At 41.4% G+C, this 127,046-nt stretch overlaps 12 protein-coding genes across 32 annotated transcripts in view; 6 read left to right on the top strand and 6 right to left on the bottom strand.

Moving 5' to 3' along the window:
* Window positions 1–5,253: 5,253 nt before the first annotated feature.
* LOC105284728 (probable H/ACA ribonucleoprotein complex subunit 1) lies at window positions 5,254–9,291 on the bottom strand. The gene is made up of 3 exons (XM_026972432.1): window positions 7,756–9,291; window positions 6,072–6,671; window positions 5,254–5,948 (listed from the first exon to the last, which is right to left on the bottom strand). Exons 1-3 carry the CDS (start codon window positions 7,870–7,872, stop codon window positions 5,760–5,762), a joined length of 906 nt encoding a protein of 301 aa, XP_026828233.1. The 5' UTR covers window positions 7,873–9,291; the 3' UTR covers window positions 5,254–5,759.
* Window positions 9,292–20,292: 11,001 nt separating this feature from the next.
* Window positions 20,293–22,337, bottom strand: LOC105284643 (2-methoxy-6-polyprenyl-1,4-benzoquinol methylase, mitochondrial). Of its 2 annotated transcripts, XM_020033398.2 has the most exons (6): window positions 21,840–22,337; window positions 21,464–21,629; window positions 21,217–21,322; window positions 20,923–21,011; window positions 20,711–20,834; window positions 20,293–20,586 (listed from the first exon to the last, which is right to left on the bottom strand). In XM_020033398.2, exons 1-6 carry the CDS (start codon window positions 22,027–22,029, stop codon window positions 20,497–20,499), a joined length of 765 nt encoding a protein of 254 aa, XP_019888957.2. In that variant the 5' UTR covers window positions 22,030–22,337; the 3' UTR covers window positions 20,293–20,496. The 2 variants fall into 2 exon arrangements, with proteins under 2 accessions (XP_019888957.2, XP_011346618.2); XM_011348316.3 differs by having other exon boundaries at window positions 21,217–21,629.
* A 752-nt stretch (window positions 22,338–23,089) lies between these two features.
* Window positions 23,090–33,578, top strand: LOC105284641 (biotin--protein ligase). Of its 5 annotated transcripts, none has more exons than XM_026972259.1 (17): window positions 23,090–23,580; window positions 24,103–24,325; window positions 24,585–24,712; window positions 24,817–24,981; window positions 25,085–25,247; window positions 25,310–25,375; window positions 25,454–25,597; window positions 25,673–25,946; window positions 26,480–26,608; window positions 26,883–27,209; window positions 27,631–27,949; window positions 28,073–28,255; window positions 28,910–29,039; window positions 29,109–29,269; window positions 32,350–32,464; window positions 32,638–32,851; window positions 32,946–33,578. In XM_026972259.1, the coding sequence occupies exons 2-17, from the start codon at window positions 24,181–24,183 to the stop codon at window positions 33,115–33,117; spliced, it is 2,835 nt and encodes a 944-aa protein (XP_026828060.1). In that variant the 5' UTR covers window positions 23,090–23,580; window positions 24,103–24,180; the 3' UTR covers window positions 33,118–33,578. The 5 variants fall into 5 exon arrangements, with proteins under 5 accessions (XP_026828060.1, XP_026828058.1, XP_026828061.1 ...); XM_026972257.1 differs by having other exon boundaries at window positions 27,601–27,949; XM_026972260.1 differs by having other exon boundaries at window positions 23,091–23,580; window positions 25,748–25,946; window positions 27,601–27,949; window positions 32,946–33,117.
* An 893-nt stretch (window positions 33,579–34,471) lies between these two features.
* On the bottom strand, window positions 34,472–40,464 carry LOC105279436 (H(+)/Cl(-) exchange transporter 3). 5 transcript variants are annotated; one of them, XM_011339203.3, is made up of 11 exons: window positions 40,109–40,463; window positions 39,250–39,359; window positions 38,715–38,901; window positions 37,619–37,968; window positions 37,368–37,529; window positions 36,876–37,163; window positions 36,528–36,710; window positions 36,243–36,457; window positions 35,483–36,043; window positions 34,998–35,375; window positions 34,472–34,902 (listed from the first exon to the last, which is right to left on the bottom strand). In XM_011339203.3, exons 2-11 carry the CDS (start codon window positions 39,343–39,345, stop codon window positions 34,812–34,814), a joined length of 2,511 nt encoding a protein of 836 aa, XP_011337505.1. In that variant the 5' UTR covers window positions 39,346–39,359; window positions 40,109–40,463; the 3' UTR covers window positions 34,472–34,811. The 5 variants fall into 5 exon arrangements, with proteins under 5 accessions (XP_011337505.1, XP_011337506.1, XP_011337508.1 ...); XM_011339204.2 differs by lacking the exon at window positions 40,109–40,463 and adding an exon at window positions 39,429–39,870; XM_011339206.3 differs by lacking the exon at window positions 39,250–39,359 and having other exon boundaries at window positions 40,109–40,464.
* A 2,982-nt stretch (window positions 40,465–43,446) lies between these two features.
* LOC105279437 (proteasome assembly chaperone 2) lies at window positions 43,447–44,515 on the top strand. Its single transcript, XM_011339209.3, has 2 exons — window positions 43,447–43,946; window positions 44,086–44,515. Exons 1-2 carry the CDS (start codon window positions 43,614–43,616, stop codon window positions 44,500–44,502), a joined length of 750 nt encoding a protein of 249 aa, XP_011337511.1. The 5' UTR covers window positions 43,447–43,613; the 3' UTR covers window positions 44,503–44,515.
* A 147-nt stretch (window positions 44,516–44,662) lies between these two features.
* On the bottom strand, window positions 44,663–46,030 carry LOC105279438 (translocon-associated protein subunit delta). The gene is made up of 2 exons (XM_011339210.3): window positions 45,440–46,030; window positions 44,663–45,194 (listed from the first exon to the last, which is right to left on the bottom strand). The coding sequence occupies exons 1-2, from the start codon at window positions 45,686–45,688 to the stop codon at window positions 44,934–44,936; spliced, it is 510 nt and encodes a 169-aa protein (XP_011337512.1). The 5' UTR covers window positions 45,689–46,030; the 3' UTR covers window positions 44,663–44,933.
* A 277-nt stretch (window positions 46,031–46,307) lies between these two features.
* LOC105279440 (general transcription factor IIF subunit 1) lies at window positions 46,308–49,479 on the top strand. 4 transcript variants are annotated; one of them, XM_011339215.3, is made up of 8 exons: window positions 46,308–46,445; window positions 46,865–47,009; window positions 47,147–47,193; window positions 47,291–47,662; window positions 47,749–48,074; window positions 48,209–48,498; window positions 48,664–49,004; window positions 49,100–49,479. In XM_011339215.3, exons 2-8 carry the CDS (start codon window positions 46,992–46,994, stop codon window positions 49,311–49,313), a joined length of 1,608 nt encoding a protein of 535 aa, XP_011337517.1. In that variant the 5' UTR covers window positions 46,308–46,445; window positions 46,865–46,991; the 3' UTR covers window positions 49,314–49,479. The 4 variants fall into 4 exon arrangements, with proteins under 4 accessions (XP_011337517.1, XP_011337516.1, XP_011337515.1 ...); XM_011339214.3 differs by having other exon boundaries at window positions 46,328–46,468; XM_026972509.1 differs by having other exon boundaries at window positions 46,349–46,365.
* A 130-nt stretch (window positions 49,480–49,609) lies between these two features.
* Window positions 49,610–56,766, top strand: LOC105279439 (alpha-aminoadipic semialdehyde synthase, mitochondrial). The gene is made up of 10 exons (XM_020031713.2): window positions 49,610–50,121; window positions 50,310–50,792; window positions 51,150–51,375; window positions 51,736–52,063; window positions 52,468–52,834; window positions 53,046–53,368; window positions 53,535–53,784; window positions 53,956–54,219; window positions 54,366–54,747; window positions 54,960–56,766. Exons 1-10 carry the CDS (start codon window positions 50,023–50,025, stop codon window positions 55,073–55,075), a joined length of 2,838 nt encoding a protein of 945 aa, XP_019887272.1. The 5' UTR covers window positions 49,610–50,022; the 3' UTR covers window positions 55,076–56,766.
* Window positions 56,767–60,017: 3,251 nt separating this feature from the next.
* On the bottom strand, window positions 60,018–114,022 carry LOC105279445 (Kv channel-interacting protein 1). Of its 5 annotated transcripts, XM_011339219.3 has the most exons (8): window positions 113,179–114,022; window positions 106,653–107,163; window positions 64,603–64,672; window positions 64,460–64,530; window positions 63,303–63,575; window positions 61,571–61,860; window positions 61,355–61,495; window positions 60,018–61,188 (listed from the first exon to the last, which is right to left on the bottom strand). In XM_011339219.3, exons 2-6 carry the CDS (start codon window positions 106,815–106,817, stop codon window positions 61,813–61,815), a joined length of 627 nt encoding a protein of 208 aa, XP_011337521.1. In that variant the 5' UTR covers window positions 106,818–107,163; window positions 113,179–114,022; the 3' UTR covers window positions 60,018–61,188; window positions 61,355–61,495; window positions 61,571–61,812. The 5 variants fall into 5 exon arrangements, with proteins under 5 accessions (XP_011337521.1, XP_011337520.1, XP_011337522.1 ...); XM_011339218.3 differs by having other exon boundaries at window positions 61,355–61,860; XM_011339220.3 differs by having other exon boundaries at window positions 61,412–61,860.
* LOC105279444 (dynein regulatory complex subunit 5) lies at window positions 64,686–79,354 on the top strand. The gene is made up of 10 exons (XM_011339217.2): window positions 64,686–65,154; window positions 67,187–67,459; window positions 67,968–68,159; window positions 73,086–73,259; window positions 73,325–73,463; window positions 73,598–73,835; window positions 75,800–75,955; window positions 76,406–76,520; window positions 78,298–78,458; window positions 78,926–79,354. Exons 1-10 carry the CDS (start codon window positions 65,108–65,110, stop codon window positions 78,937–78,939), a joined length of 1,509 nt encoding a protein of 502 aa, XP_011337519.1. The 5' UTR covers window positions 64,686–65,107; the 3' UTR covers window positions 78,940–79,354.
* Window positions 114,023–117,423: 3,401 nt separating the features above from the next.
* LOC105279447 (poly(ADP-ribose) glycohydrolase ARH3) lies at window positions 117,424–119,397 on the top strand. Of its 3 annotated transcripts, none has more exons than XM_020031704.1 (6): window positions 117,424–117,640; window positions 117,919–118,076; window positions 118,293–118,511; window positions 118,668–118,774; window positions 118,842–119,061; window positions 119,156–119,397. In XM_020031704.1, the coding sequence occupies exons 1-6, from the start codon at window positions 117,469–117,471 to the stop codon at window positions 119,333–119,335; spliced, it is 1,056 nt and encodes a 351-aa protein (XP_019887263.1). In that variant the 5' UTR covers window positions 117,424–117,468; the 3' UTR covers window positions 119,336–119,397. The 3 variants fall into 3 exon arrangements, with proteins under 3 accessions (XP_019887263.1, XP_019887265.1, XP_019887264.1); XM_020031706.2 differs by having other exon boundaries at window positions 117,510–117,790; XM_020031705.2 differs by having other exon boundaries at window positions 117,510–117,843.
* Window positions 119,398–120,869: 1,472 nt separating this feature from the next.
* LOC105279446 (BTB/POZ domain-containing protein 6-B) overlaps window positions 120,870–127,046 on the bottom strand; it is a 21,018-nt gene continuing 14,841 nt past the window's right edge. For 2 of the 3 annotated variants that reach the window (XM_011339223.3, XM_011339224.3), the window contains exons 2-6: window positions 125,119–125,333; window positions 124,480–124,652; window positions 124,139–124,401; window positions 123,423–123,817; window positions 120,870–123,167 (exon numbers count right to left, since the gene is read on the bottom strand). In XM_011339223.3, coding sequence (XP_011337525.1) covers window positions 122,943–123,167; window positions 123,423–123,817; window positions 124,139–124,401; window positions 124,480–124,652; window positions 125,119–125,193 — 1,131 coding nt within the window. In that variant the 5' untranslated portion in view covers window positions 125,194–125,333 and the 3' untranslated portion in view covers window positions 120,870–122,942. The remainder of the gene's footprint in view (window positions 123,168–123,422; window positions 123,818–124,138; window positions 124,402–124,479; window positions 124,653–125,118; window positions 125,334–127,046) is intronic. The other variant, XM_011339225.3, reaches the window with a different exon arrangement.

Here is a 127,046-nt window from a genome sequence, read left to right as displayed (position 1 = left end):
TTACCTCGCGAGATGAACAATTTATATTCCGTATCAATAATAACGCTTTCGCGTCTGGAATGCAAAGTTATCCAAACGTGGTCGTTGAACTGCACGCGCGATCGCGAGGAGTTCGCCTTGCGGTTTGTTTAAAGTATTTACCTCTTTGGTATTAACAAACCGGCTCCTGTCGCCGAATCCGTGAAAAAAGCGTACGAGACGCATTGTACGGTACGCTAAATCGCACGACGCTACCTTTCACCGTGCGCGTGTCATCATGGTCCATCATATTCGGGATTGCAGCTCGTTCGCTCGTTCGCTCGCTCGCAATCTAATGTTTGTGAGAGTACTTTGCCTGCGAGATCCGCCAGCTTGTAATATTGTGCTGGCGACGCTCGTAGTCCCGGCGAATAGCGTACCCAACCGGGTCTTACGTAAGGAATGCACGTTTGCAGGGAAAAGCTACAGTTTCCTCCTTCGTGCAAACGTCGCATAATCGCGGCTCTATTATGGTGCCACTTGGAACTCGCCGAGGAATTACGGCGGTTCCCGCGCACATAAAGCGTGATTGATCAGCAATTATGAATTTTTACATTCTTCCAGAAATAAGAGCAAGACAGGGAAGCGATTCCGCCGAGATTTCGTTCACAGTTCGCAGCTTTTGATTAACGGCACAGCCAGCGGCTACTTGTTAGCGGCTTGATTACGGGTCAGATGTCAGGGAGGAGTATAATTCGATATGTTATTTATTGTACTTAGTAAACTAACAATTACGTCAGCGTGAAGTGTTGCGGAACTTGATTCGTGGCGGATAAGAAACCTGGAAATCTCTGAGTTCTCGAAGATGGATATAAGAGGAACGTGAACTTCGTGGCTCAACCTCGGTGAATGGTATCATTACAGGTAGATTGATAGATAGATAGATGGATAGATATCCTTGCTGGACTTATATTTTGAGCTGGAAACGAGGCTGCCTCGAAAGAATTACGCAACTAATAGGATCATTACGACAAGAATCTAGGCGCGACAGAAATATGGGAAATGTAAAAATGAGTAGAAAGAGAAAACGATGGCGCACGATGTAACAGTATAAAAATCTCCATACAAATAGACGCGAGCACCGAGAGGAGATTAGGTGTTCGAGAGGAAGATTGCCAGGGGGAGATCCATCGTGGACGTTTCCGTGAAGACGGAACTGCGCGATGCCCCGGGACAGTGAAAGCGATCCCTCGACCTCCGCCGTTCATGTTCCAATAAAATCGACTGAATGCACGTCGATCGTCTAAGTGCGCGCGCGTTCATCCTTAGGCTTCATCGTGGGACGAGATTCTGCGGCGCGGAAGATCTGCGATTAATTTCTTCCTCGTGCATTCTCCGCCGCGACGTTCGTCGACTTCGTTCCGTCTTTGACGAAACGCACGCGTAATGCGAGGAGTCTGAGGAATCTCGATCGTCGAAAGGATATTCGAGCGTTCGCTTCTTTTTTGTCCATCTCCATCTCTCTAGTAAGGATGATTGATTGTAGGTACACGTCGCTCTGACCGCAAGACATCTAATTGAAGTAACGTTGTAGGTGCGTAGATATAGACGTATAAATGTGACGTCGTAACGACGTCGAGCACGTCGTTACGTGAAAAGCGTAAACGCGATTCACGTAAACGTCGTGTCGCAATTTCCACGCTCCGTTGCGCGTTATTACAGCGCGATTATCGAGATACTTCCACCTTACTCGGACATTATCCGAAGTTACATAGACGAGGGTGAGCAGAGTGTTATACTCCATTCTCTCTCTCTCTTTCTTTTGAACGTTATTATTATATCAATAAACTTTAATCTAATTTAGCGATATGTTTCAGGCTGATAACGCAATATCGAAAAGATATCGACCTCTGCGAGTCCTATCGAGATCCAGACGTGTATTCGTTATGCACGAGGGCCAGGAGGAGAATCACGAACGCTTTCACGCTCGGACCAAGCGTCGCGCGACCGGATGATATCACGATCGCAAGAGAGACAATGTCCGAACAACGGCCTCGAATGGGAGTCGTCCGATTTTTGAAGGAGGCCGGCGTCTGACCTTTCGAAAGTGTTTTTTTCTCTTTCCTGCCGCCCGCCCATTCCACCTCTCTCCATCTCTCTCCCTCTCTTTGCCTTCTCTCTTGCTTAAACAGAAAAAAGAGGAAGAGAAGCGAGAGGTTTCCGTGAAAGTTGCCTCCTGGCTACTACGGAACGTCCGCTTGCCTCTTCGGCGATCTTCCCCAATCTTACCCCCGCGCTCCACTCCGCACGCGCACTCTCACCCTGTCTTCTTCATTTTTTATTGTCTTTACCGTCTTTATCGTCTTTATCGTCTTTGCCCGTGCGAATGTTCCTTCGGCCTCTCGAAGGATCATGCAAATCGCAGCCTTACCATTTCTCTCCGTATCTTCGAGTTCGTGAAATGCTTCTCGAGTTTCTGTTCCGGGAACGGTGGATCGCCAAAAGCTGCATCATCGAGATAACGATGACGGTGCTATAAAAATAAAGAGTTGGTCACTTCCAATAAACCACAGGACGATCTTTTTTTCGTCGTCATCGGGAATTCAGGACAACGCCTCTCCGAAAGCTTCGGCTGGACTTAGCTTCCTGTATTCGTCCACCTTCTTCCGCTTTATCTTTCTCTTGATTTTCTTTCCTTGCAGTACTTTGTGCTACTTGATTCTCGCATTTCTCGCTGCACTATGTCTATACAGGGTGTCCCGGGTTTTAACCGACAAACTGCGGGAGCATATTCTACTAGTGGAAATAAGAAAAAATTCTTATATCGAGTTTGCTTAGAAATGCTTTATTACAAAGTTATAAACCAATATTGAAAAGAAATATCAGATAAGTAACAACGGAACATGGTGTAGAATTTGGAAGGTCGAAGACGTTTATGTTACGTGTATTCACATGTATTCATGTTCGCTATGTTGAAACGATTCAGTATGATTGTTACTTTCACAACAGTAGCCGTTAGATTTCAATCGTCGTGTCAACTAGCGATTACTATCAGAATGCCAAAAGTGTTTTCAAATGGGGAATACACCGATATTCATTTCGTGTACGGATTCTGTGACGGAAATGCACGAGCTGCCGTACGAGAGTATCGACGTAGATTTCCTAACAGGAGAGTACCAGATAGATTTAAAGCAACGAATTACTAATTCAGTCACTGAGATGCAACAAAATTTTCGGGAATGTCGTACCGTAACAAATTCTGTACTACGTCGATGTCTAGCTCGTATCGATGTGCAAGGACAACATTTTGAAACGCGTCACTAAATCATTGCGTAGATAATTTTTATTTTTGTGAAAAAATCCGTTGTTACTTATCTGATATTTCTTTTCAATATTGGTTCATAACTTTGTAATAAAGCATTTCTAAGCAAACTCGATATAAGAATTTTTTCTTATTTCCACTAGTAGAATATGCTCCCGCAGTTTGTCGGTTAAAACCCGGGACACCCTGTATAATCAGATAAGCTGGTGTTACTGCTACCGTTGCTGCTTCTGTTGCTACTACCGTTACTACTAAAAGTAGCTAGAATTTGCAAGCCACGTAGAACTTATTCGCGTCGTGAATCCGCGAAGCGATTTGGTTCGTTCTGTTCCCATCGCTACCCGCGTCACGTGTGTGCACGTGAACCGTGAGAGAGCATGCACACAAACGCACGCGTACGCATGCACTGTCGCCGGCAAGCTTCCCTTTCTTCCCCTCATTCGTTTTCTCGTCTTCTCTCCCGTTGAACTCTCGTGTCAATGAGCGGAGGTACCTCGCTTTCGCCCGTGGTCTCATCTCTCCCCCCGGGCGGCATTTCAGGTAGCGACCAGCTGGTTCCTCGGCATACGCGTAAGCTATACACGCGTTTCCTCCTTACGTGCCTCGTAAACGACGGCCTGCGCGCTCTTTCCCTCCTCTTCAATTATTCTCTTGCAACGTAAACGCGTATCGACGTCGACGAGACGTCAGATACACCTTACAACCACACGACGTCAGATTCGTTTGGCTTCAAGATACATGAGAAATAGAATAATAATGTATGAAACAAATGCGTATAAAGTATTTGCTTTTTTTCTTTTGTACTACGTCTCAATCGTTTTCTTCAGCAATTGCGGCTCGTTTAGTAATTACAATGTCGTCTGTCGCATTTGAACATATTTCTGCGCGGATTATTCGTGGATTATCTTCGCAAACATGTGCAGCACATTTCTTATGCATCATATATGCGCATTAATGTCCGAGAAACGCGAGCGCGGTTCGCTTGGTCATCGTAGAAAATCTGCTTGTGCTACTTCGTGGATTCTGTCGTCGTCTTTGTCGCCGTCCTCGAGGACTCTTCGAGAATTGCCGGGGGCGAAAGAGAGAGAGAGAGAGAAATTAAGGGAAACTGCCAGACAAAATCCGGTGACGACCCGTCGTTCTCGCCTCTTGATTAACGGTTGTTTAGGAGCAGTGAAAGTTTCTCCACGCGCTCACGTGAGATGCGCTACCTTTTCGTAAAGAGATAAACGCGCTTCCCCTCCTTCAACCGCTCTTCGCTCCTTCCCTTTTCTTCCTTTTTCATGGTTTTCTTCTCTCTCTATCTTTTAATGAGTAATCGACGAGAATTGTTACCATTGTCGCGCAATGTTCGCGCGTTCTCATGCGGAAACGCACTGAGAAAGGAAACCGTCGCGGGAATCCAGCCCCTCGTTCGAAGTTGCAACCAAGTATAGAGTTTCCTGAGAACGACTGAGTTTGCCCGGTTTCTGCCGCGGCCCTCGCGCGAATAGGGAAAAATCGATTAACAATTCGAGTTCATGAGACGATGCTCTGATGATATCATAATCGCGCATTGAACAGAGAAAGATTGAGCGCTACTACGAGTACGTGCAATCGGCGTGAAATTAATTTTCTGTAAAAATGATAGAGCCGAGCGTGAATCTCGCGGCTAAATCTCCAGGAAGAGAAGAGCGCATCGGTTTCACTAATCGTAATCGCAAGGATCCGTAATCCCGGAAGCATTGAGAAAATTGATGAGAATTCGACGGGATTGTTTAGATCTGTGGAACATTGTTCCGCACTTTCTGTATTATCGAAATCCTATTGAATCATCCGAATTGTCCATTTGAAATCAAATTAAACCGGAAGGATAGTGTTGTTGATAGTATAGGGATTCCATAGGGCCACGTATAAAAAGCAAGACGAGAAAGGGAAAACAGAACAGGAGGAGAAGAGAGGGCGCATCGCAGTGAATCATGACCGCAGATGTAATTTTTATGTAAAAATACATAAAAAAGCTTTATTTCGCCACCGTTTTCTTGCAAAAAATAAGTATAAAAAACATCTCTCCCTCGCTCTAGTCGTCGTAATCATTATTATCGTCATCATCATCGTCATCATCATCATCATCATCATCATCATCATCATTGTTATCATTATCATCATCGTCGTCGTCATCATCATCATCATGGTAGTCGTCGTGGTCTTGATCATCGATATCATCATCTTCATCATCATCCCCATCATCGTCATTGTTCTTATCATTGTCGTCGTCGTCATCATCATCGTATTCAACATCGTCATCAATATCGCCGTTTTCATCGGTGTCATCCTCGTTTCGTTACGGCGATCGCGCGTGAGGCATGGCGATACGTCGACGCGACAAGCGCCGTCGTCGCCGATCGTGTCGGAGGTATGTGAGCGGTGTGTGCGTGTGTGTCGGTGATCGTTGGAGGAGCGGGACGGAGGGGCCGCGGACGGAGTAGCGGTGAATTGACTAGTATGGTCCGGATGCGCCGGGTGCCCCGTAACTCGTGCTGGGTCCGCTGGGTCCAGTGCCACCGATGCCGGTACCGCCAATTCCACCATGGCCGATGTCGCCGATTCCACCGCCGATTCCACCGCCGTGGCCACCGCCGATGCCACCGCCGCCACCAGCATAGCCACCACCACCGGTGACTTCCTTCTGCAAAACGCGTGTAGAAAAACCAATGAGGTCTCTTTGGGAATTAAGAATGATCGTGAGACGGCAATCTAATCTTTCTTTTTGCGCTTCGAGTCAACAATCTGTCTCCTATGCTTTCCTTACCTGCGTCTTGTATTTGATGAAGTAGACCTCGGGCTTGCTGGGCTGAGTGGGCGTGATGGTCGGCAGGCTGATCTCGGGTGCCTCTTCAGGTTTCTTCACCAGGACGTAGATGAGCGTCTTCTGCTCGTCCTGTTGCGGCAGCGCCGGAATTACTGGAGCGGTCGGGGTTGGCGGGGTCGGTGCCTTGATGAAGATGATCTTGTAGTGCTTCTGGGCTGGAGCCGATGGCAGGAGCGGCCTGATCGGTCTCTCCTCAGGAGCTTCCGGGGGCGGTACATGCACGTAGATGTGCTTCTGGATGAGCGAACCGCCGCCACCGCCAATGTATCCACCACCGAAACCGCCGCCGCCGCCGCCGCCGATTCCACCACCGAAACCGCCGCCGCCGCCGCCGATTCCACCACCGAAACCGCCGCCGCCGCCGGTAGCAGCAAAACCGACGTTGCTGATACCGCCGCCACTAGCAAAACCAACGTTGCTGATACCGCCGCCGCCGCCGCCACCGCCACCAAAGGAAGGAGCACCATAGCTGCTGCTTGGTTGGCTGTAGGAGTATCCGGCTTCTGGCCGCGCCATCGCCGTCGCGGCGAGCGCCAGGATCTGTTAAAAACCGGTGATTTTATTATCTTATTATTGATTGATATGATTTTATTATCTTATTATCTTATTATTGATAGATAAGCGGCGAGACAATCTCGCAATGTTTAGAACAGAGATTTGACATCATTTTCTGAATCATGATATATCTCGCAAAGGAATCAGGATGTGCGAATTTATTAAAATATTTCTTGTAAAGTTCTCTTAAAGTTTTTTAAAAGATAAATGATATGCGCGTAGAAGCGAGACAGTATAAAGTACATTCATTAATAGAGGCGTTACAGTTTGTTACAGTTCTCATCTCGGCATTTTTGAACAAGGAGATATGTCTCTCAAAGATAATGCGAATGTCTAATTTTTCAAGGCAAACAACGGTCCTGAATATTCTTCCGTTTGTTTTCAAGCGTTCAAGAAAGCGCAACATTAAGGTCTGCAGATATTTTGGATCTTCTGCACTTTGGGAGAATTTCTGGAGATACGTACGGATGACCGTCCATGCACGCGGGGGATGCATCGGTTTTGTTTGGCCATCGCATGCACGCGCGCGCGCGCGTTCGCGGTGTTACGTGAACCGGGAGAATCCAAACGTTCAAAGCGCTTCTTTTCTCTTCCGTTTTGATCGCGTGAAACGGAAACTAGAGAAGTGGCACAATCACTGAACCGGTTCCCAGGTTGGTCACTATCACGGAGTACATTGACACCGCACACAATGCCCCTTGTGCACCCTCCCCTCCCGTTTACTTTCTCTCCCGTGTCTTTCCGCCCACGGACGAAACCCTCGATTTCGATCCCAAAAAGTGTGTACGACGAAATTTGCTTCTTCTCAAGTCTCCTCGCGGTTCCCAAGAACTCGCCAAGAAATCTTCGCGAGAGAGCCGCATCGTAATCTTTCGTTTCGAAGAAGAAGAAGAGAAGGAAAAAGAAGAAAAGAACGAAGGAAAGGCAGAAACAGGAAGAGAGGTCCGAGCACAAAGAAGAAAACGGGTGAAGTAAAGAAGAAGAAGAAGAAGAGGGACAAGAAAATGAAGAAGAAAGAGAAAAGAGGAGGCGCACGGAGGAGGAACCGTCTTGGACTCGCGCTACTCACCACGAATGCCCTCATGGTTGTTGCTGTTCCTTGATTTGAGGACTGATGCTCCGCGGATGTCTTGACGCCCCCTTTTATACGGGCCAGCTTGAGACCCCACTCGGTGCCTCGACCCATCGCCTATGAGATGCGACGGAGCTATTGCAAATCTCTCTCCCTCTTTCTCTCGGTGCTCTCCTCTCCTCCTCAATACTCTCCCCTCGGGGACCCGCAGTGCACATCGCTCAAATTTGTCCCCGTACTTTCGTTGTAATGCGATTCCTTCGGTCGGCCGTTGCCGATTTTGCGTACGCGCGACGCGCAGCGGGATGGACGCGACGACGCGCCAGCGTGAGAAATACGCCGCGGGATATTTCACGGGTATCACGGAATGCATCTCTGTCTGGTGCCCCATTGTACGCGACAACGTAATAACGTAGCCGTTTTGTCGCCGCGATCTTCGGGACGCGACCGATCTTTGTCCGCCGTTGTCGATCCCGCTGCGCGTCGCGAGCATCTCGCGCTGGTCGCGTGCGCAAAAAATTCGCTTAAACGAGCGGTATCGCTTTAAGGTATGATATACCTTAAAATAGAGGACCATAAACATGACCATGAATAGACCACGCCACAGGTCGCTTCCCTACGGTTATTAATAACAGCTTTCGACGGCGTTTTGTACGATGCCACGCAACTTTTCGCAAGAAACGCGGCATCGATTTTAGCGAGTACTTAAAAAGAGATTATTATAATAGATATGCACGATATAATGCTCTGCGAATATCGCCGCGGTCCATAAAAGCGATTCGATCCTGTCCTTGTGCGCGTACGTGCACGGCCGCCCACGAACGCACCTCGCTTTCTTTAATTTCAAATTCTCGTGACCAGGTGAATCGTCGAATTGTCATCGATCATGACTGGTGTTGAAATGGAGAATATTATCCGAACATCAGTCGAAGGCTGTTGGCTAGAGATAGTTAACTCTCTAAGTTTCTCTTATCTCTTCATGGATTCAGCGTGTTCGGATAAATCGGTAAATCGATTGCACGTACGTTGGACACCGAAAAATGCAATAACAAGAGAAAACACAGATAAGCGCGGATGTTGTGAACATAAAAAATTATTAAATAATATAATTTTGGAAAATCGCCGAGACTCGACTCCGCGCGACACGAAATGCACACTTGTGCACTTGTGCGAGGAGATGATTCGCGTTAAACGACCGGTTTACTCAGAACTCGTGAGGAAGCTGAATTTTACGAGCATGTATCGGTATTCGTTAATGCGTGCATTACGTGCATTTAACAGGAAAGTTTTCGGCGCGCTCCACAGGAGGTGTATAATCGGAACAGGTGTTTAACGGTCGCACGAAATTCATCTGGTACTTGGGCGAATCAGTAGTATTTATACTACTATAATTAACGGTTGTAAAAACTTATTTATTTCGTACAAATAAATAGGATAATAAAACTCTAGAGTTCACAGTCACGATGGCTCAATCGAGAAACATTATCTTTCCTCTTGAAATAATATAGAGGAAAGTCCCCGATTATGAGATACCATATCGATTTTGCCGAATGTAGGGAAATCTATAGGCAGAATTTAAAAATTTAATACGTTATCTTGAAGAGAATTTAATAAGCTTTAGGTTGGTCGAATGAAAAATCTAATATAAATATTATTTTTTCTGAAAATTAAAAACATTTGAAAAAAGAGCTTTACGCAGGATCGAGAAAGTGTGCTCCTAATATAAGATACCTCGAGAAATCGGTGTTAAAAGTGCAAAATACATCGGTATTGCAAGTAAAAACTTTATTAGATAGTTTTATAAAAATACTGCTGCCACAGCCTTCGCCAAATCTTCACGATTCCACTGTCGACGCTTCCTCGTTTCTCTAACCTCCATAGTCAGATTCTATAAAAATTAAATACAAAACTTCGTAAGATAAATTCGTATTAACTTTTCTTTAACCTTAAGTAGTATTTTCTTTCTTTTTATTACACTACATAATCCTCATATTCGAGCAATAATTATCTCATATTAAGAGTACCCTGAATATCTCATTATACGAGCCACGCGCCTAGCGATTCCGCGATCATGAAATCTAACCTCTACAATTAGGCAATTCAACAAATCGCGTATTTTCCTGTTACTACGATTCTACTCTATCATTGCATACTGAATTTATTGCCAACCATTTCTTTATTATATAATAAACAAGGTTTAAAGACTAACCTCAAGTTACTTTGACATGTTCACAATTTCACAAATCTTTTCTTGCAAAGGCTAAACGCAATAACGAGCAATGAATTTTTCACTAAATACATTTTACACCAAGAGTAATAAGTTCATGGTGGAATTAACAGATGGTGCTCAATAGCTTAGCAGAAATCTCATTTCTCATATTAGGAGCATATCTCATAATAGGGGATTCTCCTCTAACTATAAATCTATCATTTCTAGTAGAGATCCTATTATAGGGTCTTTAATTTCTAGCAGTGTTATCATTTGTTTTTTCCATTGTTTATCCATCACAATCGTTTGATCAAGCCTCGTTAACATGTTGTAGGCAACATGTTGTAGTGGTAACGTCTCGTTCAAAGCTGAGGCTAATGAGTTACGTTGCGCCTACGTAAACGCTCATCTCGTTTTTCAAGTCGAGATGCTTCACGATTGACTGAGCAATTCGCGGTAACCGAACGCTTCCCGCTGGAAGTTGAAACAATGGAATTGGCCGCTTCCGTGATCTGCAGCCGAGAAACGGCCAGGAAGTGAAAAGAGCTTGAAGAATTTCGGTTTGTGGAGTTGCCTTACGCCCGGCGTTCGTTCGGCATAACGACAAGAAAGGAAAAAGGAGAGACTGAACAGAGAGGAGACTGAAGAGGATGGCCAAATCGAGTCTCTTCCTCGCCGACATACATCGACTGCGTGCGAAAATCATAAAAGTTTTTATCTCACGATTCATTTTATTTCACTTAATTCTTTTGCACATCGTTTTATTCTATAATAATAATAATAATAATAGTACATCAATTACAGGTGGATTCCACGCGAGAGCTTCGCGTGCGCGTCATCTTGTACGTGCGACGATGCGCGACGTCTTCGTCGCGACGCGGAAAGTGGATCACGAGCAAAACGAGTTCTCCGATTTCGGACGCGGCGATCGTCGGCGCCGACGAAAAGTCAGCCTTGCCAGGTGACGGTATCCTCTCACGCACGTGCGTGAGAGGCCCTCGGTTCACACGTATACACTCATAGATATGGAGGCTACAGTTTCACAGGGGACCGATTCGAGAGTGACATAACAACGAAACTGATACAAGCCCCGCCGTCTTACGCGGATTCTACGCAACTACGGTGCACGTAGATCACGCGTATCACGCAGTCCGGGATTCCATGATAATGCACGCATGATATATCAAGCGGAAATAGGATCACAGTTCAAGCAGGTACATCGCATTCCATTTGGCTTGTAAACTCGATCGTTAATCGCTGATACTGATATGTATTCGCTTATGGTCGAGCGGCCACTCGAGCTTCAAACGCGACGAGGGAGAAGTAAGCACGACGAAGTGATACGACGGAACGAAAGCCGAGGAAGCAGAGAAACGCCCAGCCAGGGTTAAAGGAGATCCGAGAAAGGAGGGATTTCACGCGTCGCGGAGGCGTAAAAACAGATTCCTGTCGAGGAGGGACCGTTTCCACGCGTGTGCAATTAAGGGGGGAGCCTGCTTTAGAACGTTGAAAATAAGGTATAATTTTACGACTTTTTTTGGAGAAACTATACAGCGGATCATTATAAAACTTTGATGCATTTATTAGTACATGTTTAAAGATAAAAAAATTATTTTTTTATTTTAATATATCGCCTGTAGAGGTCGTCCTGGAGGCATCTTAGTGCAGCCGGCATTGTAAATTCGTGAGCATTCTCCTGCCTCCAAATTTCATCCAAACTGAAAAATGGAAATATTTTCTCGTTATTTATGAATTCCCATGGTCGATGAACCTTTAATATTCATAAAAACATTAAGTTAAACAATTATTTTTGCATGAAAAAGTTCAAAAACTTTGCCTAAAAATCGTACTTTTGTGTTCTAAGCTCCACCATTTTGGCACTTTTCAACATTTTTCTTCTCTCTTTGGTTCATCGACGATGGGAATTCATAAATAACGAGAAGATATTTCAATTTTTCAGTTTAGACGAAATTCGGAGGCAGGAGAATGCTCACCAATTTGCAATGCCGGCGACGCGGCTGCACTAAGATTTCTCCAGGACGACCTCTACGAGCGATATATTCAAATAAAAAAATAATTTTTTTATCTTTAAACATGTACTAATAAATGCATCAAAGTTTTATAACGATCCGCTGTATAGTTTCTCCAAAAACAATTCGTAAAATATACCTTATTTTCAGCGTTCTAAAGCAGGGGGGGAGCCTGCTTTAGAACGTTGAAAATAAGGTATAATTTAACGAATTTTTTTGGAGAAACTATACAGCGGATCATTATAAAACTTTGATGCATTTATTAGTACATGTTTAAAGATAAAAAAATTATTTTTTTATTTTAATATATCGCCTGTAGAGGTCGTCCTGGAGGCATCTTAGTGCAGCCGGCATTGTAAATTCGTGAGCATTCTCCTGCCTCCAAATTTCATCCAAACTGAAAAATTGAAATATTTTCTCGTTATTTATGAATTCCCATGGTCGATGAACCTTTAATATTCATAAAAACATTAAGTTAAACAATTATTTTTGCATGAAAAAGTTCAAAAACTTTGCCTAAAAATCGTACTTTTGTGTTCTAAGCTCCACCATTTTGGCACTTTTCAACATTTTTCTTCTCTCTTTGGTTCATCGACGATGGGAATTCATAAATAACGAGAAGATATTTCAATTTTTCAGTTTAGACGAAATTCGGAGGCAGGAGAATGCTCACCAATTTGCAATGCCGGCGACGCGGCTGCACTAAGATTTCTCCAGGACGACCTCTACGAGCGATATATTCAAATCAAAAAATAATTTTTTTATCTTTAAACATGTACTAATAAATGCATCAAAGTTTTATAACGATCCGCTGTATAGTTTCTCCAAAAACAATTCGTAAAATATACCTTATTTTCAGCGTTCTAAAGCAGGCTCCCCCCTTAAGACGAGCGACCTCGTGGTAAAAGCTGAGATGTTTTTCCTGTCCGTCCATTAGATATTTCGAGGATCTAATATACCTCGCGCGTGTCGCTGAATTATCGTCGGCCTTCAATTGCGAAACCGAAAGTCTTTCTTGCGAGAGGAAGCTCTTGCCTGTCGCGAGAGGGAGAGAGAGAGAGAGAGAAAGGGACCTCGAATCCATTTGACCCGAATATTCGATTCAACGTGTATACACGTATACGCGCGTTTCTCGTTTTTCTCCTGCCCCCTTTTTCTGTCCCTCTCTCTCTCTTCCTCTCCGTTTCCTTTTTGAGAAGGAACTGAACTTTCTTGCCGCGCAAGGGAGGCGCGCGGCAGGCAAATCTGCCTCCCTTTATCGCGATTCTCCACTTTTTCACCGCGCGACACGCAGAATGCGCGTACGGGAGTCCGGCGGATCTCTCTAGATCTTTATCGATCGCTCGCAGGATCCACCAAAGGATTTATCGCCGGTGAACATCGAGGCCGAGGCGAACGAGAGAGAGGGAGAGAGAGAGAGTCACGGTCGGCGACATCATCTCTCTCCCCAATCGTGTGTATCGCGGATCCGTCGTGCAGATTAATAAAGAGGAATCGCGATCGGCCGTCAAGGACCGTTCGCAGAATCCGGCGCGTTTGAACGCGGGCACAATGCTTTTACTGACGTTTTTTTTACTGACTAAACGCGCGCGCCAATGACGAGCCTGCTCAGAGAACGGTGGTTCACGCATATTCTTATTGAAATAGCACGTTGGCGTTTTTATTCTCGAGCTAAGAGCGTTTCAGCTTGCGAAATGAGAAGCGCGCGCGCTTTTGAACGAGCGAAGGGGCCGTCGCGTAAACCGCGCGCTTTACGCGCTTGCCGGCGCGCGGATCCCCGAATGGCGATACATATAGAAATTTATGGAACACCGTTGGGCAACGGCACATCTTAAACCGAGCACAAGAGCCCCGTAGCGTGAAAACGTAAGTGTAATTTGCGCGTCTCGCCTACGTCACCGACAAATTAGACACGTTTCGCCGACGTCACGTCCGTCATGAATGTGGAATACCAGGCGCGCGCCTCTTTTTCCGCGATACCCCGTTACGCAAGCGCTAAGCGCACGTAACGCGCAACTTTGCTTCATATTGTATATCCCCCGGAGCATAATGATAATAGTTAAGACATTCTCCCATAAATTCTGCGCTCTTCCCCGCAGGCAAAACGCTAAACTTTGGTCGCACGCACGATACGGCGAAATCGTCCGTGCGAGATCGACGAGTTACGAGCGTGTCGGCACACGCACAATATTCCGGCGCGCAGTGTTTTGGCCCATTGCAAAAATCACGGCAGCTCGCCTTTGCGTAACGAGTCCGCCGTAAATATAGGTATATTATATATATAAATCACGACGCGATAAATCACGCGAGGATCGACGTGGTTTCCATGCCTGACGATCGCAGGCGCAGGCGAATTTTTCCATCGCGCCCCCTCCGGCTCCCCGTACGGGATATAAATTAACATTGCGCAATATTTATTGCGAGAATGTAATCGCGAGAAGCGAGGAGCGCCGAGAAACGTAAAAGAGGAAACTCGTTAGGTCCGCTCGCTCCGTTAGGATCTTGGCAAAACGGAATAGAAACTCGCTCGATCGACCCCGTGAGACACGGGGAGCTGCATAGCGTCTCCATTAGCCTGCGTTAGCGTAGGCGATACCGAGACGAATTAACAAAAGTTAGGCTCGAGGGAGAGCTGACCGTTGCGCGAGAACAACGTCCCGCTTATTAATGAGTCCCGAGAGCCGCATGACACATTCAGTAGATAATGAATTTTGTACGGACGACGCTTCATGACACTCGAAATGTTATTTATGATGAAATTATTTATGACGAGATAACGTAAACGTAGCGCGTGAACCGCTTTAGCGCTGACTTGGACTTAATCGAGGTGACTTAAATTGAGGTAATTTCAACTAAGATAACTCGATAATATCCCCTGCAGTCTTGTGTTTCATTCTTTTTTGTTTTGAATATTTAAATTTAAAATATTTTTTAAAAGAATGTCAATGATAATAATGTAAATGAATTTTAAGAGAATCATGGGCACTCCCGTCTGAAGCTCTCTCATTCGATACTGATCAAGGAAGGATCGTCCGTACACCTTTCTATCTTCGAACGTCCCGGGACGTCCGGTAGAATCGACCGCGCGGGATACAGATACGATTTTCCCATTCACTTTGAGCTGTACGCGACTTAATTACATGCCCCTTCGCTCTTACTCCGACCGCTTCTAGTAAGAGTGCGACGACGAAGAGGCTGCTTCTGCCGACTCGCTTGCACTCTCCCAAGTCCTCACCTGTCGCATCTTTCACCATACAAATCCCGTCGTAGCCGCTACTAATCATTGTTAATCATGGAAGAGATATTTCGAATTGTTGGTCCAATTCCGCGAAGACCGAGGAGAGTTTCTCGGAGACACATTTATCTTGTCTAGTAATTAGAGCGATTAAAGTAAAAGATAGAAAGCCTATTCGCTTAAATGTCACTTTAAAACCGCGGAAATGTAGAAATGCACAGTAAAAAACAAAATGTTAATTTTAACATTTTTTGCATGTCCCAGAAAGTCCACTCTAAATTTTAAGTTAAAGTAACTCATTCGTCATATGTTATTTCTTGACAAACTAGAAATGTTAAGTAATTAACACAATATTTTACATTTATTTTTGTTGTTGTAACTTTAAGTGTGATGTAAAAATAACATACAAAGTAATTGAAAACTACATGGAAGAGAAGTTACAATAACTTATCAGAAAAGTTGATAGAACATTTTCGTTCATACAATATGAACATTTACTTTTTATGTTATATTAACACATGATAGTAATTATTTCAACTTAAATTATTTTTGATAGAAACATTTAATCTTAGTAAATTTGATTATTTTATATGTCAAGGTTCATGATTATTTGAAGATTTACTTTAACTTCTTTTAGAATGTTAAACTGACTTTGTGACATGTTGATTGTTTAAAATTATTGTGTTAAAAGCATTTGAAATAATATTCCATTTCTAAGAGACATACACAAAATGTTAAGTTATGAAGTTAACATTAATGTAACATATAAAATTGTTATAAAAATAATAACATATCAGTTGTATGTTAATTTTACATTGAAGTAGTAATCAAAACATGGCAACACGAGAAAATTTTAACATATGGACGCACAATTTTTAACGGTGTGTATTTCGATTGAAATCCATTTTTCCAGAGCGGTGAAAATGAAGACTAAGAGTCACACATACACTTAATAAATTATTAAATTAAAATTATAAGAGGTATATATGTATTACTTTACTATGTATAAAAGGAAATAATTAAAGGATCTCATCATTTTAGTAAAAAGGGTACGTAGGATTAAATTCTCGGTCTGGAGTGATATTTCTACACGGTTAATCGTCGTATAATTCCACAGAGAAGAAGCTCTACGTAGGCAGACAGCAAGTGCCAAGTATCCCTGTCTAACACTTTCTCTCCTTTCCAACTCTATCGTCAGTCTCCGGATGTTATTGAATGTTCATCTGATAATCCAGCATTCGTGTCGCTTTTTAAGAATTTTCGGTATTAAGCCACCATCGAGTCAATTGCATAATTATCCACGCCACGCGCCTTCCCAAACAATTTCGTGCGTGATTTCTTCATCTGTATATTGCGCGCAATTTACATTTGTCAATTTTTAAAGCCTATACGCACCGTTACACCTCGAATTTGGAAATGATCGAGTATTAACAAACAAGCCAATCACACACAATCAAGTATTAATAAAATAACGAACTAAATACCTGATAGTAAGATTAATTATAACAATTTTATGTATGTTGAATAGAGCGTACAACCATTCGCCTGGTATCTTGTCGGAATATTTAAAAATACTCCATCTACATAGATCTTACACGATATAACTGTCCGAGCAATATTAATCGCGCCAGCAAATAATAATAAATATTCTTCTTGATGTGATCGGGATTTCGATTTCGATTTTCGTTCTCTGACACCCTCGCCGACTCGACGAAACGGAAACACCTCGAGTCCCACCTCCTGGGAACCTGATACCGCGACGAAGCCACGGCCGCGTTACTCTCTCGATTAATCGGTGCAATCATCGCGTAATTCCCGTGCCTACTGATGTAATCCGGCACGGCGGCCGGCGCGACTCGATAGATCCTTTAATGGGCGAAGTAATTGGTGCGCGACGTCTCGATTCTTCATGATACCAATCATCGCTCATCATCATCGCGCTCGCCGTCGCGGAGAACCCGCGGGGTAATCCTTTCGCTCCTCCTGACTCTCCTTTTTTTTATTTAAGGCTCGGAGAAGAGAGAATCTCTCACCCGCGGGAACAAGAACGAATTCGCATGATGTAATTTTCATCATGATCCATGAGAACGCGTCTATCCTGGCGCGCTGTGTTTTTTTTTTTTCTCTGAAAATGTGTCATAAATTGAGAAAAAGCAGGTCGAGGGAGAATCAATTGAATTAATTGAATCCGTGAGATAACGCAGCGTTAGATAATAATATGGGATATCTTTGCATGGATGGATACGAACCACGGAGGTAGCGGGGCATTATGTGCACTTTCCAGTAGGAAGTATCCGACAGGCGGAAGGGGCACGCGGTCGTCGGGGTCAGGAAAATCGATATACGCGTTCGCTGTAAGAAGCTGCATCGCATCTTTGCCCGGTGATACGACCGACTGCGCGACGTCTTCCGGCTGCAGCCATCTCTCCATTCATCACCGGGTAAATTACACCTGTGTTTTGCATCGACTTTACGTTTTCCTTCGGCTTCCTCTTGCGATACTTGTATCATATGATACACTAACTGCCAATATAGCAAATTCGCAACCGAAAGAGAGAGGGAGAGAGAGAGCGAAGGCGGAAGACAGAGATCTTCACGCGTTAATAATTCTTTAATTTAATAATTCAGTAGAATAAAATTTTACAAATTTTTTCTTTGACAATGCAAATCTTTTCGATGTTATTTATTTAGATTATAAACTTAATAAGTCGGTGATTTATGAAGGGATGCTCAGCATGCGCATTTCAGAAAGTTCGAACTCACGCTAGCTGGCAAAAACACGCGTTGCCGTTTAAATCTGATCTCCCACGAATGACATAACGCGCTGCCGAGAACACGGATCGAAGACGAAATCATCGGTGCCAGTAATACCAGGAAGTGAGCAAGAGATGCATCAATAATGGCCGAATGGTGAAAAAAGCTGTGGGAGCGCGTGGCCGGGGTACCATCCGCGCCGTGTGGAAGGAATGCCTCTATAGCCGAAGAAAGTTAAGAATTTTCACCTCCTAGAGAAAGCACGACCGCATGACGCATGTAGATGTTACGCCACGTAGAATGAATCCCCCTTTACCTCGGCGGCCTTCGATTCGTCGTTAACACAGTACGACTTCTCTCACTGGGTCGTCTCCCTGTAAACGCGCGTTCAAACTTCCTTCTTCCTATCCTCCACGCATTCGCGTAATTTCTTTTGCCTTCCTTGCTGTTTCTCCCTCTTTTTCTCTTTCTCATCGCTGCCGCTTTTCCGTCTTATCAAGTCTTATTCTGCACGTGAAGTAGTTATTATTTATTTACAATATTTAATTACGCAATGAGTAACTTATAATAACTTATATTAAATTATTGGGTCGTCCGGAAAGTTCGTGCCGATTTTTAATAGATGGCGTTGGAACATGTCTGAATATATCAATGTTATTGAAAACATACGATTTATATACATATGCTTAAAGGTGACATTTCAACGCATCTTTAGGAAAAAAGTTCTTTCAGATAAATTGATTCGTGTCAGTTTTGTACTCTTTTGAAGATGGAAGAAAACAAAGAACATTTTAGACACTTGATGTTTTTCTATTACCGGAAAGGCAAAAATGCCTCACGAGCAACAAATTCGATATGTTCTGTTTACGGAGAAGGCGCTTTAGCTGAAAGAACCGTACGTAAGTGGTTCGCTAAGTTTAGAGCTGGTGAGTTTAACCTTAAAGACCAAGAACGCTCGGGCAGACCCTCTACTACTGATGATGACCAAATCAAGACACTGATCGAGAATATCCCGCGCTACGCGACACGTGAATTAGCAGAGATACTGAAAATATCGAAAACCACTGTCCACGATCATGTAGTGAAGCTTGGTTACGTAAGTCGCTATGATGTATGGGTTCCGCATAATTTGGCCGAAAAAATTTAATAGATCGCATTTCCACCTGCGACTCGCTGTACAAGCGCAATGCAAACGTACCATTTTTGAAGCAATTAGTGACGGGTGACGAAAAATGGATCATTTACAACAATGTAGAACGAAAAAGATCCTGGGGTAAGCGAAATGAACCAGCATTAACCACTCCGAAAGCCGGCCTTCATCCAAAAAAAGGCATGCTCTGTGTCTGGTGGGATTGGATAGGAATCCTATATTATGAGCTCCTACCACACAACCAAACGATAAATGCAGATAAGTACTGCTCGCAACTGGACGAATTAAAGACAGCGATTCAGGAAAAACGTCCAGAATTAGCTAATAGGAAGGGCGTCGTGTTCCATCAGGACAATGCCAGACCTCATGTTTCTTCGACTACCCGACAAAAATTGTTGCAGTTTGGCTGGGATATGCCACCTCACCCACCGTATTCACCAGACATTGCACCTTCAGACTTTCACTTATTTAGGTCTTTGCAAAATTCTCTTAGCGGCAAGAACTTCGACTCTTTGATCGACATAAAAAACCACCTTGGGGAGTTTTTCGCCGAGAAACCTAAGAAGTTCTGGGAGAATGGAATCTTCCAGTTGCGTGAAAGATGGACAAAGGTTGTGAAACAAAACGGTGCACACATAAGTCAATAAATATTTATCGACATAAAAAAATGTTGCCTTTGAGTTTTCCTTCAAAATCGGCACGAACTTTCCGGACGACCCAATACTTAGCTGATATCATTTCGACAAACTTCTCGCTCATGTTCGCGTCGTGGGTACCAGGATTCATTGAATTTGCGAGGGAGCGATCGTCGTCGCGTAGAAAACGCGTAGTAACGTAAATCGCGATAGCGCCGTCGGTGGCATCACTTGAAGCACGAGGCACCCAGGAGTCGCACGACTCTTACGCAATTCGTCGGGTTACAAGCGTAGAGCGATTACGCAGCGAGCGAGCAAGTGAATTTCACACTCGGACAGGTGGTGGTAGCCCAAACGTACGGTAGCGTGATGAAATTGGTTTTCGAGACGTCGTCACCGCGTCGTAGCCCGCGAGAAAACGCTAATTGCAGAGGAGGACAGCCGATTAAAGTAAACGACAAAAACGTTACGTGTGACAAAACAATGAATCGACAGAATCATAACGAAATGACCACGGAACGTATATTTACATAACGTAATTTATTCTTTTTATAATACAAACGTATATTTGAGCAAGATAACGTACACCTTCTTCGTGGCAAATGATATTAATTAAAGATGAAGATCTCGTTATGTATTTTCTTTGTGTTTTGGTATCGCTGTTGCCGATGCTCTTCCTTATCTCGAGGTTCTCACTGTCCCGTTCCAGTAACGAAATCCCTTACTTACAATTTAAATCCCGAATGGATAGCCACCATACCACAAGTGAGATTCCTGTAAGTCACGTTTCTGAATCCCGCAGATTCGATCATTTCCTAAAATCGTAACGAAGAAAGTGAAACATAAGCGCGATTATTAGAAATGGAAATCACATGATCGCATTCCTATGATGTATACATAAAAAATAATAAGGTAGATGAATGAAAGGAAATGTCTTACTTTGAAATCCTCTTGCTTCGGGAATCTTCTTATGCTCTCTACAAGATACTGATAAGGTTTCCATTGTCCGGCAATCAATTGTCCCATCACAGGTATGATCTGAAAGGAATATCGATCATACAACCTGGAACAAGCATGTAACATTTTTCTACTTTTTGTATATTACTTTCACAAGTATTACAAGTTCTGTTATAATTTTAAAGCACGTGTACCATTGCAGGGTCTCATTGGTGACGTGACTGAATTCCAGACACAGGAATCTTCCACCCGGCTGCAGGACTCTGTACGCCTCAGATAATACCTGCACCATGAAAATCGACATATTAATACAACTCACTCAGATCGCTGCGAATTTTGTAATTCATATAATTAATATTTCAATTCATAACATTTATATATCTCTATATCCAAGAGTGAGTTATAGGAACAATGCATAATATATCAATGTACCTCCAAACTAAGCAGATCTAATTAACGGACAAGCTCTCAATGTATGTTATAAACACCTTGTCAATGCGTGTCACGTTCCTTACTCCGAACGCTATGGTATAAGCGGTGAACGAGTCCTCTGGGAAGGAGAGATTCTCCGCATCCTCCCGTTTCCAGGTAATGCTGCAATTACCGTCCTGTGACAGACCCAACTTGTTTGCCCGCTCCTTGCCAACGTCTAGCATATGTTGATTTATATCGCATACGGTTACGTGGCTGCGTGTATTATGTGGATTCGGTGTGTTCCTTAGAAAGTTCATGTACCGAAACGTAATGTCACCCGTGCCACCGGCGGAATCCAAGAGATGAGTACCGTGAGTCGGTCCTAATTCCTGCATGAAAATGTCCTTCCAAATGCGATGGATACCCATGCTCATTGCGTCGTTCATTAGATCATAGGAGTTAGCGACGTTTTCAAATACAGTGTGCACTGGAAGAAGCATCGTTTGATTAAATTATGTAGCTTTTTCTTAATTTAATTTGACCATATAATAGATAATGTTTCTAATGAAAAATTATTCATATTTTAAAGGTATCAACAACCACTTTAGATGACAAAAAAGCCTCAAGATCGTGGAAAAGCGTAAGTATAAAAGAAAAAGAAGAAAGTATGATGTTCGATAAGCAGTAGAACCTTTACCTTCCTTCGCCTTTTCGCTCTCCCGGATCGTTTGGAAACCAAAATGTGTCGTTCTCTCGTCATTCTGCTCCGATGTACTCGTGTTCGCCGTTTTCATGTAACAGCGTTTAGCCATCGCGATTCCCAAGCACTTGGTGAATATTTGACTCTCTCTAATAATATTTGTGCGAAGGACTTTGTAACTCATCATATTATTTGTATAATTATATTAGCAGACAATATAAAAAAGGAGAGAAAAACAACCGATCGCGGAGAAATCGTATGACGAGTGATGTTGATATCAGTTTTGATATCATCGTCTGTCACACGGTCTTACATACAGGCTGGAAACTACCTGTAATTTCAGTGGTGGGAGTATGGCCGCTTTTTGAAGCACATTTAGTTTCTAGCATAACCACTACTCGTCGCTGTCATCGATGTCCGCAGATAAATATAACCTGAAAAACCGGAGATAAGAACCCACGTGTGTTCATGACTCTTATTGAAAAACGGTTATTGACTACAAAAGTTATCGAAACGTTTATTGAAATGACGAAATGGTGTGCGGTACCGAATTGCAAGACCGGCAGTAGAACCGAGCAGAAACGTTCTTTATTTCAAGTGCCGAAAGACATTGTTGCTTGGAAAAAGTGGGAAAAAGCTATTACCCGCAAAAATAAAATAAAAAGATAAAGGACAGATTTAAACATAAAATCCTGATGGAAAAAATATAATAAAATTTTGCTAAAATGTATTTGAAAATCTCTATCAATTGATCCCGGTTCGTTATCATTTCACCATAAATTTTCAAACTTTTGGAATATTAGATATAAAATTTATAATAAAATACGAAAATTTATAATAAAATATAAAAATTTATGATGAAATATTAATGAATCGAGGTCAATTGACAGAGAGTTTCAAATACATTTCAACCAATTTTATTACATTTTTTTCCATCACGGAAGGATTCGTTTTTATTCACACTTAATTTTGAGAATAAAAACTCAATTTTATTTCATATACATATTTCACTAATTCATTTATAGTCTTAAATTATTTAAAGCGTTATTAATATATCATATTGTTTTGTGAAGACTGCGAGTGGAATAAAGACAGATATTCCCCCGGCCTCTGACGTCCCTCGTCGCCCGGCGAACATCGATCGCAACGCCTCTAGTGGCTACTAAAGAAATAAAAAGTGACACACAAAATGATCCATCTCCACCTCTGAAGTTTCCAGACCTGTACGTAAGACCGTGGCTGTCAACTACCAGCGATCAGCGACAACGGGTAACGCGTGCGCGTGTGGGGACTTTCCGATCGTTCGAGTCGTGTGCACTTTCGATCTTCAATTCGTGTTTACTCGATAATGAACGGCCCACGTTACGTAACGCAAGCCGCAACATCTATTCAGAATTTCGTGCGAGCGATCTGCACGCATTCGCTTCCCCTACTTTTTCGAGCGCTACACGCTCGTAGGTTAGAAGTTTGCGGTTAGGGCGCCCGACTCCCATTCGCGCCCGCACTCTATTGGTCGCTATCGCGATTGCGGCAAACTTCAAGCGAAACGGCGGATCTAGTCAAGCGCCTCCGCGAATCAGAACGCTCGTCGTGATCACGTGGCCCGAATTTCGCGGTTTCGCGCGACGCACCGTCGCGACCATTCGATATCCTCGAGAGCTTCGATACCGCTTCTGCGCTTTACTTTGGCCGCCCGTGAGGTCGCCGGAGAGACGAGAAGTGCCGTTTTGGGATCATGGTATGTACGTGCGCGAAGCGCTCGCCAATTTGAACGTACGATTGTTTCCGCCTGAACGCGCTCAACGTCGTGCTTCGTGTTCGTCATACGCGATTATTCGACCGTCCTTATACGCGATCAAGAGTAAAAACGTCCGGTCATCGCTCATGCCGCATGCTTCCGCGTGAACCAACGCACTTTGCATTTCTGGAGTAATGTTCGAATCGTTCCACGATTTTTTCTTAACGTATAACTCTCGCGGTGTTTGTCTCTGTCCGTCTTCGTAATTATTATTTTGTAACGCACATGTGACAAAATCGAGATCGTAGTCGGTATCGAACTCGTATAATTAGAAGCGTAATTGTGGCAATTTACCTTACGTGTTTACATTTAGATCAGGCATCACGCGTTTCTTGCATGATTCCATTCGGAAAGTATAATTTTTCGTCGTGCAAATTGGAGCGATCAATACTTTGCTGAACATTTACTTCCTAATCTACTTCAGGTTTGTTCTTATCTGTATGTTATTTTTCTCTTTTTCAGAATTAGTTGCAGCAGGATTCCTGTACAGAATAAGAATACTGTAGAGGTTTTTAAGACTTGTAGAGTACATTTATAAAGATGCTGTTAACAATTCTTTATATGTTAGCCACAGTGATGCAGACACGCAGGATATCATTCTTAAAGGAGCATTTGAAAGTTGTTTTTAACAGAAATCGTCCTTCCATTATGTTTCATACTAAATCATCTCAGCATTTAAATAAAAGTAATCTGAAGTACAAATTTACATTTAACATTTAAGATCTGGTTTAATTAATTAATAACACCATACTTGATACATGTGTACACACACATATGGATCTCTATATTTTCATTAATTTTATTGTAATAACGAGCCTCTTATGTATATTATCAAAACTTTTATATATATATATTTTATATATCTTTAATTTTGATTTCTCATTATTGAAGAATGTGATATGCAAAATAGAAACTTTGTCCTAAAAACTTTGTCCTGGTTTAAGATCATAATGGAAGCAAGCCGGCTGAAAATGTTATGTCTTCTGACTTATGCCTTAATAAGAATCTCGCTAAACTTGGCGAATGGCTATGGTACCAAGGCGATATAAAATTATGTACTGTATATCCTGAAGTAAGTATGAATACAATATCGTAGCGTACAACATCTTCGTTTTACTTATGTATCTGTAAATATAGAACGAGAGTAGTAACTCATCTGACAATTTCTTTTGCTAGCAACTAGTTAATGTATTAAACTGGCTGGCCTACCCACGTGGAAAAACATTGTTCCCCCTGAATGCAAATAATTGTTGCCAGTTGTCGAGCGCACCCAATAGGATGACTATCCTTGTCGAAGCTGATCTCGCAGCTTACAAACCTCAGGCCTCGAGTAAAACAAAGGTATAACGTCTGCCTTTTTTTTATCATGCAAATTTGGCATACATGATTACATGAACAGTAAAATTGTCTTGCTATTTTCTAAATCATTTTATTATCATCTCAGCTTGAAGATTATGGTCTAATCATCACTTGGATAGCAAATAAAAACATTAAAAACATTAACTTCATTCTGGAGTCAGATGCGGATCATATTATGAGCTTCATAACTACAGTCATGCAAGGACAATATTATATCAATAATGATTTACTCGTAACGCGTATACAATGTACGTACTGTTTTTATATCTCGCCTATTTCTTCCGGCTGCTTTATCTCGTCCCTTTTTCAGCCGTTTTGGTGTCTGGACAACCATGTACTTATGACAACGAACCATTGAACTGTGTACTGGACAAAAGTAAGATTTATTAATTCGCTCTTTTGCACATTTATATCGTACACACGTGCAACTTACCGTGCAACGTTTTTTTCACAGACGTTCTCTATTCGCTAAGCGACGCAGCTGCGATAGTCCTACAGCAACAGAAGACGGTAGAACTCGTCAAATTCGGTGCGAAGGTGTATCCGCAGAACAAGCAATCGCCCAACGTAGTCTCACCCTCGTCCACGAACAAAGAAAGTAAGTGGCTGCTGTGAGTGATTGAAAGTTCTCCGCTTGCGAGTGGAGAAGATTAGCACGCGAATACATTAGTAGTTTATTCTTCCGATATAGGCATCGGTGATATATCAAGCACATTTACGAGGTCTGTTGCCTCGGTCGTGCCTGCAGGTAACTCGTCACCTAAACTGGACGAAGTGTGTACAAGTACAAAGGACAACACGCTACTGAAACAAACATCTACTGCCATTAGAGAAAAAGTCGACGATCCCGTGAAATTTCAGTCACCTATTATCTGGGAGAAGAAAGTTCCGTTGCCTGCTGTCGATTTTACCAAAAGACCCACAACTTCCAAAGCATCCCTTCCGACGTAAGCGATATTTGTTGTAAAATATCTTAAAACACATGACCGATAGGATGAAAAAAGTAAATTTTATTTAACCCTCAAACACACCACACTTCCTGAGCCACCCGTTAACACCACACATGGGTTAGCGTAACCCAGAAGTTTCTTCTTTTTATATCTTAGGATCTAATCAAGAAATTTTTAAATCTTTTTTTAATCGATACACCAAACAGTAAGGAAAAAGAATATATAAATGAAAATGACATAAAATTTCTGGTATTCGAGCTATTTTGAAAAGAGGAGAAAGAACCGAAGAAATGCTGGCGCGTATTTCGAACGGACTGGGTAAACGTAACCCAGAAATGTGTTTGAGGGTTAATATGAGTTCTAATTTATATTGCATCTCGATGGTCGCGCAATACGTACATATCTATAGCCATCGGTTAACTATCGAAATGAAATGAAAAATCTAAAGTGACATATTTTGATAATTATATTCACGTGTCTATATTACGAGAAACGTGACAGATCTTATTGCGAGTGACATTGATGTGCAGACGGTCCGAGCCTTCGAGACAAGAAGAGGGAAACCTACTCAAGCCGCCAAACGTAGTAATCTATGCAGACAGCCCAGATGCTATCAGCAACGTAAAGACTGTACTAGAAAAGGCGTTAGATCCAGACAGGTATATTATTTTAGATTATTTTAGATTATTTTAGATTATTTTAGGGACGGTCAAAGTCGCGCTTCGAAGCGCTTCCAGCACCCTCCATCCTTCTTCTCATTTGACAGAAGGAAAAGGATAGAAAGTGTCCAGAAGCGCCTCGCAGCGTGACTTTGACCGTACCTTTTATTTGCGACACGTGCATGTGCGATTGATCTTGAACAATCGTTTTTTTGCAGTAATCAAATGTCTCTCCAGAATTATCAACCGCAAATGATTAATTTATCGTTCGCAGATATATTGTTTACGCGTTAACAAGAGATGAAGCTCGCTCAAACTGCTGGATAGATCAGGTTACCCTCGTTGTCGTCTGTGGCAACGTCGACGCTGAGGTCAGCGCTCAGCTTGTAGAATACGTCATACACGGTGGTAAACTTCTGGCCTTGTGCTCTGACATGTTGCACACTCTGCTTCCATCGTTTAAGACCGCGGAGGTGCGTGAGAGCGAACTCGTGCACTTTTCGTACGGTAAATGGAAGCGTGTTCGCATGATGCATCACATTTTCTGTTATCATGCATCTCCCGTACGAGCTCGGTTTTTCCAAGATCACGAAGATACGAGGTAATGCCGTTTTCTCTGTATTAATAAAGTAATATTTGTATAATATTAATATCAATATTAAAATAGTGTGTGTACATAAATTGTAATCTTTTTTTCGAAAATTCGTACTTTATAGTATAAAAGAAGGATTCAGCCATCATGTTATACATATAGCGTTTTGAAGATTTTAATGTCAAACTTTAAAATCGCAAAAAAAAAGTACATCCCAATTTTATCTTAATTTTAAATTAATTGATTTAAGAGCAACAAGAAAAGATTAAAACTCAGTATACATGTAGCATAAATTTTATATTATACTAATTTTATGTTATACTAAAAATAAAGCTATACAATATATATTCAAAAATCGAAACGAAAATGTTGACAACACTTAATATGTCTATTTTTGAAGAACTGCATTGAATCCACCGACGTCTACCAGTGTTAAAGATAAAAGAGGAAGACTGCACTCGTTCGACGTGAAAGTATTGGGCACGGAGGAAACCTGGCATAATCCGAGTATACTTCTCGCGACGCTCGCGAGCAGTGGTGGAAGAGTGGTGTTTTCCCAAATTCATTTGGAGGTAGATCCAATGCAGTATGAATATGAAGAGGACAAGTTCAATGCGCTCAAGGAGAGCAACGCTGTCCGTTTGGAGATAATCGGCGATCTTCTGAGCACGCATTTAGGAATGAAGACGTCGAAAAGTGCGGGAGAACTCGTAAAATATACTCCGGCTTACTTCCTGGGCAAGTTTGAGGTGAACGAGATGAATTATTTTAATAGCAACGTGCTGCAATATCATCGTCATGCTCGATTGCATAAATAATACAATTAAAAGGCGCGACAAATACTCTACAGATATGTTTCATTGTATTTGCAGATAAAGAAGAAGATGCTTGATAAACTGAAGAGCAAACTGCAAGAAACTGACATGTTAAAACTGCCGAAGTTGGACATTCGCTTCTATACGAACAGTGTGATAACGGCATCCGCGTCCGCCTCCTTCCTGCCAGTTATGGTACATCTGTGCCCGGAGAATTTCTCTACCGTAAAGTATTTCGAGGTCAATTCTCCCATCATGCACTTATTATAGTTATTAACAGCGTTGCGGAATCGATCACCGATCCGCGAAATGACGTCGCCTATCGGTCGCGATAGGTCGCGTCGCGGCATCTTACCGCGCCCCCGGTCGGGCTACTTCGTCTCCACGCGCGATTTCTCGCTCTGTACGTGACACCGGCCATGAGCTAACCACGAGAGTGCGCGCTCAGTGCAATTCTCGGACTTTATCGAACGTAGTGACTACTCGTTCGCGGCGCTTGACGTTTCAATGATATCGGAAAAGCCCGTGTGTTTCTCAGGCGACCACGCGCGGTGCACGTGTGCCGCGATCTCGGGGCTTCTCGAGCCTTCGAGAGCCTTCGAGAGCCTTCTCGAATCACGCTAGACAAAGACATCATACGACGTGACGTGCCGTGTGGACCGTGCTCGCGCATTCACCGTGCATCGTCACTGTAAATAGTGTAAATAAGACGTTTTACAAATAAAGACAACTCATAAAATTACACGCGCTGCGAGTCATTGCCTTTGCCCGTGTGACGTCCAGCTCGCCGCGAACCTACCGGCCTAACTCGCGTGTTCTCAAACAAACAGAATGAAAGATATAGTTTTCAGCGTTTGAAGCTGAATTTGAGGGTAACTCGATATCTTCTTGCAGAATCTTGGCACGCATGAATTGGGACGCTTAGTGATATATGCAGATCTTCTGACATCGTCCATGCATCTCACGGAAAAGCGTTTGGAACACGGCTTGGCAGTTATTCCACGGCAGCAGACGCAAGGCGAAGGTATTGTTTCTCTTTGCTTTCCTTTGGCGTGCAGATGAAACGATTATTATATCGACCATTGCTTTTCAGGACGAGGTCGCAATATATGGCTCAGTCCGCTGGGCTGCGCTATGTTTACCTTACAAGTACACATTTCGAAACATTCAGTTCTCGGCCGTCGTATTCCGCTCCTCCAGCATGTTGTTGCTGTGGCACTCATATCGGCTATCAGGTCTAAACGAGGATACGAGGTATTGTCCTGTATTTTTTACTCATTATTATTGTTGCGGAATCGATCATCGATCCGCAAGATGACGTATATTGATCGCGATCGCAACGCGGCGACGACGTCGTATGAGAAGTTGGAGTTTTTAGAATGCTCTCGAAGGTTCGAGAAGCACCGAGATCGCGGCACGTGCACCGCGTCTACGTCATACCGCGCCCCCGGTCGGGCTACCTCGCGATTACCGATCAGTGTGTAAGATCTGGAAAGATAGTCGAGACTGACAGGTCGTATAGAGGATCGGAATGAAAACAAGTCGATCACAACAGTAGGAGTATTGGCCGTACGGCCTAAGACCTAGGCGTGTGAACCAGGGATCCCGGAGAGTTCGAGTTCAAATCTAAGGCAGTCTCCTAGTTATTTTTCGCCTCTTACAATTCAGAAGTGGGATAAAATTCGCTACCCCTCGAAGACAGTTGAGATTCATCCGCTACCCCTCGGAGAGGAGGAAGTTGAGAAGCAGCTGGCCGGTAGTGAAGCCTGAACATGGAGGTCGGGACGGACTCAGAGGAGTGAACCAACATGGAGATTGGGAAGGACTCAGAGGAGTGAACTAACATGGAGGTTGGGAGGGACTCAGAAGAGTGAACCAAAAATGGATGTTGGGAGGGACTCGGAAGAGTGAACCAAAAATGGAGGTTGGGAGGGACTCAAGTGGAGTGAACCGACGATTTGGAGACATTCGGGGACGAATGTAATGTCAGGCTGGCCGAGCTGTAAGATCTGGAAAGATAGTCGAGACTGACAGGTCGTATAGAGGATCGGAATGAAAACAAGTTGATCACAATAGTAGGAGTATTGGCCGTACGGCCTAAGACCTAGGCGTGTGAACCAGGGATCCCGGAGAGTTCGAGTTCAAATCTAAGGCAGTCTCCTAGTTATTTTTCGTCTCTTACAATTCAGAAGTGGGATAAAATCCGCTACCCCTCGAAGACAGTTGAGATTCATCCGCTACCCCTCGGAGAGGAAGAAGTTGCGAAGCAGCTGGCCGGTAGTGAAGCCTGAACATGGAGGTCGGGACGGACTCAGAGGAGTGAACCAACATGGAGATTGGGAAGGACTCAGAGGAGTGAACCAACATGGAAATTGGGAAGGACTCAGAGGAGTGAACCAACATGGAGGTTGGGAGGAACTCAGAAGAGTGAACCAAAAATGGAAGTTGGGAGGGACTTAAGTGGAGTGAACTGACGATTTGGAGACATTCGGGGACGAATGTAATGTCAGGCTGGCCGAGCTGTAAGATCTGGAAAGATAGTCGAGACTGACAGGTCGTATAGAGGATCGGAATGAAAACAAGTCGATCACAACAGTAGGAGTATTGGCCGTACGGCCTAAGACCTAGGCGTGTGAACCAGGGATCCCGGAGAGTTCGAGTTCAAATCTAAGGCAGTCTCCTAGTTATTTTTCGCCTCTTACAAGTGTTCGTTACACCGGCCAAGGGCTAGCATCGAAAGTGCGCGCTCGTATTATTTTAGGCTTCTTCAATGGATAGTCTCTCATGGTGTACGGCTCACGGAAGTGCTCAGTGCAATTTTCGGACGTCTCATTAAACTTATATAAATTATATAATATCAATATTCATTCGCGGAGCTTGACGTGTCAATAATACTGGTAGAGCCCGTGTGCTTCTCAGGCGACTACTTGCGGTGCAAGTGTGACTACGTTTACACGGTCAGATTTACATCGAAGTTATAACATTAATATTATAACAACTAACGTTAAATGCCGTGTAAACAGTACTTTACGCCGGAGTTATTATACCGATGTAATAACTCCGGCGTAAAACATTGTTTACACGGCACTTAACGTTAGTTGTTATAACATCAATGTTATAACTTCGGCGTAAATCTGGCCGTGTAAACGTAGTCTGTGCCGCGATCTCGGTGCTTCTCGAACCTTCGAGAACACTCGGAGGGTACGGTCGAAGTCACGCTGCGAAGCGCTTCTAGACACTTTCTATCCTTCTTCTCATTTGACAGAAGGAAAAGGATAGAAAGTGTCTAGAAGCGCTTCGCAGCGTGACTTCGACCATACCCAGAGAGGAACCTGAGAGCGGCCAGGCCGCCGTTTACGCCCATATTTTTGCATTGAGAAATTTGAGAAATGCAACAGACAGACAGACCGTACCCAGAGACAAAGACTTCTTGTATGAAACGACGTGCCGAGTGAACCGCTCCGGCGATCTGCGTGTTCACCGTGCATCAGCGTGAAAAACAGTGTACATACGCCGTTTTATAATAAAGACGGAACTCACAAAATCAAATGCACTGCGAGTCATTTCTTTTTGCCCATGACGTCCATCTCACCGCGAACCTACTAGCCTAACTCGCGTGTTCTCAAACAATTATATCTTATTATTCCAAAAACTTCCTTTATTAATGACCAAGGCTGGCAATACAAATGGGTGTGGACACGACGTTTCGACCTTCTCTTTCGGTCCTTTTCAAGTGTCGTTACAAAGTCATTTTTGGCAGAAAATAACTATAATTATGTCAGATAAAACTAACAGAAAACACGTCCGCAACCTTCCAGGAACAGCGACAGAGTCAACTCGGTCGCTGTTCCTGGAAGGTTGCGGACGCTGTTCCTGGAAGGTTGCGGACGCTGTTCCCGGAAGGTTGCGGACGTGTTTTCTGTTAGTTTTATCTGACATAATTATAGTTATTTTCTGCCAAAAATGACTTTGTAACGACACTTGAAAAGGACCGAAAGAGAAGGTCGAAACGTCGTGTCCACATCCATTTGTATTGCCAGCCTTGGTCAGTAATAAAGGATTTTTTTTGGATTAATCAACTTTCTGGCGACTTAGAGGATTATTTGAGTTTATATCTTATTATACTTGCATAAAATTTCTATATCTTCTAAGTCTTTGTCTCTGAGTGTTCTCAAAGGTTCGAGAAGCACCGAGATCGCGGCACACGTGCACCGCACGTGGTCGCCTGAGAAGCACACGGGCTCTACCGGTTACGTTATCCTGCGAAATATTACTAGATAACAATTTTATCCTCTCTGTGAATATAATCGAATTAATCAATCCATCCATTTTAGGACATTGATCTCAGACTGAAGTGGCCTAATGACATATACGTCGGTAACTCGGCCAAAATTGGTGGTGTAACCGTTTCCACGCAAACAGACGGTTCAGAGTACATTTGCAATATCGGTATGTAAGAAAAACTTGTCACAATAAATTTGTATATAACAAAAGATAGGTAGAGACAAATAAACTTTGAAATTGTACAATCTCTAGGTATGATTCTAAGCTAAGTTCATGCGAATAATGTGATACTAATGTGAAATTCACATTATTTATTATTGTGAATGTATATTTTTCAGGAGTTGGCATCAATCTCTCAAACAGTAAACCCACGACATGTATCAATGACGTGATTGAGCAATGTAATCAAAAATATGGCAAGAAGTTGTCAAAGTACTCGTACGAGCAATACTTAGCATATGTATTCAATGAACTGGAAATTCTATTGGACATGATAGAAAAGCACAACATACAGTACTTTTACGATCTTTATTACAAATATTGGTTGCATGCGTGAGTACCTCGATAAATTCATTTCGTTAATCTGCGATAATATTTCTGCAATATTCATATATATGTATATACACATTGCAATACTTTCCTTTAGGAATTCAAAAGTGACGGCGACAAATCCAAATGGGAAATCCGAAAACGTCACAATATCGGGTATCGACGAAAACGGGTTTTTGTTGGTATTCGCGAATGATGGTAGGACATTTCCTATTCACCCGGATGGAAATAGTTTCGATCTTTTGAAGGGATTAATAGCACCAAAATAATGTGCCGTTTGTTAATTGTTACTAAGAATCATTCTATGTACATCAAAGTTTATTATATATATATACCATACATACATATATATATATATATTTTATAGTGATATGTATAATATATATATTATATATAATATCATAATATTATATGTAATATATATAGTATATAAAATATACTATATAATATATATATAAAAATAAATATACAATGCACATGTTCAAAAGATCTGAATAGTATCAAATAGAGAGTAGACAATATTTAATTTGTTGTATATATAATGTATATTATGTTGCTAAAATATTTATTGTGCGGGGGGATTAGATATGATTATAGATAGGTTTAGAAATGATTTTGTATAAAAATTTATTGCATTTTTCTCTCTAAACGACTTGTAGATCGTGGACTAATTGTATTTTATATATATACTTGTAATATTTTAATTAAATAATTTTTATTTTACATTAAATAATGTCTTTCCTTCAACTACTTCCGAATGCTATAAATATAAAGACATCTATGCGCGTCTATCTCATAAAATACCTTTCGAAAATATGACGAATGGATTCCTGGACAAATAAAGATAAATAAAAATAAATTCGACTAAAATTTTATCTCATAAAACATGTAATATATTGCATATATATGTACATATTACATTTTGATATCTTTGTAAAAAGTTTGAAAACAAAACTAAGATTTAACGATTTCTGCAAATATTTGTAAAAGAACTCTTCTGTATTCTCAACATTTTTAATGATATTTTATGGTTCTTTAAAGTTACTTCCATATTCTTGAAATTAAAATTACAAGATTTTTTTAAAGAAAATGTACACATCTATTGTTTCAGCCACGCGTATTTTGTAGACACCATGCTTATGAGATGTAAGTTATCTTATATGTACTTACCTGCAAAATGTTGAAAATGTGAACGACAGATTTTGTCTTTTAAAATATTAGAAAAATCTTTGTGTGTTTCGCAGTTTGAGAATTTTAAATATCTAAAAGAAAGAAAATTTAAATGAGATTTATCAAAAGTTTTCAATCCAATTTTGCAAAACATTTTGTTTAATGCATTTTAATTAATATTAACTTCTTTTTTGTAAGAATTTAAAAATGTGATGATATATGTACAATAAAAAAATATTTATCATTAACTTATTATTATAAGAATATTACGTATAACGTATATTTATGTAATTTTAATGTCATTCAGAAAATTATCATAATTATATATACTATATATGTATATATGTGTGTGTGTGTATATATATATACACACACTATTTTTTATACATATTCTATAGTTTTAATTTGCAAAATGCCTGCAATTTGCAAAAAAATGCACACAGTAAGTTGTTCGTATCATGTGATTTGTCAATATAATGATCTATTATTGATTGTAATGCCAAAAATAAAATTATCTTATTGGAATACATGACAAGATGATAAAATCTGAAGCGTTTCCTATTTCATTGAAATAAGGTATTAATGTACAAATTTTTGATAGTCTAAGCCTATTGCACGCTTTTTTTTCTAGTTACATACAGTGTCGCAATAATTTAAGTGCGCAGCTAGATCGACGAAGTAGATAAAATACACTTCAATTAAATTCATATATAAATTATCTCTGTATAATGATTGTTCATTAATATGCATCGAATTATAACTCCGAAGCTGGCTATCGTGATGGCGGTAACGCTTAATTGAATAAAACAGAATTCGGATCCTCATTGTCGAGTTGCTTCACGTGCCTCAAGACGTCCTTCTTCGTGATAACGCCTAGAAGTCGCCTGCACAAAAGATACGCACACGCTCGTTTAAAAATATCGATAAGACGTTTAAAAATCGATAAGATTGTGGCGATATAAATCACTTATATACATACCCGTTATGCGTGACAAGAGTTTGGCGTAATCCCAATTTCCTAAACATATCGACTACAGTTTCCATGGGAGTTTGATCTGTGATAGTGATAGGTGCCATGTCCAAGATCTTCTTCAATTTCAGAGGCGGTGGCGAGTGGCTCTGGATATTGTTTCCGTTGGTGAAGATGACTAATGACTGCCTACTGATGTCCTCGATCATTCTTTTGGCATTGGCAATCGCGAGATTAAGATCCCGCCGTAGAACAAAACCGACAAGGTATTGAGATTCCTTGGAGACTATAACGGGGAAGCCGTTGTGTTCCGTCTCCTTAAGCAGATTCTCCACGTCCTCAACTGTCATCGAGTCTTGCGTGAGAACGTGAAGAGCCTCGTTTCGCCTTTCGGAAAAAGAGATTAGATATTTATAAAGATATTAGACATATCACGCGAAGAATGCTTTACTAAACGCGAGCAAACGAGCGAAACACTTGTCACTTTCACTCACTTGGGCTGCATGACGTCCGCCGCCAGAGTCGTGTGTTGAAACTCGTCCTTGCTGTCCAAAAACGGATAGCCATTCAGACCGATATGAGCGTCGTAGATGCCCTGTTTGCCGAGGGCATCGCCGACCCATTTGCTTGCCATCGCCGCGGCCATCAGAGGCACGATGTACCGCACGCCGCCCGTCAACTCGAACATGATGACGACCAGGGAGACCGTCATTCTGGTCACGCCACCGAGAACCGCGGCGGCACCGACCATCGCGTACAATCCGGGTGTGATGCAGTCGACGCCCGTCGAACACTCCTCGCTGAACATCCATATATGTGGATAATTGTAAGCGAGCTGTTCCATCCCTATGCCGACGATACGGCCCATTATCGCTCCGAGACACAAGGACGGAATGAACAGACCGCAGGGCACTTTCATGCCGAACGTGAATATCGTCATAACAAGTTTGAGTATCAGTGCCAGCACGAGCAGCCATATCGCTTTGTAAACTCCTGGACCGGCCGCGGCGATCTCGATCGCAGATTTCACGGCGGTGAAATTCCTGTTGTAATCGCTGTGACGGGAACAGAAGAAAGTTAAAGTTAGTGTTATGTTTTTCTTTTGAAAATTGAAACTTGGAAAATTAATGTTTCCCATACGTTTTCAGCAACTTATATCTCGCATTCGATGAAATTTTACACACTTTTACGCTTGTGCATGCCACGTTGATATGATACGTTGCTTACAATTAATTTTTAACTGCGTTTACTAACCACAACATATCCCCATTCGATACGCCGCATTGGCTGAATAACAAATAAATGAGTTGACTCGTGCTCATTCTCGTGTACGGATTAGGATATCCAATTACCGCAGTTACCACTGTCACGATTAACACTTCAGTAACAGGATACTGCCCTAACTTGGAAGTTTTGCGATATCGGCACCAAAAGAGGTTCGCCTTGATGAATAATGTTGCTATAATTCCCTGTGGAAGATTGGCTTTTAAATATGTATGCTTTCGACTTAACAACTCGCGATCCTCCGATGACACTTACCCCGATTATGCCAAGCATGACAAAGGGAATCAGTTCGAAGAATATCCAGGGTTTATTGTATTCTACATAAAACAATACTGAGTGTTCATTTCCGAATGGATTAATGGAACGCAGCACGAAAGCAGCTATCAGCGCGCAGAAGAACGATCGCCATAAAGTCTTTAATGGAAAATAATAGCTGACCTGGAACAAACGTACGTGGTTACTGCAGCATAATTTATAAAAATGTATGACTGTGCGCTGTAAACGCTGATATCTTGCTAATATCTTGCTAATAATTCTTAAAAAATATTGCAAATATTTTGAGATGAGAATATATAATATTGTTGAAATGTTTTTTAATAATACCTCTTCTAAGCTAAATAGCACACCGCCGATCGGTGCTCCAAAAGCAACGGAAACTCCAGCTGCTGCGGCAGCAGATAAGATTTCTCGTTTCTTCGCCTCGTTTCTACCATACTTCGGAAATAGATAAGAAAATATATTTCCTATACAGCACGCGATGTGCACCATGGGACCTTCCTTTCCCAGACTTAAGCCTGCCGATACAGAGAGGATCAGGCCTACTGACTTGATGATCAGTGTCCATTTACCCAGATATCCACGAATAATGAAGCCGCTCAAAATTGTCTTTATCTGAAAAAAGAAAAAACAGCGGTCGAGTTAGTAGCAGTGTTAGCAGTCGAAATGATGAAATAAATATATTAATGTGTTGTTAAAAATTAATACATCAAATATTAGATTACATATATTAAATATATTATACACGTACATGAAGTAATGCGTTATTAAGTTATATAAGATTTCTAGAGCAAGAATTTTGTTGCAATCTAGATTTACCTCGGGTATACCAGAACCACAAGCATAAGGTGCAAACATTCGCACTAGAGACGCGGAGAGTGCTGCAAACAGCAGGGCCCATGCTGTGTAAAATAAATATGAAATCGTGTATGGCCCTGCGCCCTCCTTTGACTGATTGAATACCTCGGGCCACGTCCACCACTGCAAGGACAACACATTTAACTCGATTAAACTCGATCTCGAACTTCTGGCAAGTCTGCCGTAAAACATATTCGTGAAGAATCATCTACCTGTGAACAATTTCCGCCATCGAAGGTAGTCTCATTGTAACTCCAACAGCACTGCTCCTTATTCAGCCAAAAGGCCTGCGGACAGATGCCGAATTTGAGATCCGTCATCCAGGAAGCGCCAATATCTATAACACCAGCCGCCACTCCCGTAAAAAATCCGACTAGTAAAACGCACAGCCATCCGGACCATGCATCGTGAGCTCCCTTTATTAGACCCCATATGGAATCGTGCTTCTTCTTTACGATGTAACGATGCCGCATACGATCTCGCGCGATATCCCGTTGCCAATCGATCGTATGAAAATCATCATACTGCCCGATACCGGGTATATCATCGGAGTCGACTGAAACTAGAAGAAGAATTACGAAACTTTGAATCATGAGAATAGGATCGAACATCTCATGAGATGTAATGGAATAGTTTGAGGGGTTGTATTCTGCTTTCCTGTACGATATACTCTTTCTTAGGATCGTTCAAAGCGAATTTTACTTTCATTACTATTGATTAGAAAACGAATGCACGTACTCTATTATATTCCGCTGAAGAGACAATGAAAGCACAGAGTAAAGCTAGCCCAGTTTTGATGAAACGATGTCAAAAAAAGACGATAATTTCATTCGACGTAAGAAAGCCGGTTTTTAGAAGCAATTTATGTTACAACTACCTTGTCTCTACGTTTTTATCTTTTCATTAATTAATTAGATTGGCATTATTCGTGTTTAACTTACACATGTTGCCGTGAAATTATGACATGCCGTGAGTGAAAGAAATTTGGTTCAATTGTTTAACTGGTATCGCCTCAGGATAGACGTCAGACCAGATTGGCAGATCAACAGACATCCCTCAAGTTTCTTCAGCAGGAAGTGATAAACGTATGACGGTATTTCAAGCTAGGATATGTACCGGGCCAATGGATATGAGATTACCAAACACGATAAGAAAATTACGCGAACGGACTTATGCTCTGCGAAATTTCTTCTACGCTTCTCTACAATTTCCGCTAAAAATAAACGGAGACACTCCACGTAGTAGCGTCGGCGTTGAGCAACAAAATGCGCGCGTAATGATCGCTGATAATTCCAAACTTGGACTTACTGTGAGAGGACGCATCGTCGATACGAACGCAGTCTGATAACACGTTGTTATCCGCGTGATGGGACGCGTGATGATGATTGATATCCAGCATGTCGTCGTCGTCGCTACTTAAATTAGTCTCACGTCTTACAGTTCCACTGCGCAGCCGTACATCTTCCGTGTTGGTGCTGTCACCATACTTTATGCTCTGGAAATTGAGATTCATCAGGCTTAAACAATTACAGATTTTAATGTACGTGTCCTGTACGTGTTCAGGGGAATGTGTTATCATCACCGCAATGCTACGTCAATATTGATTAAATGCTAATATCGAATACCAGAGATGTACACTTAAAATGATACATGCATCGACAAGCAAAAAGTAAATGATTTTATATCTAGCGCATGCAAGAATGTACCACGGGCATAAGATGCCATAAGATGCAGGATTATTAAACAGATAAAATAAGGATTGTGCATGCAAAAAGAATACTGAACTCAGGGACCAAGTTCTTCATGGGAGACGAGAAGATGCAGATTTAATCCAACGACGTACCTTGGCGTCGACCGAATGATATGTTGTGACGGCATTTGCATTCGTGTGAGGGATCGTGGAGTTCAAGGATGTGCCCTTCAGTGGAAACTTCTCCATGGCATCATGACAATCTAATTTTACACAAGTATGACAGTTATTTTACCAGATTCTCAGGAAGGAACGCACAAAAGAGCTGCTACCTGAGAGTCCGCAGTGGAGAAGACGACTCGAGCGTCACGCGAGTGCTCTATTCGAGAGCCACGTCGTTAATAACGCGACTTAATCAGCTTTGTTACAATCCCCTTTAATCCCGCATGCTACATGACACAATTAACATATTCACGTGCAATGCCCTAGGACCTCAGGGATGATATTTTATATTACAGCGCATTACGCAGGCGAGAACGCGCGTAGCAACATGAACTGCGATGAAAATAATGCTTCCGGCCTCCGCTTCTCGGCGTTTGCATCTTCTTGTGCGATGACAAACTCGTCAAAACACACCGACTGTACACCACGCATGCCGGGTAAAACAACGCCATTGAACCGAGTCCAGAACCGACAGAAGCAATCGCAAACCCAACTTTTGCGCACGCGAAAGAAAAACAAAGTGCAACGCGACGCGACTGATAACGAACACCACGACGGACTTTCTCCCCACCTGCGAGGACGAGCGAACGTTGTGTGACGTTTCCTCGCGGACGACGCGAGCGTCCCTTCGAGGACGGAGCTTCGCGCTGACGCAGTCCGAATTCTCGCGTGCGTACTTAGAGCTTACTTCGACGTCTCCCCGTCGCGCAGTACTCCGTTCCTCGCGCACCTCCTGACGAGGTTACCTCCGCCACTTACGCGGTTACGCACCAAGCGCCCGCGAACTTACCATGTTTAAGGGGAGACGTCCGCGCGGTTTATCTACGTGCGCCGATCACCATGCCATGTCCCGCGGACGTAGTGGACGTAGATTCGATTAGATCGATTAGATCAGATTAACTTGACAGTTCCACGACGACACCGAACTCGAGTTCCAAACATCCGCGCACGTACACCGCCCCCCGCGAAATCAGAATAACAAGTCAGAAAGAGCGAGAGAGATAGAGAGAGAGAGGGAAATACTGGAAGAGGAAGAACAAAGAAAAAGAGCAAATACAGGCAGAAAGAGAGACAGTGAAGTGCAAATCAGCACGACCCGACGATCGGCGTACGGACGATCCGATTGTACTGACTGGGGAGAGATTTTATAGGGGAAATAGGAATAGTGATTTCATTCCTATACATGTTCTACACTGATACATTCAGACGACGTCCAATAGGAGGATACAGTTTAGGAACTCTTGAGGAACACATGAAATATAAAGAATGTGGTGCACTTAGCGCTACAAACGCTTTAAAATCTTTCTATCCTTCTTTTGATAAAAACGAAGAAAAAGAAAGAAAAATATTTTCAAGCACTTGCAGCACTAAGTGTACCATATCTGGAATAGTGTGATCAGATCATTGACATAGGAACATATGGACGGAGCCTTTTACGAGGGGAAGCTGAGATTAGCGGTGAGGGGAGAGCACTGGCACTTCGTGTAACTTCGGCTGTTCGGGTATGTTCGGTTCCGCTAGTGATATATATACAGGGTGTTTCCTAAGTAAGTAGACAAACTTAAGGAGGATATTCCTTGGCTTATTTTAAGAAGAAAAGGTCATATAAACATATGTCCTAAACTGCTTTGTTTTCCAAAAAAAGTACATCACTGTTTTCGTTCACTTTTCGGATAGCGTGCTTTTGCAGACGAGTCAACAGCGGTGGGGATGGAGTGGGGATGGAGTGGGGATGGTCTCGCGGCGCCGCAAGTGAACACTCGTTTCAGACTGCGCCGCGCGGCCGCCGCGAGACCATCCCCACTCTATCCCCACCGCTGTTGACTCGTACTGCAAAAGCACGCTATCCGGCATCACTGCTATCACGTTATCTTTGACGCAAACTTTATTATTGGGTTGTTCGGAAAGTTATTTCGTTTTTTCAAGGAAAAATGAACGGCGGTTTTTTCATATTTAGAATAAATTTTATTCAGTGATGTATTGGCCATTTTGTTCCACTACCTTTCGCCATCTTTCTGGCAACTTTAAGATTCCACGCTCATAGAAGTCCTTCTCCTTATTGACAAAAAATTGAAGCAAGTGATTTTTGACGCCTTCATTTGAATCGAAGTTTACATTGTTCAAAGAATTTTGTAGAGACCGGAACAAATGGTAATCGGATGGTGCCAGATCAGGAGAGTATGGTGAGTGTGGTAGCACATCCCATCCAAGCTGTAAAAGCTTCTTGCGAGTGACCAAACTTGTGTGTGGTCTGGCATTGTCGTGATGGAATACGACACCTTTCCTATTCGCCAATTCCGGTCGCTTCTGCTTGATGGCAGCATCCAATTCATCCAGCTGACGACAATACACTTTCGAATCAATCGTCTGGTTGCTTGGTAGTAGCTCGAAAAATACGATTCCCTTCCAATCCCACCATACAGAAAACATGATCTTCTTTTGATGAATATCTGCCTTGGATGTCGATTGAGCAGGTTCATCTTGCCTGGACCATGATCGTTTTTGCTTAACATTGTTGTAAACAATCCATTTTTCATCTCCAGTTATGATTCGCTTCAAAAATGGTTCATTTTCTTCACGTTTCAACAATGAATCGCAGATGGTAATGCGTCGAATCAAGTCAATTTCCTTTAAATTGTGTGGAACCCAAATATCGAGCTTTGAAACGAATCCAAGGCGTTTCAAATGATCGTAAACGGTCGAATTCGATAAATTTAACTTTTCAGCAATTTCGCGTGTTGTTATGCGACGGTTTGCATCCACCAGAGCCTTTATTTTCCGTCATCAGCTTTAATTGGCCGACCTGAACGTGGTGCATCTTTCAAATCGAAATTTCCAGTACGAAATTTCGAAAACCAATTCTGACACTGACGTTCACTCAATACATCTTCTCCGTACACGGCACACAATTTTTTTCTCGCTTGCACTGCATTTTTACCCTTTCGGTAGTAAAAAAGCAAAATATTACGAAAATGCTCACTTTGATTTTCCATGTTTGATGTGATGCCAAACAAAAATTACTTGACAGATCGCAACACAATAAGATACTAAATGACGTCTGAAATGTCAGTTGTCAAAATATAAAACGAATTTGCCGCTTAGAGTAAAGTTAAGTATCGAGGAACGCGACTAATGACATCTCTTTGTGAAAAACGAAATTACTTTCCGAACAACCCAATAGTTCCTATTAAGTTTAGTAATTTTATTAATTATGGTAAATTACACAAACGCCGAAATGGCAGATATGCATTTCGTATACGGTCTTGCTAATGGAAACGCTCGTTAAGCAAGACGTATTTACAATGACAGATACTTTTTTTTGGAAAACAAAGCAGTTTAGGACATATGTTTATATGACCTTTTCTTCTTAAAATAAGCCAAGGAATATCCTCCTTAAGTTTGTCTACTTACTTAGGAAACACCCTGTATATATGTACGATGAGTTATTGTGTTGTGTCGGAACGTAGCAATCGCATTAATGCAAAAAGGAAAAATTGGCAATAACGTATGAAAGAAAATAATGGTCCGAAAATTTCTTTTCATCTGTAAGTCAAACATACAATTGTAGGTTATGCACAATGCCGGTAAAACGTTTCAGATATTGTTATGTGTTTATTATTATTTAAATTTATTATTATTGTGTTAAGAAAGTATTTTGGCTTGTTTATTATTATATTCATATATATATATATATATATATATATAGTCAAATCGTATATATTAATATTAAATATATGAATTATAATAACAACTATAAATGAAAAACTGTTCGAACAATTATTCATATGAATATAATAATAAACACATAACAATATCTGAAACGTTTTACCGGCATTGTGTATAACCTACAATTGTATGTATTTTACTTACAGATGAAAAGAAATTTTCGGATCATTTTCTTTCATAAGTTGTTGCCAATTTTTCCTTTTTGCATTAATGCGATTGCTACATTCCGACACAACACAATAACTCATCGTACATGTAATTTCAGTATCATAACTTTACAAAACTTTATCAAGTATCATTCGGGCGATGTCGAGAACGGCCGAACTCGCCCGATTTGCCAGCAGCCTCTCCTTACCGCAAATCTCATAACCCCCCTTGCCTAAGTTCGTGGCATAGGCTCCGTCTATATATTCCTATGTCAATGGATCAGATGTGCTTGGTAATTCTAATGACGTGAAGTTCTCTCCGTAATACTCGGACGCAATTTGAATTCTTCGTGTGCAGCGCATTACCTTGCAATATTTGTTTGACGTTTCGAGTAAAATAAAAATAACGTTATTGTATAAAAGATGATTAAATTGACGCAGGATGTCAATTTGGAGAATTACACACTCATTTTGCCGTCGGTGGCGGTAGGGAACGTCGGACAACTGTCAGTTGATTTACTCATCTCAAACCTTAACCTGCAAAAGATCGGTCAAATATTCAGCACAGCGTTCGTGCCCATCGTCGGCGCGAACGCGTATAACGAGCATTCGAATGAACTCGTTACGGCGATCGATATCTATGCGGGAACCGAGAAACGCATTGTCGTCGTGCAGATCCGTTCGCCGTACGTGAGAGGACTGGCAGAGTTCTTCAAAGAACTGGCGCAATTTGTCGCTGAGAAAAAGATAGCCAAGGTGATACATTAATCTGTCCTTCAATATATTAATATATTAATATAATTAATATAATTAATATAATATATTAATATAATTTATTTACCATTTTTGCAGTATCACAAGAGATTAATTCCTTATGAAATATTACTCGTTATAGGTAATAATTCTTGCGAGCAGCTACGATCATGAGAAGAAAGAAGTTCAACCGCAGCATCTTAAGCTGAGATACATCGCTTCTCCGACCGTACGTACCGAGAGCGGTAAACTTTTCGACGATCTCAGTTGGATTCCACACAAACCAAAAATCATGCCCGATACGAATGCTGAGGGGACACTGCAGATACCGGGTGGCGGTTTCGCCAAGAGCATCTTTACTTTTTTGTCCAATGCCAACGTTCCTTGTGCCGTTTTGTTCAAATTCTGTTCCGAGGGTGACAATATCGCAGATGCGGTGGCTCTCGCGTGCTACTTAAATCAGTGGATAAATGTACTAGAAACGAGTAGTGATAACTTGAAGTATCCGTCATCATGGAAATACTTGTTTGGAAAACCACCACCGCGCGAAATATATTGAGTATGTTTTAATATTTTGCACCTTTCTTCTATTGTTTATCTTGTACTACAATATAGTGTGTGTGTGTTACACCGTACAGAGGAGTGTATCTGATGTAAAGTCTGATAGATAGGACTTACTTCCGCAATAACTTAGCTAATATAAATTGATAAAAAAAATGTACATATAAAATTCTTTTATATTTAATATCTTTTACATAAAGTATACTTATATAAAAAGACTTAACAACGTGTTATACTTTACATACAAGTACATCGAACTTCTTATATTCCGTTAATTTCTTTCATGAATGATATATATTATACTCAAAGACACGGACACAATAATCCCAAAGAAACAAAACGGAGAGTTTTGTTCCCAATGATAAATTATCTTTTCTTTGATGTTTGGAAGTTTAAGTCATTCGCTAATTACAAAAAATTTTGAGTTTTTTACGCTAGAAGTTTGTACTTTGCCGAAAATGCCGTGTAGGATACCAAAGTAGCTAAGAAAGCGGCCAAGAATTCAGAGTTTACCCACGGGCCAAGGTATACACCAGGACTGTTCAGAACGACCATCGCCAAGGCATTCACGCTGTCGGGATCCTCTCCGTTCCTTATTGCTTTACGAACAGCGGCATACTTCTCCTCATCATACAGTTTTATGTAATAATCGCCAGATCTTGCCTTCTTGATGTCTTCTGTCCAAGATATCTGCAATGGAGCGCAAGATAATCTCATTTATAATCTCACGAGTATTCTACCGTCTTTGATCAATGTTTAGGCAAAGTTTATCCTTTTTCCAGATTAAACTTTTAAAGCTTCATTTGCAAAGTGTTTTTAATTATTTAAGTCAACTGTATTTTACTTGTTTATTTTATTTTTATCCAACGTATATTTTATATTTTACATCATGAGAAAGGCAAACTCTAATCGTAGTTACATATTTATGATGATACCTGATACTTGTTCTCGGCGCTCAACCTGACTGCCGGTAACGTTTTGCCCTCGACATCGGCATACAAGCTGATTCCCTTCACGCCGTTGCTGCACTTCAACACGAATTGCATGGTGAAGGCGACACTCGTGAGAACCGTTGCATCCTGCGTCACATACGACGAAGCCGCGATCTCTGGTTTCTGACAGGTCTCGGCGAAGGCCGCGGAAATTGCGCCGGCCAACGCGCACGCAAGTACAATCTTATTCATCTTCGCACCGAATCTTCAGTAACAGATGTTACTAACGAGTATTGCGATCGTCCCCGTACTACTCGCGGCGGAGGCTTGTCGGACTTCTTCTTAGCGTTGAATGGCACCCGATCCCTTTCAGGTTCGATACGGCCAATTGCAAAAACGGGTGAAATACAAAATACGAAATAACAAGTTGAAAAAAAAAACTCGGAACAACCGTTGCGCACCCGACGACCGTCCCCTTCGAAATCCCCCGAGGCTCGTCGGAGAATGCCGTGCCAGTTTCCAACCTCCAACGTTACAGCCGCGATAGTTCCAACCGGTCAGCCAACGAATCGCGGTTGCCGAGCCACGTTGATAAGACTGGCGCAACTCATGCTCGCGTGGTAACGTGATTGAACGCGCCATCTGGTAGAAGTTAGAAACATTGAACTATAACCTATAACTGGAATGAGCGCCAAGCCGCCATTGCCGTTTAGTGAGAAAGAAGGACGGTACTACCCATTCTCGTGTCGCCTTTGTCTAAACGGCAATGGCGGCTACAGGTTGGGAAAGGACAGCTATACCCTGCTTTCACCCTCTTTCTGAACGGGTCACGTGACCCGAGAACAATAGCAGTGCTCGTTCCAGTTAGGATATAGTTCAGTGGTTAGAAAATAATGTTGCCGCGAAATTTGAGGATCGATCGCGTAGCGGTAGATTAAAATTATTATTTATAATACGTTTTTACATCAAATGCGTCGTAAATATCTTACGAAATTTATTAAACAATTAGGTACAAATGTAATATAATAGCAAGTAAGAGGGATATTCAAGACTGTCTCGTTATAAAATAGATTTTTTAGTAAAGATTATTAATTACTTTAAAGTGCGGATTTTTTCGTAAAATTCGTACGGATTTTCCGGTCAATCCAATAATTAAAGGGCATAGTTTCTAATCTTATGATATAAACTTCAATGATAATAACGCCCGAAAATGAGGTGCGCGAGCACTTAACCTGAAATTTGGACTCATTTGAGTTTGTCGAGCCCGGTTCGTTTTGCTTAAGGCGTTGTACATGAAAAGATTTTAAGTTAACTGTAACGTCGTAAACGAACTGACCAATCGTAGTCAAACATATTTACTTACGCTTGACTGTAATTGGTCGATTTGCTTATTACGAGTAAAAGGTTTTTACGTGGAATGAGCTTTAGCATGGATCCGTCGGTATTATAAACGAGAGGACACATAAACCCAACGGAGTAAAATACTCGTAAAATATTCCTTCAATCCTTCTTATTGCAAAGATTTAACGGTGTAGATATCTTCATTGACAAAATCATGAATACAACTTCAAAGGTATTTTCAACAAATAATTTCAACAATATTTGCAGATTTTATTAATATCTTGTATACTGAAGAATATTATTACTAATGAAGAGAATTATCCGACGGTTTTATAACAATACTATGTGATATACTTTTTGTCGTTTCAGCCTTCAGTCGCACCGTCTGTGCAGGAATTTAGTATTAGAGTTCCAAAGTTTGTATTATCAATTTACTTATATCTCTTTCTTTTATTTATATTACTGTAACCAATTTTTGGTAACAAAATTAATTCACACGTAAATGAATTGTAGAAACAGCAAGAAGAAGCACAACGTCATGAGATTTAACGCAACGTTAAATGTAGATTTCACAAAGTGGTCGCAAGTGAAAATGGAGCGAGAAAACAACATGAAGGAGTACAAAGGTCTGGAAGAGGAGATGCCAAAATTTGGCGCAGGATCCGAGTTTGGGCGAGACGCCAGAGAGGAGGCGAGAAGAAAGAAATATGGCATTACTAGTAGGAAGTACAAGCCTGAGGATCAACCGTGGATCTTGAAGTCGGGAGGAAAGACTGGAAAGAAATTCAAGGGCATACGAGAGGGAGGAATAAGTGAAAACGCAGCGTATTACGTATTTACTCATGCTGCCGATGGTGCTATAGAGGCTTTCCCCTTGCACGAATGGTACACAATACATCGCAATGTTGACCATTGTACTACAAGTGATTGTATCAAGAATGTAGAATTTTTATAATCTTCTCACTTTGCAGGTATAATTTCCAGCCAATTCAGAGGTACAAAGCCCTCAGTGCTGAAGAGGCAGAGCAGGAGTTTAGCCGTAGGAACAGAGTGATGAATTATTTCTCATTGATGTTACGCAAGAGATTAAGGAACGATGAAGATGGTGCGGATGACGAGGATTTAGTGGAAGGTGGTAAAAGCAAGAGGCCAGGTAAGAAAGAAAAGGAACTAAAAATATCAGAGATGGACGAGTGGATGGATAGCGATGATGATGAATCGGACAGCGATGAGGAAGAAAAGAAAGGAGGATCTGAAGATGAAGATGACAAAAAAGAAAAGAAAAAGAAAAGCAAAGGTAAGAAGGAAATAATGTATTTATCGATTATATGATATCCAATGCTAAAAGAGTTGGATATTGTTTATGTATTGTGGACAGATTCAGTGTACCTTGATTATTTATTTTTATAAATTATTATAAACATTTTTCAGTTCAGTTGCAAAAAAAGAAAAAGAAGAAAAATGCCTCAGACGACGAGGCGTTTGAAGAGAGCGATGACGGTGACGAGGAGGGCAGAGAGTGCGATTATATTTCTGATTCCTCCGACTCGGAGATGGAAGCGGAAGAACAGCAAAAGGAAATCAAGTCTGTCGCAGAGGAGGATGCGCTGAGAAAACTACTCGCGTCTGACGAAGAAGAAGACGACGAGGAAGAAACAGATAAGAAGGAGGGCGAGGAAGACAAAGACGAAGACGACGAGGGAAAAGAGAAGGATGATAAGGTAACGATGCTGCTTCACGGATCATTGTTGTGGCATTTATCGATAAACTGCGTATCTTGTGCTTTTCCGCATTCTCCGAAATGATATAAATTGTTGCTCTACACGCATCGTTGTTACGTAAAGTTATGTTAACTACTTATTACATTCTGCTACCTTTTATTCCAGGATAAAGACAAACTCGGTAAAGAAGCGGATAAGAGGAAAGAGAAGAAGAAGAAGAAGAAAGCTAAAAAGAAGGATCAAAAGAAGTCGGCATCGGGGAAAGATTCCTCCAGCGATTTCTCCAGCGATTCAGAGTCGGATTCGGACACGACGCTGAGAGAGAAGGATAACAAGAAGTCTAATAGCGCGCACAGTTCGAGATCCGCGACGCCGACACCGGCAGCGGGGGTTTCGGACTCCCTCAAAAAGAAGCGGTCCGGATCCCCGGATTTGTCGCAAGCGAAGAAACTAAAGCTGGATAACTTCAATTTGGTTCCGGTAACGTCGTACATACCGGGAGCAAGGTACGCCCTCGTTCGCGTCGAGCAACAGGCCGGAAAAATTATCATTGATAAAATAGTTGACAATATTTATCGTGCGCTTTCTTTTATCTTTCTAGCGAATCGGGAATCACGGAGGATGCGGTGAGGCGTTATCTGATGCGCAAGCCTATGACAACAACAGAGCTGTTGCAAAAGTTCAAATCTAAAAAAACCGGCCTCACGTCCGAGCAGCTCGTCAATATTATGACTCAGATACTGAAGAAGATAAACCCAACTAAACAGACTATAAAAAACAAAATGTACCTATCAATCAAAGCACAGTCCAATTAATCGTACATCGTTCGAACGGCATCAGAACGAATACGGTTGTTCTCAATCAAGCGACTGCGTCCAAAATTCTTAGCGTTATTGATCTTCATGACTGTACTCCTTTATACAACTGTAAATACACTGTAAGTATACAACGGAGATATCCACGTATTAAAATGTTGTGAGATAACATTCGTATTTTGATAAAGTCTCGTGACTCTTCTCCGATTAAAACAATTCAGGCATTAATAGAATAGCAGCGTGCGCATTAAGCTCTTGTCGTTTGCGATTACACGCTTATTCTTCTTAGTGCGTTGAGAGCGCGCTTATTACTGTGTTTATCGCTCCGACTACGATAAACGCGCTAGAGAGAAAACATTTTTCCGGATCGCAAGTTGTTTTCAAAGATAGGTGCACAGTCGTGGGTCATATGATAAAAGGCGTTACCGCGTGCTTATCAGCGATTTTGTAATACTTTCTGTCATTTACATCGGCTCGCGCGACATAGGCAGCCAGTAGTAGACTGGATTCGTATTTAGAAACACGCACAACACGAGCGAGACGGCCACGTCAAACGGCCACGTGTTATTCCAGTTGGCACAAGCAACACAAATTGATTTCAATCAATAACAACCGGTCAACTTTTCTCTATCTTCTTCTGTCTGTCGGGCTTTCTCAACAACGGCGAGCCTGTACACTGCCGTCGGATCATCTCGTCAAGAAGAGTGTGATGCGGATATTAGGATTGATCAAGGCTGGACGTGAATCACGTCATCTGCTGACCGCCGGGACCAACCGTGCCCTCACTGGTAGTGCCAGATGCATAAGTGTAAGCCATCCATCCTGTTGCATCCTCAACTTTTTACCTCGAGCGTGTCCCACGCGACGTATCTGCCGTTCCAACGGTCCAGCGTATTGGATCCGTTTAATGGCGCCGACACCGCCGACACCGTCGCTGGCTCCCGTCGAGCGCACCGGGCAGTTGATTGAGCATTCCATTGCATGAAATTGTTTTAGAATCTTAAAGGCAAAGTGATAGCCATAAGGCGGGAGGATCAATCAGTATGGGAGAGAAGGGCGCCGTTAGCTCCAGCGAATGTTCGCCGCCTCGTCAGGTCGGGGGTGAAGGTGATCGTTCAGCCCAGCAACCGACGGGCGTACCCCGTCCAGGCCTACCAGGCGGCGGGTGCCTTGCCGCAAGAGGATATCAGCTCAGCCACGGTCATCTTCGGCGTGAAGCAGGTGCCTATCGATCAACTGATACCTAACAAGACGTACTGCTTCTTCTCGCACACCATCAAGGCCCAGGAGAGTAACATGTCTCTCTTGGACGCCATCCTGGAAAAGAACATACGTCTCTTGGATTACGAGAAGCTCACCGATGCTAATGGTCAGAGAGTAGTCGCCTTCGGCATGTACGCCGGGGTCGCCGGTATGGTGAACATACTGCACGGTCTGGGTCTGAGACTGCTGGCCCTGGGCCATCATACTCCATTTATGGTAGGCTGATATATTTATTCCGCTCAGACGTTCCGTCGAAATTATCATTCAATCTAGAACTAGCGCAAAAAAGTTTAAGTTGAAACAAATTTTTCGTGTTATATAATATCTCCTTGTTTATGTTATATCATTGTTAACATCTTGTTTATCTCTTCTTGTGAAATTTCTCAATTTATCTAAACTGGGACACATGGCAAGCTGGTTGTATAATTAATATAACGACTCTAAAAAATATATATAAATACATTTATAAATTATAAAGTGGTGTATGCGAAGAAACATTTTGCTATTCATCTCGGTTTACTTTAATGTCATAAAGAAATATTACGCGGATTAAAATTAATCGTTTTGTCTCAGCATATTGGACCAGCGCATAATTATCGAGATTCAGCTATGGCACGGCAGGCAATCCGCGGCGCAGGATACGAAATTGCACTAGGTGCCATGCCAAAGTCAATCGGCCCGCTGATCTTCGTTTTTACAGGCAGTGGTAACGTCAGCCAAGGTGGTCAAGAAGTATTTCAAGAGTTGCCCCATGAGTACGTACCGCCCGAAATGTTACGAAAAGTTGCCGAACACGGAGGTACGTTATCACTTCAGCCTGACATTTGTTTCGCAATTCAGTAGTTTTCTTCGCTTCGTGGAAAGTTTTTAATCACAGTTAATTAACAGTGAGTTAAGTCTTTTATCTGCAGTACGGGTAAGTTACGTCGCTTCTGAGATATATACTTCATTCTGAGATATACTCTATTGCATAATTATGTTACGTTACATGATTGTACTTTCAATGGTTTCGCGATAAACGTCACTTAATCTTGTGACGATAAAGAGATTCTTTGCGCAATTCTTTGCCGCATCTGTCGTCAACGTTTAAGGCAAATACAAATATTTATCCCGTGCGATATCTCGTATCAGGATTATTTATTCTTTCGTATCGTTCCAGATACGACAAAAATATATGGTTGCGAGGTGCGACGTCGACATCATCTGGAGAGGAAGGATGGCGGTGGCTATGACCACGAGGAGTACGACCAGCACCCGGAACGTTATATTTCTACCTTTAGCAATAATATAGCGCCATATGCTTCGGTCATCATCAACGGTATTTATTGGGCAGTGGATTCGCCAAAATTGTTAACGATACCGGACGCAAAGTATCTGCTCAGACCTGCTTACACACCATGGTTGCCGAGGAGTGTCGGTGCACCTGCCTTGCCGCACAGAATGCTTGCCATCTGCGACATATCCGCGGATCCGGGTGGCAGTATCGAGTACGTCTCACTCATCATAAAAATATGAGAAAAATGAGAAGATTTCCATAGAATCGCATGATAATATAACATAATATTAGCAATCACATCTAATAATAATAATGATAATATTAAATTAGTCGTTATAGTTTTTCTTAAACTTCAAAATTGAGAAATTTCATCAAATGAGACTTGATCAATTGAGGAATAAGACCAAAAAATTTGTAGGTGATAATTATTATCTAATGTGAAGGCTGAATCGCACAATTTGTTCGGGTCACATCTCTCTTACGACTGATAAAAGAAAAAAACGAACAATGGAGATAGCATTTAAACTATCATGAAGATTTCGTTTATCTTATTTTATGTAACTTTAACTAGAAACTTTTTTTTATTATTACATAAGTTTTTGTCTTTTTTCCAAGGTTCATGAACGAGTGCACGACGATCGATACGCCGTTTTGCTTGTACGATGCCGATCGCAATAAGGACACGAAATCTTTCAAGGGTCCTGGCGTGCTGGTTTGCTCGATCGACAATATGCCTACGCAACTCCCGAAGGAAGCGACGGATTTCTTCGGCAATCTTTTATACCCGTACGCCTTGGATATTATATCGCAATCGGACGCGAAAAAGCCGTTAGAGGAACATAATTTCAACCCTGCCGTTCATGGCGCTATCATTGCGTCCAATGGAAAGCTAACTTCCAATTTCGAGTATATCCACGAACTCAGGCAGCTAAATCAACGCAGCAAGCACAAAGCCGATAACAGAGAAATGCAGAGCAAGACGGTACAACATTCTTGCTATATTAATAATTTATATTAATAACAATTATAATTCTACGTGTTCAGCTTGCAGACGCGATACGAAGTTTATTATCTAGCAATTTTTACATAATAAATAACATAGTAACATAGTTCGGTTACGATGCATCTGTAATGTAGCAAAATTAATGTATATTCCGGATAATAGTGATCTATGTTGCAATCTATGTCAACAGGTAGTCGTTCTCGGCGCAGGATACGTTTCTGCACCCTTGGTCGAGTACTTACATAGGGACCAAAATATAAGAATCGTAGTAGCGTCACAATTAAAAGAAGAGGCCGACGCGCTGGCGAATCGATTCCCGGGTGTGGAACCGGTGTTCTTAAATGTGCTGGAGCGCCCGGACACGTTGCACGACGTGGTAAAGTCGGCGAACGTGGTCGTCTCTCTGCTGCCATACTCGTTACACCATGTCGTTGCGAAAGCTTGCATCGAAACCAAAACGCATGTGGTCACTGCCAGCTACATGAACGATGATGTCAAGACGTTGCACGAAGAGTAAGTATATCAATAGATATTTATTCTCTTCTTATGTATTATTGTAAATGCTCAATTTTTGGAAAATTATTTTATTGTGCAGATTATTTATTGGCTATATGACATCAATGGACATTATATTTTTCAATCAACATTTAAACTAACTCGCAATTCTATCATTATGCAGAGCTGAAGCAGCTGGTGTCACGGTGCTAAACGAAGTCGGATTGGACCCAGGCATCGATCATCTTTTGGCATTGGACTGTTTCGACGATGTGAGACATGGGGGCGGCAAAATAGAGTCCTTCATCTCGTGGTGTGGCGGTCTGCCCGCACCGGAATGCTCCAACAATCCTCTGAGGTATAAATTCAGTTGGTCTCCCCGAGGCGCGCTACTAAACACCTTGTCTTCAGCAAAGTATCTTCATAAGGGTCAGGTGGGTGGTTAAAACACTTTTGCTATTTTTGTCTTTGAAAAAAATTTGCCTTTATCCTGCTAAATAAAATCGATTAACATTCAATGAATAATACATCAAGTCTCAGAATTGCAACAAACACTACTGAAATTTGCGTATATACATATAACAAGGTTTTTCTTTGTTACTTAGGAAGTGACAATCATGGGGGGTGGCGATTTGATGTCCAACGTGCAGGACTTGGACTTCCTTCCCGGTTTCGCCCTGGAAGGTTTTCCCAATCGTGACAGCACGGTGTACAGGGATTGTTACGGTTTACACAATGCGAGTACCGTGTTGCGAGGTACCCTCAGATTTAAGGGATTCTCAGATACCATACTGGGTTTGCAGCTGCTCGGTCTAATAGACCCCTTCCCGCAACCGATCTTGCACCCCAACGGACCGGACATCACCTGGGTGTGTACCTTCAATTTCTCGCAAGCGATATGAAGAGTACAACCGTCAGGAATTACAGATATAGTTGCAGAAACCGAATTAATATGCCGAACAAATGAAAAGCGAATGTCGGTTTTTTCTCTAATTATCTGCCGCTCGAATTTCAGCGAATGTTGGTGTGCAACTTGCTCGGTCTGGCGAACGACAACATCTTCTACGAAAACCTGAAGCAGAAATTGGCGGAGAGGGTGAACTCGTGGGAGCGTGTGAACGCCATCGAGGAGTTGGGTCTGCTGCAGGAGGACATGGTCCTGAAATTGAACACTCCGCTCGACACACTGACGCATTACCTGTCGAAGAAGCTTTATTACGAGGAGAATGAACGTGATCTCGTGATACTGAGGCACGATGTAGATATACTTTGGCCGGACAACAAGAGGGAATGCAGGGGGATCAATTTGGTGCTTTACGGTGACACCGCTGGGCATTCCGCAATGGCGCGTACCGTCGGCTATCCTGCGGCCATCGCCGTCAAAATGATTCTAGATGGTTCGTAACTCCTTAATATTTCTCTTCTTTGCATAACATTAAATTTTTGTCAACTGATAAATTGGCTGAGTTTAGCTTAGAAAGGCTTATATCACAATTTTTTGAAAAAATTCTTGTTTGTACAGTTTTCGTATAAATTTAAGTCGTATCTTGCGTATTAATATATTGTCGGATAAATATTGATAATCTTCACGATCTCGTTTCTTGTTTAGGTGAAATCCAACAACGTGGGATGGTACTGCCCTTCACCCCTGACATATATCGACCTATCCTTAATCGACTGAAGGCTGAGGGCGTGGAATCTTTCGAGACGTCCAAATGGCTGTGACTCATTCGCTATGAATTGTAATAATTTTTAAACAACCGTGTATATATAACATTCCTTGCATCTAAAACCAACCAATATTATTGCAACTGATGCGAATTGTGTAAGTTATACTATTAGTCTATAGTGTATCATTTTGTAGAGACATATCGTTTTGTAACACTTTTGTATCTGCATTTTATGGATACACGGACCATTTATCTTAGGATATTTTTAATAAAGATACTAAATAGAGAATGTTATAAAAATATTGTTTTGTATTACGTTATCTATCGATTTTTGTATTTAAAATTTTCATAATCTTGATGAAAGAACTAGGAATACAAGATGTTTAATTTGATATATTTAACATTTATTGATATTACCACCTCAGTGTGGAAAATCGCTAATAATACAATGATATCTCGCTTATTGCAATCTCTTTTTGCTTCAATAATTCTATAGAATCGTCTTAAGGTATAATTTGAATGATAACAAAAGATCACTCGCCTTTTTACTCGTTACGATTTGATTAAAAACTGATTCTGCGCGTCGAAACAATCGGAAAGGCCATCGAATTGCACCGGTAAATTAAAAGCTGCTGTCGTGACCTGCCCGTCACGTTTTCGCGTCGAATGGCTAGTTGATTTGCGTGACAAATTCGGTAACACTTTACAAGAATTGGATAAATCCAATAACAACGATTGATGCTATTCACTGTTGATGCTTTTAAATCGACGCCATGTAAAGCAGTGAATAGTTCAAATTACGTTGGTAACTTTAACGGGTTTTGTGCGTGATATAATTTGATGTATGCTCCTCATTTCTAAACCTAAAACGTTTAAACTAAAACACTGCACAATTCTCCAATTATATTCTTTTCTATTGTACTACAAAACCTATTACTATCACAATGATGGTTAGAATAATTTCTAATCGGCCTTTTTTTTGTTGCGAAATAGATAATGCAACTAAGATAACGGTCTCAGCTTTCACAAATAATTTCTAATAGTTCCTAATCGGCTAATTCCCTTTCGCAAAATACTAGAATGATCGTGAAATCGTAATTTTTACTTAAAGCATCCTCGAAAGAAAGCTTCCTGAAATGTAAGCGAGCGCGTTTTCTCTCTGAAAATACTTGATCAGAGCAAAACATAGAAGAAAAAACTGCGAGTTTAATTAGATAGCTTTTAATTAAAAAGCCTTTGAATCAATTTCTCGTCAAAGTGATCTCTAAAGCAAAATCTATAAGTGCGCGATAAATTATCATTTGTTTAAACAGACAAATGAAGTGACTGACACGCTTTTGCGAGAGCGAAGATGTCAATAGTACGTTAGTATTATTAAAGTGTTCCAAAGGAAAATCGCCTCCCCTATGCTCGTAATTCTCGACTAAAGTAGATTATCTATCGATGTCGTTAATTAGAAACTACATATGATGATTTACAGTTGGCAGTATGAGACAATGTATAATTAACGCGCTCTGCATAATCACTATAATAATGTATCTCTGCATTATCACTATAGCAACAGATCCAAGCCTGTGGAAGGATCTCGCTAATCGATCGTAACTTTAACTGTGACTTCACCCATAAAAAAGTGCTTCCAAGCTCAACAATTGTATCGTCTCTAATATAATTATATATGTATATAACTAGTGATATATTACGTACGCAACGGTGAACTATTGTAATAAATTGCGACATCTGTTTCACGAGTAATATTTATAATCTATCATCCGGAAGCCGTTCAGATACTTCGAGTTTCGATGGATTTCCACGTTCGAGCTATCTATGAGAATCTCCACTTCCGTTATTTCGGCGTATCATACAGGTCGTGACAAATGCTGGAGAACATTTGTAGACAACGCACACACAATCGAGCAGTTTCAAATTTAAAGAAAATTTCTTTCAGATACGATTCATTCCTAATTCTTATTATACGATCTATCGTATGCGTCTACCGTACCTAATTCTATTGACTGTGAGTGTGATATTGTATAATTACGTGATGATAATTATACAACGTCTCATATACAATATAATACAAATGTGAAATCATGGAATACCGTGACAAGTACGTGCATTACGCGCGTTTAATCAGCGTCACAACGACGAGTTCGTGGGATTCGAACGTCGAAATGGCTCGCTCGAATAGTATCGACGGCCCCGTATGCGAGAAGTCCTGCCGACTATTTTACGCGCATTTACGCGATTATCGTTTACAACGTTTACAACGCCGTTTAAACGCGCATAACGGGATGAAGACTGTCGCCGCGCTCGCTAAAAAGTGTCCCCTCGCTTGGTGATTGATAGTGTCTAGTCGTAGGACATGATACATGTGACAATACTCGAGTTTAAAGCCAATACGCGAGTTTTACAATGGTAATGTAAACCTAACGTCTCCTAAACGCGTTAATAAATTGACTAGGTTGCTGCTCAGCGAGACGCCTCCTCTGGCTATAGCCTTTCTGTTTTTTCTTTTTTCTCCTTCGAGTGTCATCTCTTTGAATTATCGTAATTCAGTTTGTTACGCGTGGTCTCTGCTCGTCAGCCAATCATTCGTTCGTAGTTCTCGACGATCGTAGAACAATCTTAAACGTATCCTCCAAGTGGAAAATCGGTCGCGTGTAACATGTCTGTTAAAAATGCACGTAGTTCGGATCCAATGATATGGATGATTATCTTAAGATACATCGTAGCAATATACAGAGCCGAAAATTTCGAAAATGTTATTCTTTAACGATTAAAAGAAAAATCGACTTTAGCAAATGAAAAATATTGACTGTAGCGTATTTTTTTAATATATCGTTGATTATACATCGGTTTCTTACGTTAGCCACGGTAGCCAAGTTAATCATACATTGATTTTCCGTGGCGTTCTGGAGAGTTTGGTACATTTTACAGTGGAAAATTTTAGAAATTTTTGCATTTGTCCCTTCTTCTTATCCAGTTTGCGGTAAAATTGCGGTCGGCGATTACATGCGATCTGCGTGTAGAAACGCCTTCAGGGAACTCGGATATAGTTCGTGCCTCGTGCAAAAGGTATAACAAAACTTTATAAAAAATATAGGTTCCATTTCGCGCGCGAACGCGCGGTGTTTGTACGATTTACACGCATGCGGGTGTAATAATGTCTCTCATTGCGATACGCACAAAAGCGAGGAGAGGGGTGTATCAAACTTTGCTCCAATGTTTGCTCGTGCAAAATTTAGCGTTCCCGGAAACACGGTGCGCGAAATGCGGCGAAAAGTTTGCTCGAAAAATCGCGTTCGCGGAAAATTTACGCGTGCCCGCGCGGTTCTCAAATAACTTGTGATGATTCTGTGACGACGCACATTGAACATCGATCAACGTGCTGGCAGATTTGACGATTGAAATTCAATTTCCCGAAAAAGTTTGATTATACGTATCTCCGTAAGGCTACTACGTAGAAATTTACATCGAGACCGTAAGAAGATGTCTATGCTGGTATCGCGTTGTCTCTCGAAACCGGAGCAATCGATGCGATCTTGTCGCTTGCAGCCGCCAAAACACGACACCAACGTTCCAACTCGAAGACGCGACGCGTTCTTGTATATCCTCTAAAGAATAGAAATCTTCTGCCAGGGTGCGATAATTTAGTTACTCGTATTCTTCGATCTCGTGTACCGGTCATTAACAAGGCAATACTTCAGAGTACGTTTCGCAGGAAATAGAGTTCGAGTAGATTAAGTAAATTAACTTTAGGATTCTCTTTAAGGGGGGAGCCTGCTTTAGAACGTTGAAAATAAGGTATAATTTTACGAATTTTTTTGGAGAAACTATACAGCGGATCATTATAAAACTTTGATGCATTTATTAGTACATGTTTAAAGATAAAAAAATTATTTTTTGATTTTAATATATCGCCTGTAGAGGTCGTCCTGGAGGCATCTTAGTGCAGCCGGCATTGTAAATTCGTGAGCATTCTCCTGCCTCCAAATTTCATCCAAACTGAAAAATTGAAATATTTTCTTCTTATTTATGAATTCCCATGGTCGATGAACCTTTAATATTCATAAAAACATTAAGTTAAACAATTATTTTTGCATGAAAATGTTCAAAAACTTTGCCTAAAAATCGTACTTTTGTGTTCTAAGCTCTACCATTTTGGCACTTTTCAACTTTTTTCTTCTCTCTTTGGTTCATCGACGATGGGAATTCATAAATAACGAGAAGATATTTCAATTTTTCAGTTTAGACGAAATTTGGAGGCAGGAGAATGCTCACCAATTTGCAATGCCGGCGACGCGGCTGCACTAAGATTTCTCCAGGACGACCTCTACAAGCGATATATATTCAAATAAAAAACTAATTTTTTTTTATCTTTAAACATGTGCTAATAAATGCATCAAAGTTTTATAACGATCCGCTGTATAGTTTCTCCAAAAACAATTCGTAAAATATACCTTATTTTCAGCGTTCTAAAGCAGGCTCCCCCCTTAAGGAGATTCGTTAGATTCGACTTAATCTGGTTTTGTAGATCTTTAATTCGTAATTTTTGTAGCTTTCCATGAGCGTCTGCGATGGCCGGTACTTTACGTGCTCCTGTGCCAAGTTCGGTTTTCACAGTTATTATTCGTCGTTATAGAAACGCGCGCGCGCCGGGCGTAGCCCGGCAACGCGGGTATTTCTGATCCTCGGCAAGAGCCACTGCGACAATGGTACTCGGTCTTTCCGATCGACGAATTATTCCCTCGCTCGAGAGGAAATCCGGGATAACTGACACACGTCTTGCACGTGCGCCAGCCCGACGATCGTGATCGCATCGCAACGATCAACGGCGATCCAGATTCAACCGGAGCCAGACTAGGCGGCCCGAAGACGCGATACTTCAGAACAGGTACATGGTGGATCGTGATCAGCGTATGCACGCGTGTCTACGGAGCGTATTCTCGGAGAATGACTTCGCTTTTTCAATGCCGATCGTAAAACGTCAGTTGTAGTTTTTTTTTTTTAATCAGACGGTCCGCGCTTTGATCGCAAATTAATCCTAAACGCTAGATCGCACTATAGTATATCGCCAGTTTTGCATAAACGGCAGCTAACTACGGTAGCTTGGTGTTTCATTGTAATATTTTGATAATCGATAATATCGCGCGCCAGGCCAGGCGCTGCTACTCGCCACCAGTCCGACGTATGCTCGCACGCTCACACACGCCTACGACTCGTAATAACGGATACATTAGAAAATCGATGCGCTTCGCGCACGTACACTTACAACACGTTACACGCTAGACACGCTTATAAGAAGGAGCCCAGCAAGCGATCAATACCTGTTGTCAGTATATATCGACGATGCAGTGTGTTCAACCGCCGATGACAAGTATCGCAAAACCGAGAGAGAAAGTATCATAAAAGGAAAACACGATTTGATAAGATCGAAGAGTCGCGCGAGTCGATAGAAACGACGCGCACTCATGGTATCCGGTAACGTGTCCCGTCAGAAATCGTTGTAAAAGTCGAATGCAGATTGAAAGCACATATAATTTATTAAATGTTATTAAATGTTCTTAATTGATAAATCAAGTATCGCATCGGAAAATCGACATTTCCATCAATAATGGATAAGGAACGTCTGCGAGGTTTGTTTGACTCAACTCTGGTCCAAAAAGGGACAGATATAACGAAGTATCGACCTACAGAGACTACACTAACGAAAGTACGTACGGGCGATATCCTACGTCGTCAATAATTTAGTTTCGAGAGAAATCAACGCATCGTCGCGCCGAAATTCGTGCAGTTCGGCTTTGAATTGAGTATTCGCGTGTCGGTATATCGGATCGCGTAAATCTGCTCGATTCCTGTCAGGGATCAAAGCCAATCGTCGGTTCCGCGATTGTCCGGCTTCGTCGGTGGAGCCGTTGCCGCATTCCCAAGATTGTCTCGATAATATATCGCAATAGCGATGTTCCATGCGTTGTTAAAACTGGCTGAGCCTCCGCCAAACTCCGTCAATCGGCGAGAATGAGGAGGACACCTCTTGCATCTCTGTCCTCGACGGTTTGCGCGCGCGACACTCTACAGAGCGAAGAGACAACGAAACGTTGGGAAGAAATCTGCTCCCCGTTTCCACAAATTTAGACCTCGGTTGCTACTCTACGTCGCTAGGTTACCCTAAAAAAGAGAAATCTTAAGAGACTCTTAAGAGAAAAGATCGAGAAAAAAGAAATATTAGACAAAATAAAAAAATATATATCGGGAATTATCAATGGATTCGCCTATTTTAATGTGAATTTATTTATTAATGCTATTTAATAATGTTTTATATATTAATGCTCACTTGTGAAATAATATTGAAAATAAAACAGCAGGAAATGACGTGCTCCGCATTTCTCACGTTTTGTTTCATCCGCTGAAGGGTTCCAATATTCTCGAGTTTCACGAAAGCTGCACTCGAGATAGACAGCCCTCGAGAGATCGCCTATCGCGGAGAAGGTGGTTCGTGACGAAAGGCCTCGGTCGTTCAGAGATCACGTCGGGAAATCCGGCAATTTACCTTCAACAGAAGAGCGGCGCCTCCGGTTGGTTCCACCAGTGAGCAGCCAGGAGCAGATAGAGCTCCTGATCCTGGACGGTGTACTCGGGTGGCGGTTGGGAGGGCAAGGGCGGCGGAATAGGCGGTAACAGGGAGTAGGACGGCGGCGGCGGCGACGGGGATAGAGATTGCGAGAACGTTGTCGTCGAGAGCGGCGTCGGAGGAGTCGCAGTGACCGCTGGAGGATCATCCTTAGCCGGAGATCAAAGCGCGTAGTCGAACATCGCCAGCGACCGTGTAATCACGTCGTCCTGCGGAACAATCCGAGCGAGACAAATCTTCAGATTGGGCGAGCTTGAATCTTGAAATGACGTTCCGAAATTCGTTACAGAGCACGACGTTTTCGCTGACAAGAAAATAAGTTCTGTATTCGTCAAGGAAGTGAAATGTATTCAAAGTACCGAAAATTAGCAAATACCGAATTCTCGAAGAAATCTTGGTAGTCCTGAGACGTTTTATAATCTGGGGCATTTTATACGTCTCGAGAAACTTGGCATCCATTTACGAGCAAAGTATAATATTATACAGGGTGTCCCGGGTTTTAACCGACAAACTGCGGGAGCATATTCTACTAGTGGAAATAAGACAAAATTCTTATATCGAGTTTGCTTAGAAATGCTTTATTACAAAGTTATGAACCAATATTGAAAAGAAATATCAGATAAGTAACAACGGATTTTTTCACAAAAATATAAATTATCTACGCAATGATTTAGTGACGCGTTTCGAAATGTTGTCCTTGCACATCGATACGAGCTAGACATCGACGTAGTACAGAATTTGTTACGGTACGACATTCCTGAAAATTTTGTTGCATCTCAGTAACTGAATTAGTAATTCGTTGCTTTAAATCTATCTGGTACTCTCCTGTTAGGAAATCTACGTCGATACTCTCGTACGGCAGCTCGTGCATTTCCGTCACAGAATCCGTGCACGAAATGAATATCGGTGTATTCCTCATTTGAAAACACTTTTGGCATTCTGATAGTAATCGCTAGTTCACACGACGATCGAAATCTAACGGCTACTGTTGTGAAAGTAACAATCATACTGAATCGTTTCAACATAGTGAACATGAATACATGTGAATACACGTACATAAACGTCTTCGACCTTCCAAATTCTACACTATGTTCCGTTGTTACTTATCTGATATTTCTTTTCAATATTGGTTTATAACTTTGTAATAAAGCATTTCTAAGCAAACTCGATATAAGAATTTTTTCTTATTTCCACTAGTAGAATATGCTCCCGCAGTTTGTCGGTTAAAACCCGGGACACCCTGTATATTATAGTATCATGTAAGATCACGAATAATTGACGGGCGGACGTTCTGTTATGAAAGACTTTATTTTATATCAAAAACTTATAAAACTATTCCCGAAAAGGAAACTTAAAATAAAATCTTTTTCTCTCTCTTCTTTCCTTTTTCCAGGCATATCGATCTTTCTTCAAACTTTAATTGTTCCCACAATAGTATATAGGATCTGTTTCAAATACTACCAAAAAGATGTGAATTTGATTTACGAATATATGTAAGAAGAGCAAGTTCATCACCGCCGGTGAACGCAGCATAGAAAAGTCGATTGCGTTCAGCTAGTAGTAGTTCCATCAGCAAGGGATAAAGACGAAGACGACGGCACTCGGCATATCCTCTGTTCGATCAATCGTGCTCGTTTCGACGGTCACATACCTTCAAACAACTCTCGATAAATTCCTCGATCGTGATAACGCCATCCTGGTTGAGATCAAGTTTCTTAAACACCCTGTCCAGCTGCTCGCGTGCCTTCCTTTCCTCTTCAGCATGATGCCGTCTACCCATGAGCTCGTGGACCGCTGTTACGACCTCGCCCAGCTCGCCCCGGGTAATACAGCCGTCGCCGTTGATGTCGTACAGCTTGAAGGTCCATCGCAGTTTCTCGTAGATGCTGCCCCGCAGCAGTGTCGACAATGTGACGAGGAGGTCCTGCAAATCATCCGAAATGATTAGTCATCGATCGTAACGGTATACAAACATCGCGTTATACAAACTGTGTGTGTGTGTGTGTGTTTGCGTCCGATGCGCGCTTATCGTAAAAACGATTAATTATCCCTCCGGGATCAGTGGTATATTGGGCGACCCCGATTGGCAAGTTCCGCATGCCAATCGGCGGTAATTCGCGTGCGCGTTATTATCGCGAGACGCGGATGTGCATCAGCGCCCGCATAAATGCACCGCATTTGGTCCTCGTTCTCCACTCGCTGCATCCACCCCCGAGATTTTCCACCAAGACACGTCGCCCGTATTTCATTCGAGCCGCAAACGTCGGACGGGTAACCAGGACGTAATCGCGCGAGTGCACCGGATGAGATTTGGCGAACAATTAATTATAATTAAATGCAATATTGGTACGCTCGTACCAATATTCGTACCACGGTAAAACGACATGGACTACCGCTTGTTCATTTTACCTCGGTTGAATGATTCATTATCGCGATCGTCGTTGCGCGAATAAGTTTCAGGTGTGGGCGGAATCTAATTGTGCTGAGCAAAATTTAAAAATATACTGTACAAATTCAAAGCAATTGAATAATTAACGCGAGCGTGCTACGACGCACGTTGAGAATTCGAGATAGAATTCGTAAGATTCGGGGTAGAAATTTCTTGCACAAAGGAGATACACGTCAGTTGTTAAAACGAGAATACACGTGCTCGTACAAGACGAAGTGAAAGGTCATCGAGCATGTCGAGCGCTTGCCGAGCGATTGAAAATTAGCCGGAGGACCGCACATTACACGAGCAAATGCGAGAAAAAGAAAGAGAGAGAAAGAGAGAGAGAGAGAGAGAGAGAGAGAGAGAGACTTAATTACCCTGAAGCTGATGGCCCCGTTGCAATTAACGTCGAAGGCTTTGAACACGTAGTGGGCGTAGAGACTGGAGTCTGCAATTCGCATGAGGGGTGGCCATTAACTAATTACGCAAAAACGCGGGCTGTTACTTAATTGGAACTCACTGCCGTGCGGGAAGAATTTCGCGTAGATGTCCTTGAATGAGTCCTCGTGCACCACTCCCTCGGGACACTCCTGGAAACAGAGCAGAGAAAACGTGAAAAATGATCCCGCTCGGTGGATCCGCAGTCGTCGAGGCGCGAGATTAAAGCGACACCCCGTATATGAACGAGCATCGCTTACGACGAGCAGCGATGTTGTTTCGTGGGTCGAAAATTGTATATCGCTATGGTAGGCTGCACCTCGTTCCCCCGTCAACGAGGGCTCAAGGGGTGACATCGGCTGCCCCAATTTCGGGATATTGAATCGCGCTGACAAGAGACAGTCCGTAAAGCTAATTGCACAAGTAAAATATCTTTATTAATCGACGTATATCGTCGCGTGTGTCGGCCGACGTAAGAGACGATCAAAGAGACGGTAGAAATGTATCATTAATCATCCGCGACGATATTCCGCGAAGCAGCGAAGTAATTTATAATATATTTTTCGTTTTTACACAGAGACTGAACGATGAGAATCCCACATACGATATCGAAGAACGTGCTAGCCGCTTACAGGTAAAGTAAAGAGTAGTATATGATGAATAAGTGTACTTTCTGTTGTCATACGTCATTTAAAAAATTTTTTTATCATACTTTTTATTCATACTTCGTTGTACTCTTTTGTGAAAATATGTACTCTATAGATCGCATTCTATTGGGTTGGCCAAAAAGTAATTGCGTTTTTTTCCAATACATGGACATACATGTCTTGAAATGTAACTAACTTCATTCTAAACCGCAAATTCATTATGTACGTTAACAACTCACAGTTCAAGCTTGTTTTAGAAAAAGAAAGTACACGATTTCGTTAACAATTGTTTCTTTGCCGTCGACTTCAAAATGGAAAATCAAAAAGAACATTTTCGTCATATTTTCTTTTATTACTTCCGAAAAGGGAAAAACGCTGTGCAAGCTCATAAAAAGTTATCTGATGTATATGGCGAAGATGCTTTAAAACTGCGGCAGTGTCAAAATTGGTTTACTAAATTTCGATCTGGAGATTTTAATGTGAAAGATGCACCACGCTCAGGAAGGCCAATCGAAATTCATGATGACAAAATAAAGGCACTGATCGATTCGAATCGGCGTTTAACGACACGAGAGATTGCTGAGAATCTTAACGTATCGAAATCGAGTGTTGAAAACCATTTAAAACGACTTGGATACATTAGTAAGCTCGATATTTGGGTAGCACATGAGCTGAAAGAAATTCATCTCACTAAGCGTATTGACATCTGCGATTCTCTTTTGAAACGTGAGGAAAATGATCGATTTTTGAAACGTATGATAACAGGCGACGAAAAATGGATCGTCTACAACAACGTCAAACGAAAAAGATCGTGGAGCAAGCGTGATGAACCTGCTCAAAGCACTTGAAGAGCAGATATTCGCCAAAGAAAGATTATGCTGTCAGTCTGGTGGGACTGTGTATTTTGAGCTGCTTGCAAGGAATCAAACCATTAATTCAGACGTATACTGTCGTCAACTGGATAAATTAAATGATGCCATCAAACAGAAACGTCGAGAATTGGTGAATCGCAAAGGTGTTGCGTTTCACCATGATAACGCTAGACCACGTACAAGTTTGGTCACTCGTGAAAAATTGTTGCAGCTTGGATGGGATGTGTTACCATGATGTTGCCACATCCACCATATTCGCCAGACCTGGCACCATCAGATTACCATTCGTTTCGTTCTTTGCAAAACGCCTTGAATGGTAAAACCTTTACTGCTGATGAGGATATGAAATCGTTGTTGGAATTGTTTTTTGCTGAAAAAGATAAGAACTTTTTTGAGCGCGGAATCATGAAGTTGCCTGAAAAATGGCAAAAGATAATCAAACAAAATGGACAATATATTGTTTAATAAAGTTTTTGTTTCCCATGAAAAATTCGCCTTTTATTTATATAAAACAAAACGCAATTACTTTTTGGCCAACCCAATATATGCGCGTATTAATGTATTCAATAGATTATGTATGTGTATATACTAAATGCATTCTCGTGGAAGAGTACATCAAGTTTCTCAAATATTTAATGTACATTAAGTGAAATACTAAAATGAGGTGTACAGTCAGAAATAACAGACCTCTTCCTGTTCAGTATTCAATATGCTCTCGCGGAAGAGACTACATTGAGTAGATTGAATACTCTCTCCAATGAAAATACATTGAGAGATATTACGTTATTAAGTAAGTGACTCAGATTGCGTCTAAATGGCGAATCAAATTAAACACATAATTATAACAACACAACTTGTCGTTATTAATTTTATAACAGGATAAATAAAAATTTAAAAAAACAAAACAATTCTCCAAAATATCGCATTGAGTTGTATCGGGATCTAGACGCGACTCGGAATACCTTAACGAAAACTTAATTATTAATTAGTCATTAACTTAGTTAATGACCTAATATTATATATCGAGCGCTGATACTATTTCTATTTTGATTTCCGTTTTCAAGTTCACAATGTCTGTATCAAGTTCTCCTAAATGATATACATGTACGTTATTTCCATTTATTCTGGCAAATCGACCTTCTCGCAGGTGCTCGCCCGAGACCTCATCGTTACCGCAGGAGCAAGGGAGAACCCTACGAGCAGAGGACGTCTCCTGGGACGACGGCGTAATCCCCGATTTAAAAATCCTCGCGCTTCGTGTCATAGTCTCGATATGGAAGGATAATCCTGTTCTGGAGGATCTGCCGACGTGCGTCGACAGGGACGTGTTGTTGGAGACACTACCGACTGATCTCCCCTTCGAATTGACGATAACGAGGATTGAGGATGGATTTTACTGGGAACGCGCGGCCAAGGATAGGTAGAAGAATACATGACCCTTTTATTGTGCGCCATTGTATGATAACACGAGATATATAACAGTGAAGTGCTATCCTGAATGGATGAAATGTACATGACAAAATTGCGGATCATCGCTTAGATAAATGATGACCATTTCTCGACATGGAAATTTACGTTAATTCTATTGCATAGTCTCATAACTGTAAACTCTGTTAATTTTAATGATATTTTTGACCTTTTTATTATAATTTTAATTTTGAATTTATTATCGTACTTACATTTTAATTCAAATTTTGATCTTGTTTTATTAAAATTGTTTCATTAAAGTTTTATCTAATTATTTCATTAAAATGCCTTTTACTTGCAAGAAATGTGTTTGTTCGTTGAAGCGCGAGCGATTTTACGTAAACAAATGACAATCATCTAAACTGCCGGAACGGAAGTTACATGTATGATCGATCGATCGACATTAAAAGCGTTTGGATGAGGTAATTACTTGCGCAAGTTTAATTTAATTTCCATTGCAGGTGGGATTACAACGATCCAAGCGAGCATGGCGGTTCGTGGCGGCGATTATGTTGCGAGCGTCACTTGGCCGAGTATTTGGAGACTTTGGAAGCAAGCTACTTTGAGCCTCAAAAAGAGGAATGCAAGAAACTAATGACTCTTGTGAAGGACTACGTACATGTAATACGGCTTCGCTCTCTCGTGCCGACCAAGTAAGACGAATTAAACTCAATTAAAGCTATACAACACTGTTTCTTACGCGCGGGAAAACAATCAGTCACGGTAGACTAAAGCAACACGTATCCAATTAAAAACAGCGGGTTTTTCCAAACGACCAAAATTAAATATAAATGAACAACTCACTTGTCAACTCGTGGAGTAACCATCGATGTATTTGGAAAACTCTTCTGAAAGAATTGCGCAAGTTTTCATACTACATCTAATTTCCTCTCGTGAATCCTTAGAATTTCGTTGAAATTTAGATTTGACACCGAGATCGCTTCGCAAACAAGCAATTATAATACGCAGCGTTTGCGATTCGACGTTTCGAAACGTGACTTCGCTTGTCCAAGTATAACTCGGAACGACGAGAAAACTGGGAACGCCGGTGGATCTCGCAGTTTTTCGCTCAAACAGTCAAATGGCTAAAGTAAAACAAATGTTGAATTTTCTCAGAGTCACGGGAGCTTGCCAAAGTTTTTCGCTGTTTGCGAAAAACTCCCTCGCTCATCAATCATCGCGCGTCTCGCTACCGCTCGCATTTGTACGCCGTCGTGTACATGTGTCCAGACCTTGCACCGTCTCGCGCCCGAAATTCGCGGTATTTATGACCGCTCGAGAACATCCGAAAATTATTATTAGAGCCGGTCAGTTTGTCGGCTAGAGACGTAAGTGCTTGCACTTGAAGATCCATGAGTGCGATGGACTCCCGTGTAAATACCGCGCGCGAGAGCGTGGCGTTGCTATAATTGGCCCGGGCTATCTAGGGGGTCAATTATGACCACGGGCACGCCGGAAGATCGCGGGTTCCCGGGATAACATCATCCCCTTCGTCATCACGTTCTCACGAAATTTGCAATTTTTGCTCCGCAATTGCACCAGCGAGTCTGCAGCGATCCATCTAAACTGATATCTTGGCACCCTCTCCTAGCTCGTCTTGCGCCACTGTGATGCCTTTGTGGTGCCGCTTTGCGGTCCGAGGCAACAGGGGTTGATCGGACGAATCGCTTGGGATTCCTCTCTCGACGTTGCCGATCGCTTGTCCCACGGCTGACGGTGCTTTTTACTCATCGTCATGCCTCCAAGCGTGTTCGCGGATATCCGGGATTGACTCATTAGTCTCCTGTCGAGAGAAATTCAATAGATTTGCGCTTCGAAAGCTCGCCACGTTGCTACCAAATACTCTATGTACCTGTATACAGGGTGTCCCGGGTTTTAACCGACAAACTGCGGGAGCATATTCTACTAGTGGAAATAAGAAAAAATTCTTATATCGAGTTTGCTTAGAAATTTATTACAAAGTTATAAACCAATATTGAAAAGAAATATCAGATAAGTAACAACGGATTTTTTCACAAAAATAAAAATTATCTACGCAATGATTTAGTGACGCGTTTCAAAATGTTGTCCTTGCACATCGATACGAGCTAGACATCGACGTAGTACAGAATTTGTTACGGTACGACATTCCTGAAAATTTTGTTGCATCTCAGTGACTGAATTAGTAATTCGTTGCTTTAAATCTATCTGGTACTCTCCTGTTAGGAAATCTACGTCGATACTCTCGTACGGCAGCTCGTGCATTTCCGTCACAGAATCCGTACACGAAATGAATATCGGTGTATTCCTCATTTGAAAACACTTTTGGCATTCTGATAGTAATCGCTAGTTCACACGACGATCGAAATCTAACGGCTACTGTTGTGAAAGTAACAATCGTACTGAATCGTTTCAACATAGTGAACATGAATACATGTGAATACACGTACATAAACGTCTTCGACCTTCCAAATTCTACACTATGTTCCGTTGTTACTTATCTGATATTTCTTTTCAATATTGGTTTATAACTTTGTAATAAAGCATTTCTAAGCAAACTCGATATAAGAATTTTTTCTTATTTCCACTAGTAGAATATGCTCCCGCAGTTTGTCGGTTAAAACCCGGGACACCCTGTATAGCTTCGCCTGACCATTGAAGACCATTGAAGCCACTCGCGAAGAAATCCGATCGTGCCAAGTTCGTCAAATCACGAACGACAGGTGCGAGCGAGCGCGCGTAATACAGTTGTTAATACACTAACGTTGCTAATTATATGTACGAGTGGGGGCCGTAATCTGCGCGTTAACAATTCGTCGTGGCCATTGAGCAATTTTAGATCCCGAGCGGCGTAAATTCCCGCGCAATTGCGACAATCGTGGCCAAGTTGATACGATGACAGCGCGAGCGCTGATTCTAGATGGCCAGCTATGTGCATTACAAAGTGGACGATAATCCAGCAACAAGCTGTACGACGAGATGACACGAGCAAGAACGCACAATGCATCTCGTCTCGCAGTTGCAGAATTACCACCGCGAGAATCAAAAACGGATTATCCGACTTTGCATGTGCAGCAAATTGGCGAAATATCGATTTGCTTGGGATATCGCAGGGAAGATTCATGTTACGCATTGTAACAGCAGTCTCAGTCGAACGTATATTCGGACCGCTATCGCTAATTCTAAAGTTAGCCGACATATTCCCGAGCTCATTTACATTCGTAATTCCCAATCTAAACGATTTTAATGGACCGGATGTCGCCCGGGGAGAATTATTAGCATCACCTCGTCGTCGTTTCAGTTTTATTTCACTCGCGTTCCTTAAAACCGTGTCATAAAATGTCGACGAGAACGGAGGATGCTATTTAAAAAGTACCAAAGGCAAATTTGCATAGTTACGGCCGCGGGGTCGGAGCAGGGCAGAGTCTCTTGCCACTGTAACAAAGTTGGAACGAGTAAGCGCGAAAAAGAATTCCGCGATCGCGTTTTCAAAATTAATTCCGGGCAAAACGAGCAAAAAGACTCCGCTCGTATCCCTTTCGCGAGAAAGAACATTAATTAACTTCCTCGTTGATAAGCTTTTGCAGTGAAGTTTGCTGCGCTGCTGTTATTAAAGCGAGAAATGTTAGCGTCCGAGTAAAAAATATGAATTTTCACTTTGTAAAATGAAATTTTTATCTCCATGTTTATTGCGCGAAAACGCATGCGTTATTACCCATTTTTCAAAATAAAGTAAAGAGAAGCAAAGAGAAGAGAAAAAAAGAAGAGATTTATTATCTTCACTATTATAAATTTTAATAACTTTCCCATTAAATATCACAGTAATCAAATTTTGATCTAGAAATTATCAAAGCGTAATAAATTTGAAATTAACTAAGGGATAATGCCTTTATGATATTTCAATGTAACAATATTTGTCGTCAAGATTGCAGGAAGATTACGATATCGTCCGGGAATTCCATCTACTTTAAGCCCAAGCTGATTCGTCGTTAAACATTTGCAATTCTAAACTGATGAAGTTGTAAAGCCCTGTTAATAGCAGAGCGCGTCTCTTTGCGAGAGCATTGATAGCTTCGAGAACGCTTCTTCATTACTCGGCGCGTATCCCATGCGATTTTAATAAGCAAAGTTGCGAATCGTGGTAGCTCTGCGGTGGCGACCTACTGCGAATCACACTCCGGAAATCATAGTCGCATTTAATTGGAAGCCGCGAGAGATATCTCGAGGAAAGTAATTTCCTCAGATCACACCAGAATTGCTCTCCCTTTTCGAGCAATCCATATAAATCCGTTGTGAGATTTCCCTATTCTTCCCCCGAATCATGTGTTTTCATTGCGCATCTAAACTGCTTTCCTATTTTCCCTTTATGTTACGTTTCGGGATTGGGACTAATGGAAAATAAAAATAATAAATATATTATAAAGATGCCTCTTGTGTGCAGTACGGAAAAAAGTGATGCCTATAAAAATAGTTACCTAAATAATTCACATGAACATGATCCAATTACCAAAGTTTTCGATGAATACATTTTTCGCGCATATTGGCAGAAAGTTAATTTCGCACGTACAATTGCAGACTCGCAGAGTGATCAGCAGTGTAATTTATTAAGGAAGCTTAAATGCAGATGCATTCCTCGACGGAATGTATGAGTCCTCTTGATATGTAGAAACGACCTGGCCGAATGTATTTTTTCCGCAAAACATTATTCGCGGCAAACATCATTGCGTGTTGTGCTAATTAATACTGCCGAGCATCGTCTTTCTTGGTGCACGCATGGGGATTTATTTGAAATTCTATTTCGTATCAATCTAGCACATCCGACATATCTGGCACATATCTGCCGGTTAATTTTGCGCGCCGTGTACACGCCGTTCTTCAATTATTCACTGCGAGTATCGTGCGAGTAGAGGCCTCTACATATGTAATGCAGTTTGTGCGGCATAATCCATCGACCAATATTGATTGCAAAACCCTGACTGAAACAAATGCATTAAGTTCCGCGAAATAACCATTAAGTAGCGATCCGAATTAACTTTTTTAATAATACACGCTAAACGTTATGCGCGAGTTTGCACGACGAGTCCCGAGAGAAACATTTTTCCTCGCATAAAGCGCAAAGCTGCTTTCTCCCCACTTTTTACATCGCGAAGTAATTAATGATACAGAAATATAATCTAGCAGTCAATACAGCTACGCAGATAAATAAAAAATATGTACATAGAAAGCTAAAATTGCCAAGAGTTCGTGAAATGAAAACTTTCAAAGTATTCTGACAAATGCACGTGTGCGTGGAAAAATATTGAATATTTGTTTATCTGAATTTATTTTTAATTTCTTATTTTAAATCTTCTCAATTTTCAGATTTTAATAATTAAATTTAGTGTTTCCTGAATTCTTTGTTACTCCATCACAAGGCAAGGCGTTTCTCGCGCGCGATCTCGGATCTTGAACGGAAATCTTGGGAACATAAAGCTTCTTAACTATTCGCACCATTAATTGGTTAATTAATGGTGCGAATCACGTGATCGGTTGTCAGTTGATCGAACACCGATCACTGATGAAATTGTATTTTAGATACGATTTGGATCGGTGACTTGCAGGTCACCGGGGAAGCAAGTAGATGCGGAAGATGAAAAGGCAACTTCGAGGGAGGAGGACATCGTACATCATATTCCCATGGCAATTATACTGCCGCAACTGCCGCATCTCGTCGAGATCTACTTGAACTTCGGCATGATCTACATGAACGACGGTTTCGAGTGGCGGGACTTCAAGTGAGTGGGCAAAGTTTCCGGAAATGCGAAACGATGACTGATAAGATGTCTATCCGCGCAAGCAGGTTCTCGCTGGAGGACTGCGTGAGCCTGGGCGAGGGAATTAAAGCCAGTCCGAAATTGCGGAAATTCAGTTTAACCCGTAGTAATCTGGATCGGCCCCGAGTTGCTGCCATTCTCCAAGGAATGGCGTCGAACGATAACGTAAGCGGATAAATCCGTAATGCAAGCAACGACTCTTTCTTTGCGCCGAAAAATCGGCGAGTGAAATCTTCTCACGCCTATTTCATTGAATTTGGTTATCAAATGATACCATTCTCATTGTTTCGTATGTGCAGATTGAAGAATTGGATTTGTCGCATTGCAAATTGGCCGACACCGGTGCGCACGCGGTGGCTGAATTCCTGTCCATGCATCGGAAGCTAAGGACCTTGCACTTGGTTAACAACAATGTAGGACCGAGCGGAGTGGCTGGTATCATTCACGGAATATTGAAAGCGAAATCGTCGGCTCTGAGGGATCTAAATCTCAGATTGAATCCCCTGGAAGACGCGGGAGCTAATCACATATGCGCGCGTGAGTCTGCACGTTTGTCGTTTGTCACGCTTCATGTTTGCTTTGATGAAGCAAAATACATGAGACATAGATATAATATTCGAAAGAATGGAAAACTCATATTTTTTACATTGGAAAAAGACCCGAGAATTTTTTATTTTTTGCAAAGGTGCAAAATAAAAAAAGTTTTGCTTGGACATTCTTCGTTTCATGTTTAACTTACATAAACCAATATTTTCAAGTATAAAGAAAGAAATAATAAAATACGAAGAATACCTCAATCAAGATTTAAAAAATTGCGGCCTCGAAACTCGAAACAAATGGTTCTGTATCTCAAGAAAGAATCAAACTCGTTGCTGAGTTAGAATAGTTTCGCGGTGAAAGGGTCGACGAGTTTTTAAAGAAGTATTTAAAGAAGACTTCGCGAACTCCGGCTGCGGATATGAATACCGTAACATGGTAGTGAGCGCAAATACATTAAAAATTCTGTTGAATTATATCTTTCGGCTTGTGTGTGTGTATAATATAATAGATTCTCCGTTCTGTAATAACTTGCAAATCTCTGCTCCGACCAAATTCAAAAGTATTTGGAGCGCGTCGAGAAACTCACCATTTGCGTAGTGAGAGGCAGTAGGAAACTACGGATATGACACGGAAACACGGATGTAAACAGCAATTGTGCTGATTTACTAACTCCATGAAGAGCTCTGTCCTTAGAACTAGTCGGGAACGATATCGTGACACAGATAATTCTTTCAGTTCTTTGCTTGAGAGCGCAGCGTTGCTGCGAAGATTATCCAATGGGGTGTTTTCCGCGGAATTTAGTGGCCGGATAATATAAAGCTCGCCGGGGTAAATTGAAATTTAATGTTGCATGTAGTAGCAGTTGCTGCTACTTTATCCCGGACACTATACGAGATGCGTCGCACATTTGCGCCGAACAATGGGAATTTCACGGACTTTGCATTCCTCGTTCCCTCCCGAGAAACTAACAAAATTGATCGATATACGTGTATGCGATACAGATTTAATGGAACAACCGAAACGTTGTGAAGTTTTTCAGCGAATGTTTCCGTTATCTAAAAAAATATTTTAAAAGTTTAAACTTATTATCGGTGTTTTACGTTTTTAGATATCGTTGTCAAACGCGCTTAACAACACTTTATATGCGAAAGTTAGATATTTCAGAAAAATCTCGCTGAAGAGAAATTCAAATGAAAAGATGGCGTTATCTTGCATTTTACTGTAAAAGGTCGCGTATCGAGCGCGCGTGCGTTTAATTTATTTTGTTCCTAAAATGGATTAAAATACCACGTTTGATCTCTCGTTGCACGAAGTCGCGGTGCTTATCGCTGATTTTTAAGGGAGATCCGAGTGCACATAATCTCGAAGCATTAGCATAGCGAAATCGACTCGTGGGTCGAAAGTGCAGGACATAAGCGGCATGTTGAATTATTTAAATAAATGCAAGCTGAATAGCGAATCGTGGCATGCGCGTGCATACAGATCGCGTGTTACGGCACGCGCGGCACGTGACTAGAGCTTCCATTATATATAAAAATGCATGAAAGGCCAATAGCACCCGTCGCCACAGGTAGAATGTCGCCGTCGCAATTTTTTCCCCGGGGACATAATGCATACACGCTCATTACGGAAATAATAGTTCCAACTATGCATCTATGAATAAGAATATCTTGAAACTACACTGTTAACCTTTGAGTCTGATTAAATTTAGATTTTAGATCTCGTTGAAACGAATTAAAAGCTAATGAGAGTATGAGTGATGTTTCACATTGTTAATTTAATGAGAAAAATATTGCTGTATTTTGTAAATGTTGCACATTTTTAAGGTAATCTTGTAGTTAGATCTTGCAATGTTACTTGTAACATGTTACTTATAACGTAATAAAGTTTTGACAGGAATGTCTTTCATTTGCGTAAAAGACTATTGCGACTTATAGATTTTGTTAATTTATCATTTTCAGTTCTAGTGAGAAGCAAAATTTTGCAGACATTGAACATCAGCGCCTGTAACTTAACTTCGGAAGCTGGTATAGCGATTGCCGAGGTACTCTCTTCTGGCTGCGTGGAACTAGAGACCTTATCCCTCGATGTGTCGAACAACGACTTTGGGCCCACCGGTATCGATAACAGGAAATTGGTTTTCCGATAAAAACGACTCAATAAAAAAGCGAAATTTAAGAGAGGAATTTTCGGGAAGTTCTGGAGAGATCACCGGAGTGATCAAATGATAGTCATACAATCGGAAACAATATTCGAAAGTTTGATAAAAATATCATAATAGTATAAATAAAGATACGCCTGTATTTTTATTTATACTTGACTGTATAATATTAAATATAATATCAAGCACTCTTACACACTCAAATATGTTATATTGAATCGAACTTTTCAGTCAACCCGATATATCGTAATTTTTTTATACATACTTAAATATTATGTATACTACAAATTTTTACTAGTACCTCGAGATCGTCAAAAAGATATCGATGTTTTGTTAGAAAAATGATTCGACACAATTTTCGTTGGAGAACTATCACGGTGCAAAAACGACAATGAAATTGTTCCAGTCGGCGAGTCATTCGATGCGGTCGTGCGGTCGTGCCCGTATGTTATCCAGTTGGACGGCCGAATGTGCAATTTCTCGAAAGAATCGGAGCACTCGATCAACGAGAGCGCGCACAGGTGAGACCCATGATCATCGAGCGAGGTAAACGTTCTATTTGATAAACTTCATTGAATTTTCGAGCAGCTTTCCGGCTGCTTGAAGCTACCGCAACGTGCGCAGTTTGGTTTTATTTCGGCCGCGATTCCCATTTCTGCGACGGGTGCGCGCAAGGTAACATTGCAAATTTAATAAAGCCCAAGGGGCCAAAATATCGTGGATACATGACGCAGCCTGCCGCGGTTTCATAAATCCCCGTAGCATTCCATAACGCTTTTATTGGCGATTTTACACCGACTCTCCCCTATGAGGCCGTGACTGTGTATGAACGGCGCTCGTATGTATGTTACGATTTATTAAGGCTCATAAAGGGACCGTTATGTTCCCAGACGAGTTCCCGGGAACGTCCTATACCCCAATTTTCAAATTCCGCTTCGTGTTTATGATGCGGGCGATCCCCCATGCGAGATATCTCGAGATCATGTCGCTTGCTCCTTCTCGAAATTTTCTAAAAAATATTCTAGGAATTTTCGAGTGTGTGGCACGAAAAATCAGCCAATAATTTAGCGAAGGTGTTATCATTCATTTCCATCATTTATCGCGTACCATTTATTATTCAACAATGAATTATTCAATTATTGTATTTCAATGATGCATCTACTCATTTATTAAAGCACATTATTAATTCTCATTAACACCCCGACTTCATGCACAGGCTTAAAATCCATCATCTCATCCCTGTGCGGACTGCGAGAGACAAGTGGCGATATATAATCCCTCCGACGTCCCGGCGTTCTCCGCGAGTCAATACTATCGTGAGATAGTAGCCGTCGGTTCCCAGGCCGCTTGCAGGCTGTGTTTGCAAACGTCATTACGTCACCCCGAAAGAGTGGCACGATCGCCGTCGGTACGGAACGGGTCGTCAACTCCGGGTAGCAAGCAAGCAGTCCGACGAGAGCGATGGATCTTGCCGTGCTTGGCAACGCGCCCAGTCGTTCGCTAGGAGATAACTTGCTTTTTTTATGAACCGGTGCGTTCCACCCGTCGTATCCTCCGAAGGGTTGTTGATTTATGCCGCGTTAAATCGCGAAAGAGATCTAGAGGTCCAGCGAGATCTAGCGAGAGAGAGAGAGAGAAGAGGAGGGAAAAATCGCACGAGTCTCGCAAATTGTCCGAAGAGGGTTGAAAGAAGCGACTCTTTCCCACTCTTGCACGCGTTATTAGCGCGTCTCGGTCCGTCGCTAATTTAATCAATCGATTTATCCGCCTTTCCCTTTTTTTCTCCTTTTCAGGAACGCGCGCGCGGTTATCCCTCTCCGTCTCTCTCTCTCTCGATCTTCCGTCGATCGCATATTCCGCAGCACCTTTGACCTATCGACAGCAGCCGATGTTCGCAGCACGCTGTACAAAGCGCGTAAGCGTATCAAGGATTCCCGCTCGTGAGTACGCCCGATCCCCAGGACCGACCGCGTGTATGAGATGCGTAAACGCAGAGCGTTCATGATAATCCATTAGATAAGCGACGCTTGGAAGCGAAGACGCGTCGCGCATTCTCTGACTTTCGCGTTAAATCCGACTTGCCGCGAACCTGATAAGGAGAGAATAGAAATGTGACATACATTTTCGTCCGAAAAAAATTTCGATTTGTAGCGTGTCGCATTTTTCCAATATCGATTTGACACACTTGTCTTTTATTCGCTACATTTTACAATGTATCTCATCGCCGTGAGAGTTATTGCTATTCCGTCGTTGTGAATGTTTTGTGAATGCTGCATATATATTCGTGTGTTTATGCAGGAATAAACAAAATGTGAGAAAGCAGAAGAACAAGACTGCGTTTTACCACCGAAGTACTTCAGCCAACGCCAAGAATCTGCAACAACCGTCGGAAGTCGAGTCTCCATCCCCCCAAGTAAATGGTATTGTGAATCGTTTTGTCGGCAGACAAATCAATGCTGGTAAGAGTTACTGCGCTACTTTCCTCGTGCGAGTTATCGCGACTCGATACGTGCATGAAATATGAGGCGTCGCGCGCGAAACACGCAAATATTCACCGGCTACATCGCTACATTTCGCCGCATCTCTTAGTTTATTTAAACCTGCACCCCGCGATGAAGAAAATAATCTCCTATTTCCGGAACCAATTTATTTTTACAAACAAAGCAACTCAATTGAATTTGAAATAGAAGAAGTTGCGCGCGCGGTGAAGCATTGTTCATCGTTGTCATTCGATTACAGTTGTTATAACGTTTGCAACAAATTCATGGAAATGTTCAACACGCGTCATTTTGAAAAACGCGATTCAATTCGCAACATTGCAATTTGGCGGACTTGGTCGGGTGTTTTTTTACAGCGGGTTCGAAGCGGGAGAGGCGAGGATATTTGAAATGTAACGTTAAACCTCATTAATTATGAAAAATTACAGACGAACAGGAGTGATGAAATCAATTCTCAGAGCTCGATCAACAAGCGAAATGCACTAGGAGACAGAGAAACGGAGATTTTCCTGATCGTGGAAAATTTAAGAGGCCGTTTGGCCGCGATGCGGCGAGAGCTCGCTGATACTTCCAACAGAGTTCTCAAGTAGTAAAACAAAGACGATGGTACGTACATGCAGAGGCACGAATACGGCCAATCGATAAATCCATTATCTCTTATTGCTTCAGAGAGCATCTAATAAATGAACAGCATGAAAGGACTTTGTTAAGTATCGGAAAATATCATATTTATCAAAACACACTTGTTATAGCATACGTAAGCATAGTTTACGCGCGCGCATATCGCGTAACCATGTCGCTCAAATTGTCATCCGCGCGTAGGCTAACTTGTAAAATAAAAACTGGTTCAACAATAATCTTTTTATTTGTCCGTACTTTTACAGACATTTCCTGATAATCTCTCGAATTTTGATCAGTCAGCTGATGGTCAGTCATGCTTCCTGAATTTATATTCCACCACCAACACCATGAGTTTTTCCGCGTCGCATATCGAAATAGTCATCGTCGACGTCGTCGATTGGAAATCTAGGGAATATATGGCGAGATGGATACACGAACGCCAGCATCGCGCGATATCGCAAAATGTGCGTAACGTGAACTCCTGTAACGTGATAACGCGTCCTTCGTGACGCGTACGACGAAGATTGCATTGTAACGCGGAATCGGCAGTCGCCTGGACCATCCTGAATAATATCTATGCCGTCGTTGTACGGAGTTGCAATAACGAATTCCGTGCTATGGCGCGCCTTTCGACGAACGAGCGTACGTTCGTCGCGAACAATTCCGCACCCCCAGCGCGTGCGCGTGCACGTACACGCACGTACGCACGATGAATGGTCAGGCGGGATGAAGAAAAAATAGCGGCGTGTGAACAATGAAATTTCCATCGCATGCAAACGCGACGGCGTATTCAAACAAAGTCGCGAAGACACGAAATGCCGCATACGGAAAATTTCAAACGCGTTTGTGACGTCGTTGTGGCAAAACGAGGGAAATTCTCTTCGTTTATTCTTGTGATATTTGTGCGTACAACTTGCATATTTATTTGTTTACCGAGCGTTTACCGAGCGTTTACCGAGCGCATCTTTGTTTCGGCAGCAGCCTCGTCAGGACTCTCTGGGGGCTTCGGAATTCCTTTGAGCATTATTCTTGCGATACGCCCAAACGTTTATTGCGTTAACGATTGTTTCTACCCGAATCTCCGCTCGGCCGCGTGGAAAGCACACGTTTCACGTGCTTTCGGCCGAAATCAATTACATTTCCTCGGAGCAGTGATTCCCCGCAGTGACTCTTAAATCAATTGCGAAAATCAAAGTGCGAGCGCCAAGTAGTTAAACTGATAAGCCGGAGTTCTAGTCGCAGCGAATCAAGTCCGAATTAACATTAATCACGTTCGTCACGGGCCGCGGGTTTTATTTTCGCCCTCCGCCCCGCGTGTCCAGAGGACAAACAGAGAAAGAGAGGAAAAGTGTCCTACAATCATTGTGTATCTCTTTGTGTATCTGTTTCTCTTTCGTGTAGTCGGATCACTCTGTGTGTGTATGTAAAAAAATATGGTAATTATTTAGTTTAACGGAGCAACCTCGGATGACCTTGACCTTGACATATATTATAGGGGTCACCCTCCTGAGTGACCTTCAAAAGATTTTAGCCGTCGCTCATTGTTTATTAAAAAGTTATTAACAAAAGAAGTTTAATGATTTTGCACGAATTTTCAACTGTCCACGCGAAGCAAGGGCTTGAGTTTGACATATATTGCAAAGGTCACCTTCCAGAATAACCCGCATTAGGTTTCACCCGTCGCTCGTTGTTTGTTAAAAAGTTATTAACAAAAAAGTTTAATGAATAGAGCATAATTTTACGATATCATACGTTTACGAAAGAGTATATTTGATGGAATTTTACCTTTAAATCAGAAATAGATTTAGGTTAGGTTATATTTTCCGAAACTGGAGCCCCGGACACATATGCTCGTTTTCAGCCCGTTTCGCGGGAGGGCGGGGGGGAGGGGCTTCGCCCCTCCCCCCGCCGGAGCCGGTGTTACAGATTTCACCGTACAGATTTTGATCACCTGGTACACGGCACGGATTCTGGCGGGGGAGGGCGAAGCCCCCTCCCCCCGCCCTCCCGCGAAGCGGGCTGAAAAACGAGCGTATATGTGGTCCAGGGCTCCAGTTTCGGAAAATATAACCTAACCTAACTTAACCAGGTTAGATTAGATTAGGTTAGGTTAAATCACTTTCCTTCCTTCGTTCATGTTCGTCGTTTATGTCTTTCAATATTCAAAATAACTACTATATTTTCGAAACTTCTTTTGTTAATAACTTTTTAATAAACAATGAGCGACGGCTAAAACCTTTTGAAGGTCACTCAGGAGGGTGACCGTGACAACATATGTCAAGGTCAAGGTCATTCGAGGTTGCTCCGTTAATCTAAATAATTACCAAAAATATAAATACTTGTACATGTTCGTGCTCGCGGTTGAATGATCTCGTTCGACTAGACACGACCCAGTTGCTGTCGGAAGTCATGCGGCGCGTTGAATCTCGAGGAAACGCCACCGATCGTTGCCTATTTCGATTCGCGTCCGCTCTTTGCTCTCATGGTAGACCTGTTTCTGCTTATTCCCGATGCGAGCTTTTCCCGGTTTTTTTATTCCGCATGCGGAAATCATAATCGAAGCACGCGGTGGCCGACCGATGTTTTGCGCAAAAAATTCCGCAGCTTTTTCCTGTTATCAAAACGGAATATGAGCAAAGCGTTCGGGAAACCGGAAAGAGAAATATCGAAGGGGATGTTTGAATTGACTTCATATTAAGGGGGGGAACCTGCTTTAGAACGTTGAAAATAAGGTATAATTTTACGAATGTTTTTTGGAGAAACTATACAGCGGGTTATTATAAAACTTTGATGCATTTATTAGTACATGTTTAAAGATAAAAAAAATTATTTTTTTATTTGAATATATCGCCTGTAGAGGTCGTCCTGGAGGCATCTTAGTGCAGCCGGCATTGTAAATTGGCGAGCATTCTCCTGCCTCCAAATTTCATCCAAACTGAAAAATTGAAATATTTTCTCGTTATTTATGAATTCCCATCGTCGATGAACCTTTAATATTCATAAAAACATTAAGTTAAACAATTACTTTTGCATGAAAAAGTTCAACAACTTTGCCTAAAAATCGTACTTTTGTGTTCTAAGCTCCACCATTTTGGCACTTTTCAACTTTTTTCTTCTCTCTTTGGTTCATCGACGATGGGAATTCATAAATAACGAGAACGTATTTCAATTTTTCAGTTTAGACGAAATTTGGAGGCAGGAGGATGCTCACCAATTTGCAATGCCGGCGACGCGGCTGCACTAAGATTTCTCCAGGACGACCTCTACAGGCGATATATTCAAATAAAAAAATAATTTTTTTATCTTTAAACATGTACTAATAAATGCATCAAAGTTTTATAATGATCCGCTGTATAGTTTCTCCAAAAACAATTCGTAAAATATACCTTATTTTCAGCGTTCTAAAGCAGGCTCCCCCCTTAAAGAGCGCTTTGGATAACGTTCGATTTGGAGTGATACCCGTAGCGCGCTTTTATATCGAAGATCGTTTTAAGTGTAATCTTGAGATGGTAGTCAATATGAAAGCTCCATTAATATCTGACCATACTTAAAGCGATCTTGATGCAAAAATTACGTAAAGTCTTACTGCATCTCTGATTTTTGATAGACGCATTTCTTTTTTTTAAGCAATCCACGAAGATTTGAAAGGCAGCCGTGTATCCGCGCTAAAATGGAAATCTTCAAGCTTGACGGAGCCGTCATCAAAACGAAGAGACGTGGCGAGATGTAGCTTGCGCAATAATCTGCCGAATGTAATATCTTCCCGCGCAAATAAGACAGGCGGGCGAGCGCGCGTACAGCGCTTCTTGTTGCAGCCGATATCTTGTTGCGACCGCGGAATAGTATTTAAAGCGCGGCCTCGCATCTAGCCTGGGCGATGTGTATCACGTGTATATTTCACAAGCCCGAAAATAAAGTTTCCGCCCCGTATATCCTCCTGGGGAGGGAGGGTCTTGCGGAGGAACAGCTATATCCGCCAGTATCTACTTCCAGAAATCGCTCGGACCGTGTGTTTTCGCGACCTTGCTCGCGGCCTCCGATTCCAGGCAATCTGACGGAGATACAGAAGCGTTCGGGGAAATCCGCTGTTTAAACGAGCGAGATCCACCTGCAAGTTTGCTCTCCTCGGGGAACGACCGACAGGCGTCGACTTCAGCTACCGTGCATTTCGCGAATTGAATGCGTGACGCGGAGAACGAAGAACGAACAAAGTGTAATAGAGATTGATCCGATTTTTCAGGAGTCTCTCAAGAATCTAATCTTTCAGCCACTTCGACTTTCGAAACCGATGACTCCGTAAACTTGATGAAACACCGCGGGAAAAGCGTACGTTCACGTGCGTCTGCCTCGTCTACAAAATCTAAATACGAATTAGCTCCGTCAAGGTATTTATCTGGGAATTTAGTGAAGAAGAAAAGTTTCGGCGAATCAGAGGAATCAGAAAGCCAGAGGGATCGATGAAATTAGATGAAATTGGCTGGTCGGTGTGAAACGCGCTGAACAAGACGTGGCGTTCATCAAGTACGATTTCAAAGAAGAAAACGAGCAAAGCTGGCTACCCGATGATTCGTACCAGACCTCGCGTCTTCGAGAGAAGACATTTTAGATCGCAATCACGTGCGCCTTTGCACAGGAAATGTATGTGCCACGCTGACGTACGAGTTTGGCGGTCGCGAGCAAGTATGAAAGGTACGTGCAAGGTGCATGCACAACGACTAAAATAAAACGCGTAACGCCAAAGGTCAAATCCGACATTTGGAGAGCGAGTCGGAGCGAGCGGAACTAGACACCGGCGGAAATGCAATAGAATTTCTCACCGCCACGAAGCTAACGTATCCGATACGTTGTTCGATACCGTATTCGCGCGGTTATTAACGAGATACTGAGCGGTTGCGAATTTATCGCGGAGATCCACGTGCAGCGAGGGAACGTTGCATGTACATGCACTTGGCGCGGATATGCGCGCACCGACTTAATAGCTGGTAAAGCCGCAAATTTAACAGAATTTGCACAACCCTGCTATCCCGCGCGTCCGTTTTACGTCGAATCGATACGCCCTGAAATTCCGCCCCGACCGTTCTCTTGGCCATCGCGTGCCGATCCTATCGCCGTTTTACGGCGAGGATTAAACCCCCCGTTGCACCGTGCAATTTTCATCTCTTCTTTTCGTGTAAAATTCCTAGGTAATACCATTATTGTAAGAGTAATAGCTGAATCTCCGCTAGGTGCGATCGATACGTCCTGCCTCGTGATCGATGGAGGCCAGAAATTGAAACCAACAACGTTTCCGCCTTTACTATGTAGGCACGCTAAACTGATTGCGACGATCCGAACCCTCTCAGTGTCATTGCTCGTTTCAGTTCAACGAATAGAAGTTAAAATTACCTAAATCCGAAATTATCGCAATAATATAATCAAATTGACCGAAATTAAGTAAAAGGGAGAAGTATTTAGCGAGCGAGGTAAACACTCTTTTCTTCACGGTATCTCGCTAACTCGCATTCAGTTACACGTGATTCGAGCGGAAGGAGAAGATTATGGCGACCGACGACGCTGACAGAAGGGAAGGTAACGGAAAGCTGGAGCAAAGTTGACGGGGACCACCCTCCGGTGGTTGCCTCGCGAGGGAAAGTGGAGAAAAGTATGACGTGCCCGTCACAGAACGTGGCGGATACGCTGGGCACTCGCGCGGCCGTCACCGAAATAAATATCGCCGACCGCTGAATGAATGGCCAAGGCTGAGAGGAGCTCGCCGTCTCGTGATCGAAGGACAAGCGTATCATCACCCTTCCTCCACGCTGGTGGGGTATGTCGGTGACGTCACGTACCGACGGAGGAGAGAAGAGATCGATACAGCTCAGCATCCAGCCTCCGACTCTCCCGCCCTCCCGCCCTCCCGTTCTCTCTACGTACGCTCGTCCCCCTCAGCGTGTCGGCTTCTTCCTCTGCTTTACTGATCTTGCCCTTCCTACCTACGGCCATCTTCCCGTCGCTCCCTCCTTTCTCGCCTCTTCGTCCCTCGCAATTCCCCACGGCCTTTTTGCTGCTAAAATCCCGCTGTGCTTTCCTTATTTATTCCCCGCGTTCCCCGCGAATTTTCCGCCCGTGTCTCTCGCGGCCGTCTCCGAGTTTTCCGCCTCACAGCTTTTTTAAATGCTGCCTTCGTCTCGACGAGTTCTCTTCGTCTCTCTCTCTCTCTCTCTCTCTCTCTGTCAAGGTTTTTTTCTTCCGATTTCTAAACTACCCTGCTTTGCTAGTTTGCGTTCGCAAAGGGCGTCGCGCGAGCGTGCTGCTTTTCCACCAATCTACCTGTCTCTTTCTCGTTTTTTTCTCCGGTTCCTTAAATCGAAAGTAGACACTGACAGGACCTTCCGTGGGTACTACTTGGTGTTTATTCCGACATTCCGTGCTACGAGTACAGGACTGCGTTGATGTGGCCGGCACTCATTATCGTGCGGTTAATTAGAAGCGGGTAAATAAGACTGGTCTTTGTGCTTTAATTGTTTATCTCCACCGCTGCCAATATTAACATACCGATGAGTGATCGTTACTAATGGACAGTGTAGGATTAATATAAAGGGGCCAGAGTGGGCTCGAGCCCACAGCGGCAAAATTTGAGGGGCGGCAAAATGAGTCAAAAACCAATAGGCTATAAACGGGATAGCGCGGTAGCGAGCGAGCATTGAGCGCGTGACAAACGAAAGGGAGAGACGTTAGAGCCGGCAGTCGTATGTCAGGAGTGACGATTTAGAGGAGAGTATCGTGAGAGCTGTATAGAAAGGAACCTTTGATACGAAGACAAACCAAAGGAAAGATACGAGCAACTTGGGTGATCACTGAGAAAATTTCATGAACTAATGAAGGACATAAATGAATGAAGGGGCAGAAATAATATTAGGCCCACAGCGGCAATTTACTTTAATCCGTCCCTGCTAATGGACGTACGGCAAAGCACAAATAGAAGCTAGCGAATAATTAGCGCACTGTAATTTGCATATCAAATAAATTCGGCGATATATTCGATCGATTACGTCCTTACACAGTAAAAAATAAAATGTTAATTTTAACATTTTTTGCATGTCCCAGAAAGTCCACTCTAAATTTTAAGTTAAAGTAACTCATTCGTCATATGTTACTTCTTGACAAACTAGAAATGTTAAGTAATTAACACAATATTTTACATTTATTTTTGTTATTGTAACTTTAAGCTCTTCGACAAATTTTAGAGAAAAAATGGGAATTTGGTCAACCAGTCCATCAATTGTATGTAGATTTTAAAAAAGCATACGATTCAATTAACAGAGCGACACTGTTTAAAATTCTGGCCTATATAGGGGTACCCAAAAAATTAAATAGTTTAATTCAGGCTTGTTTAAAAGAGACAAAGGGTAGAATAAAAGTCGGTAACAAAATCTGAAACACTTTTGATATTCATAGTGGGCTAAAACAAGGCGATGCATTATCCCCTCTTTTATTTAATTTAGTTTTAGAATATGCAATTAGAGAAGTACAGAAGAGTGGGGATGGCCTGCAGTTGAACGGTAAAACTCAAGTTTTAACATATGCGGATGATACTGCGTGGCTAGGCGACGATAAGGAAACGATTATAAGAAATGCGGAATTATTGATAGATTATGCTAAATATCTCGGTTTACAGGTAGTGTGGAAAAGACCAAATACATGGTAACTAGTAGGGATCAGGATAACGATAATTTACAGGTTCGCGATAATATATTCGAAAGAGTAGACAATTTTAAATACTTGGGAACGATTATTAATCAGGGAAACGATACTGGGGTAGAACTTAAGAAAAGAATCAACGCGGGAAATGCAGCCTTTTATTCGGTCCGTAAATTACTTGGGTCGCGGTTATTATCTAGGCGTTTAAAACTTAGAATATATCGAACCATTATTCTCCCGGTAGCTTTGTACGGAAGTGAATCGTGGGCACTTACTTTACAAGGTGAAAAGAAATTTAGGGTTTTCGAGAATAAGGTATTACGGAAAATTTTCGGGGCGAAACGCGATGAGGAAACGGGGGAATGGCGGAGACTACACAACGTCGAGCTGCATAAACTTTATGATAGTCCGGATATAATTAATGTAATTAAATCACACAGATTAAGGTGGGCGGGTCATGTCGCGCGTATGGGAAAGGATAGAACCGCGTATAAAATTATGACGGGTAGACCAAATGGCAAGAGACCGTTAGGTAGACCAAGACGTAGATGGGTAGACAATATTCAGTCAGATCTCAATGATATAGGCGCCGAGAGTGGGGATTGGGAGGCAGTAGCTCAGGACAGGGATCGATGGCGAACTTTGGTAATTGCAGCTATGAACTTTCGAGTTTTGAATGCCAGCTAATAATAATAATTGTAACTTTAAGTGTGATGTAAAAATAACATACAAAGTAATTGAAAACTACATGGAAGAGAAGTTACAATAACTCATCAGAAAAGTTGATAGAACATTTTCGTTCATACAATATGAACATTTACTTTTTATGTTATATTAACACATGATAGTAATTATTTCAACTTAAATTATTTTTGATAGAAACATTTAATCTTAGTAAATTTGATTATTTTATATGTCAAAGTTCATGATTATTTGAAGATTTACTTTAACTTCTTTTAGAATGTTAAACTGACTTTGTGACATGTTGATTGTTTAAAATTATTGTGTTAAAAGCATTTGAAATAATATTCCATTTCTAAGAGACATACACAAAATGTTAAGTTATGAAGTTAACATTAATGTAACATATAAAATTGTTATAAAAGTAATAACATATCAGTTGTATGTTAATTTTACATTGAAGTAGTAATCAAAACATGGCAACACAAGAAAATTTTAACATATGGATGCACAATTTTTAACGGTATAATTAGCAATCGCTATTTTCCATTGCTTAAAACACCGCTTCGGGAAATAGCATTGTGCCAATCTGTTCTTCCATGGCAATTAATTCCTGTATTTTTGGAATTATCATTTTAAATTCATCGTCAAGAGTATTCGTTGAATTTTCGTGAGTACAGTCGAGTTCAGCTTCTGTCGAATTAGCTTCTTGTTTGCAGGCACGTTAATGTTAGCACGGCGCTCCGGCAGTTTACTGTTAGTTAACAACGACGAATATTTGCCGTGCAATTGTCGATGCGCGTGGCGAGATGTGACACAGTTTAACGACAGTCAGCAACATACGCGCAAAGCAAATTAATGAAACGGCACGATCTAATTATATCGAAACCAATAATGAACCCAATCGCTTCCAGCGTGGCCCTCCGCAGTCGATAATGAAATCGAACGTAATTACGACTAACGCAAATCCCGCCGAATAATTCGTGCGTGCAAAATAAAGAGGCGAGTCGCCGACCGTAATTGCTTCTTCGCGAATTTCCACGATGAATCTCTCTTCGCGCCACACTTTACCGCCACAATATATAAGTAATACGACAGCCGTAAACTTCGTGCCGCTATTTCCATTATACGTGAAACGGAAACAGCGTAACGAAAACGTCTGAAGTCCGAATAAAGCGGCGGACCGTAAAGGGAACGTCTGCAGCGTGCAAATAAAACATTCGCATAACAATGCCTCACTAAAGAGGGCTCGCACTGACGGTTCGCTTATTTCTCGAGCACCAAAAACACCACGGAAATTTATAAAGACGATGAGGGACTTGCGAGTCCGCGTCAATCCTCACACGCGTTCCCGGATGCGAATCAATTAAAAGAACGCGGAAGAAATCAAAAAGTCAGAACAAATTAAAAGTGTGGAAACCCTTCCCGCGCGTTTTCGTTCCACCGAAATCGAACATCGAAATTTGTTGTGTCAAAAAATTAATAATCACAGTAACAATATTATTTTCATCACAGTAACAATAATATTATTTTACATGACGATATGTTTAATAAACCAACTATTTCAATATACGTTATGCCGCTGCAGGAATTGTTTTTCCGTGCCCGTTTGCCAAACGTTCAACATCAGAAGGCCATCCATCACGAGATGACACGCTACTGCACGCGAACCTGATGATTACGTTTATACCAGGGGATGGAGGCAGGGCGGGAGTGGAACATGATAGCCGCACGACTTCTGATCGCCCTTTTTTCTTCCTCGACCCTCCGCCCGTCGACGTCATTCCGCACACGGGTGTAACCGGATACGGTGGTACACGAGATTTTCGCATTCCCGGGAAGAACGACGTAGATAAATGCAAATAACATATCCCCGACATGCATCTCTTGGCCTAAAGTACTCTTTTATGTTTTCCGTTCTGTTCTCTTTTGCCGCCCGCTAACCCGCTCGCTTTTAAGGGGGGAGCCTGCTTTAGAACGCTGAAAATAAGGTATATTTTACGAATTGTTTTTGGAGAAACTATACAGCGGATCGTTATAAAACTTTGATGCATTTATTAGTACATGTTTAAAGATAAAAAAAATTATGTTTTGATTTGAATATATCGCTCGTAGAGGTCGTCCTGGAGAAATCTTAGTGCAGCCGCGTCGCCGGCATTGCAAATTGGTGAGCATCCTCCTGCCTCCACATTTCGTCTAAACTGAAAAATTGAAATACGTTCTCGTTATTTATGAATTCCCATCGTCGATGAACCAAAGAGAGAAGAAAAAAGTTGAAAAGTGCCAAAATGGTGGAGCTTAGAACACAAAAGTACGATTTTTAGGCAAAGTTGTTGAACTTTTTCATGCAAAAGTAATTGTTTAACTTAATGTTTTTATGAATATTAAAGGTTCATCGACCATGGGAATTCATAAATAACGAGAAAATATTTCAATTTTTCAGTTTGGATGAAATTTGGAGGCAGGAGAATGCTCACGAATTTACAATGCCGGCTGCACTAAGATGCCTCCAGGACGACCTCTACAGGCGATATATTAAAATAAAAAAATAATTTTTTTATCTTTAAACATGTACTAATAAATGCATCAAAGTTTTATAATGATCCGCTGTATAGTTTCTCTAAAAAAATTCGTAAAATTATACCTTATTTTCAACGTTCTAAAGCAGGCTCCCCCCTTAAAGGAGACAAAGGGAGAGGAGAGATATCACGACAGCAGGATGAGTTACGTCGGTCATTAAAATTGCATTTACGATGTTCCATTGCGAAGCAAAGGGAAAAACACGTAAACTGTGCCAAAGCCATGTGCGAGACTTTATGCATCCACGCGCGCGATCCGCGAAGCTATCTCGGCCGCACGTGCTTCATGTCGAAGGTGAGTAATCGTAAAGATTCCTTCCAGTACACATAAATCGAAGATCACGACGGCGATGTTGAAACTGTAATCTACACCCATCGCATTCATCGTTACCCCGACCATTTCGACCGTCCGTTACAACGGGCGCGAAAGTCTCTCGTGTGCATCAAATATCTGTTAATATTCTCTTTAATATTAAAGATTGACGGATGCATAATGATCCCTAATTAAGCTTGCGACCGTTTAATATCGCAATTTGATAACAGTATTGATAGCAACAATTTAAAAAATTGTGTTAGTATGATTTCAGACGCTTCTTCCTAACATAAGTTTCTTCAGGATGAGAAAATCAATTTTTTATTGCACGATCTATGTGTGCTGCAGGAACGTAGAATATTCTTCCTCGTGTTCTACGTGGAGTACAGAACATTAGGTTGATGTATGTTTTCAACCTTCTTCCGGGACTGCTTTACGAATACGAAGCGCTAGGCGAAGTACGGAGATCCACTCCTTTTCGAGCAACTTCGCTTCCCGCATCTCGTTACTCTGGTGTTTTATCGAAAAAATCGGATCCGAGCGTCTGTCAAAATCGCGTTTTGCGTGTACATGGAACCGATAAACACGGGTTTCCACGGATGGGAGAGTGTTTTACAAACGGGACACGTCGTAACCCCGGGCGTAAAATGTGGCGTTAAAATGTGTACAGAGGGATGCCGCGAGGCGTTGTTTCGGTATCTGGGTTAGGTGCGAAATAGGTATAACGCGACGGGCTGGCCCTAATCTTTCGTAAAAGCCTCGTTACAACGTGACTGCCAAAACGCAGGCAATCCCGTAATCACGAAGTTTTCCCACTCGACCGAGCAAAGTCGAATTAAACTCGATTGGAGAGATGATTCGTCGTGATGAAGTGCGATAACGTTTGCAGTGTTATCGCGGCGAGAAAGAAAGAGAGCGAGCGAGCGAGAGAGAGAGAGAGAGAGCAAAGGGAAAAAGGGAGTTGGGAACCGGGCGTAGCTGAAAACCCACCCTCGATGGATGCGTCGTTCCGCTTCCTGTTCCGATAAATCACGGAAATTGCGCGACCATTGCCAAACGGGACACGAGGTATGCGCGAAGTAACGCGAGACGAGTCAGCACGAAAGGAAATTTCGTAATGGAATTTTCTCCGTGTCGAGGAGAAGGGTTCTACGGATTCATGGATAAAGGAACACGAAGAGGAATCTCCGAATCTACGAAACGATTGCGAAATGTTGCAAATCGTTTATTATAATATGGCTTGTTGCTATTTGTCGCTGTAGACAAAACTATTTTATTTTTTATCTAATTGTTAATTTTATACGAGATCTTCTTTTTCGTTTTTTTCCTTGCTTAGCCTCGTCCCGCGCGATAGGCATTATCTGGCTTTCCTCGTCGAAATCAGTCCGTTAGACCGGATAATGGACGCTAAGCTCGAGAAGCTAGCCCTGAATTATACATGTCGCCTTAATCCGCAAATAACGAGCGGAACTAAAAGCGCATTTATACGTGGAGAGGAAAAGAAACATTCAAGCGCCTGATCTGTGTTTAATAACTGATCCGTCTTCCCGTTTAGCATTTTTCTCCTTATTTCCGCCGTTTCCTTTTGGACCGAAATAAATTTATCTCCGAGAGAGGAATGCAAACGTGACGTGCGTAAGCTAACGAAGCTCTTTATAATCTGCAATAATAGAACTCTCGAACTGTTATTTCATTATCGTTATCCATTTGGGAGCTCGTCCAAGATAAAACAATTAACAAGCGACGCTGACGGGTGAAATGCGTCCGCTAACTATGCGCATCGCGTAATTGTAAAATATTGTCGCGGAATTCGGAATAACATCAAGCGACGATAACTGGGAACCGCTATTCTAAACGAACTGCTATTCTATATGAACGAGATATACAGGGTGTCCCGGGTTTTAACCGACAAACTGCGGGAGCATATTCTACTAGTGGAAATAAGACAAAATTCTTATATCGAGTTTGCTTAGAAATGCTTTATTACAAAGTTATAAACCAATATTGAAAACAAATATCAGATAAGTAACACGGATTTTTTCACAAAAATAAAAATTATCTACGCAATGATTTAGTGACGCGTTTCAAAATGTTGTCCTTGCACATCGATACGAGCTAGACATCGACGTAGTACAGAATTTGTTACGGTACGACATTCCTGAAAATTTTGTTGCATCTCAGTAACTGAATTAGTAATTCGTTGCTTTAAATCTATCTGGTACTCTCCTGTTAGGAAATCTACGTCGATACTCTCGTACGGCAGCTCGTGCATTTCCGTCACAGAATCCGTGCACGAAATGAATATCGGTGTATTCCTCATTTGAAAACACTTTTGGCATTCTGATAGTAATCGCTAGTTCACACGACGATCGAAATCTAACGGCTACTGTTGTGAAAGTAACAATCATACTGAATCGTTTCAACATAGCGAACATGAATACATGTGAATACACGTAACATAAACATCTTGGACCTTCCAAATTCTACACTATGTTCCGTTGTTACTTATCTCATATTTCTTTTCAATATTGATTTATAACTTTGTAATAAAGCATTTCTAAGCAAACTCGATATAAGAATTTTTTCTTATTTCCACTAGTAGAATATGCTCCCGCAGTTTGTCGGTTAAAACCCGGGACACCCTGTATAACCGCGAGATATTCGATGAATGTATTATCTCTCTACGTTAATGAGAGATTAATTACAATGTTCCGTAAATTAAAAATTAAATATCCATCAGGTACGTTAGATAAAAGAAACATTATTTTAGAGAACATAACAATCATGAAAGGAGAGATTAATGAGAAATATCGGTTTTGCAGCATGATCTCCGGGGCTTTTTGTGCGGCCGATGATAATTAAAGGCGACGAGAAATTATTGCGTCGCGTGATGCAACACGGATAGTAAATTATCCCGCTGGGTGTGATGTGCGGATCTCCGACGATTTGCGGGAATCAGGATGAGAAGGATCGCGCTCGTAAATTTCGGTTATTCGCGGACATTCGGTGGGAACACGGCGCGGTGGGACCAGAGAGAAGGCCCGGCTTTGGTTAACAAGCCATTTTTCACTCTCCTGTTAATAAAGATAGATCTCCTTGGCCGTGGGTGATCTAATACGGTTTGCATCGCTCCCGGGAATGGACCTCGTGACGCGATTCGCACGCATTCTCCATCCGGATTGTCCGAATCACCCAACCTGAGAGTGGGCCGAGGTTTCTGCGGTGATAAATAGCATCTGAGGGATCCGTGGCTTAAATTAAGGGGGGATTCTCATGTAACGAGTCAAAAAATTTTTTTTGCTTCAATCAACTCTAATACATGTGGAAAATATGTTCCTAAAGTTACTAATCGATATTCGACCTCTACGTATAGTTATAGTCGAGTTTTCGACCGCGCGTTGAGTGGGTAGCTGGGAGCGCTCGGAGCGGAGACACGCGTCTCGTCTGTCCTCACTCATACACTCGTACATAACAAACAGCTTCGCAGGTATACGTCTAATGGTTTTCTTTTGTTGTGATATACCTTCGCGTACTTGTATAGCTGAGGCAGGAAATTTTTACGAGAGCTTCAATTCGTGTGTTTGGCGTTTGGCTCCGAAATATTTATATTGTGGCATCCGAACAGTGGAAATAGCCGCATATATTGCTGCAGGATTATTCAACGAAGGCTATTTCGCCGTTTTAAAAATTATGGACACATTAGAACTAAAGATCGGTACCCATTGTAAGGAGTATGCAGACTCGTATGACGCCGCGCGGATACGGCGACAGGAGCGACGAAGCCTCAGTAGCTCGAAAGAAGCTCGAACTGCTCGCAAAGAACTGAATTTACAACAGCAGCAATTATACGAGGATGCAGAAGGCCTACTATATGGCCCTGGAATCGCCGATTAGGACTGTAAGTATTGAAAAGCATTACTTTTTATAACCGAAAACTTTAAACGCGTTTTTCTCGAAATCACTTTTTTCAAACTGGTGTGCAGGATAACTAAAAACATATTAGACCGATTGGGCTCTTTCGGGGCTCTACATGTAGACAATTATATTGTTCATCGTATGAACCTCAAAAGCAACAAAAATTTTTAAAGTAAATAATGTTTATTTCACAATAACAATGAAAATTTTAATGAAAAAACAGCTTTTTTTTTCAAATGTCGCCATTCTTTTCAATTTGGTTTTTTTTCTTGCTTCATGAGGTTCAAACGATGCGTAATGATCTATAACTAATAAATATTGTTGAATATTCTGTTTCAGACCATTACAGCGGATGCTAGACTGCACACCGTTTGACGCCTGCGACGCCGAAGCCGCTGAAGGCGGCGTCCATACCTATATTTATATATATGTTTTTTTTTAACCAAAAAAATATTTTTATATTCTCTTTACATGTATTGATGTACTATTAAAGTTTGAGATCCTTTGACTAAATACGTTCTTGAAAAAAAATTCCGAAAAATCTGCTTCTTTTTGGCTCTTTACATGAGAAACCCCCCCTTAAGTTTTTGCGGTTCTCCAGAGGATGAACCTGCTGTGAACTGCACGATAATTCGAGTGGACCGGTGATTATATCCGAGGTTTCATCGCAACGACGACTCGAAACAAACGACGAAGCGAAAAACAACGCTTTATAATGCCATAATTTTTCGATATTGTGCGTTATTATTCAGCCGTTGAGAGATGAATTACAAAAGATAGTTTGATAGAGGATATTTAATTAAACATGGTTAATAAATAAAGGTTAGATAAGTGATTAAGCGATAAATTGATTACTCAATGCAAAGAGGAAAGGAATATTTAGTCTCATAAAATCAACGATCAACGATCTGTAGGACATGCTACAAGCACGCGAATCTCCGATTAATAATAGCATAACGCTTCATCGATCACACGATTTATTTTTCCAGCGACAAACGAGCGCAATCTCGCTGTACGCGAAAGGTCGCGAGAGAATTCTGGAAATGGAGTTAAAACGCAGGATTGGCGCGGGACAATTGTGCGCACGAAGATTTGTATTTGCCAGAAATACAGCCGTCGAGACGTGAAAGCGTCGGGGTTGGCGAGTTACGGGCCAGGAACGACAAAGAATAGCAAAAGAGACGGTGGTGCAATGGGAGAAAATTTTATCCTGGAAAATAGGGGTGGCAGCCTCACGTCTCTGAAGGAGCAGACCGACATTCCCGACTCACGAAATTCTTCGTCCGGAGAGCCGCTTTATTAAACGGGGACAAAACGAGCCGCTTGTAATTTCGTGCTGATAAAAATATTCGGAAGACCGACACTTCTCTCGTTTTTTTCCGTGCGCGCCACGGCAGAAAATGTTCACGCTCTACTTCGAGCGGATTCAATTCGCGAAGTGCATCTCTTTGTACGCCGTTATTATTCCCGAAAAGTGCATTGGTACCGCCTTACCCCTTGGGAAGCGAGCAGCGAGCAACGAAACGCTGCGCGCACGTAATAAAGTAATAGCCCGTACACCCACAGAAAAGATTTCTGGACTTAATGCAATTACTCTTTAATCTATCATAAAATAAGATCGCTATAGCGACAATCATATTTATTATTGAAAAGAAGCATATTTTAATCTTGAATAGAAAATTCGAAAATCTAGATTCAAATAATCTTCGTGCTATCTCATTAATTTTCTCAGAAGGATTTAGATAAAAATTTGTAGCAAGTTCAAAATATTCTTGATTTAAGAATATTGTGAGATCTAAAAGACATCTTATTCTATTCTTGTAAGAGAATTTGTAGAATCTACACAAAACGGCCAATATTTATGTGTTGCAATCGAAAATCGAAAAAGTGTTTCTGTTATTTACAATGAATAAGTGCAATACTCTACAAGAAATATTAAAAGATATGGAAATGTCTCATCTCGAATCTTATTTCTCAAGTAAGTATATTGTGTATACTTACTTACATTTCCATATCTTTTAATATTTCTTGTAGAGTATTGCACTTATTCATTGTAAATAACAGAAACACTTTCCCGATTTTCGATTGCAACACATAAATATTGACCGTTTTATCCGAATAAAGGACGCAGAAGCGCCGAGCCGACGAGTGACTGTGAGAAAATGACGCGTCGACATCGACAAAGCCTACTATAAAGTGGCGCTAATATCAAATTATTCTACATACAAGAATATATAAGCATAAATTTGTATATGTTACTCTTGTCTCGAGACAGTAAGACAATCTTATTTAATTCGAGAGAGAAAAATAGAAATTACTGATTTAAATTAAAAATTGTTCTATTTTCATATTTTTTATACTTGTAATACGATTAAATTAGTCAAGAATATTTTTCGTCTTGTTATCAGAAATCCTTTCTGAGGGTGTACGGGAGAAACGGATCCATTTTTCTCTTCTACGCCCTCGTAACGTCTCCCGCAACTCAATAAATTGTACGTTTCCCGTTCTCCACGGTATATAACAAGCGGACATTATACAAGCGATCTTAAGTTACTCGAAAGAATCGGTCGGTCGATACCGCAATATAACGGTTCATGACGCAAAATTCCGCTTTCCTCCCATTTTAGTTTAATAAATCCGGACTCGAGGCAAGTCTCAGCACGTAATAAATCAGTCTGGTCTAGAAAGAGATGAAGAAAAAGAGGGAAAGGGAGAGAAACACGACCACCTGTTTAAATCGCAGGAGGAGTACTCGCGCGAGGGTGGTTGCGCGCTCGCGGGAACACAATGCGCTTCTGAACGCTCCAGTGTCACGCACTTCGTGAGCGTTCGCGCACTGACGCCTGGCCGAGGGGGTGCGTGTTACGTGCTAATTTCCATTCTATTGCGACTTAATCGCCGATGGAACAGCGATGGAACGCCGGTGGTGTGAGGCCGCGCACCTGCTTCTGCACGTAACCCCGTTTTCTCCCCTTTCGGCACCCCGTAGCGCGTGCTAAATCCCGGGGACGAGTTTATTTGGAGGCGTTCTCCCTCATGGGAAGGCAAAATAATTATAGAGCGTTGCAGCTCAATGTGAAAATAGAATAACGAGATGCCGAACAATTTGCACATTATTTACGATGACATTTCAGAGTTCGTTTCTTTTTCGTAGAATTTTTATGTATTGGGTTGGCCAAAAAGTAATTGCGTTTTGTTTTATATAAATAAAAGGCGAATTTTTCATGGGAAACAAAAACTTTATTAAACAATATATTGTCCATTTTGTTTGATTATCTTTTGCCATTTTTCAGGCAACTTCATGATTCCGCGCTCAAAAAAGTTCTTATCTTTTTCAGCAAAAAACAATTCCAACAACGATTTCATATCCTCATCAGCAGTAAAGGTTTTACCATTCAAGGCGTTTTGCAAAGAACGAAACGAATGGTAATCTGATGGTGCCAGGTCTGGCGAATATGGTGGATGTGGCAACATCATGGTAACACATCCCATCCAAGCTGCAACAATTTTTCACGAGTGACCAAACTTGTACGTGGTCTAGCGTTATCATGGTGAAACGCAACACCTTTGCGATTCACCAATTCTCGACGTTTCTGTTTGATGGCATCATTTAATTTATCCAGTTGACGACAGTATACGTCTGAATTAATGGTTTGATTCCTTGCAAGCAGCTCAAAATACACAGTCCCACCAGACTGACAGCATAATCTTTCTTTGGCGAATATCTGCTCTTCAAGTGCTTTGAGCAGGTTCATCACGCTTGCTCCACGATCTTTTTCGTTTGACGTTGTTGTAGACGATCCATTTTTCGTCGCCTGTTATCATACGTTTCAAAAATCGATCATTTTCTCGCGTTTCAAAAGAGAATCGCAGATGTCAATACGCTTAGTGAGATGAATTTCTTTCAGCTCATGTGCTACCCAAATATCGAGCTTACTAATGTATCCAAGTCGTTTTAAATGGTTTTCAACACTCGATTTCGATACGTTAAGATTCTCAGCAATCTCTCGTGTCGTTAAACGCCGATTGGAATCGATCAGTGCCTTTATTTTGTCATCATGAATTTCGATTGGCCTTCCTGAGCGTGGTGCATCTTTCACATTAAAATCTGCAGATCGAAATTTAGTAAACCAATTTTGACACTGCCGCAGTTTTAAAGCATCTTCGCCATATACATCAGATAACTTTTTATGAGCTTGCACAGCGTTTTTCCCTTTTCGGAAGTAATAAAACAAAATATGACGAAAATGTTCTTTCTGATTTTCCATTTTGAAATCGACGGCAAAGAAACAATTGTTAACGAAATCGTGTACTTTCTTTTTCTAAAACAAGCTTGAACTGTGAGTTGTTAACCTACATAATGAATTTACGGTTTAGAATGAAGTTAGTTACATTTCAAGACATGTATGTCCATCTATTGGAAAAAAACGCAATTACTTTTTGGCCAACCCAATAATTTCAAAGTATTTTCAGTTTGGGAAAATTGCGAGAAAAGAGGATCAGAGCGGGAGAGTGATTTGCGCGAGCGATTCAATTGAGCGTTGCCATTCTGTTATCGCGGTTTCGAACGGCGCTCGAAGCACGTGGGAATCCGTGTCAAGAGCACACTCCATGCGTTACCGTGCGCAAGGTGGATCGATATTGCCGGTCAATTAAGATTCGACGGTTGTCGGTGGGAGTTAAGGGTGCCGTCGCCGCTGCGAAATGTCTCGTTCCACGTGCGCGTCTCGTGCACAAATGAGCAACGAGTGTTTGGCATATCGACGAGTGCATCAGGAATGACAAGCGGGTGCGATGAGGCGCTTCTTCTCTGCCCAGGGACGGGTACGCGCCGCCACCAGCCATTACACGCTTGTTTGACTATCGGAGGTTGAAACGGGTTCTCCATGGGGTGGGAAAACAGATTAACGGGGAAGTGGAGAGAAGGTGGATGCAGATAATCGAGGTGTGAGCTGCGGCGATTTGTCGGCGCGAAGTTACTGCTCGCGCGATGAATGGCGAACTCAATTTCTCGTACGCGTGTATTATATCACGTGCGACGAGACATGCACTTGTAAAAAACACCATGGGATCAATCTGTCACGGCTTGACGCTCGATCACGCGACCAACGATGAAGTTGTTCGTGTTTCTTATCGCAAAGTTGAGGAAGTTGGGAAAGAGAGACATCCTCCTGTCGCGGATTTGCAATTTTGCCAATTCTCGACTGGGGTATTTTTCGTTGGTGTCGAGCATGTGAAATGATATTTCTAAAAAGCCACAGAAGGCATTGTGTACAAGCGCGGTAGCGTCATTAAAAGTCCGCGAACTCTTTACACTGTTCGCGACACCCCATAAATCCACGTACGCGTCGATCGATATGAGTAACGCCGCAAGGTCGTGGTCTGCAAGAACGCGTATGAGTATCGATCCGCTAAAAACTGAGGACGTGGTGAAATCCTCCCCAAAAATCGGACGCAACAGCGCGGGAGGAGAAGCCTCGCGCGATTCGCTCGATAAAGCGGAACGAGTCGCGCATAATATTCTCAGGTCGCGTAATTTCTGCTGCACATTAATAACGGAAAACGCTCGCGAAAAATACATGAAAAAGGGAAAGAGAAAAATATGAAAATTAGACACTCTGCATGTTAATTTCCGGTGAGACTCACTCGTACAGAAGAGAAAAATATCGCTTCGGCCGTCGCTTCGGCCGTTTTCGTTCCTCGCGAGGGTAATTTCAATCTTCGCACTTCGTCGTGGGACAATTACGTGACAACGAAAATTGACACGGGGATATGTCGGAGCTGTCAGGCGGTTCAATTTGATAATGCAGCTGCAGGCTGCGATCGGCGGAACCGCAAGCCGACTAAAACCCGGTGGACGAGGAAGTAATCCTGATCGCCCAAAGCGTAAACGAGCCCGTGTTCGCGATTCCGTGCGAACGAGCACGTAGGACAATTGAGCATGTTAGGCATAATTCGCGCGCGCCATAATGATCTGCTCTTGCTCTTACGCGGATTGCGACGACGATCGCGCGCGTACGGACGGAAAATGAGCCTCGTAATCGGATTACATTAGTTGTGCCACGTGTGGTATCTGACCGCACCGGATCCGTCCTGGCCGACCGTGTGTCGGCCTTCCTCTCGTTATTCCCGAGTTTGCCCTATCGTCGCGCCATTGTGCGCTGAACAATAATTACGAGGCGCATTGTCTACAAGACGCGATTGTTCTTGTCGCTCCATCTCGTCACTCCCATAGTTTTCCCGGGAAAAGAGAAAATTGAACGACGACGAGGAGACATTGAGTAACGCAAGCGCGCACTCGTTCCCGTCCTCCTCTAACGAAAATAGGCGCGTTTGTGCCAAAACTTTGTGAGAAATGTACGCGATTCGACGGAAGACCGATGATGTACACGGGATCAAATATGTAGGAATGACGAGAAGAATCACGAGAAAACGTGGAAAAGCTCGCGTGAAAGAGCCGTGTTACGCAGCCACGTATGCCTGCCGGGTGGCGCCGCTGTATTGTGCGAGCGATCGTTGAATAATTTAACGTCCGGACGGCTCAACGCGGCACACCCCGGTAAAGTAAATTGAACCGCCACGCTAGAACGGGGTAAGACTTGAATTTTGCGGCTAAGCCCGTTAAATACTCCCTGCTTGTGTATTTGGTTAATCCCCGCTCGCAATTCCGGATATTAAGGGTAGAAGGAGCGACACGGGGGGAACGAAGAGGTGTTACGCGAAACACCGCATGTCCTATTACCTATGTTGCACCGAAGAGACCAGGAGAAGGGAGATCAAGAAGTGCTTCTGTTGACACGAGCAAGAAATTCGACGGAGCGCAGTTTCCGAGCGAGGAACAGCGGAAGCGTCAAGAGCTCTTACGCGTTTGCTCTCGGAATTCGAAATATTGCAGGCGCGCGGCGCACATCCCCGGCGAAAATACAGCGGTTTCGAGCATGCGGCATGTGAACGACGAGAAGCGACCAAGAACGACCAGGAACGACGAGAGTCGACAAAGGGATGCTTCTGTACGGCGGCGGGGGTGAGATACGAGCACGAACGAACGTCACGAAGTTGAATAAATAGTCTAAGACTCGAGAACCGTGTAACAAACGACGCTTCTGCTGGAATGCGAGTCTCCGCTAAGGTTGAAGCATTCAGGCAAATATCTGGCGCTCCATAAATTTATTTTTCCTGAAACGATGTGCTGTGCACGATGAATATGCAGACACGCCTTCGCTAAAGAATTGCAACGTTTGAGCAAACCAAAGCGTGAGGAAAAACGCGCGTCACGTCGAGTGCATACGTTCTGCAAATGACGTGAAAAAAGAGGAGAAACTGCCACGGGAAGAAAAGCGGAGGCGCGTTTTTTCGCGCTTTTCTCTGGATAACGCGATTCTCGCCGTGCTTTTTCTGCTTTGCTTCAATAAAAAAACAGCACGAACGTAACGTATCGCGATATCATATATTAATGCATGTATGTAATTCTTTATTTATTTTTATTTCCATTTGGTGCAGGATCGTGCCAGAAGAAACAGACTGCGCGAACGTCTCCGCTATCTACTAATTTCTACGATACACATCTTTTTCACGCGGAGCACGTCCGTGTAAAACAACCACCGAAGCAGCGAAGGGAGGAGCTTAGAGATATTAACAATGGCGAAGCTTAAAGAGACCGTACGATGTCAGGTGAACTGACCTCCATTATCGTATCACATCGTCATCATCATCGTCGTCGTCGTTAAAGCTTGCTAATGACCACGTGAGTATTTCACGAGGGCTGTGAAAGGAACAAGACTGTCCGGACTTCGGGTCATGTACACAATTTGGAGCTTCATCGAAGCGTGCGTCGGTGGTACATTATGGTGTGTGTGAAGCTGGCGTATCATTTCGCGGAAAATCATTAATTGTTGAGAGTTCTGGCTCCCTTTTTAATAGTTCTAGAGTTCCTGATAGGTTAAACACATAGTTCTGGCCATTAAAGCGAAAAAATCGCATAGTGCAAAGTGAGACGCCAACTTCACGCAGCGTCCCACTTTGTCCTGCGACAGTTTCCGCCATAATTCCGGCTAGATTTTAAAAGATCTACAGTTCTACATGAGTTCTAGAAAGAGTTCTAGCGAAACAAATTTTTTTTCATCTTTTTATAATTATTAAAGCTAAAAAATGTTTAAGAGAATGACGACTGGTTAATTTCAGAGAGTTCTGTGCTTTATGAAATATTTCTCGTGTAGTTCTGAACATATTTAACCATTTTCCAAATAGTTCTGACCGCAAACATTAATAATTATTTAATAAAAAATTTTTATCGTCCAAGAAAGACGTATCTACGAAGATATATGTGAGACGCTGGTCGATTTTCGAGAGTTCTGTGAAGCTTAAAATATTTCTCGTATAGTTCTGAACGTATTTAAGCGTATTCCAAAGAGTTCTGACCGCAAACATTAACAATTATTTAATACAAAATTTTTATCGTACGAGAAAGACGTATCTAAGGGGATATATGTGAGACGCTGGTCGATTTTCGAGAGGTCTGCTTATTCTAAAACAGTTCTCGTATAGTTCTGAACGTATTTAAGCGTATTCCAAAGAGTTCTGACCGCAAACATTAACAATTATTTAATAAAAAATTTTTATCGTGCGAGAAAGACCGTATCGAAGGGGATATATGTGAGACGCTGGTCGATTTTCGAGGTCTGCTTATTCTAAAACAGTTCTCGTATAGTTCCGGACATGTACAATGCCTTTCCAAAGAGTTCTGATAGGAACAACGATTAGAAAATGTTTGAAAAAATTTTCGCCCGAAGAGAAAACGTCCACTCTTCGGGCGAAATAATTTTTTCAAACATTTTCTAATCGTTGTTCCTATCAGAACTCTTTGGAAAGGCATTGTACATGTCCGGAACTATACGAGAACTGTTTTAGAATAAGCAGAACTCTCGAAAATCAACCAGCGTCTCACTGGTAAAGTCGAAAACGTCCACTCTTTGGGCGAAATAATTTTTTCAAAAATTTTCTAATCGTTGTTCCTATCAGAACTCTTTGGAAAGGCATTGTACATATCCGGAACTATACGAGAACTGTTTTAGAATAAGCAGAACTCTCGAAAATCAACCAGCGTCCACTCTTTGGGCGAAATAATTTTTTCAAAAATTTTCTAATCGTTGTTCCTATCAGAACTCTTTGGAAAGGCATTGTACATGTCCGGAACTATACGAGAACTGTTTTAGAATAAGCAGAACTCTCGAAAATCAACCAGCGTCTCACTGGTAAAGTCGAAAACGTCCACTCTTTGGGCGAAATCATTTTTTCAAAAATTTTCTAATCGTTGTTCCTATCAGAACTCTTTGGAAAGGCATTGTACATGTCCGGAACTATACGAGAACTGTATTAGAATAAGCAAAACTCTCGAAAATCAACCAGCGTCTCACTGGTAAAGTCGAAAACGTCCACTCTTTGGGCGAAATAATTTTTTCAAAAATTTTCTAATCGTTGTTCCTATCAGAACTCTTTGGAAAGGCATTGTACATGTCCGGAACTATACGAGAACTGTTTTAGAATAAGCAGAACTCTCGAAAATCAACCAGCGTCTCACTGGTAAAGTCGAAAACGTCCACTCTTTGGGCGAAATCATTTTTTCAAAAATTTTCTAATCGTTGTTCCTATCAGAACTCTTTGGAAAGGCATTGTACATGTCCGGAACTATACGAGAACTGTTTTAGAATAAGCAAAACTCTCGAAAATCAACCAGCGTCTCACTGGTAAAGTCGAAAACGTCCACTCTTGGCGAAATAATTTTTCAAAAATTTTCTAATCGTTGTTCCTATCAGAACTCTTTGAAAGGCATTGTACATGTCCGGAACTATACGAGAACTGTTTTAGAATAAGCAAAACTCTCGAAAATCAACCAGCGTCTCACTGGTAAAGTCGAAAACGTCCACTCTTTGGGCGAAATAATTTTTTCAAAAATTTTCTAATCGTTGTTCCTATCAGAACTCTTTGGAAAGGCATTGTACATATCCGGAACTATACGAGAACTGTTTTAGAATAAGCAGAACTCTCGAAAATCAACCAGCGTCTCACTGGTAAAGTCGAAAACGTCCACTTTTTGGGCGAAATCATTTTTTCAAAAATTTTCTAATCGTTGTTCCTATCAGAACTCTTTGGAAAGGCATTGTACATGTCCGGAACTATACGAGAACTGTTTTAGAATAAGCAGAACTCTCGAAAATCAACTAGCGTCTCACTGGTAAAGTCGAAAACGTCCACTCTTTGGGCGAAATAATTTTTTCAAAAATTTTCTAATCGTTGTTCCTATCAGAACTCTTTGGAAAGGCATTGTACATATCCGGAACTATACGAGAACTGTTTTAGAATAAGCAGAACTCTCGAAAATCAACCAGCGTCTCACTGGTAAAGTCGAAAACGTCCACTCTTTGGGCGAAATCATTTTTTCAAAAATTTTCTAATCGTTGTTCCTATCAGAACTCTTTGGAAAGGCATTGTACATGTCCGGAACTATACGAGAACTGTTTTAGAATAAGCAGAACTCTCGAAAATCGACCAGCGTCTCACATATATCTATTTAATATCACTTATCATATTAATCTTTTATATTCTTAATATGACAATTCTTAATATGATAAAATATCCACAATTAATATTAATATTAAGAAGCATACAATTAATTAATATATTAGTTTTCACATGAGAAATGTCTGCTAATTTATTCACTGCATAATGTTTTATTAATCGAGCTCTCTGCATTTCAGAGATTTTCCAGGAGAATTGCTGGAAACCGTCCGCATATCCGAGAAACCGTAAAAATCACCGAAGACCTGCCGCGTGTATACCATTATTCATTTAACAACGCTGATTATCTTATCGTTGGGAAAACATCGATCGTGAAAAAAGAAATACAAAATCGCTTCGGTGGGAATCCATCGAAAACATGTTACGTCGTCGCGTCTATCGACTAGATGCAATGCTGGAGAATGGACGACACAAAATGCAACCATAAAACTGCGATTGGACATAGAATAGCGATCAAATCTGTTCTTGGCTATACGATTGTGTTGGCTATCCGTTGTTTAGTACCAAGCTTCTACTGTTTGCGTTATACCCACACAAATAGCACTTCCGTTGTACGCTCCACCGCGCAATCAGGCACACGTATAAAAATTGTATAAATATAAAGACATACATGTAGATCGATTTAAATTGTCCTTGCTCAGTGCAATCATGCTCGTGTGTTAATGTTTCATCGCTTTATTTACGTCACGTGCAAAACGTAGTATAAATCGTGTATCCTGTATTATGTATCGAAACATATAGTTTTTTAAAATAAAAATTAAATTCTGCCATTGTGAGCCGCGAGTCTGAACGTTTGTATTTTCACAAATCGCAATTCTGTCCAATTTAAGCGACTTCCCGGCATGTCAATAGACTCGCTTGCAATGGAACGCTCGCGTCACATCGCGCATTATTACTTTGATGTAAAATTTGTTTACCGCGGGTCGTTAGGAACACGAACCGCTAACTCAACATGACGCGGCAAATGGATTGGGAGAAAATGCTTTTTACCGATGATTGCTCGCCTATCGCCGAGCTGTAATCCCCATTCATTTACGTAACCGCCTTCTACATAACACAATTTCTGTGGGCAGCCCGTGAATAATCAATACTTTGCGGGACTATCTTTAATAAAGAAGGAGTTAAAAATATAAATGCTGTAGTATCAGCTACCGCGCATCGCTGCAATCTCGTGACGATGAACAAAAACAATGTTCGGACTTCGGATACCTCGATAAAGTGATGGAAATCTGAACCGATCTGGATCAGAATCTGGAAATCGCTTAATTAAATTCGATCATTTCCTGATTAAACGCGAGATTGCAGGCATTTTTCGCTCGCTAAATTAATGTGAAAATTAACGAACTTTTCGCTCGTTAAACGTTTTGAGTAAATAAGCTATTATCGAGATTTCACCATCCTTAAAATTCTTGTAAATCCAAAATATTTTTCCAACGCGAATTTTCCATCACAGATTATAAATACGAAATTACGCAGTGGCAATAATGTGAAAAAAAAAAAACAATCAAAGGATAACTCCGTGAAATAGAAAATACGTTGCAATGCAATGACGACGAGGAATAAAACATTAATATCGCAATCGAGTTCATCGTGCACGACAGGATTCATTGGTCACGAAGAGCCACGGCAAGGAATTCAGGAGGAAGCAATATGTAGAATATGATAACGCATGCTCACTAAAAGAACATTCTTGCCCCTTGCATAATTCCGCGCTCGCGGCCTTTTGCGATTCAAGAGAAAATCCCGGGGAAAATCGATGATGGCCGGCCGATAGGTCAAGAGGGTACATACCTGCTTGAAGCCGCGGTACATGACGCGGATCTCCTGGCGGGAAAACTTGGTCTGCCGCAGGAGTTCCTCTATGGGCACCGGCCTGGTGGTCTGCTGCCTCGCCCGCGTGCTCTCGAAGTCGAAGAACGCCTCTTCCGGTCCCGGCGAGTCCGGCGGCGTTGCCATGACCTTTGATCTCGGCTGCCGCCTAAATTGCCGAAAAAGCCTCAAAACTCGGAGAGAGCTCAACCCTCTCCCTCTTTCTCTCTTTCTCTCTCTTCTGCTCTTCCCTGCCGTTTTTCCTCTTCTTTTTATATCCGATGTCTGCCGAGGGTCACACCATCGCGCTCGGCCCCATCGTCGTCGTGCGTTTCATCGCGCGCGTTTCCGCGATCGATCTCGCCGCGCGTAATCGCTCTATTTCCTCCGCGCGATCTCACCGCGACGTCTGTCAGGGCACGAAACTCCCTCTCTTGCCTCTTCTCCTTTTTCCTCTTTCTCTGTCTCTTTCTCTCTCTTTCCTGCTCGGAAACTGTAAAAATGTTTTCCGCGTGACACTCTCCATCGGATTGTTAAATAATGAAAATGTAAAATACATTTCGCGCGCGCGCATTTATGTAGTAACTAGTTATTCGAAAAATTATGTAATTACAAATAACGCGCAACGTATTTTTAATAACGCAGTTTGAATCAGATGCTGCCCATTACCGAGATTACATCGATATTACATCGCGATCGGATAATTAGTTCTGTTGTCATAACTGAACGTGTATCAGAACACAGCAAAGTATCAGTATAAGTCGATGTACAAGTTAATTAACGGCTGCAACCCGAATGAAAATTCACGAGAGAAAGCCTCCTGTGGAGTAAAATATTTCATCTTTATCCAAAACGCCCTCGTTTCAAAGCAAATTGCGATGAGGAATCACGAAATATCTAACAGCGAAAGCATAACAGAAAACGTAACTTTAATTCATTTCTACGCTGGACATTGTTGCACTCATAAAGCGTATTTACGCGCGATTCACGCTACGAAACTTTGTTTTAATCTTGCACCAAATAGTACCGTTTCAAACAGTCTTCAAAGTTATCCGCATTCGGAGAAAACAAGTTATTTCGCATTTACAGAATTATGAACTCCGCAAGCTAGTACAATATTTAAGCTCGCCGGAATAGACGATTCTTTAGACGATTCACTCGCGGCATTCGTATTTGCAACGTAGAGGAGAATCCCCTATTATGAGATATGCTTCTAATATGAGATACTGGAGTTTCTGCTAAACTAGTGAGTACCATCTGTTAATTCCACCATAAACTTATTACTCTTGGTGTAAAATGTATTTAGTGAAAAATTCATTGTTCGTTATTGCGTTTAGCCCTTGTAAGAAAAGGTTTGTGAAATTGTGAACATGTCAAAGGAACTTGAGGTAAGTCTTTAAACCTTGTTTATTACATAATAAAGAAATGGTTGGCAATAAATTCAGTATGCAATGATAGAGTAGAATCGTAGTAACAGGAAAATACGCGATTTGTTGAATTGCTTAATTGTAGAGGTTAGATTTCATGATCGCGGAACCGCTAGGCGCGTGGCTCGTATAATGAGACATTCAGGGTACTCTTAATATGAGATAATTATTGCTCGAATATGAGGATTATGTAGTGTAATAAAAAGAAAGAAAATACTACTTAAGGTTAAAGAAAAGTTAATACGAATTTATATTACGAAGTTTTGTGTATTTAATTTTTATAGAATCTGACTATGGAGGTTAGAGAAACGAGGAAGCGTCGACAGTGGAATCGTGAAGATTTGGCGAAGGCTGTGGCAGCAATATTTTTATAAAACTATCTAATAAAGTTTTTTACTTGCAATACTGATGTATTTTGCACTTTTAACACCGATTTCTCGAGGTATCTTATATTAGGAGCACACTTTCTCGATCCTGCGTAAAGCTCTTTTTTCAAATGTTTTTAATTTTCAGAAAAAATAATATTTATATCAGATTTTTCATTTGACCAACCTAAAGCTTATTAAATTCTCTTCAAGAGAACGTATTAAATTTTTAAATTCTGCCTATAGATTTCCTTACATTCGGCAAAATCGATATGGTATCTCATAATCGGGGACCTTTCTCTATTGGCTTGTAACATATATTCGTCCCAATATATTGTAACATATCTTCGCGTTTTAAGTGCTTTTAATAACAAATACAATCCAACACATTTGCAACACGGTCGTAGCGTAACATCGAATGACATCCTGCTTGGCGCAAGTCTCGCACATGAAAGATATTATCGGGGCATAAAGCGAACTCGCGAGGGTGGACGCGAGGGTGAGTCTGCTAAACGCGGCTCCGAGTGCTTCGTCGCGGTTCCTAGGACGAACTCTCGGGGATGAATTCGTCCGACGCGGACGGTGGCGTGCACACGCGCTATTAATCACCAATTGCGAAACACGAACATAGCGAAGCTATGCGTTTTGAAATGTGGATTTCGAGGTCGCTCTTTGCGAATATCGTAAAAATATCTCCCTCCGTGAGAGGGACGAGTGGTACTCGCATAAAAATCAATGACTTGGAATTCGCGAAAGAACTATCGTGCCAAAAACTACGAGATTAATTCGCGCGCTGCGGTCGCTCGGGATTTATTGATAAATCATGATTATAAAAGCATCGTTGTTATCGATTTGCGGAAAGCGGAGTAATGAGACTTGATAATATGTGGCTTATTAAAAATTCTCTCTCTTTCTCTCTTTGCTTAAAAGATTAAGAAAGAGCCACGAATGTAACGATAAAGGGAGATTCGTATCACGCAGAGGACACACATGCAGGATTAATAATGATCCAATTATTACGGTTTTACGCGGAAAATGTTAAAGATTAATGTTAAAATATTTATATCGCGTCTGTTGCGTAAATATAATAATGTGATACGGGGTCAACAGGAATATTTTCTTTTGCAAGGCGTATAAATAAGCTCACCGTCGGATCTTCTGTGCTTAACGGCGCGCGAGGGATTACAATGCTCAGTTATCTGAATAAATATATTTCAGAAAAATGTTTAAAAAATGTCAAAGCGTCTTGCATCAGAAGTAATGTCTTTAGCATTTGCGACTTTCTGAGTTTCTTGAGCTTTCTGTCACCACGACTATTATCTCAGAGTACTCGACAGCATCGTTCAGCCCTATATTTTATTAGATTTTAGTTGACTAATAATCAGACCAATAATCACTGAGATTTGCAATATCATTATAAAGAAATCTCATATTCATGCGACGATCGCTTTCACCGAGATATTACGCAAATGGGAGTCTCGTTAAAATGCCTCAAACATTTTTTACTAAAAAATTGAAGGCAAAATGATGAATAATTAACGTTGCCGATTTTTCATTTCGGTAACGAATACAACAGCTTAGTAATTGAATATGTATTTTATATGCGCGCTTGTACATGTATAAATCTTCCATCAAAATGAAATTAGACCAAAAATGCAGATGATATGGAATTTTTTGCAGCATTGTATGAAATATCCAAGCAATCGTGCTGCTTCTCTTTAACTCTTGCGCGTCCGCGATCGAGATCGGCGCTCGGTCATCTTTATCGTTAATTGCACGTTAATTGTTAAGGGGGGAGCCTGCTTTAGAACGTTGAAAATAAGGTATAATTTTACGAATTTTTTTGGAGAAACTATACAGCGGATTATTATAAAACTTTGATGCATTTATTAGTACATGTTTAAAGATAAAAAAAATTATTTTTTGATTTGAATATATCGCCTGTAGAGGTCGTCCTGGAGGCATCTTAGTGCAGCCGGCATTGTAAATTCGTGAGCATTCTCCTGCCTCCAAATTTCATCCAAACTGAAAAATTGAAATATTTTCTCGTTATTTATGAATTCCCATGGTCGATGAACCTTTAATATTCATAAAAACATTAAGTTAAACAATTATTTTTGCATGAAAAAGTTCAAAAACTTTGCCTAAAAATCGTACTTTTGTGTTCTAAGCTCCACCATTTTGGCACTTTTCAACTTTTTTCTTCTCTCTTTGGTTCAATCGACGATGGGAATTCATAAATAACGAGAAGATATTTCAATTTTTCAGTTTAGACGAAATTCGGAGGCAGGAGAATGCTCACCAATTTGCAATGCCGGCGACGCGGCTGCACTAAGATTTCTCCAGGACGACCTCTACAAGCGATATATTCAAATCAAAAAATAATTTTTTTATCTTTAAACATGTGCTAATAAATGCATCAAAGTTTTATAATGATCCGCTGTATAGTTTCTCCAAAAAAATTCGTAAAATTATACCTTATTTTCAACGTTCTAAAGCAGGCTCCCCCCCTGCTTTAGAACGCTGAAAATAAGGTATATTTTACGAATTGTTTTTGGAGAAACTATACAGCGGATCATTATAAAACTTTGATGCATTTATTAGCACATGTTTAAAGATAAAAAAATTATTTTTTGATTTGAATATATCGCTTGTAGAGGTCGTCCTGGAGGCATCTTAGTGCAGCCGGCATTGTAAATTCGTGAGCATTCTCCTGCCTCCAAATTTCATCCAAACTGAAAAATTGAAATATTTTCTCGTTATTTATGAATTCCCATCGTCGATGAACCTTTAATATTCATAAAAACATTAAGTTAAACAATTATTTTTGCATGAAAAAATTCAAAAACTTTGCCTAAAAATCGTACTTTTGTGTTCTAAGCTCCACCATTTTGGCACTTTTCAACTTTTTTCTTCTCTCTTTGGTTCATCGACGATGGGAATTCATAAATAACGAGAACGTATTTCAATTTTTCAGTTTAGACGAAATTTGGAGGCAGGAGGATGCTCACCAATTTGCAATGCCGGCGACGCGGCTGCACTAAGATTTCTCCAGGACGACCTCTACAAGCGATATATTCAAATCAAAAAATAATTTTTTTATCTTTAAACATGTGCTAATAAATGCATCAAAGTTTTATACTGATCCGCTGTATAGTTTTTCCAAAAACAATTCGTAAAATATACCTTATTTTCAGCGTTCTAAAGCAGGCTCCCCCCTTAAACAGAAGATCGACCGTGGGCCGTGAATATTTCACCTGCGCGGGATGTCTCTGCGAGGTTTTCTCAGGCGAGATTTGCATCTGGGCGGCCGTGCGCTTTAATTACTATGATATGACACACGGGAGCCTCGCGCGATGTGCTAGGGCAATTAGTTCCTTACACGTCACGCTATGTCCCTTACATGTCTGATGCACGTTTTTTTATGCCAGGAATCGAACGTGTTAGGATTAGAGAATATCTTAACGAGCGTAAAGCTACTCCGCGAATACGTACATCCTGTTAAACGTTATCACTCGAGGTCATCACTCGAGAAATCTTTCGTACGATACTGACAAGTAACACTACCCAAGTGCCACTCGCCGATTTTCTTGAAACTTTGCACACACGTAGTACATCGAAAAACATTAGACACGTGTTTTTATTTGTGCTAACAACGCATTTTAAGGTTAGAAAACGCATTCGAAATTTAACGCTCTATAGCACAATGGTAACTAACGCTACTTCTGAGCGTTATTCTCTTACAGCTCTTACGACATTACTCTATTATGATTTTATTGGCTGCGTTCGACAGAAAAAGCTGCTTTGCAACCGTTGTAAAAATCGTGAATCTGATTGGCGTATGCGCTTAATTTTGATTGAATCTAAAAGCATGGCAAATTCAATATGGTGCATCCAAAATGGCGGACCTAAATTCCAATTGTTTTAAATTAGTTTCAAAGACCATTTTTGTAGTGGTTTTCGAGATCACTGTTTACAATGTTAATAGTAGTTTGACAATATTTCAAATGACGGAAACAAACAAATCAAGTTAACGTAATTTTAAGCAATTTAATCTGCTGAAGACAGGTTTATGAAATTTGAAATTTTGTCAAACTACTATTAACATTGTAAACAGTCACCTCGAAAACCACCACAAAAATGGTCTTTGAAACTAATTTAAAACAATTGGAATTTGGGTCCGCCATTTTGGATGCACCATATTGAATTTGCCATTTTTCATCCTCCACCTCTAGATTGATATAACTATTACCACAATCGTAATCACGGGTCTAAAACGCTTCTTCGAAACTGACTTTGAATAAATTTTTGAAAATTCGGCGATTTCGGTCGGCGATTTTGAATCTGCCATTCCGAATCTCGTAAAATTAATACCAAACATTCAGACAATGAAATCATAATAGAGTAATGTCGTAAAAGCTGTAAGGGAATAACGCTCAGGAGTAGCGTTAGTTACCATTGTGCTATAGTGTTAAATTTTCGAATGCGTTTTCTAACCTTAAAATGCGTTGTTAGCACAAATAAAAAGACACGTGTCTAATGTTTTTCGATGTACTACGTGTGTGCAAAGTGTCAAGAAAATCGGCGAGTGGCACTTGGGTAGTAGTGTTACTTGTCAGTATCTTATATGCATGCAACGTACACCTTACGTTATCTAATAATCAATATTTAATAAATAATTGTCACACAATTTTACTATCTTTTATTGCTACTTACATATTACTACTACGAGCCGTCGTTAGCAGTTAAAAACGTGTCGAGTAATCGCAACCGGCTCGTCAACAAGCTCGGCGATCGCGCGGACATCGGTTCCGATTACGCGTGAAGTGCGCTCCGCGCGAAGTGCGCGCCACACGGCTGCTACATCGCGCGAGCGATCGCGCGCGATTCGAAAATCGCCGTCAACGGAAGGGACTCGCGACGGACACCGAGCGCGATCGCGGTCGGCGATAACGAGCCGCCCCGTGGCGGCGGGTTCTCCTTGCGGCCTCCGCGTTTTCCGCCCTCTCTTCGGCGAGAGGGAACGCTGCCTATCGCGGAGCGGCCAGCTGGTGCGCGCGAGAGGATCGCGTCGACGGTCCCGGATGCGAGCGGCCCGCGCTCGGCCGCATCAGCGACGGCGGCGGAGGCGGCGACGGTGTCTAGGTGGACCACACCGGGCGCTCGGCGACGCGGCTGACGACCCTCCTCCACCCACCGTCGTGCGGGGAGACAGCGCGGCGACACAGCGACGACACGACGGGGACGTCAACTCGCCGATCTCCATAACATGATCTCGTCGCGGCGCCTCGCGTCGTCGCGGCGGTTCTCAACATCGACGCAGCGGCTCGATGATCAACATCGCGGCTCGCGATTTCGCGGGAGGCGGACGCGCGAGCGAAAGACGAAAGCGAGAGGAGAGAGAGAGAGCGCGCGCCGGAATCGAGTATCTCGCGATCTCGCGATCTCGGGCGAGGCACTGCCGGTCGATCCACGGAGGATCGGAGAAGAGTATCCGGCGATAGAACGACGGTCCGAGCGGCTACGCGACCGGCGGTACACTGATTGCCCGGGGAGAGCGCGTCCGGACGCGCGATGCTGGTTGGCCCGGTTCCGGCCAATCGCGAGGCGGGCGCGCCGAAGCGCGACGACTGCCGTGGTCGAATGCCGGGGAGATTGCACAGATGCACTGGCAAAATTGCACTTAAGCTTTAATTTAAAAAGGATGTAGTGGCTATCTAGGTGTCTAATGTGCATTGTTAATTATTGCCGACCGCAGTGAACCGCAATTTAGCTATTGCTACGAGCATGTTAATTTACTTTAGTTGATTTAGTTGATTTCTGACGATAATTGAACGTCGTGTCCAATCATTTCCCGCCTTTCGTCATGTTCGATGAATTTGTCAGTTTACTATTAATTCGGTTAATAATTGCCTAATTAACCATTTCATGTGTTTAATCAGTTTTACAAAAGAAAAATCGTGCAGTGGTTAATATCTTGTTATAATATCGATTCGATTGATTATGATGTTAAACTTATATTAATTATGGTTTCGCGAGGGCGAGGCGTAAGAATCTCGAGTATCGCGGCCGCACCACGCAGCGCTTTTACCGCGAAATGCGCCGACGCGGAGTAGTGCAGAAAAATAGCTTTACGGTTTGAGCGATATTGGCAAATCGAACGATTTTATACGTGGCAATTAATATTAAGAATATCGAAATAACGTACCAGGCAGTCATTCTGTTCGGTCAATTAATTTATTTGAAACACAGAACGCATTAATATCGCGATTGGATTACGAGAGTGCTGCCGAGATCAATTTGAATCGAGTTGCCGCCATGATGATTATTCATCGCGCTGTGGTTGAGTTAAGCCTTCCTTGTGTTTCTCGCGAATTTTCATTGCAAAAAGTGTATTGTATGTACGTAATATCGAAGAATACCGATTCCATTATCACGTGCGACTCTTGAAAAGTGCAGAATTGTATCGGGACATGCATTAATCGTACATCGGGAGCGTAAAATTGTCGATGAGTATTTCGCAGTCGAACCTAACCGAAACACTTAGGTATGTTGTACATGAATTTTTGCTCATTATACGTGCGATTTAATATCGGGAGTGCTAAAGATTTTAAACTCCTTCGTATCAGGAGTACCGCGATTGCATTAACGCGCGTATAAGTGCGGGAGTGTCGAATGCGATCGCGCGTGATTAAAATCCAGCCGCGAGTGTTACTTCGCATTTCCAAGAAGGAAGGTAGACGCAGCTGAACAATCGAAGCATTTAGTTCGGGTCAGGTAAGCTATTTTTATATATTTATTCAAGATTAATATATACTATATAATTTATATAATATATACTAATCTTATATATTATTATAAATATATAGAGGAAAGTCCCCGATTATGAGATACCATATCGATTTTGCCGAATGTAAGGAAATCTATAGGCAGAATTTAAAAATTTAATACGTTCTCTTGAAGAGAATTTAATAAGCTTTAGGTTGGTCAAATGAAAAATCTGATATAAATATTATTTTTTCTGAAAATTAAAAACATTTGAAAAAAGAGCTTTACGCAGGATCGAGAAAGTGTGCTCCTAATATAAGATACCTCGAGAAATCGGTGTTAAAAGTGCAAAATACATCAGTATTGCAAGTAAAAAACTTTATTAGATAGTTTTATAAAAATATTGCTGCCACAGCCTTCGCCAAATCTTCACGATTCCACTGTCGACGCTTCCTCGTTCCTCTAACCTCCATAGTCAGATTCTATAAAAATTAAATACACAAAACTTCGTAATATAAATTCGTATTAACTTTTCTTTAACCTTAACGTAGTATTTTCTTTCTTTTTATTACACTACATAATCCTCATATTCGAGCAATAATTATCTCATATTAAGAGTACCCTGAATGTCTCATTATACGAGCCACGCGCCTAGCGGTTCCGCGATCATGAAATCTAACCTCTACAATTAAGCAATTCAACAAATCGCGTATTTTCCTGTTACTACGATTCTACTCTATCATTGCATACTGAATTTATTGCCAACCATTTCTTTATTATGTAATAAACAAGGTTTAAAGACTTACCTCAAGTTCCTTTGACATGTTCACAATTTCACAAACCTTTTCTTACAAGGGCTAAACGCAATAACGAACAATGAATTTTTCACTAAATACATTTTACACCAAGAGTAATAAGTTCATGGTGGAACTAACAGATGGTGCTCAATAGTTTAGCAGAAACCCCATTATCTCATATTAGGAGCATATCTCATAATAGGGGATTCTCCTCTATACTATTTTTATAAAAACTAATATAATATTCAATTATACAGGGTGTCCCGGGTTTTAACCGACAAACTGCGGGAGCATATTCTACTAGTGGAAATAAGAAAAAATTCTTATATCGAGTTTGCTTAGAAATGCTTTATTACAAAGTTATAAACCAATATTGAAAAGAAATATCAGATAAGTAACAACGGAGTTTTTCACAAAAATAAAAATTATCTACGCAATGATTTAGTGACGCGTTTCAAAATGTTGTCCTTGCACATCGATACGAGCTAGACATCGACGTAGTACAGAATTTGTTACGGTACGACATTCCTGAAAATTTTGTTGCATCTCAGTAACTGAATTAGTAATTCGTTGCTTTAAATCTTCAAGCGAGATTACTTCTGTACTGTAAACTTTATTTTTTAAAGTTGCCCATAAATAAAAATCAAGAGGCGTTAAATCGGACGATCTTGGAGGCCAGAAAACCGGTCCTCCTCGACCAATCCACCTATGAGCACAATGTTCGTCTAACCAGTTTCTAACTTGTCTAGCATAGTGCGATGGACAACCGTCTAACTGTATCCAGCTGTTTTGGCGAAACTGCAGTGGTACATTTTCCATCAAAATTGGTACATGTGAATACACATAACATAACATCTTCGACCTTCCAAATTCTACACTTGTTCCGTTGTTACTTATCTGATATTTCTTTTCAATATTGGTTTATAACTTTGTAATAAAGCATTTCTAAGCAAACTCGATATAAGAATTTTTTCTTATTTCCACTAGTAGAATATGCTCCCGCAGTTTGTCGGTTAAAACCCGGGACACCCTGTATAAGACTATTATATTTATAATTTATAATCGTAAGATTAATATAATATATTCATGCATTCAGTGATTACATTTTTATTAAATTTTCTTTTACTTTTGTAAATTTATGATATACAAATACGAATTTATATTTTAATATCAGTTTATCAGTTGATATTACGTGAAATATTAATCAAAATTAATACCAATTTAATGATACTGATATCATCTAAGATCAATCCATTTGCACTTGTTACAATCGCCATAATCATCGTACTCATGTTAAAATTGCCTAAACTCGTATCCGTCATTTAATGTCACGTGCACGTGCTATCCACGCATGCATCGCTGTAGCGCACGCGCGAGAAATGTCACGTGTCAAGTCAGTTACAGGTTAGGTTTATGGTAATACAGGTAGTATACAGGGAGGATGGATTCTATGTTATTAAAAAATAAATTCCGCGGCGCGATGTTGGGCGTTCTAGTCGGAGATTGTTTAGGAAGCCCGTTCGAGGGAAAGATTCGTCCAAAGGGTTTGTCAATCCTCAAGAGACGCTCCTTGCAAAAGAGAATCACTAAATTGGAGGAACAGAAATTCAGAGGTTAGGATTTAAAGGGATTGGTGCTGTTCTTCACGCATTGTCGTTCTTTTATCGTGTATTCCTTGCTCGAAGAATCGTTTCTGCATCGCGAAGAGAATACGGAAGAAAAATTATGCGTTCGCATAATGAATTTGACATAATGATTTTAATGTGAGCTCATTATTGATCCAAGCGTAATATTTTGCGCGTTCTTCTTTTCCTTGGTATTTCGTATCTTTACTTAATAAAATAAGAGTCACGATCTTTTTCACGTGAGAAACTTATTCAATTGCATATAGAGCCTGTCATGCCGTATACAGACGACTCGGCAATGACACGAGCCTTGGCTGAGTCTTTGATTGATAAACGAGATCTAGATATTGTTGATGTAGCGAAACGATTCGCGAGAAGTTATCAAAACGAGCCTGATCGTGGTTACGGAGCTGGTGCAGCGAGTGTTAGTATATTATATCAATTCTCTATAATCTCAGTTCAGTTATATTGGATTATTGTATAGTTTCTTTCGGGCGTTTAAATATCTATTTTGAGACACACGATATTGTTGATAAATGTAAAATATTTTGTATTCTTTAATTGTAGATTCCTCTGTAATTAAAAATGTACTTTGGTTTTTACTTTATAACCATAATACGTTGCTCTATTCCATACGTAGGTACTTGAGAAATTACTTACTGTGAAAGAAACAGATATAAAAGAGCCAGCGAAAACGCTATTTGATGGCCTAGGTTCTTACGGTAATGGCGGTGCAATGAGAATTGCACCCATGGCATTATTTTTGTATAACAATTATGACCATCTTTTACGATACACCAAGGAAGTGACAGAAATCACACATACAAACAAGTTGGGGATAAATGGTGCTATTTTACAAGTAATTGCAAATGGATTTTTACTTATATAAATATGTACCTTTTATATATATTCTATGATATGCTAATTAAGACTTTTATATATTATAATATGTTAATTATTATCATATATTAATATTGATACACATCTATCACACGAAAGTCTGTTGTTATCGCAGGCTATAGCGATTCAACAGAGCCTGTGTTTAAATCCCAGTGAGGAATTAAATGTTTCCGATTTTATCGACAATCTCATCAGCAAAATGGACAAAATTGAGGTTGATGGGTACGTTTTACGTATATGTATATTATTACATTTTGGACAAACACTGATTATACCGCATAAATCGTAGCCAGCCATACAAGGAGCGACTGACTATAGTAAAAAATCTACTTTTTGAGGATGATACCTCATGGACGAGTCCTTCTGATGAAAAGGTGATTCAGGAACTGGGTGTTGGCATCAGGGCGATAGAGTCGGTGCCGACTGCAATCTTTTGCTTTTTGAGGGCGCAGAGACTCATTAGAGGGATACGGACTCAAAATCCTCTCAGAAGGACGATTCAGTACGCTGTAAGTCGTGAATTTTACTTTGCGACTTGAGTCGAACGCAAATACCATTTGCGTGGTGATCTAATTGCCCATTTCTCGCCCGGTCGCTTTGTAGATCACTTTGAGCGGCGATACAGATACGATTGCTAGTATGGCTGGCGCGATAGCGGGCGCATTTCACGGCTACGAGAAGTTCAGTACACTGCTCTTGTCGCATTGTGAGGCGTCCGAAGAATTCCGAGAATTTGCTGGCAAATTGCTGGATGTAGCAACGTCAAATCCATTAAATAACTAAATCAATTTAATATACTTATATAATGTATAATACTCGCGTAATAATATTAGGTTGTTCATTAAGTTCTGCGGTTTTTTTGCCCTAAATTAAAACATAAATCTATTGTACTTACACATTTATTCAATCTAGAATGTATTGTCCATCTTGATCGACCACCTTCTGCCAACGTTCTGGAAGGGACATAATGCCGCGTTTGTAGAAGTCGCGCGACTTCTGCGCGAAAAAGTCCTTCAAGTACGTTTGAATATCGTCCACTGAATTAAAGCGCTGCCCGTCGAGATTGTTTTGGAGTGACCGGAACAGATGGTAATCCGACGGCGCAAGGTCTGAGGAGTACGGTGGGTGCTGCATGACTTCCCAGCCAAAGCGCTTCAACTTCTTCTTGGTCACCAAAGCAGTGTGTGGTTTGGCGTTGTCGTGGTGGAAGACAACGCCCTTCCTGGTCGCCAATTCCGGCCGCTTCTCCGCCACTGCCTGCTTCAATTTTTCTAACTGAGCGCAATGCTTCTCGGCGTCGATGGTCTGACCGCGCGGAAGCAGCTCGAAGTACAGGACGCCTCGCCAATCCCACCACACGCTCAGCATCACTTTCTTCGGATGCAAATCCGCTTTGGCAACCGATTGTGACGACTCACCCGGACCGCACCATGACCGCTTGCGTCGAATGTTGTTATATACCACCCATTTTTCATCTCCCGTGACCACCCGTTTGAGAAAGACCTCCAGCGAGTTCCATTTCAGCAGGGATTCACAGATCATGACGCGGTCCAAAATGTTCTTTTCGGTGAGCTCGTGAGGGACCCAAACATCTGCTTTTTTCGACATCCCAAGCCGTTTTAATCGCTGCGCAACCGTTGCATGGGCGATGTCGAAGCGCTCCGCGATCTATCGCGTCGTCAGGTGTCGGTCTGCTTTGATTGCGGCCACGATTTGGTCGTCGTCAGTGGTGGATGGACGACCGGAGCGAGCAGCATCGGAGACGTTCACATCTCTGGAACGAAAGCGCGCAAACCAACGCTGACAAGTGTCAGCGCTTATGGCCGAGTCCCCGTACACGCCACATATCTCACGTTGTGCGTCTGTCGCTTTTACTCCTTTGCGGAAGAAAAATAGCAAAATGTGCCGAAAATGCACCTTTTGATCCTCCATTTTCAATGAATAGCGCGTACACACAACACGTCAAAACACAACAAAGACTCTGGCGAAATGTCAAGCATTGTCTAACCCGTCACGGAGTATGCGGCAATCCGCGGTTCAGGCGATGCATGCTATCTTTTTCAATGGACAAACGCTATCTATCAAGAAAACCGCAGAACTTAATGAACAACCTAATATGTAAGTAAAAGTAATGGTAACGTATGATGTAAGAAAATAATACTAGTATAAAGAAACGAAAGTAAAAATATACGTACCTTCTAAAACTGTTACTTGGTTTGCGGGATCATTTTTTTATAATTATTACTGTACATTTGATATCAACACGTGTACAATATTTGATTGATAGCAATTTTAATAATGCAGAAGATCATGATTAATATTCTTTGTATGCATTTTATTTACACTGTTCCTTCATGAGCTCCATCGCACAACAATTTGCTAAATACCAAATCGTAACTACAACACAGACACTATACTCTATCTTTACTCTATCTTAAATATCTCATATGTATTTTACATTCACGCCGTTGAACGTATTTTAATATTAATACACAAGGAATCAAAACATGCGTTTGGCAATCGACCTATATCAACAAATCTACTGACTAGTGCTGACAGTTTTTCTAATAATACCATTCACATTAACGAGGTTGAATGTGCATCGGTCTAGTCGCGCTTTTGTCAGGTTTTGTAACAAAAGTACAAAACGATACTGACATATCACGAGTTCTGTATAAACAAGAGTATAAGTGGAACACATTTGAAGCCGCTTGCGTTCGTCCATTTGAATAGGTTCCCTATTTTCTCTCAATGATCACAGAAGTTTTAAATATATAAGCATGACCGCGCGCGTGGATCAGTCTGTAACTCTATCAAAGCATACGCTAAAAAAGCGCAAGATTCGCGAACTAACGTTCAATTAAAAATAAACCATATTTATAAGTGGCAACGTATAAATTGCATAAATGTAAAGTTGTAAAAGTTTGCTAAGTGTCTGCCAATGTAAAACAATTGCTATTTTCAAGATGATCATACTTAACCACACGTTAAATTTTCTAAACTTTTGGTCTAAAATATCCAACTTGTAATCACATTCTTATACGTTAAATTGATATATATCTAGAGATGCTCTAAAATTGTCGAAGCTTTTGATAAATAAGAAAGATAAAATTTTCAAAAGTTAATTGGAGGTATCAAAATGGTTAAAGATTTCTTTTTTTGACAATTCTCGATTCGATTTGTAAGATAATATATATCTTTAAATATTGTTCTCAATTTTTACACCCATGGTCCAGCCATGGGCCAGCCATGATTCTGCATACTATGCTTCATTACAGATAATTTAAAGATCATATACTCTAAACAGCAATTATGAACACAACGAAGATATCGTAATAACACGTAACAGAGCACACACTTGTAATGACGTAAATTTCATATGACTTACGCAGCACACGCAGCATACTTTTCTTCGTCAGATTTACGAAGAAAAAGATACATATATTAGTTGGACCAACAAGAATTTGTTTATACAAATAGAATATCTTCTCTTGATAATCATCCAATTAAAGTTTCGGAAAGTCTCATTTCCTTGTAAAATGGACATTGAAAAATTTGTATTATTGTTAAGTAGAAAAAAAAAATCATCAAAGTAGAAAACGTGAATTTATTTTATGACAGTATTAAAAGATTGTAGAGTTTGCGCGCGTAGCCGCAAACGAAAGCACAAAACGTCTCAGTAACAAAGTAACAAAGCATGTGTAATCGACAAAATGTTTTTTACAATAACAATGGAAGCGGGATACAACAGTTTTAAATTTTCACGCAGTAGAAAAGTTCCAACGAGCCTATGTGCGCACGTTTGCTTCTTAAAAATAGTATCTTACTGATAAAAATTCGTCGAAGATTTAAATACATCTCTAAAAACATAACAAAAACGTTTCTAGACATTTCAGTCTCTATCGCCATTAAAAATATCGCCTAAATCTTTTACAGAGTTCTTTAATATTTCTGATTCGTGTAATCGCGTCATATTTTTAATAATATTCCATGATTACGACGAGAATCACACGTCTTTTCACGTCTGCGAGAGAAACGCAAAGTTACAATATTAGCGAGGAATCTTTATGAATATTTCGTTGAGAGTTCAATCTTTGAGTCGAAACTTTATGAGCTTTAATGATGCAACACTCACACAGAAACCGAATCACCTGTAAAACTTAGATTTGGTAGTTGGATAACTTGCATAAATAATTGAGTATTTTGTTACTATTTTTCGCTCTTCAGACTTGAATATCTGAAGTTCTTGTTTTTAACTTCGTCATTTCGTATTCCTTTATTCCTCCAGCTAAAGTTGCAACCGAAAAGACAGTGACAAAGGGGGTAACGTAACATTCTTCTCGGTGGGACAATCGAAACCCCCTGCATTTAATTGTAATCGCGTTATTGTTTAGTCGAATACGCAAGCTAGGATTTGTATGAGGCAATTTCCGATTCTAGCGCACGTTCTTTGTCCTTGACTGACGCACTCCTTTCTTCTATTTTTCCGATTATCCTGCCGCTCCTTTTTTCCCGGCTTCAATGCATTGCGGTCTTCGTCTTCTTCCATCCTGCACGCCTTAATTCTAGGTGTATTGCATAATCTGGACGGATGAACAGCTGTAGTACCCGGGAGCTGTGGGAAAGAGAGATCTTTTAGAAAAACACCTTTTATGATATGAAATTATAACATAAAACAACGTTTGAAGATAAACAAGAAGTATCCACGTTTGCATAAAGCAAAACTAAAATCTCTCAACTTATCTTTCTTCGTCTTTTTCTCTTATCTCTTTTCTAGCAAAACTGAACTCTAATATTTTCACGAGTTTACGTTTCAAGCTTTTTTGAGAAGGTTTCCAAAGTAGTTTCGTGCAAGAAAGTGCATACTAACATGATTGTTTTCCGGGTTATTAGAGTGCCCGAGGATCTTGAAGACGATGTGCACGCACTCGTCATTAGTCAGGATGCCGCTCGCCATTGGACCATTGAGGAATTCATGATCGTTCATGAGTAGATACCGCACGCTAAAGCAAATGTCATCCGAGAGAACAGCTCTCTTGTTGACTGGCACAGGTTCGATACCTTGTCGCCTGCACTCGGCCGCGGCCCACCTGTCCAACGCGGAAAAGAGAATAAACTCGTTGGTGAGGTTTAGAGTATCACGGCTGGCTAATTGGAGAATCTCCTGCGCGCTGAGCTCTTCGAAGCGTTCCTGCTGCAACACTGCCGCCGGATTCGAGTCTATCACGGACAAGCACCCGAGCAGAAGACGGGTGCATACAGCAGCTGCAACACGAATGAAAGTATAACAATGGTGCTTGATAACCGAAATTGTTTCTGAAGAACTGGAGTAACACTTTACGTTGTGCAACAAGCGATTTCGGATTTTCTAAATGAAAATATTAATCCAAAATAGTCAACGCGCAACAATACGAAAAGACAGACGCTCGAGATACCAAACATCTTTAACTGTATCTTTATAATGAAAAAAAGCCGTTGCATCACACGAACCTTTGTCGTACGGACCGGCGCGGTTCCGAGAAGTCCAAGATTACTTATCACACAAATACATATTATGCAACTACGAGAAATAGAAAGAAGGCGTACCGATTTGGCCGGCGTCGTCCCCAGGCAGTGGCGGTGCTGTTGGCGAGATGGGCGATCTGCTGAAGCCGGATCGTTCTACCGGCTCGTTCGCATAGAGTCGAAGACCCTGATAAATCTCGAGCACGGTCGATGGCGTCAGATGCTCCTCCAGGTAGGCTACGGCGAGGTTTGCGAGTCCGGAACAGAGGTACTGATGGGCCGCGTCGAGCGTGGCCCTGGCTGTCGACACCGATATAAAATTCACTGGTTCGTCGTGAAGGTATCTGCGAAACGAACGAATAGTCAGAAACAAAATCGAATATTCAAAAGAGAATCCTTCACCCTTTTGCGCAACTTTTTACCTGAGAAAATGATCGAACGCTCGCTTGTCCACATGCTGTAACTGCAACGACGGTGGCGGATTCGCCAGTGGTGGTGCGAGGGGGCCTGTTAGCATTGCCCGAAACCATTCCGACCTTCTAGCCAGTCTTTCACGCTCGACACAATACGTCCACGAATCGCCAGGCAAGCCAGCCTGTGTACCACAATTTACATTGCATTACATCCATAACTAAATATTATATTTATTGTAATTAGTTATTATAATGTACTTGAGTTTTCCAAATTGATGAATGATAATATTTCTGCATAACATTAAATTGATTTCACTTCAGCAAGTATTTAGTTGAAAGCTCGATCATCCCGATACGTTAGTGAAAAAATTACAAATTTGAATGATTTTTTATAGGAACATGGAAAAGTAGATAAGAATCTTTAAATTCTCCTAGAGAATTTCTCATAAAGATCTATAAAAATCAATAAAAAGAAAATGGAATGTGATTATCTTTAAAAATAATTTAATTCTGCGCCTTTGTTTGTGTGCATGCATTTAATTAATCAGCGAATATCTTAAGAAGAGCTTCGTGTCAAACTTATACTGAAGATTATGTTCAAGTTACGTTGATGAAAAATTTGCATCTATCATGAATTATAAACCATACCTCGAGCATCACCGTGGTGCAACGATCCGTGTCCTGTAGGCTGTTTTCCGAAGTCATGAGAGGGACTCGAGACATGTTTGCTAGATGATCTTTGTGAATAGATGTCTTTGAAATGAACGGCGAAATCAGAATTTTTGAGTAGATTCTATTACGCACTCCTTGAAATTTTTCGCGCCACTTCTTAGATTGGAGATGGAAGCATGCCAAATTAGCGTCTGAAAATAGAGACTTTATTCAGAAGATTTGATTTAATGATTACGAAATTGATTACTATGTAAAATCCAAAGAAATTATTCCAGGATTCTCGCAAAACACAAAATTATCGAGCGAAACAAAATGCACATTGTCCGTTATCTTTTTATAACGCCCTCCCCTTGATATTCGTACATATATTTATGTGCTGTTAGGTATTTTCGGGATGCGCGGGAGTCAGAGTGTACTGTCCAACACTTCTCGTGGTTGCAACAAACTTTATTTAATATTACTTAATAGCGTAACAATCTCCAAGAGACAAAACGTGTGGTGAGCCGCGTTGCAGGATTCGAAGTGAAGTGATATCCAGAAATTCTATCGCGCCGCTATCATCGCTATCATCGCCGCTATCATCGCGTTTTACGCGCGCAACTTAAATCTACGTACATGTATATAACATGTGCAATTGCTTTTTATTAATTCTTTATCTTTTTAATACGACAGCATTGTACTATTGCATTCATATTTCCAACAATACTTTTTTCGTTGCACTATAAGATATCGTGAATTACTTTTTTTTTTTCCTTTTTTTTCTTTATGGTGAGATTGTGTGATGTTGTGAATCATTATCTCCCGGCGGCTAAATGAGTTTGATTTTTACGCGTTTTATCGATCCGTTTATATTTACTTTACATTGACTGCTGTGCTAACGTTGCACGTATCTTAAAGTATCTAATTCATACATGGGTTTGGCAATGTGTTTGCACACAGATAGGCCTTCACTGCAATTAACAGGAAATATGAGTGTCTAAATATAACAGAAGTAAAAAGAAAGTAAAAAATATTGTTATGCAGAAACATTATTACTAAGAAAAAACAATTTCTTTGACATGGTTGTTGCAGGGAAGTCCTCATGGCTGGCTGCGACGGAAGTTCAGCACCTAAAGATAATATCGTACTTTGCGATATTCCGCGGTCTGCACTATTAATAAACTTATCTTTCACGCGAAAGCCGAGTAAATTCACAGTTAAACAGAAAAATATACGCTTAATAATAAAAAGTGAACGAACGCAGTAGCAAAATTGAAAATAATTTCGCCAAGTATTTTCTTATTAAAATTATACTAACAATAACTATTATGCTTTCTTCCACAATGCATTGCAAAAAAATGCAAATGCATTATAATTATTGATATTGATACTTGCACGATGATCGCCGTTAACATGAGTGAGAAGCCACTCTATTGACAAAACAGCGACGGGTGTTTGATAGCAACCGTATACCTCCAGCTGGCCGTAATTCTTTTGACGCTAAACTTGACAATACACTCAGTGTCTAATTGTGTGACATGCATCTTGCTTTATGCACTGCCTAATAAGAACGACAAATTTTAATTTTAATTTCATCGCGCGTTTTATCCGTTTTATTAGTATCCCGTATTTCTTGAAGTATTTTCCTATTTTATTTAAAAAAACCTCGAATAATACGTTGCTACAGTTATTAACTTACCATTACTGAATCGCGAGATCCATTGTGATTCAATTTGTCTTTTAACACAACTAATGTAAAAAATCGTTCTAAAATAAAACTATATCCTTGCAAACCGCCTTCTCTTCTCTGAAGACAGAGAAAATACTGATTTCCGTAATACACAATTATTATGGCGTGACTAACTAATTATCTCGTAAAGTCGAAACAGCGATCAAGATGCATTAGTCACATTTGGGAGTGTTTG

The sequence above is a fragment of the Ooceraea biroi genome, chromosome 9 (genome assembly GCF_003672135.1).
Source record: "Ooceraea biroi isolate clonal line C1 chromosome 9, Obir_v5.4, whole genome shotgun sequence".
Lineage (NCBI taxonomy): Eukaryota > Metazoa > Arthropoda > Insecta > Hymenoptera > Formicidae > Ooceraea > Ooceraea biroi.
Note: the sequence above shows the minus strand (reverse complement) of the source record. Positions and strands in the feature narration are given on the sequence as shown.

Bases quoted from the DNA above. Each gene is read 5' to 3' on its own strand.
- LOC105279444 (XM_011339217.2), top strand. From the start codon at position 65,108: ATGAGAATCCCACATACGATATCGAAGAACGTGCTAGCCGCTTACAG. The intron at 65,155-67,186 runs GTAAAGTAAAGA...ACCTTCTCGCAG, and splicing joins AACGTGCTAGCCGCTTACAG to GTGCTCGCCCGAGACCTCAT. The intron at 76,521-78,297 runs GTGAGACCCATG...GTGTTTATGCAG, and splicing joins ATCAACGAGAGCGCGCACAG to GAATAAACAAAATGTGAGAA.
- LOC105279438 (XM_011339210.3), bottom strand. From the start codon at position 45,688: ATGAATAAGATTGTACTTGCGTGCGCGTTGGCCGGCGCAATTTCCGCG. The intron at 45,195-45,439 runs GTATCATCATAA...GCTCCATTGCAG, and splicing joins GCGCCGAGAACAAGTATCAG to ATATCTTGGACAGAAGACAT.
- LOC105284641 (XM_026972257.1), top strand. From the start codon at position 24,181: ATGCTGTTAACAATTCTTTATATGTTAGCCACAGTGATGCAGACACGC. The intron at 24,713-24,816 runs GTAAGTATGAAT...TTCTTTTGCTAG, and splicing joins TATGTACTGTATATCCTGAA to CAACTAGTTAATGTATTAAA. The intron at 27,950-28,072 runs GTGAACGAGATG...TTGTATTTGCAG, and splicing joins ACTTCCTGGGCAAGTTTGAG to ATAAAGAAGAAGATGCTTGA.
- LOC105279437 (XM_011339209.3), top strand. From the start codon at position 43,614: ATGATTAAATTGACGCAGGATGTCAATTTGGAGAATTACACACTCATT. The intron at 43,947-44,085 runs GTGATACATTAA...TACTCGTTATAG, and splicing joins CTGAGAAAAAGATAGCCAAG to GTAATAATTCTTGCGAGCAG.
- LOC105284643 (XM_011348316.3), bottom strand. From the start codon at position 22,029: ATGATGAGTTACAAAGTCCTTCGCACAAATATTATTAGAGAGAGTCAA. The intron at 21,012-21,216 runs GTGTTTATAACA...TTCATGGTGCAG, and splicing joins ACGTGACACGCATTGACAAG to GTATTATCTGAGGCGTACAG. The intron at 20,835-20,922 runs GTACACGTGCTT...TGCTTGTTCCAG, and splicing joins ACCAATGAGACCCTGCAATG to GTTGTATGATCGATATTCCT.
- LOC105279447 (XM_020031704.1), top strand. From the start codon at position 117,469: ATGGATTCTATGTTATTAAAAAATAAATTCCGCGGCGCGATGTTGGGC. The intron at 118,077-118,292 runs GTTAGTATATTA...TTCCATACGTAG, and splicing joins ACGGAGCTGGTGCAGCGAGT to GTACTTGAGAAATTACTTAC. The intron at 118,775-118,841 runs GTACGTTTTACG...CATAAATCGTAG, and splicing joins GACAAAATTGAGGTTGATGG to CCAGCCATACAAGGAGCGAC.
- LOC105279436 (XM_011339203.3), bottom strand. From the start codon at position 39,345: ATGGAGAAGTTTCCACTGAAGGGCACATCCTTGAACTCCACGATCCCT. The intron at 38,902-39,249 runs GTACGTCGTTGG...CTCAATTTCCAG, and splicing joins ATCATTCGGTCGACGCCAAG to AGCATAAAGTATGGTGACAG. The intron at 35,376-35,482 runs GTGAGTGAAAGT...TTTTTCCGAAAG, and splicing joins GCGGACGTCATGCAGCCCAA to GCGAAACGAGGCTCTTCACG.
- LOC105279445 (XM_011339218.3), bottom strand. From the start codon at position 106,817: ATGGCAACGCCGCCGGACTCGCCGGGACCGGAAGAGGCGTTCTTCGAC. The intron at 64,673-106,652 runs GTATGTACCCTC...CTCTGTTTCCAG, and splicing joins TGTACCGCGGCTTCAAGCAG to GAGTGTCCCGAGGGAGTGGT. The intron at 61,861-63,302 runs GTATGTGACCGT...ATTGTTCCGCAG, and splicing joins TTATCGAGAGTTGTTTGAAG to GACGACGTGATTACACGGTC.
- LOC105279440 (XM_011339215.3), top strand. The intron at 47,194-47,290 runs GTTTGTATTATC...AATGAATTGTAG, and splicing joins TTTAGTATTAGAGTTCCAAA to AAACAGCAAGAAGAAGCACA. The intron at 48,499-48,663 runs GTAACGATGCTG...CTTTTATTCCAG, and splicing joins GAAAAGAGAAGGATGATAAG to GATAAAGACAAACTCGGTAA.
- LOC105284728 (XM_026972432.1), bottom strand. From the start codon at position 7,872: ATGGGTCGAGGCACCGAGTGGGGTCTCAAGCTGGCCCGTATAAAAGGG. The intron at 6,672-7,755 runs GTGAGTAGCGCG...GGTTTTTAACAG, and splicing joins CAACCATGAGGGCATTCGTG to ATCCTGGCGCTCGCCGCGAC. The intron at 5,949-6,071 runs GTAAGGAAAGCA...CGCGTTTTGCAG, and splicing joins TCATCAAATACAAGACGCAG to AAGGAAGTCACCGGTGGTGG.
- LOC105279439 (XM_020031713.2), top strand. From the start codon at position 50,023: ATGCGGATATTAGGATTGATCAAGGCTGGACGTGAATCACGTCATCTG. The intron at 50,122-50,309 runs GTAAGCCATCCA...AAATTGTTTTAG, and splicing joins GTAGTGCCAGATGCATAAGT to AATCTTAAAGGCAAAGTGAT. The intron at 54,220-54,365 runs GTGTGTACCTTC...CTCGAATTTCAG, and splicing joins ACGGACCGGACATCACCTGG to CGAATGTTGGTGTGCAACTT.